General features: G+C 37.1%; 1 long non-coding RNA gene across 1 annotated transcript; it reads right to left on the reverse strand.

Annotated features, from left to right (window-relative positions):
* Positions 1 to 30,046: 30,046 nt before the first annotated feature.
* Positions 30,047 to 120,346, reverse strand: LOC142872872 (uncharacterized). The gene is made up of 4 exons (XR_012920965.1): positions 120,263 to 120,346; positions 69,057 to 69,201; positions 38,709 to 38,806; positions 30,047 to 30,185 (listed from the first exon to the last, which is right to left on the reverse strand). It is a non-coding gene; the product is annotated as an uncharacterized LOC142872872 (long non-coding RNA).
* Between the last annotated feature and the right edge of the window lie 23,833 nt (positions 120,347 to 144,179).

Below are 144,179 nucleotides of genomic sequence, written 5' to 3' on the forward strand. Positions count from 1 at the left end.
ACCAGGAAAATATAAGATGTGCTATATCACCATTGTTTCTTAGAGCTGAATAGTACTCCATGGTATACATATACCACATTTTATTAATCCATTCTTGAATTGATGGGCACTTGGGCTGTTTCCACAGCCTTGCAATTATGAATTGTGCTGCTATAAACATTCGAGTGCATTCTCAAATCAGAACCAATCTATTTCATGAGGAAATAAAAAACTCACATCTTTATTTTTTTCCCTCACAATGATGCTTTTAATTCACCTGACTACTTTTTATGGATACATCTGATTGAATCATCACATGCCTAAATTCTAGCTATAAAGGAGTCTGGGAAATAGAGTTATGGCTTCCCAAAGTGTAGAAAAGGTATTCAAAAAATATAGGTCAGCCACAAAAAATGGGGGGCTGGGGAGAAAGATTTAAAAAAAATAGGTCAGCCATTAACTATTATTTGCTGCCCAACATCAACACTTACCCTTTTTCATATTTGAGTCTCTAAACAATATTTTCTGATCCAACATCATGCAATCATTTATCATATGAATAAAACACATTCATGCTATGTTGAGTAAGACAATCCAAATCTCATTAACTACTATCTCTGATTCCAAATTAGGATCTTTCAATAGTATTCATTCTTTCTCTGGTTCTATCATGCTCCCATCTTGACAGTCTGAGGCCTATGGACTAAATACTAAGGTCACCACCACCAATCCTTCCCCGTATAAAATAGTAGGGAAATAGGAGTGTTGGAGGGGGAGAATTTATTAAAACATCTTAATAAATACATGACAATGAAGGGAGAAAATATGGGTATTACAGTCCTCTTTTCTACTTCTGGAAATAATACTATATTTGACATATATGATTCCTTTCATTGACATCATTAACAAGAAGTTCATTCATGATCTCTCCTTTTAATTCAGTATAGGACTTGGATAACTCCAAGTTGTAGCCAAAAAATTAACTAAAGAATTAATGCTGGCCGGGCGTGGTGGCTCACGCCTGTAATCCTACCACTCTGGGAGGTCGAGGAGGGCGGATTGCTCAAGGTCAGGAGTTCGAAACCAGCCTGAGCAAGATCCCGTCTCTACTATAAATAGAAAGAAATTAATTGGCCAACTAAAAATATATATACAAAAAATTAGCCGGGCATGGTGGCACATGCCTATAGTCCCAGCTACTTGGGAGGCTGAGGCAGGAGGATCGCTTGAGCCCAGGAGATTGAGGTTGCTGTGAGCTAGCCTGATGCCACGGCATTCACTCTAGCCTGGGCAACAAAGTGGGACTATGTATCAAAAAAAAAAAAAAAAAAAATGAATTAATGCCTCTTCTAGCTGCTTGAGTTAGTATATTGAATAAAGAAATTGTAATAAGTACTTTAAAACAGCAAACTCAGCCTAATCTATAATAATTTCTCCCCTTTTGGTCTAGTCCCTTTAGAATTCATTCCCATGTATAGTCCCTAGATTTTTGCCATCACGGATTAATAAAGTATTTTAAATACGCTGGTATATATCTCTCTGTTTTACTTGAAATTAGCCCTCTGGGACATGCTGATATCTGACACTGGTTATACTGACAGCAATGAGAGGTGGTACAGGCAGGCATGGGGAAAAAGTGGCTTTCCTTTACAAGGCTATTGTCTTAGGCAAGGTTGTTACAAGTCTTGAAAAAGCAATCCAGGGATAGGCTCATGACAAAAGAACCAAGGGGCTGCTGCTGCTTACAGAGGAAATTCTGTGGAATTTGAGATTTTATGTACTGTCATAATCTGATTCCTCCTATTCAGCTCTATTTTAATCCACAGGTTTCTCCTTTTTCCCAAGAAATGCTCTAAGGTGAGAGCAAGACTACAAGTTAAACTGATTTTGTAATTTGCTGACCCTCACGATAAAATTTTGAGTTGTATTTTCAGCTGTTCTATTACTGAAATTTGTAAAAGGTCATTTCATATGATTAAGGAGATTATCTGTACCTGTATGCATGGAGCCAAGAATTTTGAATGTTGAGAATATTATCTTTCTATAAGTTCTCCTGTGGAACTAGAATAAACCAGCCTATCTCACAATCCCTGCATTTTTTCATGCATATCCTACTATTCCAACTAAGTAAATTCTGGGCATTTACTTAGTTCCTCCAGCCTATTATTCCAAATAATACATTAAAATTTAATTAATTGCTTTGTCACTGCTTGCCATGGGCTGGCAGAGTCCCATCATTTGATAGCAATTTTATTCCCCAGGCCCTCAGACATAAGCAGGTCATGTAACTTCAGATTTCTATTTCCTTAAGGGTCTCGATGCCTGCAACTTCTGGTATCATTTATTATTTTAGTCAGGCTATTAAGTTGTAAATAGCAGAATCAGTTCACACTACTATAAATAGTAAAGGAATGTCTTAAAAGATATTAGGCCTGAGATCTGTGAGGGTCAGAGATTCAATATAAGAAGGCACTCAGCTTGGAACAATGCCAAGCCATGCTACTCTTGCCACATCTTGACTCCAGTATGAGAAACTTCACCAGTACGACAGCCTTCCATGATGATGTTTGCGACTGGATAATGACCCTCTATCACTGACGCACACACACTGCCAGATACCATCACTGCCATGCTCATCAAGAAACCAAAGCTTTTGGGTTGTCTTTTAAGCAGCAAATAAAAAATAAATAAATAAAAAGTAAGAGGTTAAAAAGAAAAAATTAAAAAAGTAAAGAAAAAAAAGAAAGAAACCAAAGCTTGAATGTTTAATCTCTCACATTCCAGGTCAAAGTTGCATGCAGCTGCACTGGATGGAAGTCTCATCACAGATGAACATCCTAGTTACAAGGAAAGCTAGGAAAATGGCTTCTGACTGTGACTCTTTATACCTTGGTGAGAATTTCACTAACTATAAAAAGGGGACTTAATAGTTTTGGGGCGGTGTTTGATTGCCTCCTATTCATCCCACTGGTGAGAGAGGGATTCCTGCCCTGTGGTGGGGGGGAAGGCTGAGCACATTACACTCCATGCTGGACAGATGAAATCAACAACAGTTTATTAATTACATGTACTCACAGCCTGGGGGAGTTGGGCACAGCACACCATCCAGGGCACACAAGGACTGCACTCAGGAACAGAGTGAACTGAGCAGGGGCTGGGGAGAGGCAGGCTTTGTAGTATCAAAAGGGTGGGGTGACCCCTGACTCTCACAGGAGGATGTGATCTGCTTATTCAAGCTGTGATCAGCTTGAATACTTCCATGGGCCAGCAGAGAACAGAAGCTCATTGCTCAGAGATAAGCAGGAACTGTGCCTGGTCCCTGTGATAAGGAGGATTGTTTAACTAGGGGACCTTATTTGTGGGAGCAGAGTGGGAAGGGGAACTTGCAGTTAGGCCATTCTAGACCCTTCCAATTTTACCAGATATCAAGACAGCACATACTATTGAACCTTACTTTTAAGTCTTACACCATAAGAAGCCAACATATATGACAAATGCCTCCCACAATATATTTATTTAAATATTACTTTTAAATGTTTTAAATAACATTTTATATTGAATTTACAATTTCATTAGTTGTTTTTTTATTGTATATTGTTTCATGAACATTTTCCAGTGTCAAAAAGAATCTTTAAAATAGTCTTAAATACCTACATGATAATTTATAAAGACATTGTGATTCTTTAGGAGAGACTGTGTTGTGCAATAATTTTTCTGAGGGAAATTATTTCTTATCTTATGTAACCTTTTCTCTAGTGTTAGAATTTTGGTTGTCTCTAATTTTTTACTGTTTTGAATCATGTTATGATGAACCTACTGTTAATTCTTCTCGGGTCAGATGTTTAGAAATGTAGTTAACATGTCAAAAGATAAGCCATTTTAAGGTTTTTAATATATTTACTTAATGTACCAATATTTAAATATGTTTTTATAAAAGAAAGGACTAACTAGTACAAGTGATTTAAAGTACTAATATGTTACTCCTAAATATAATACTATATAACAATATACACTATATATATTATTATAACATATATTATTATATTTATAACAATTTCTTGAAGACCCCTATAATAATGGTTAATGATATAATAATATATATTATAATAATGTACAATAATATATTATAATAATAATGAATAATAAGCATTCTAATAATGTTTTGAAAACCATTATATAAAATGTTTTAAAGACCACTATTCCTGAATAAATGTAGCTCTTCAAAAAATCAAGCTGTTTTTAAATGAGTTTCCTTTCTTCAGATATTAAATGAATCACTTCTGAGACTTCAAAAAATGTTTCACTGTTCGTATGCTTGTGACTCAATATTTTTCAGAACCACAATTATTAAAAGGCTTGAAGACAAAAGACTATTTTAAAAGGTTAAAGCAATAGGTTTATTTAACTAAGAGGAGAATGAGAAAGAGAGCCAGTGTGAATGTTTACATGTACAAGAGGACATTTTATAGGGAATGAAGGCAGCTGTTTTGCTTTTCTACTGATGTGAAAAATTAAGTGATAGACTTTCATTTTAAAGTGGAGATGTATGTTTGACTTAGAGAAAATGTTGGCTGGAGGATTTTATCAAAGGAGTTTGTAGAAACTTGTTTTTTAGATATATTTTTTTAAATAGGCCATGATATGGTTTACTTGGGCAGGTTTTTGCCTCACATATCATTTCTAAAATATAACCACAGACATCAGCACCATTTTTTTTTGTATAGGATGAGTTAAGCTTACTCTTTGAATGCATTCAACAAACATTTATGGTCTCATGTACCAGGCACTGGAGATTCAACTTTCAATTCATATCTGCAAGCAAATGGACACACCGATGGACAGGCAGACAGAAGTTGAAATGTAGTGTGGTAAGTGCCATGCTAAAGGACAAAGACTGACCCAGTAATCATAACCACCTTTTATTAAGATTTTTCAGCGTGCTAGGCACTGGGTCAAATGCTCTGTGTGCATTATTTAGGGCTCACAATACCCTATGGAATATGTACTATCATTTGTCAGATATTATCCATGAAGAAACTAAGGTTAGGAGAGATTAAATTTTACGCTATTAAGTACAAAATGTTTGATTCCTGTAAGTACTAAGTTTGACAGTTGATACCTCTGATACTTCATGTTGACACTTTTTGTTTTATTTTTATTGTGAAGGTACATCCTCATTCTTTCAAACTCACATTTTAGCTTGTGATTATCTTTCAATTTTTAAAGAGCAATTTTTGTGAAACCATGGATAAGTCAAAAATTTGTATTATTTTAGAATATGAGTTCTGTCGTGGAACCAATGTAGTACAGACAGCTCAAAATATCAACGAAGTGTTTGGGAAGGATGTGGCTAATGAACACACATATGTCAATGATTTAAGAAGCTCCGTTCTGGTTATTTTAATCTTGAAAATGAGCCACATGGGTGACCTGAGACCAAGGTGGATAATGATGAACTGAAAGCTGTACAGGAAGCAAATCCATCTCGACTTATGCGTGAATTAGCAGCAAGTTTTGACATTACTATTCCAATAATATTGGACCATTTGAAACAAATGGGCAAGGTAAAGAAGCTGGATAGATGGGCTTCACATGCATTAAATGAGCATCGGAAGGGAAATCACCTTGAAGCTTGCCTTTCTTTGCTGTCATGACATAAAGGCAAACCATTTCTACAATGTATTTTTACATGTGATGAAAAATGTATTCTTTTTGACAATCACAAGCATTTGGCACAAAGGTTGGATAAAGACGAAGTGCTGAAACACAGTCCAAAAGTGAGTATTCATCAAAAAAAAAAAAAAAAAAAAGCTAATGGTGTTTGATGGGTGGTCCTGTGCTGATATTCTCCACTACAGTTTCATGAAGTCTGGTCAATCCATTACAGCAGACATCTACTGTAACCAGTTGCATGACATGATGAGGATGCTTGGGATTAAGCAGCCGAGACTGGTCAACAGAGACAGGCCAATCCTCATGCAAGACAACACCCGACCACTTGTCACATAAACAACGCTGCTCAAACTACAGAGGCTGGACTTGGAAACTCTCTGTCATCCACTGTGCTCACCAGACCTTGTACCAACTGACTACCACTTCTTCCAGGCTTTGGACCACTTCTTGCAAGAAAAAATACTCAATTCTTAACAAGCTGTGGAAAATACCTTTCGGGACTTCATTGTCACTCACTCTCCAGGCTTCTTCGCTGCTGGCATAGACAAGCCACCGTTAAGATGGCAAAACTGTGTCGATAGCTTAGGCGCATACTTTGATTAATTGTGCTGCTTCTTGTTTGAAATATAATAAAGTACAGTTTTGATTTGGAATCAGACATTTCATATTTAATGACCTATAAGTTTCCCAAGATCGTGCAGACAGAAAATTGCAGAGACTGTTTTGACTGTGGAGCTCAAGTTCTTAAAGACTGGGTCAGCCTGTCGGAATCTGAGAGGAGGCAGTGTAAGGCTGCTGGGGGAGTGGCAGTGGAAGGGGTAGAGGAAAGCCTTCTGGAGGAGATGCCATTTAAACAGCATTTTGGATGAGTAGGAGTTGGCCAGTTCTCTTTTTCCATAGGGGTAGTGGTGGAGAAGGCATGCTTGTCAGAGAAAGCAGCTGTGGAAGGCTCTGAATCTCAGTCACTTGTTATTTAGGCAAAGATTTGGTCATTCTAAAGTCCTCGCTGAGCTGTTCTTCCACACTGAATGCAGGGTTTTCAATGAGGAGTGCTCGATTTATAATAAAGAATTAAGAAGTCATCACTTTCTTTCTTAGTCCAGATAAACATACTACTGCCAAATAAAAATAGTATCTGAGAAATGTATGCAGGCTGCTCTGCCTATCTTTGGTCAATCCTTTTTCCATGCCCATCGTTTGGCCCTTCTTTTCTCCAGCCTCTCTCTTGTAACTACTCTCTTAATTCTTCTCTTTTTTTTCTGAAGAGAAACTCTCTTCTGCCCACAGAGAACACTCCCTTCTCTGGCTCACTGGGAAGTTTTTCAAGCACAGCCTCATGATATCTCACGTGCCATGTAGTGATTGATCCTTATTTAAAGCCTAGAATCAATTTCCCTTAGTCTGGAATCAGGATTTGCTGCATGGTCTCATAATGTCTATTGCCATGCTTCTCACTGAAATAGTTGCATTACTTTTCTTCATAAGCAGAAGGGAGAAGCAAAATTCACAACTCTTTTCTTCATTTAGGATTTTTTGAAGTTACAGTTCTTCTCTGGTCACTTCTTTGGTCAGTGAAGTCTTATGCTGATTCTCTTTTATACAACTGCCTTTCTGATGTCACACATCAGTATAAACAAATGTGAAAGGATTTGGTTTATATTCTTTTTACGGTTTTATTTCTTTTTAGGGCCATACATTCTTTTTAATTTTTCTGATTGATACTTAGATATACCTCTTGTATCTCACATAATTTTCTTTCTTAATCAGCTATTGGAGCAGGTTTATGATGTTTATGATCCATAAACAATCATCCTGTTTCCTGCCTGAATTCAGAATCAATTGAAAGATAGAGGGGGAGTTAGACCAGTGGCCTCATAGAGGGTAGGTTTAAGAATATCACTTTAGATCTACAGCCATAACTGGCCCCAACTTTAACCCCGAAGGAGACAGTCAGAGCAGTAAGTCCAAGGCAGAACCAGAGAATGGCAAGGTTTCCCCAGACGGTCCCCACAGGGCAGAGTCTGCACTGGTTAGCTCATGCCTTATAGGGGGGAGTGACTCAGGACGGCTAGAGCTGGGACAGACATGTTTAAGCAGGTTTCTCCATATAGAAACAAGAAGCTAGGGGAAAAAAAATTCCTCCATGTTGAGATATGGATAGAAACTTGATTTTTTATTTGTCTCCTTTTATAACATTAACTCTTATTCCCGTTCATGTTTTGTTTTATATAAAAAATTGTCTTTTCAGTAATTATCTAGATAATTCTTTTGAATATAATTATGTAAAACTTTTTCTATCTTGCATTTCTCAAATAATGTATTCTTACTTTTCCTTTAAAATATGTCATTAGTATATCATAACTACTGTCAAAAAGCAAAATTTCAGCAAATTTAGTTTAATAATCTAATTGGCTTTTATTAGCAATTCATGAATCAGATAGCATCCCATCTGTGAAACAGAAAGGCACTCTGGTAAGCTGAGCAGAGGAAGTGAGTTTTACAGGCAGGGAAGAGTGAAGAAAGCTGAAACAAGAAACAAATAGCAGATTTGTTGTTTCAAAGTTACTTTCATTACAGGGTTAAAGCAGAGGGTGCATTCCTGTCATTCTGGCTCAGGTTAACCGGGCCCCTTGTGATTGGTTGCTGTGAATCTCTTGTTTTTTAGGAAAACCAGTCCATGTTAAAGTCCAGTTTCATTACGTGGCACCTAGAACTGGTGCCTCCATTCTGGTTTGGTCTGTTCTTTTGGGCCTAGTGTAAGAGCTTAGTCCAAAACAATGCCTCCATAAATTTTATTTAACATGACTATCAATAAAAATAAATCATTGCTATTTTAACAGGGAGGCCTTTAATGCCAACTTTTTCATATTGGCAAAGTGCATTTTCCTGAGTTGATTTTATCAGTGACTTTACTTCCAAAATAATTTCCTTTTAGGAAGATATCAGAACAGCGCACACAACTGTCCCCAAATCATATCTGGAATAAATTGGCTTGGGAACATGAGTCAAAGAAGGTTTGTAACCAGCTCAGTTCTGCTAACGGAATAGGTTTCCCCAGGCAAGCAGAAGATTGCTGTGGATTGTTTAAAGAGTTCAAGACAGAGGGCATGGATTTCAAGAATGTCAAACACAGGGCAGGGAGAGGTCCATTGGTATGTTTATCTGCATGGTGGTTTGTGCTTACGTCTGGCCTTCTAATGACCTCCTTATACCCCTAACAAGAAAAAAAGTGATAGAGGGATGGAGGGAAGGAGGTGGGGAGAGAAAGAGGGAGAAGAGAGAGAGAGAGGCTCTCTTGTAACTAATCTAATAGGCATCCTTAAAATTGGATATTTGGAGTGCCTTCAACTGGTATCTTTAAAACACTCATTGATTAACAGGCAAATAGGATGAGTGAATTCATTATAAGAAGTGAATTCTTTTCTTTTGCCAGATTCTTTTGGCTTCATTGTCATAAGGTCTGTCATTTCATTCAAAGTTCTTGGGATCACTGGCTATTACCCCCCTCACTCATCTTTGAAATGGTTTCAACATCCCTTCTGTGTGGTCCAATTGCCTCACCTAATTTGCATCAGGCTGAATCATTCACTCCCCAGCAGGGTTATCTGGTGTCCTTTCTTCCCAGTGGTGTCCATGTGTAAAGCTGTCTCTTACTGGCTCTTATCACAGTCGGATTCAAATGCTCATTTCAGAAAGACTGCAGGTCTTAATAGATGGTATAGAATTTAACAAAATGAACACAGAGTGTTTAAGAATGGTTTTTTATAAGACCCGAGATCTATTCTGCTTATATTAAAATGTTTTTTTGCAGAGGGTGAAAAATCCTGCAGGCAATCAGAGGATTCCGTGACATTCAAGTCTGCCCAGAGTGAGCAGCCAAGCAGGGTGCTCTCTGGTCTACAGGTTTGCATTGTTCTGCTAACTTTCCTTTGCCAAAAACACTCAGTTGCTCCCTTTCACCAGCCTCTAAGGTCACAAGACAGACAGTTCTTTCTTGATTACTCAAACAAATACACGTCTGATTCAGAGCAGGGAAGAGAGAGTTGCCAACAGTCAACGCTTAGGAAGGGCAAGGCTGCTTTCGCTTTTTAAGCCAACCCGATGAATCACCATATCCATGACTAATTGTGGCATTAAAATGTGCCCAGTTATATAGCCTGTTTTTTAGAAAGGAAAATGCTAAAGGGGACACAAAGAAATGTGGAAGAAAACTAGACACTTTTGTGTGAATATATAGATGACCCCATAGTCATAATAGGCTTGATAAATACATTGCTCTATATTCTTTCAATTAAGTCCAAGAAAAGATGGAAATGACATTGCTCTTAACCTGGCTTTCCTCACAAGAGGAAAACGGGCTCAAATAATTTTTCCAAATGTTTTCTAAATTTTACAAGGTCAAGCACAGGCAGTGACTTCAATAAATTATGATATAGATGAAATTTGTTTTAAGGAACTGACAAAATAGATTGACTTGTACATATATATGCATATATGTATATGTGCATATGTACAAATATATTTACACATATATTTACATGTATATAAATATGTATGCATTTATATTTTTATATATAGGTATATGCATATGTAATGTAAATATACATATATAAAAATATATCCATGCATATGTACCCATATGGGAATTACATATTTGTAAAATAGATGCACATATAAATGAAATCCATGCTTTTTTGTATAGGTACTAAGGATATGATAGTGAAAACAATACAGGTCTTGCCCTCAATTTTATAGTCTGTTGGAAAAAATTCATAAACAGAAAATTCTCATATAGTGTGATAAGATCAAAAGCAGTCATGAGCAGGGTATCATGGACATTAGGGAGGAAATCTTAGAGGAGGGGAGCATGTCAGGGAAAGCTTTGAGAAAGTGAGAAATGAGCTGATCTTAAAGGGCTTGCAGTAATTATCCTTGTGGAGGAGGTGGCTAGGGTGGGGCCATGAATGGAAGGAATCCCAGGTGGAGGAGAAACAGACAACTAGAACAATTCTACATCTACTAGATTAATTTAATTTATAGTTTATTTCCACACAGAAAACTCCAGGCACCAAAATTTTCACAGTTAAATCATACCAAACATTTAAGAAAGAAATAAAACAAATTCTGCACAAACTCTTTTAGAAAATTGAAGATAAATAAATACTTCCGAACTCATCTAAGAGGCCTGCATGACCCTAATCCAAAATCCAGATGTTACAAGAAAAGATAACCACACAGCATTAAATACCTGACATGAACATAGGTACAAAACCTTAAGAAAATTTTAGTGAATGAAATTCAACATATATAAAATGGATAATACACCATGAATAAATGGGGTTTATTATAGAAATGCAGAGCAGATTAAACATTTGAAAATCAATCATTGTAATTCATCATATTAGAAAAGAAGCCAGATGATAATCTCAATAGGTGTAGAGAAATATTTGACAAAATTTAATGTCTATTCATGGTAGGAACAACATCTCTCAGCAATCTAGCCATAGAAGAGAACTTCTTATACCTTATAAGGGCATCCATGTTTTTTAAAAAAGCCAAAAACTAGAGCTAGCATCACACTTAATGGTGAAAGACTAAACACTTTCACCTAAGATCAAATACAAAAGAAGCATATCTGCTCTCATCACTCCTACTCAACAATTTTCGTTTACACAGAAAATCTCAAAGGATCTTCAAAAATCTGCTAGAATAAGTGAGTTGAGCAAGGTGGCAGGATAAAGAATCCATGCACAAACTTCAATCACAGTTTTATACTCTAGTCGTGAACAATTAGAAGCTGAAATTTTAAAACTATACCATTTAGACTTAAAATGCCAAATAACATGAAATTGTTAGATATAAAACTAACAAAATATAAACAAGTTGTGTAAAATAAAAGCTACAAAATACTGATGAGAAAAATGAATGAAAAACTAAATAACAAGATATTTACTGTTTTCATGGATTAGAAGATGTCAGTTCTCCCTAAACTGACAGATTCAATATAAATTCAGTTAAAGATCCCAGCATCTTTTTTTTAGATTCTAAAATTATGTGGAAAGGTAAATAAACTAGAATAGGCAGACAAATGCAGAAAAGAACAAAGTTGGAGGACTTGTATTATCTGATTTCAAGACAAAGCTAGGCAATGTGGTGTTGATGAAAGAATAGACTTTCTTTCACCAATGGATCAGAATCAGAGCCCAGAATTAGACCCACAGATACACGTTCAATTAATTTTCAAAAAAGGTACAAGAGTAATTCAGTGGACAAACAATTGTTGCTTAAACAATTTGATATCTATATATGCTACAGTTTGAATATGTCCCCTCCAATATTTAGGTGTTAAAACTTAATGGCCAATGTGATAGTATTAAGTGAGGCCTTTAAGAGGTGATTAGGTCATGAGGGCTCTTTTTCTGGTGAATGGGATTCAGGCCCTTATAAAAGAGGCTTCACTCAGCAATTGGTTCTCTTGTCCTTCTACTTTCTGCCCTGTGAGTACACAGTGTTCTGCCCCTCCAGAGGAGGATGCATTAACAAGGCACCATCTTGGAAGTAGACAGCAGCCCTCCTCAGACAAGCAAATCTGACGCCACCTTGATCTTAGGCTTCCCAGCCTCTGTAACCGTGAGAAATGAATTTCTGTTCTTTATAAATTACCTGGTTGTTGTCTCCCAACCAGGTTCATTTGCCCACTGCCCAAGAGGAAGCCAATGCACTGAGACAGTAGGGTTTGCAGCAGAGAAAGAGTTTAATAATTCTGCATAGCGCTAAGCTGGGAGAAGGGAGGAATTTCTCTGATCTCCCCCCCCCCCCCCCCCCCGCTCTCCGCCCCCCCCCCCCCAGAATTTAGAAGACAGATTTGTAAGCATAGTTTGGTGGGGCAAAGGTCAAGTAGGGTTGCTAATTGGCTGAGTTCAGGGCGGAACCACCAGGGCTGTAGAAATTGTTTTCTTTGTTGACCAGGTTCTTGGGTAGGGGTCATAAGACCAGTTGGGTCAGTTCCTTGGTATGGACGGCTGCCTGGGTGGGTCAGCCAATCTGCTGGAATGTAGGACCTGGAAGATATCTCCAAGATATCTCTAGGTTTCAAAAAGGTGATGTTATCTATGGAGAAAGCTAAGAATCTTTATGGCCACCATCCATGTGGCTCCAGAGTGGCAATTATAGAGAAGTATACAGGGGGACAGCAGCTCATTATTATCATTATTTTAGCTGGGCCTATACCTTATTCTTAGCTAGGCCCTTCTCACCTTGCACATCTTTATTTGTAAAAGGTGGTTTCATAGTCTCAGGTATTTTATTATAGTGGCATTAATGAACTAAGACAATATAGACAATATGAGGAGAAAATAATAGATGACAGATAGGTAGGTAGATAGATAAGGGGAGAAAGGGAGAGAGAGAGAGAAGAGAGAAAGGAAGGAAGGAAAGGAGGAACAAAGGAAGGAAGGAGAGATCTTTAACCAACAACTCATATACAAATACTCAAAATAGATTGATAGATTAAATGTGAAATCTAAAATTATAGCACTTTTAGAAATAAGTAGTGCACAAAATCTATGTGAACTTAGTGGCAAAAATTTCTTAGCTATGACACCAAAACCATAACTTATAAATGAAAAATTGATAATTTGACTTCAACAAGATTAAATTATTTTACTATTTGAAAAGATAAGCCACAGAGTGGGAGAAAATATTTGCAAACTATTTATCTGGTAAAGGACTTATGCTAAAGATATATAAAAGACTCTCAAAACTCAATACTAAGAAAATAACATAATACAAAATGGATAAAATTTCTGAGTTGACATTTCACCAAAGAAGATATTCATATGACAAATAATTACATGAAAAGATGCTCAAGGTCATTAATTATGAAGTAAATGAAAAGCTCTAATGAGATACTACTACATGCCTATTACAATGGCTAAAATACAAAAGCACTAACAATACCAAATGCTGATGATGATGTAGACTCTATACAATCATACAACAGCAACTGAAACTCTTGTACATTGCTGGTAGGGATGCAAAACATTATGTCTACTTTGGAAAAACAGTTTGGCAGTTTCTTAGTAAGTTAAGTATTTACATACAATAAAATCTAACAATCTCACTTCAAGGATAAAAGTTTTATTTACATGAAAGCATGTATATAAAAGTTTATAACAGATTTATTTGTAATCTTCCAGAACTGGAACCATACAAATGTTCCTCACATGGTGGGTGGTACATCTATACCATGGGATACTATTCAGGAATAAAAAAGAATCAATTATTGATACACACAACATGCACAAGTCATAAATGCATTATTCTAAGTAAAAACAACAAAAAAGCCAGATTTAAACTATATACCAGATGACTCCATTTATGTGGCATTCCAAAGAAAAGTAAAACTCTATAGGGACACAGTGGTTGGAGGTGGTGAAAAGAGTTAGCTATAAAGGGACATGGGGGAATATTTTGGGGTGATGAAATTATTATATTTCTTTATTGTGATGGTGGTTACATACACACACGAAAAACCTACACCAGAATAAAAAACCCACAAAATTATGTCAAAACCTATAGAACTATACATTAAAACAGGTAAATTTTACTATATGTAAAATCTGTCTAATAAAACATCAAGAAAAATTTAAATGTCATCAATAAATACAATAATTATTTAGCACATATGAATTATCACATCTTATAACTAAATCATAAAGGTCATTCAATCAAAATTTTACTATTTTACATTTCAATTTATTGTAATATAGAAAACTATCTAGATCAGCCCTCCTGCTGAAACAAGGTAACAATCCTGAGTAAATACGTGTTCTTAAAAATAATTATTGAATTACAAGGTCATAAGGCATTTTCAGCAGCGAGGGAAAGCAGGGGTCCAGGAAGGTTAAGTGGAGTTCTGCAGCCAACTTTCACACTTAGAGCATTTGCAGATGAGGTTGCATTTGATCTACAATGTTTCAGCTTCATGAGGTGCAAGGAACAAAAGACAAAAAGCCCAGAGTTGTTTATAAGAGATAAATTTGAAACTTAAAGATTCAGAAAATTTGAAAGCAAAATGATTATTAAAATAACATATAAAATAAAAAATCTAAGCAATAGAAAGGTGATAAAGTACTAGCAAATTCTTAGGGTGACATATTTTAAAACTAACTGAATAAGAATAAGAAAATCTGAGTTTTTTTAGAAGAGTTAAAGAAATTGCATCATTTGGCAAAATTCTTCACAAAATAAGAACACCAGACAAAGATGCCTTCACCACTGAATCTAACCAAACTTTGTGGGAACAAATATTGCAATATTGCATAAATTCCTCCAAAGAATATAAAAATAAGAAATACTCTCTAACTCATTTTATGATGTCAGCATAACCTTGATGTTCAAATCTGAGGACAGCATGAGAAAGAAAATGGCAGGCCAACTCACTCAGGAACCTACATGCAAAAATCCTAAACCAAGTATTAGCCAAATGAATTCTGCAATATTTTAAGAGGAACATTACAGCATGACCAAGTTGGTTTATCCCAGCCTTGCAAAGTTGATTTACAATAGAAAAACAGTTCATGTCATTAATAGATGAATCATATAATTGTCTTAATAAATGTAGGAAAATCACTTGATAAAATGCATCATGAATTTATTACTTTAAAAATACAAAAAAAAAAAAAAACACAACACCTCACCTTACTAATCTTTTGGGATAGAAGAGAACGCCCTTATGCTGATAAAAATATTTATAAAACTTTCACTTAGAGACCAGGAACAAACACTATTATCACTTTTATTTTACATTGCACTAGAGGTCCTAGCCAAAGCTGTAAGATAATAGAAAGACAATAGAAAGACATAAAATATTTAAAAATGGGATAAGGAAATAAAATTCTCAATCTTTGTTGGTAAAATAATTATGTTCATATAAACTACAAAAGAACCTATAGACAAATTATTGGAATTAATAAGAGTATTAAAGGTTGCTGGATGCAAAATCAATATAAAAAATTAACTCCATTTTGTATACCAATAACAAAAAATTTAGAAATTAAATTTAAAAGCTATAACTGAGAATACAAAAAATTTAGAAATTAAATTTAAAAGCTATAAGTCCCAACAAAAGACATATACATATATAAATTTTCTGACAGAAATTGAAGAGGACATATACAATAAAACGATATGCCATATGCCAATCTGTTACCATACTAACAGATTGGAAGATATGCTCACACAGAGCCTGGAACAGTGCTTGTTCCTACCAGCCAGGCTAGAAAAACTCGTACTTCACAGGTCACTGAGCAGTGCTTCAGAGCCACCTAACCAATCACAAAAGCAAGACCCCAAACTGCCTTATAAGCTCATCTTTTATCTATGCATGAATCCCACATCTAACTCTCCTTTTATCCTTTTCCCAAGTACAATGATCTAGACTTCCTGTTATTCAGCTACTGATTAATTGCATGTGACCTTTCTGATTATTATGTAAGTATTACCAATATGGGGGCCCTATAACAAAGGTAATTAGGAATGGTAAGTACTTTAGTATCACTTAGTTCGATTTTAGTATTACTTAGTGTTACTTTATGCTTAATTAACAAATCAAATTCAGTAACTTATTGTTGCATCTCACTCCTGAGACTATAAGAATACACATTTTTTTGCAATTTCCTCTCCTTTATCTTATCTGTTGTTCCACAATGACTTGGTGACCCACACATGTCCTCCTAAAATCACTAGATTAGCACATTATGTTTCTACTAATTTAACTTGAAAAATTTGATTATCTGTCCTGTTCTCTGTAGGATTTCCCTCCATGTGGTGATGCTGTCAGACAGGACTGAAAACATCATAAGGGATTTGGCTTTTCAGAGTGAGATGAGAAGCCTTTGGGAAGTTTCAGCAGAGGGGTAATATAATCTGATTTTATATAGATCATTCTGGCAACTGTCTAAGCATAAAGCAGAGGAGGGCAAGGCAGACTCAGGAAGGATAACCAAGGGATGTTCCCATAATCCAAGTGAGAGATGAGGGTGCAATGGACTCAGGTGTTAGTGTAAAGGTAGTGAGAAGCAGTTAGTGCTAGAAGTTTTAGAAGATAGAACCGAAGGATTTATCGATGAACTGGATATGGAATATGAGAGAAAAGTGAAATGCAACAACTCCAAACTTGTTTGGTTTAGTTTGGTCAAAGAGATCAGAAAAATATATTCCATTGCCTGAGATGAAAAAAACTTTAGGAGGAGAAAGTTTGAAGGAAACCAAGGGTCCTATTATTGACAAAGTAAGTTTGAAGTTCCTATGCAGGCATACTTTGTCTTATTGTGCTTTGCTTTACTGTGCTTCATGGGTATTATGCTTTTTACAAATTGAGGATTTGTAGCAACCCTTCCTTGAGCAAGTCTATTGGCACCATTTTTACAAGTGTTCACTTCATGTTTCTGGGTCACATTTAGGTAATCATCTCAATATTTAAAACTTTTTCATTATTATATCTGTTATGGTCATCTATGATCAGTGATCTTTGATGTTACTATTGTAATTGTTTTGGGACATCACGAACCATGCCCATATAATACAGCAAACTTAATGATATAAATGTTGTGTTTTCTAACAGCTCCACCGACCAGCTGTTCCTGTCCCTCTCCCTCTCCTTGGGCCTCCCTGAGACACAACAGTATTGAAATTAGGACAATTAAAGAACTCTACCATGGTCTCTAAGTGTTCAAGTGAAAGGAAGAGTCATACATCTTTCACTTTAAATCAAAAGCTAAAAATGATTCAGCTTAATTAGGAAGGCATGTGGAAAGCTGATATGGACAGAAGGTTAGGCCTCTTGATCTTTTGCAAAGTTGTGAATACAAAGGAAGAGTTCTTGAAGGAAATTAAAAGTTCTACTTTAGTGAACACATAATGACAAAAAAAAAGTGAAACAGTCTTATTGCTGATATGAAGGAATTTTTAGTGGTCTGGATGGAAGATCAGATGACAACATTCCCTCAAGCCAAAGCATAATCCAGTGCAAGGCCCTAACTCTCTTCAACTCTATCAGGGGTTGAGAGAGGTGAGGACACTGCAGAAAACTTGGGACCTGGTAGAGATTGGTTTAAGGAAAGAAGTCATCTCCATAATATAAAAGTGCAAGGTGAAGCAGCAAGTGCTGATGTAGAAGATGTAGCAAATGATCCAGAAGATCTATCTAAGATCATTGATGAAGGTGGCTGCACTAAACAGATTTTTCAATGTAGGCAAAACAGCCTTCTATTGGAAGAATGCCATCTAGGGCTTCCATTGCTAGAGAGGCGAAGTCAACGCCTGGCTTCAAGGCTTCAAAGCTTCAAAGGACAGGCTGACTCTCTTGCTAGGGGCTAATGCAGCTGCTGACTTTAAGTTGAAGCCAATGCTCATTGAACATTATGAAAATCCTAGGGCCCTTCAGAATTATGCTAAGTCTATTCTGCCTATGCTCTATAAACTATTCAACAAAGCTTGAATAACAGTACATCTGTTTATGGCATGGTCTACTGAATATTTTAGGCTCATTATAGAGATGTACTGCTCAGAAAAAAAGATTCCTTTTGAAATATTAGTGCTCATTAACAATGCAGCTAGTCACCCAAGAGTTTTTCTGATGGAGATTAATGTTGTTTTCACTTCCGCTAACACAGCATCCATTCTGCAGCCTATGAGTCTGGGAGTAATTTTGGCTTTAAGTTGTCTTACTTAAGAAATACATTCTGTAAAACTATAACTTCCATAGAAAGTGATTCCTCTGATGCATCTGGGTAAAGTAAATTGAAAATCTTCTGGAAAGAATCCACCACACTAGAGGTCATTAAGAATATTCACAATTCATGGGAAGTCAAAATATCAACATGAAAAGGAGTTTGGAAGAAGTTGATTTTAATCCTCATGGATAGTTTTGATGAATTCAAGACTTCAGTGGAGGAAATTATTGCAGATGTGGTAGAAATAGCAAGAGAACTAGAATGAAAAGTGGAGCTTGAAGATGTGACTGAATTGCTGCACTAATGATAAAACTTGAATGCATGAGGAGCTGCTTCTTATGGATGAGTAAATAAAACAGTCTCTTGAGATGGAATCTACTCTTGGAGAAGATGCTGTGAACACTGTTGAAATGACACCAAAGGATTTTGCGTATTACATAAACTTAGTAGATAAAGTAGCAGGAGGACTTGAGAGAGGATTGATTCCAATTTTGAGAGAAAGACTACTGTAGACTCAATGCCATCAAACAGAATCACATGCTGCAGAGAAGTCCTTCATGAAAGGAAGAGTTAATCGATGTGACAAACTTCATTATTGTCTTATAAAGAAATTTGTCACAGCCACCCCAGCCTTCAGCAAGCACCACTGCGATCATCAACAGTAGTCATCAACATTGAGATAAGACCTTATACCAGCAAAAAGATTACAACTCACCGCAGGTTCAATGATTGTAAGTATTTTTTAGCAATAAAGTATTTTTTCATTATGGAATATACACTTTTTATTAGACATAATGCAATTATTGCACACTTAATAATCTATAGTATAGTGTAAACATAGCTTATAAATGCACTGGGAAGCCAAAAAATTTCTTTCCCTTGCTTTATTGAGATATTAGCTTTATTGCAGTGGTCTAGAACTGAAACCGCAATATCTCTGAGTTGCATCTGTATTTCATTTAGGTGAAAATATGAAGTCAACAGTTGAATATACAAATCTGTAACTTGTGGGACTGGTCAGTGTTGGAGACTTAATTTGTAGTCATCCGTATATGGAGATATTCAAAAGCAGGGCCCTGGATGAAGATGCACAGGGAGCAAGGGTAGAGAAGGAAGAGAGACTACATAAAGCCTGACCCTGCCGCTTTCCAGTGCTCAGAGATCAGAGGGAGAAGACAGAGTAGTGGGCTAGAGGCCAAGGAATAAACTGAGTCAAAGATGAAGAAATGAAGAATGGCATGAGGTTTGGCAATGTGAGAGTTATGAGTGGCCTTGATAAGAGAACGTTCAATGGAGTTGTCAAGACAAGACAGTCCTACAGAGTTTAGTCATAAAAGGGAACAGAGGATTAGGGTAGTTATTAGAGGAAAGCATAGAGTCAAAGAAGGTGTGTTTATATGTTTGTATGTTTAAGACAGGAGATAATACTCCTGCATTGTGTGATGATGGAAATAGTCTGGTAGAGATGGAAAAACTGATGATCTCAATTTCTTTCATCTTGTTTGGTTTGATCTTTCAGAACTTGATGCATAATGAATGACATATTTAAAATAGTTCAAGGAAGGTTTTAAACGCCAAATGCACTTTCCCACGTGTTTATTTTATTTATCTTAATACTTATCTTAATAAATTGTTAACATATCAAAATGAGAACTGAAGTACACAATGAGTCATAACTATGCCTTTATTTAGAGATTTCAGGGGTCAAATTTGCTATTATACTGTGTAACAACCAGTTCTATTTTTGGAATTATAAAAATTAATCTTAAGGTCCACTTTATATTATAAATTGTTTAGATTGGCTATCCATAAATCCTGCATTCACTAGATAATGGCCTCAGTATATCCTGCATTTAGTCACAAATTGATAGTCTCTAATTATTACTTACACAAGAGTTAAATTTTATTAAGTAAGAACAGAAAGTATCTCTTTTAGAAAAGTATGATGTGGTTAAAAAAATCCAGGAATAGTATTAATTAAGAAGAAGAAGAAGAAAATCACTCAGTTATTGAGAACATTCCACAGGCTGGGTGCTATGGTGCAAACTTTATGTTCACTCTTTCATTTAGCCCCGATAGCAATTCTCTCTTTGGGTTGCCACTCTGAGTCTATCTTACAGACCAAGAAACAAGTCATTACAAAGGGTAAGTGGCTTGCTACATAGCAGGGAATGGTATGGCTGTAATTTGTGGTCACCCTCTCAACAGTCATAGCACAGGACTTCTCAGGCTAGCATATGGAAGGGAGAGTGTGTACAAATGTCTTTATGTCTGAAAAGGAAACTTATGTTGAGTAATTTCTAGGAATCATAGAATGAGTTCTTAAATTATATTTCACCACTTAAAATTATGTCCCCTACTGAAAGATTTAGGCAAAAGTCTACTATTTAAGAGGAGAAATATTTCTCTAAAATTTGGATTTGGGGTTAGAATATATATTCACTGTGCATTTGGAAGGAGGAAGCCAGAAACTGAAAACTCTAAAAGCAATTTTATGAGGCAGACAGAATTCCTTTAGGACTTCATATTAAGCTATTTTCAGTAGGGAGTACAAATATTTTCTTCAAAATGCTAAGAAACGCCTTTAAAACATCTCCTAATAGGGTCATAAGTGGCCTGGTGTAAAGAACGGAAACCAATTTGCCCCTATGCCTGTGATATTGTTCAGTATTTACTACTGTTAATTCTGTTCTGATTAAACAGTAGCCTACCTTGGCTCAATAAATAGAAATGTTGTGAAAAACAAATATTAAAAAGGGTCACATTTTTTTAATTTGATGCAACAAAATACTTTTTTGGGTCTTAATGCATTAGGATGACAATGTCTATTTAAGATTAACTTTCTCTTTCTTTCTGCGTTACCTGTATTTTAACTGGCTGTTACCTTTCGTACTTCTTTTCATTTCCTGTAGCATATAATTAAGTGCAAAGCTTAAATATTTTTTGCCCTTTTTTACCTAATGAAAATAATCCCAAGGTTTGCAGAGAGAAATAGGTGGCATTCAAACCACTTATGGGGACTCTACTGCACTTTGGGATACTTAACTATCACATCTAAAAATATTGGGTGAATGCAATACCTTTCCACCTATAAAACAATACAGATCAACTCTAAAGCACACAGTATAGTTTCCCACCCTCTATTTTATGTGGGTGGGTGTCCTTCCCTTGTGAGTGTCCTCCTCACCTTCAGGGCTGTCTAGTGTCCGCTATCACAATTTGCTGACTGAGTAGACTCTACTATCAGTCATTTCCACCTTAGTGAAAATTAAAACTGCCCTATATTCTCTCCTTTAAGGATTTCTATTTTAGGACGTGTTTATAATGTGACATGGGAAGCATTTCCTCCCCATCCCCTGCTTCCTTTAAACACATTTTGAACATCAGGGATTAAGCAGAAAAGATATCAGTGAAGGCAGAGGAGTAGCCTTGAGAAGCTTAGTTATACATCTCAAATAACACAAATCTATGCATAGCTAGACCCCAAATAAAATACAGTAAGTTACATGAAATAATAAATGAATCTGAGGTGCTCGACTTGTAGAATCTTAGAAGTGCACGGTACCTAAGAATTTATTGTATTCTTCCCTCCCACCCATGGCAGTAATCTTCCCTGTAAGAGTAGTAACAGATGGTCAAGAACTTATACCACTATTTTGGTCTTATTAAAACGGCTAAATTTCAGAACTTCTTGGCAAGCTGCTACTCAACTGCAAAATGCATCTGCTCAGAAACTCAAAAATAAACATATTTCCCAAAGGAACCAAGTATGTTCTATAAAATCCTGGCCTGTTCATAGGCTGTGGTAGGCATGAATTTCATTACAAGTTAATTCTACTAGGATGAGAGTGAGGTCCTTTGTTCCAAATTAAGGACGGTGAATGCAGTTGGTGATGGCTCAAACTAAGAGTAGAGGGCTGTGAACCGAGAGAGGTGTGCTCAAATCCTGGATATATCCTGGTGTCAGACTTCAGAAAGTTAAGAAATCATGTTTCATAAGAAAGTTTCACTTCATAATTGTAAGTTACTGTGCTCTCTATCCTCTGATACAAATCCAATAGAGTAAGCCCGAACCAAATATAACCTGTAACATTCAGAGCCAGTGTGGTAAGCAGGCCTCTCCCTGAGTTCCACACACATTGGCTCACTCAGCTAGGGATCTGAGACACTGAAACTTAGCAAAAAAAAAAAAAGGACAAAAGGGAGTTTTTGAGCATGGCTTATCATTAGTTTATGAGCATTTCTACATGGGACAATACACTTGAATGCTTCTTAAAATGTAATGATGCTACAAACTTTTATCTTATTTTTATAAAAAGCCATTAACTTTCAGATTTGCTCAGCAGATGATATTACTGCACACATATTGGAATTCTAAATATAACCTTTCAGTCCTCTTGACAGAGACTAATAACATTGGTAATCTCTATATTGCTTAATGTTCCTTTGATGTCTCTCCTTTGGGAAGTTCTCTGTGATTCATTTAATAATGGACAAGATATTCCATTAATATTCAATAACATATGATCAAGCATTTAAAACAATTTCTACTCTAATCTGGAAATAAAACAGAAGGTATTTTAAAACCTAGTATTATAGAAATGCTGTATTTATGAAACATGTGGACATTTATTATAGGCAGAGATTAGGTTTAAAACTGAGGCAATGATTCTATACCATGCTGAAGATTGAACAACATATATTTCATGTTTTCAGAGTTGCTTTGATTATTTTGTGAATTTTACCATTTTAGAGAGGTTTCCTTGTGATTCTGATTCTAACTCAACATACCTTCTTCTCTTCTTTACCTTACCTTCCAACTTCCTCTTTTCATCACACTGCTACTAAAAAGAAAAAAAAGAAAAAGAAAAGAAAGAAAGAAAAGTTTCACAAAGGTTCTTGGACTTTATTTATTTTTTTTTTTAGCGTATTATGGGGGTACACGTGTTAAGGTTACATATATTGCCCATGCCCCTACTGCCCCCTTGAGTAAGAGCTTCAAGCATGTCCATCTCCCAAACATTGCACCTCTTACTCATCGTGGTTGTATATACCCATCCCCTCCTTGGTTCTTGGACTTTAAATGTTCTTACAAAACTTAATTCAAGTGCAAACTAACCAGAAACACATGGGATTGAATTCCCTTTGAGAATTACAATCAGGGTGAAAGGACTTGGCAAACTGCAAGAGTTTAACAACAACAGCAAAAGTCAAGAATATTCAGCCTCACAAGTCCCTCAATTTCCTCCCAATTCATTTGTGTTTAAAAAGGAAGCACATGCTTGAGGCTGAAGAAGTTGGGAAAACTGCCTGGTTATCTAATCTAGTGTTCTCCTGCACCACACCTCATCCACCCACCACCTTCAATTTATCTTCTCAGCCAGGACAATTTTCAGTTAAAAAGGGGAGCCAGAAGTGACACATATGCTTGTTCTACTTGTACTCCACATCTGTTCTGAGACTGTCATGAGCTCTGAAAACACTTGTAATAGAAAAATAATATATTATTCTCCCTTTTATAACCTGAAGCAAAAATTAGCCAGCTTCTATATACTTTTATGATACTCAATTTTCTGCCAGAAACATTCTGAACTGCGTGTTCATTATTTTCTAAAGTATTTATACATACTTATTTTACACCAGACACACAATGGTGGACAAAACGGCCACCTTTCTTCCCCTGATGGAGCTTACACTGTAGTGACTTCTCAAGAGGTTGGTATCAGTAGAAGGTGTTTTGGGGAGCACAGCTTTGGGTAGAGTCATGATGTGTCAGCATTGCACAGGATAAAGGTACAATGAGGGCCCAAGGAAGGAAGGACTTGCAGCAGTCTAGGTGAGAACTAATGATGGTATAAGCCAGAAAAATGGAAGAGGAAATGGAAAAGTGCAATCATATGAGAGATGGTTTAGATATAAAATCAGCAGAATTGGGTAGCTGCTTGACTTTGGGAATCAAAGATGAATTTCACTGGAAAAAATAGTTGTGCTAATAAAAAGAAAATACAAGAGGCTAGCACAATACATTAATGAATTTAGGTTTATGTATTATGTTGTGTGCTGTGTGATAAATTACTACAAACTTAGCAGTTTAAAACAATGCCTTTCCTTCTCTCCCGGTTTCTGTGGTTCAGCACTCTGTGTATGGGTTAGCTGGGTCCTCTGCTCAGGAGCTCACAGGGCTGCAGCCAAGGTGTTCATCAGGCTGCATCCTCATCTGGCAGCTTGACTGGGGAAGATCCACTTTGCAAAGCTTTTTCAGGCTTTTGGAGAATTCATTTCTTTATGGTTGTATGATTAAGGGTCTTAGCTTCTTATTTGTTGCTGGCTGGAGGCCACACTCAGATCTTAGAGGTAGTTCCTTGCCACCTGGCCCTCCCCATAGGCAGTTCCTAACATGGTGTTTGTTCCTTCAAGGCCAATAGGAGAATCTCTCGTTGCAGTGTGCTAAGACAGAGTCTTGTATACTTAATCAAGGTAGTAACTTTTCATCACCTTTGCCATACAATATAAACAAATCCAAAGAGTGAAATCTCAGCTTTGCATATTTTATTGTTTAGAATTTAGTCACAGGCTCCTCCCACATTAAAGAAGAGAGGACTAAACAAAAGCAAGGTCTCGCTAGGGGTCACCTTGGAGTGTGTCTGCCACAGTTTGGGTATGTTGTGTTTGAGGTTTTAGAAGAGCCTCTGGTGAACAAGTCATCTGTAGTTACACTGGACAATGCACATCTAGAATGTTTTCTCCTTTGCGAACTTTTGATAGCAACTGAGTTAAACTGCTACTTTCTTATAATATTTCTGTATCCAGTTTTTGGATAAGTCTATAAAATCAAGAGAAGTAAATCTTTACTATGATAACCAACAAAGAAATAATGTTTGTCAGACAGTGATGAAAATAAAGCTTAGAAAGATGTATACAATGGTGTCCCTCAGACACAACTAGAAGGCTTAGAGATGGATGTTTATTTCTAAAAGGCATAGATAAAATAATTTAATTTTCTTCTCTGAAAAACTTCATAGCACATAAATTGGCAGTCTCTCAACCAAATATCTCTGGGAAAAAGAAGAAATACGTCCTTCTGCACATTATTTCGTAAGCCAATTTTCATCTTATACACAGAAGTTCATTCTAACAGGCTCTCAAGAAAATCTTGACCTTTGAATATCAATTTGGAAAGTTGAAAGGGAGACTTAGAAGCAGAACCCCACAGACAATATGCTAACAATTGGTGTTGCATTGCTAGCCTTTGTTTTCTTCTTATTCTATCCCAAAGTGGCAAAATAAAATGAGCAGAGATCAACTCTATCTTGGGTCTATGTGACCAAATCTATCAACAAACCAATAACATGATTTGTGCATAAAAGTTACAATCTTGCTCTGCCTTTGTTTCACTTCTGGTGGATTTGGTCAACAGCACCTCCATTTCCTAAAGACAAGAAAGGGAATGAAGGATCACCATATTCCACACAGAACAAATAAATCCAATAACTCTGTAAAGAAGAATGGCCCTCTGACCAGATTTTGACTCAGTTACATTATATAAGCATTTGATTTCCATTAGATAAAGATGAACACAGTAACAGTACGAGAATATTTGAAAGACATGAAGAAACACAATGGCTAATATGTTTATGAAAAAAACTTATTTGGAATTAAAGATTTGTAAATTAAAACAATGAACTATTTTAATATATATAATAACAAATTAATATACCCAGGAAAGAGTGTAGAAAATTAATACTTTTAATTGAATATGGCATAAATTGTCACAAACTTTCCAAAAGATAATTTTGATATACACAAAACATTCTAAAATGTAATGATTCCTTCCACCAGCAATTCTACTTCTAGAAATTAATCTTAAGGGGGGAAAATGTAATTTAACACCAATGATTTTTTTAAATTACAATTTGCTTATAATAGGGGAAATGAGGATGAGAGAATATTCAATATCAGGGGGTTAGTAAAATATGTAATGGTATTGTCATAGCCTGCCATAGAGACTTTTAGCTCATTTTCCCTCTTTATGCCCCATTCTTTCCTCTTTGAGAGGCAAGCCAGCCTCATATCACCCACAGGAGTGTTGGTGCCACATGACCCTTGGCACCCACCCATTCTCCTTGCACCCATACTCATTTGGCATGGACACACCAAGCTGGCCCAATCAGGTTTATGTCTTGGAGGTTTAGAATTGGTATGAAGAGGCTCTGGTAAATCAGCACTTTAGTTGCAAGGCAGACCTGCAAACTCAGGTGCTGTGGAGAGGCCATTTACACAGAGAAGGAGAGAAAGCATCCTCCAGAGAAGAAGAATGAAGCAGAGGAGCCTAGAAAAGCAGGGAAAAGAAACACTATGGTGTGGGCACTAAGGCCAAGGTCATGCATCAAACCACAGAGTTGCATTCCTTGAGAAGAATGCAAAGAAGGAGCTCATTTTTGGAGATCCCACCTTCTATTTCTGAGCCTTTCCTGCTCACTTTTTCTTTGTGGTATATATTTGTCATTTAGTGCTTCCCAAAAATGATTTCCTAGTAGGACCCTAATTTTCTTTTTGGAGGTTGACTAGCCTCCAAATCCTGCCACCAACATTTGCTGTGTGAGTGATAGGATAATCCAGGTGTCTGCAACCCATTTGGAAGCTGAAGCTGACTGACGTCCTGATTCCCATCCCTGGTAAAGGCAGAGGATAGACTCACACCTTAGCTCAGCCACTGATGCTCTCTGCCTGGCCTTTGAATCTTAAATAATGGCATCCTGTCCACACTGCTGTGCTTTCCACATCTGGATACTGTTGATCACCCAGGCTCCTCTTGCCCATTCCCACACTTATCCCTTTGCCTCCTCTTGAGTTTCCAACCCTGATAACCTTTCAGCATATTTCCTTTGATTAACTGATCCAGAGCCAATTTTTGTCATGGGAATATTGTAAAATATAGTAATGTGTACTTTTCTTTCTCGTGTTTCCTTGTATATGATGTTCTCTCCACTTCAACTAATTATCTTACCGTGGCTAAGAATTAAAACAGGAATATAAGATAAAAAGGTGTCCATGTACAGCTTTTGATTTTCAAGATTAGATTCTTTTTGAATACTTAGTAAGATTCTTGAAACTGAGGCTTTGCTTAAAGAGATAAGATTTGCAAATAACCCCATTAAAAAGTGGGCAAAAGACTTGAACAGAAATTTTTCTAAAGAAGACAGAAGAATGGCCAACAAACATATGAAGAAATGCTCAACATCTCTAATCATCAGGGAAATGCAAATCAAAACCACAATGAGATATCACTTAACCCCAGTGAGAATGGCCTTTATCAAAAAATCTCCAAACAATAAATGCTGGCGTGGTTGCGGAAAGAGAGGAACACTCCTACACTGCTGGTGGGACTGCAAACTAGTTCAACCTCTGTGGAAAGCAATATGGAGATACCTTAAAGCGATACAAGTGAATCTACCATTTGATCCAGCAATCCCATTGCTGGGCATCTACCCAAATGATCCAGTGACACTCTACAAAAAAGACACCTGCACTCGAATGTTTATAGCAGCACAATTCATAATTGCAAGGCTGTGGAAACAGCCCAAGTGCCCATCAATCCAAGAATGGATTAATAAAATGTGGTATATGTATACCATGGAGTACTATTCAGCTCTAAGAAACAATGGTGATATAGCACATCTTATATTTTCCTGGTTAGAGCTGGAACCCATACTACTAAGTGAAGTATCCCAAGAATGGAAAAACAAGCACCAGATATATTCTCCAGAAAACTGGTATTAACTGAGTAGCACCTAAGTGGACACATAGGTACTACAGTAATAGGGTATTGGGCAGGTGGGAGGGGGGAGGGGGGAGGGGGGTGGGTATATACATACATAATGAGTGAGATGTGCACCATCTGGGGGATGGTCATGATGGAGACTCAGACTTTTGGGGGGAGGGGGAAAATGGGCATTTATTGAAACCTTAAAATCTGTACCCCCATAATATGCCAAAATAAAAAAAAAAGTGTGTAATCAAAAAAAAAATAAAAATAAAATGTAATACTGTACAAGCACATGTCTGTACACAGAATTAAAGAAAAAAAAGGATGCGTAATAGCATTTGTAAGTGAACAAAGCTGTCCACTCAAATCTCTGTATTTATGTATTTCTCTGTATTCAAGGTGTCACCCTTGAAATACTTAATAGGCAACTAGGAAAGTGTATATCAACTTCTTTCTCGCTATGTTATAGACTATAATATGAAAAGCATAGACTTTAGAACATTTCAAAGAAATTATTTGAGTTACTACTATCTTTATTGTCCATGAAAATATACTCAGAGGTTTGTTAACTCAAGAACAAGTTAGAAATAATTCATAATGTTAAATAAAATATAATTTAAATAGTTCATTAAATTTGTAAAATATTTTCCAAAGATTTTACCTTATCTGGCCCCAGCCAAAGCTCTGTTAGGTAAGCAGGAATTATTTAACACACACACACACTAAAAAAAAAAAAAAAAAAAAAGAGATAAGATTTGTCTAAGTCCCTTAAACTTCAGTTCCCGTATAAGGATCTAGGCCTGATGGACTTTTGTCCTAGAGTTTTACTAGAAACCACTGTGTAGAGGTGATAAGTGATATGATGCAAGGGATAGGCTTAGTAAAAAGAAGGAAAAAGAAGAAAGTCTTTTGCCATGAAAGGAAGGCACAAGTCTCAGAGAGGACACAGCTAAACTGATGAGATGCCTGGTTCCCTTCCCAGAACTAGAACATCCCTATGCCTTGGCCAAAGAGAAAGAACAAGATAATTAAAAATGTCTACAGAAAGCTGAAATAGGTTAAACAGGTTGGTGCTCTGCTTCTCTGTTAACAGGCCAAAGAGCTGTATGGCAGTTCTTATGAAGACAGGCATTTGATGCTGTACCCAAGAGGGTGCCCCAATCCTCCCACATATTATGCAAGTCATGACATAAACTCAGGAACTCCTGTGTGGCCCCAAGGGGAAATATAGAAATACCATAAGGACCTAAAAGGGACTCTGGATTGGGGAAAGGAAAACACACAGCATAGGAACCTCACAACATGGGGTAACTGGCAGGAACTAAGACAGAAGTTGGTGCCAGCAAAATAGTCAACAAGTTCAGGTATAACCAGCCACATCTCAGAGGACACTGGTACATGGTTTGGGGACCAAACCAACCCCTCTCTAGCAAAGAACTTCAAGAACTTGGAAGAGAGTGGCCCCAAACTCCTGATACATGAGGATGGAGGCAACTGCCCCCTGCACATTGGAAAGAAGGATCAGGAAGGGAAAGCCTTTGTTAGCAGGAGACACAGCCAAAACAGGGCTCTAAATTGTAGAATGTTGTTGAATGAGTATTTACTCACAAGAGACTGTTATCTTTCCTTTGAAAATTTGTTTACCTTGACTTTATCTGGAATTGAAATTCTGAGCAAGATGAAATCTGATAAATAAGTTATAAAATATTTTGCACATGCAGATTATTAAGAATACATTTAATTCCTTATATAAACATATCATGTATATATACATGATTATGTAAATATAATACTCAGTGAGACAATAGACAAAAAGGATGTGTGTGTTGTGTGTGTGTGTGTGTAGTTATAGGAAGAGCTTGAAAAGCCAATACCAAAAAACAGACTAAAGTGTATTTGAGTTCTTTTCTATTTCTAAGATTCCTACATCTGTACTTGTACCCTAAATTTTGTCTTCTTCATCTGCCTTTGGATCTTGTTTCCTCCATTACAATTTACTCAGATACAGAAGGAGAGGAAAATGAATGGACCTAGAAGAGAAAAAAGAAATACGGGTGTTAATATGCCTCATGTCCTTAACTATCTCAAGCCATATACCACTCAAATAAAAGAAAACCTTGAGAAAATTATCAAAATGTTTGTAAAGTTCATCATCTAGTGTATTCTGGAGAATGAAGACAATGGAAATAATGAGAGGGCAAGAATAAAAATTTGTAGTGAGCCAAGTCACCATGATTGCTAAGAAAAGTGACTTGGGGCATTGGTATTCAACTCCGGGTAATGTGTTAGAGGGAAAGTGCTGCCAGGAAAATGTGGGGTGCATATAAAAATTATCTGCTGAAGGGATAAAGCTAAGATGCATGCAAGTTCATGCATCAGTAAGTCTACTGAAATCATACCACATCGGTGGTTACCAGTTTGGGGAGATAATTCTCCATGGCTCTTTTGATTTTCTGCATGCATAGCTTTATCTTTTCAAGAAGGTCTGCATAGTGGAAAACATTGGAAGATAAAGATATAGATTACTCTCTGCATCAGAAGGCACGTTTGCTTATTTGCTTATAATTATCTATTATAATAAAAATAATGACTACACCCAGAGCAAACATCAGGCAGGTCTGCTTATTTCCCAGTAAAAGATTCAGATTTGCTAAACTCAGGGTTTCTTAGCTATGACAGAAAACCACCACATATGCACATCTCCCTATGCCTCCCCATATCAATCCTGTGTGAATTTCATGTAAACAAGAATCACAGTAAACCTGAAGCTCATGCTGCTTGCTGTGCCTTAGCACATTAACTGCCATGTGAGTTGTATTTAACTCACACTGGTTTTGAGCCCAGGGCCTTGTGAAGCATATGTAATTCACACGTCTCTTTGCCTTGGGAGCCTAGAGAATTATTTTTCAAGTTTCATGTAACTCACGCACAGAAAACAATAAAAAATAACACATTCTTCATTAAGTTAGAAACAATCGTTTTGTTTTTGAAGTTTTTATCCTATTTTCAGTAACAATTTGGCTAAGCACTCCACATCCATAGTAATTTAAAGTTTAAATGTCAGCACTCAAACCTGAAAGTATACCTTTAAAAGTTTTATAGATTGTTTGAGTTAGGGTTTTATGATTGGGGCGTAGATGGAGAGGGGAGGAAGGAGAGTGACTGCCTCACTACAAACTGATAAACAAGGTTGCTAAAATCTCTCTTATCAATGGTCTTTCACTTGTTTAAATAAAAGGGGGGAAAAAGTCTATGAGTCACCACATTTTGTCCATTCCAGCTTGGCAGGTCACCTTGTTCTAGCGGATAGAAACTGAATCACTGTGGGAAGAATTAGAATTTGAGCAAGTTTCATCAAACACTCACAGTGATGCCAGGTGAGCAAAAAAAAAAAAAAAAAAAAAGAAAGAAAGGAATGTCCTACAACTGAAGTCCCTAAAAAAAATGTATGTTCAATTTAAATCCAGGGTTCTGTGTTGTAAAGGCAGAATCTCTAATAGAAAAAGAAAACCGGAATATGCCCTGAAAATCCTGATTACATTTGTGGTCTTCTAATAAAATTTTAAATTTAAAGGAATCAGATAGCATTATAGAAAGGGATCCAAATGATCTGGGCTTTCCTACCTATAGTTTAATCAACCCCATCCATATATGCATATATTTTGAAAATATAAATCATACTAAAAGATAATTTACACTTCCTGTTCTACCCCCTCCCACTTATCTCACTTTCTCCACCTCCTCACAACCCCCACCACCAACAACTTTGCACGGATACTCAGGATAGGACAAAAGGGCGGGACAGGTGTCAGGATTAAGTAGAAATATTAATCATACACTGTTTTGAAAAATCTCTAAAAATAAAATTCTCTAGTATGACTCATTTTAAAATTTTAAATCAGAATGCACTTTATATGACATACACAAGCACTCTAAATATAGGACTCAGATTGTAAGATGCTTCATTGGATATAGGAAAGCACAGCAATTAAATGGAATTCTATATTTTTAAGAAATGCTTTTTGCTATTTTTTCCCCTCTAACTTGTTTCTCTTTACTTTTGCAGTGCCTTTCAATAGCTTTTTCTGTGAGACACACTTTTAACTACCATATTGTTCAATTTGAACAAGAGTTCAGGGTGAGGAAAGTTGTAGCTGAGGCATTCACAAGGATTTCCTGTTTGTGGTGGCTCCTTTTTTCTCCTTGGTAATGTGTTTTTCACATTTTTAAAAATTTGCCTGTGTGTTTTAATATTATTTAATCCCCCCATCAAGTTAATATCACTTAACTTTATCTGTAAAATGGAAATAGAAACACCTGCTCTAAATTGTCACAGAATTGTGAGAATCAAATAAAATGTTTGTGTTTTATATTCAAGGAATCAGTATATAATAAAGACCTTGAAATACTACTAGTCAGTTATATCTGAGATAGACAAACTCACCAATATTAGAGATTAGAATTACTTCTTCTTTATATACATGGTAGAATTTGCCTGTGAAGCCATCAGGTTCAGGGTTTTCTTTGTTGGGAGATTTTTGAATATTGATTCAATAGCCTTACTAGTTACAGGTCTATTTAGATTTTCTATTTCTTCATGAGGCTTTTCATCTCTAGGAAGTTGTCCATTTCATCTAGCTTATCCATTTTTTTTGTAGAACAATTATTCATAGTACTCTTATAATCCTTATTTCTGTAAAATCAGTAGTAATGTCTCCACTTTTATTTTTTTTTCAAAATATTAGGGGGGTACAAATGTTTTTGTTAGAAGGATACATTGTATAATGCTTAAGTTTAGACTTTTCATCTGCCCATCGCCAGAATAGTGTTGATTGTATTGGATAGGTAAGTTTTATCCCTTACCCCATTTCACTCTCCACCCTTATGGTTTCCAAAGTCCTTCACATCTCATTGTGCCTGCTTGTGCCCACTATTTAGCTTCCAATCATTAGAGAGTATATGTGGTGTTTGTTTTTCCATTTCTGAAATACTTCACTTAGGATAATGGTCTCCAGTCCCATCCAAGTTTCTGCAAAGGATATTATATCATTCCTTTTAATGGCTGAGTAGTACTCCGTGGTATATATATACCACATTTTCTTTATCCACTTATGAATCGATGAGTGCTTACGTTGATTACACATCTCTGTGATTGTGAATTGTGCTGCAATTAATATTTGAGCACAGTTGTCTAGTTAATGAAATGACATCTTTTCCTTGCCACAAAAGCTGGCAAGGTACCTATTTCAGCAGGGGCAAACTCCCAGCTTCTGGGCAAAGCCCTCAGGGAGGGATGGAGTGGCCCCATCCAACCAGAAAGTCTGCTTGTGGAGGTGGGCTATCTGTGATTCACAATCTGGCTGTCAGGAGCAGGTTTTGCTCTTCTCCCCACTTCCCTGCTCCGTGGTTTTGCTCCAGTGTCTGCCAGCAGGCAGGAGCTCACACTCGCTGAGCTCCCAAGTTATTGCGCTGCAGACTGGAAGCTTCCCTACCTGGGATCCTGGCCTAGGCTGAGAGCACGGCGTTCCTGTGGGGGAAAGGGTGCCCTGTGATGATGCTGCCGCTGGGACCCACACTGCACTCTCCTCTCAGTTCTGCCTGTGCTGGCTCACTTGCCTCCTGAGATTAGTTCTCAAATCTCCCCTCTGTGCCCCGAGCAACATGATCAACACCTGGGGGTATGGGATCTGGTGTGTGGAATCCTCGAAGATCAATCCCTACCATGCCTGAGAGAATTGTGCTGGTCTTAAGTTGCCTGCAGGATGATCAAGCAGGTTTGATGTTGCTATGCTTTGAGGTGTGCCCTGTCCTGATGGAGCCACCAGATAAGCAGCAACATGGGGGGCCAGTGAGCTCATAGTCTAAGCACCCGTCAGTCTACTGCAGGACCTCAAAAGGAAATATCTGAGCCCACTTTCTGAAGAAGCTTCAGTGTGACGGCTCAATTTTCTCTCTTGGCAGCCACACGTTGGGGAGAGGAAGGGGAGAAAAAGAGTCTGGTTGGAGGAAAGCTAGCACTCTGGTCTTCTCTATCCCTCTCTCTGGAAGGCAGCCCACTCAGAATGTCCAGGTTCTGGAGTCACCTAGATCCTCCAGGAGCCACTGGACCCCTGTGGCTCCTGCACACTGGGCTGGAGTTAGGAAATGTCTGTGTGGGAATGAGCAAGACAAAACCTGAGGAGTTGACCCCCCTGGGGAGGACAAAGGTGCACAGTGGGTAGAGAAGCAACATAGCGCCTGCTGTACCAGCTCACGTCTGTGTTGATAAGAAGTGCCAGGCTGGGCTGGAAACTTGGTGCTTTGTCCACAAGAAGCTCCCAGTTCTCTGACAGCAGCAGCTTTTTAGGATCATTTCACCAGCAGCTTGGGAATCAGCTGACTATCAAAGATGCGAGGGTGGGTGAAACAAACCACTCCAAAACTACCCTTTTCACTAGACTCCAAGCCTCTCAGGGGCTGATCTCTGCTGATATTTTGTTCCTTCTTATCCAGCTCTGCAACTTCTTCCCATGGAGTTTCTTGTAGGATCTGGCACCCTCCCCTCAGAATTACACCTGATCTATGTTTGTTTGTTTGTTCTCTTCCATCTAAAACTTTTGCTTCTGACTGAGATGCTCTGGCAGCTGGTGTCTCTGGTCAACCATCTTCTAGGGTTTCTCTCCTTTCACTTTTAATCTATTTGTGTCTTTGGGTCTAAAGTGAGTTTCTTTTAGAGAATATATATTTAGATAATGGCTTTTACTCATGCTGCCATTCTCTGTCTTTTGATTTGTGAGCTTAATCCACTTACAGTTAAAGTTATTACTGTTAAGTAAATAAGGACATACATCTGTCATTTTGCTACTTGTTTTCTATATGCTTTATAGCTTCTTTTGTCCCTCATGTCCTGCATTACTATCGCCCTTTGTGCTTAGTTGGTTTTATGCAGTGAAATATTTAAATTTCTTTCCCATTTCCTTCTTTATATATTCTATAGATACGTTTTTTGTGGTTACCATGGGGATTACATTTAACATCCCAAAGTTGTAACAATCTAATTTGAATTTATACCAGATTAACTTTAAAAACATACAAAGTCTCTGGCTCTTTAACAGTTTTGTCCTCATCCCTTTCTATTGTTGATTTTACTGAATTATATCTTTATACATTTTGTGTCTAGATACATAAATTAATAATTCTTTTAATTGTATTAGTTTCTTAAATTATGTCAAAACCAAAATGTGCTTTAAAAAATCAGAATTACAATAATACTAGCTTTTATACTAATAATTGTTTTTTAAAATGTATTCATCTCTTAAATCATGTTGAAAACAAAAAGTGGAGTTACAGACCATTGTGACAATCATGCTAGCTTTTATAATTTTCCTTGTATTTATCTATATGGAGATATTTGTTTCTTCATATGGCTTCAAGTTACTGTCTAGTGTCCTTTCATTTTACCCCAAAGTACGCCCTTGAGTGTTTCTTGTGGGGCAGGTCTAGTGGTAATGAACTCCATCAGCTTTTCTTTTTCTGGGAATATTTTACTTTCTCACATTTGAAGGACAGTTTTACCAGGTATAGAATTCTAGGTTGACCTCTTTTTTTTCTTTTAGCACTTTGTATATATTGGCCTGCTCCCTTCCGGCCTTCAAATTTTCTGATGAAAACTTTGCCAATAATCTTATTGAGTATTCTTTTTATGTAGCAAGCTGTATCTCTCTCATTGCTTTTAAGATTTTTCTTTGATTCTAGCTTTTGAAAGTTTAAATATAATGTATTTCCATGTGAATCTCTTTCGGTTCATTTTACTTGAAGTTAATTGAGCTTCCTACATGTTTATATTCATATCTTTCATCAATTTGGAAAGTTTCTTTTTATTCCTATTTATTTATTTGTTTTTAATTTCAGAATATTATGGGGCTGCACACATTTTGGTTACATATAATGCCCTTGTATTGGCCAAGCCAGAGCTACAAGCACACCCATTCCCCATACAGTGTGCTCTGCACCCACTAGTTGTGAGTTTCCAGTCATTCTTTTTTCAAGTATTCTTTCTCTCACTCTCTCTCATCCTTCTGGGACTACCACAATGCATATGTTGGCCGGCTTAATGGTGTCCCACAGGTCCCTTAGTTTCTGCTCACTTTCCTTTGACCTTTTTCTTTCTTTTCTTGAGACCCAATAATTTCCATTGTGCTATCTTCAAGTTCACTGTTTCTTTCTTCTCCTCAAATATACCTTTGAGTTACTCTAGTAAATTTTTCATTTCAGTTATTGTACTTTTCAGCTCTAGAATTTTTTTTGTGTATGTCTTTTTAGGCTCTTCATTTATATAACCATTTTATTCATATATCATTTTCTTGGCTTTCTGTATATCTTCCTTTAGTTCTTTGAGCATTTTTAAGACAGTTGCTTTAATGTCTTTGTCTAGTAGTTCTGACATCAGGTCTTTTTCAGGGACAGCTTCTCTTGATTTATTTCTTTCCATTGAGTGGGACATACTTTCCTATTTGTTTGTATGTATTGTGAAATTTTGTTGTTGTTGAAAACTGAACATTTGAATTTTCAAATTTAACAATGTGGTAACTCTGTTACTCAGATTCTCCTTTTTCTCCAGGGTCTTCTGTTTTGCATTATTGCTTTTGTTTGTTGATTATATTTTTTGCTGTTATAGGCTGTCTCTGTGCCAACAATCTGCCTGAGGTATAAACTTAAAGTAGTAAAGTAGTAAAGACTTAAAGTCTTTTCTGAGCCTGAGCATGCACAGTCACTTTCTAATTTTTCCTATACATACAGTTGTTTTTGAATGTCCTAATCTTTAATGTCTGGATCCCAAAAGGAGAAAAAGAGAAAAATGAATGGAGGAGGGGGAGAAAAAAAAGAGCTCTAATCTATGAAATTCCCTGGAGTCTCTTCAGACTGACAGGCTTGCAATGATGTGAGGATGTGCAATGATGTGAGGATGTGCAATGACAATGGCTGTCTTCCTCTTTGTACCTCTGCAATCAGAAGCAGCAATTAGATTACGGATCCCCGGATCCCCAATATTTGGAGGGCAGAGTCCTTTTGCCAAACTTGGCTCCTTCACACTATTTGCAGGTTGCTTTAGGAACACATACACAGCTGCTTGTCATGGGTTTGGGGTGTGGAACATAGTTTGCTGCTACTATGCTAAGAGCTGAAAATGACTGAAATTAATCAGTTTACTGCCCAGGCTTTCTCCTGAAAATTGAAAGCCTTCAGTAGACTCCAGAATTCCAAAATAGTTCCATCAGACAGAATCTGCCAATGCAATTATTGCCTAGGTGAAGAGACAGATTCCTGGTCCTGCCTACTCTGCCATCTTCCCAGAATCCTCTTGCTTTAGAACTTCTAATGGAAAGATGCTCACTGTCCTGAATTGATTCACCATATTTAACTTTTATATCTTTTTTGTTCTATATTCTGAGATATTTTATTGACTTTATTTCAGTATCTATTATTTCTTTCACTTTTTAAATTTGGGTAACTATTTTTTAATATCCAAGAACTCTTGCTTGTTCTCTAAGTGCTCATTTTCTACAGGAGTCTAGGCTTATGTATCTTGTGGATGCAACATCGAGTCAGAATTTTTTTTTTTGAGACAGAGTCTCATTTTGTTGCCCAGGCTAGAGTGAGTGCCATGGCATCAGCCTAGCTCACAGCAACCTCAAACTCCTGGCCTCAAGCAATCCTGCTGCCTCAGCCTCCCAAGTAGCTGGGACTACAGGCATGCACCACCATGCCCAGCTAATTTTTTCTATATATATTAGTTGGCCAATTAATTTCTTTCTATTTATAGTAGAGACAGGGTCTCTGTCTTGTTCAGGCTGGTTTTGAACTCCTGACCTCAAGCAATCCGCCCACCTCGGCCTCCCAGAGCGCTAGGATTACAGGCATGAGCCACCGCGCCCAGCCTTAGTCAGAATTCTTTGAAGATACTAATAACTTTTTTAAAAGATTCCCCTTATGTTTCCTATTTTCTTTTAAGCCATTTATTCTGCTTGTTCACTTTTACCATCCTTTTTGCATTATTTGTTTTTCTTAATGTGTGGTAGTCCTTGGCTGGCCATTCATATGGGTTGATACATAATACTTGATTAGTATCTGTAGCTGGAATGGGTTTCTTCTGAAGTTTTGCTTCTCCATGGTGTGTGGCAGTCTTCACTTTAGAAAGGAAATGATGAAAATTGGGTTCCCTACCATCTCTTATTTTTGTTTTGGAGTGTGAAAACCTATATTGTAAGTTACAGTACTCCTTGAGAAGACTGTTCAATTTCTTTAGAGATCAGTCCTCTAATTTAGATAGGGACTGGAAGAAGCGAGTTAACAGCTACCATTAATTCTACTTTTGGCAAGACTTGTGATTCAATTCGCTGTTACATAGATAGCCCTTCAATTAATTACTCTCTTCCCCATTCTGCTGACAGACCTGCAGCCAAAAGGATATAGAAATTCCACAGAGATCTGTCGGAAAGAAGCACAACAGTCCTGAGGCAGCCTTCTCTACTGTAAGCTGTGGGCTGCTGCCAGCTTCATTCTGGCTCATCTACCAAAGAGTATTCATCTGCTCTGCCTTCTGGGAGCATGTTCAAACTTCTGGTCTATTCTTGAGCATCCTTCCATCCTGTGAGATTTTCTCTTTGGGTTACTGGAATGGGGAAATGCAGAAGGGGAGAGGTAAATGTACATTCTTACATATTCCATTCTCAACATAATTTTATCCCACTTTCTTTTTTTGTCAAAGTCAAAAGGAGTATCTTTTTTTTTCCAGAGTGAAAAGGAATGACCATGATTTCTTATCCAAACCAGGACACTTTCAAGACTGATAATGGGTACTATTAATAATTATTAGCGTGGCTTACAGGCAGGTATACTTCAGGATTGATATGAACAAAGCAGGCTGCATGGTCACATGATGATATACATAAGTACACGCTAACTAGGTGCAGATTCATGACCAAAAGGCTTAAGTCCAGTGAAAATGACATAAGAGAGGTAAACATTCTGTGAGGAGATGTAAAATGCCTAATAAGTACCTTGGGCCCAAGGCAACCAGTGTAACTTATAGGTAATGGAGTTACAGTCAAGTAGAATGACTTGGAGAACAGGTTAAAGAACAATGTCCTTTTTTGTTACCTCGGTGGAAAGCAGAAACTTCTCTGGGATATTATATCTCAAGAAAAATAATAGCATGTTAATTCAATGGATTGGTGTTATGATTAGGGCAGTCATTCTCAGCTGGCATTAATTTTCTCCCTCCCCTGCCATCTCTCCACTTCCCATTTCCCCCAACACATTTTGCAATGTCTAGAAACATTTCTGGTTGTAAACACTAAGAATTATGCTGGCATCTGTGGGTAGAGGCCAAGTATGCTGCTTAATGCACAAGATACCCCCCCCATAATGAAAAGAGGTTTCCAGCCCAACATATAAATAGTACTGAGGTTGAGAAACCTGGATTAGGGTTAGGAAACCACCTGGATAAAGTTGTCAGTGGGCAATAAGTGTGTCACCTGGGAATAACCAGTAACAAACTATAGTTTTCTTTTACATGGCCTTTTTTGATATTTTGATGCATTACATAAAACCTCCAAATATAAAAGCTGATGGCAGCTTCCTGGACTGACTAGCAAAGAGATTTTTCCCAGACTTTTCAGTGGAAACCCAACCCAATACAAGTGTGATTCCTATGTAAATTCATCATGATTCCTTCTGCTCCAGCCATCGTCAACATAAGAATTACACAAATATTCCTTGCACAACAATGAAGCAATTTTTAAGAGTATATTTGAAACTTTGAGTCCTTTTCTTCTATAGAATTATACTTCTAAGTAAATTGGTATATTAATTTTAACTTAAAATTCAACCACAATATTTGTAGTAGAAGTTTCTACTATAAAAGTAGAATGATAAGATTTATAAGAATTTGGGGGTTTGCTTTTGAATATAGCTCAATATTAGAATGAAGCTTTATCTGTTATGGCAGAGTTGGTTTAAGAAATTATTATTAATTATTGTAACATTTTAAATTCGGGTCTCTTGGCTTCCTCTCAGTATTTGATCTTCTATGCAAATGTTGTAAATGTTTGGGGATTTTCGTTTGTTTTTTCATTCTTTGGCCTTTGTGGCAAGTACAGTTGTTTCTAGATATCCATGAGGGATTGTTCCCAGGACTCCCTACAAATAACAAAACCTGAGGATGCTCAAGTCTCTTATTTAAAATAGCTTAGTATATGCATATAGCCTATGCACATCCTTCAAATATTTTAAATAATCTCTAGATTACTTATAATACCAAATACAATGCCTACACATCATTTCATTCATTCAGATTTAGCATAAGACTCAGCATACAACAAATACAAATTTTGCTTTTAGGAAATTTCTGGAAATTTTTTTCCCAAACTTTTTTTTTTATTTTTGGGAGGAGGGGAGACAGAGCATTGCTCTGTTGCCCTGGCAAGAATGCTATGGTATCATCCTAGCTCATTTCAACCTCAAACTCCTAGGCTCAAGTAATCCTCCTGTTCAGACTCCCAAGTACCTGGGACTACAGGTGCGTGTCACCATGCCTGGTTAATTTTTTCTATTTTTAGTAAAGATAGGGTCTCACTCTTGCTCAGGCTGGTATGGAACTCCTAAGATCCAGTGATCCTCTCACCTTGGCTTCCCAGAGTACTAGGATTACAGGTACGAGTCACCATGCCTGGCCTCCCAAATGTTTTTAATCAAAAGTTAGATGAATCCATGGATAAGAAACCTATAGATATGGAGGGCTGAATGTCTTCATCACATACCAATTAAATATTAAAAAGTGTTGAAAATTAATTACGAAGGGAAGAACAATATGATTTCCTTTACCATTGGAGCATTTGGAAAATGATTAGGTTCTCAACTACAAATAAATTGTTAAGGAAAGGCAAAGAGTATTGATATATACAGAATGGTGGTGGGTGGGTGGGGACAAGGATGAGGATAGCAAATGAAAGAGGAAGGAAGGTGGTAACAAAAGAGTGGGATTGGCAGCTCTGAGATTGCTGGTAAAAGTGCAATGCTTGTGCCAGGCACAGTGGCTCACACCTGTAATCCTCATACTTTGGGAGGCTAAGGCAGGAGGATCACTTGAGGCCAGGAGTTTGAGATCACCAGCCTGAGCAACATAGCGAGACCCCATCTCTACAAAAAAATAAAAAAATCAGCCAGGTGTGCTGAGGTGTGCCTGTAGTCCCGGCTACTTGGGAGGCTAAAGCAAGAGAATCACTTGAGCTCAGGAGTTTGAGGTTGCAGTGAGCTATGACAATGCCACTGCACTGCAGCAACAGAGCAAGACTCTGTCCCAGGAAAAGAGAGAGAGAAAGACACTTGCTTCCATGTTTTCTTGTGTGTCTAGGTATGTGACTTCTCTGCAAGGTTTAGTGACAGAAACTATAAGAGGAGAAAACATTTCTTATGTTACTGATTTTCCAAGCAATGAAAACCTTTAAATGCCTTAGCTCTATTTATTTTAACAAATTTTGATGGCAATCTTCCTGGGGGAAAAAAAACCACAGATAACTGTTTTAAGTAAGAACACAAGCCATAATTTAATCTTCCTTGATAACAGTGGCCCATAACTTTACCTATCTTTCCTTCCACTCTGCTATAATGCGGAGCACAATTCCATGCCTTCTTTCCATTTTTATGCTTTTTCCTTGCTGCCAACTTGTCAGTTCTCAAATCTGCTGCTGTCAGAATGTCTGGCTCTAATTCACTTCTAATCTTTTCTGGGCTTGGAAAACAGATAACCCAGTAGGCTAAGAGTTATGTGTAAGATATATTAGATTGAAGGCAGCGAAATTTAGAATAAGAGCCTAGCAAGCCTCTGAGCTTTCTGGCAGCGATTCTGGTGCAGTGCCATTTTCTGTAATATCTTATACCCATGTGCAGAGCTATATTGAGGTACACAAAATCTGACTCCTCAATAAATGAGCAAGATGCCATATCATCCTCAGACTGATTATTCTGTTTCATTAGACATCTACAACTTAGGATTTAGAGTGGGGGTAAAAAGTCACCATCATCATTTAATCTATGAAAGATAACACTTGCAATTGACTTAACCATGCCATAGGTGGTCCTTTGCCCAATCACCATGCTTCCTGCCTATCTTTCCCTCTGGCTGCCCTTAGCTGCACCCTGTGAGCAAGGAAACCCTCCAGGGCTCAATAAAAGAAGAGCTAACAGCTCAGTTGCAGCCTTCTCTACCACAAGTAGACATCTATCTTTGCAGAATGCAAAGAAAATCACTAATGGTAACATGACAATTTAGAAGCTAAAATCATATTTTAATATTAATTTTAATTTATTGAAGAGCAATAAAGCTAAAAGTGAATGTTTTTTGAGTATTTCAAATTATGCTAGCTGCCATGACTTATTTGATAAGAGTTTTTGAAGAAAAATAGTATTTGCTATGCAAATGATTGTTTAAAAGGCATGATTTATAAGGTTTATGATAGAGTTGGAAAAGAAAAATTACCTATAGAAGTAAAAGGAAAGGTAATCTTGGGCCTCTGTGTTAGAAAAATAGCTTTTGGTGCCTCCAATAGTTGTTTAGAGAAGATTTCTCGTGAGAAAAATTAAAAATTGACTTGGGGGAATCTCAAACATGGACCTCAGCAAGCGTGTGACTTGGCAGAGTATGTGTGATATGTGTAATGTGAGGTTATGAGTTCAGTGGTCACACTGGTTGTAGTTGTTGTTTAGTCTGAGCTCCTCTGATTGGATGCCCAGTGACTTTAACCATAGTTGGAATAGATGGTCTGCACAGCAATGAGGACCTCACTGACAAAGGAAGGCCTCTTTGTGCTTTCTTCTTCACCAAATCTGTTTAAGCTCAGTCCCATTGGTTGTACTGTCTCAAATTCTCTCCAGCTTCTCCTCTCTTTTCCATCTTCACACTGTCATTGCCTTAGTCAGGCCCTCATCAATTCTCTCTCATGCTATCACAATAGCCTTCTGATAGGTCTTCTCCCCTTTGGACTTGCCATCCCATCTACATTGTGCACACAACTAGAATGGTCTGGATAACAGGACAATCTGATCATTAAAATTCTTTAATGTCTCCATACTGCTTCAGGAAAATCCCAAAGTCTTTAACATAAAGATAACATTATTCCTGACCTACTCTGCCTGCCTCACTAGAGTCACTTTTTGTCCTCCACCTGCCTCCACTCCATGTCCCTTACATTCCAGTAACACAGAACTATTTTCCACTTCCTCAAGGCTGCATGCTTTCTTGACTTTATGTCTGTTGTTTGCTTACCTCTTTTCTCTACTCCCACACCTTGAAACAGGCTCTTTTCCACTTGCCCAGTAAGGCTTAGGGTCATCACCTCCAGATGCCTGTTCTAGCACTGCACCTCCCCACCCCAGACTGTCCCACTCCACCCAGGATCAGTTAGGTGTCCAGTTACATTTTCCCACAACATTCACGGTTGTGATATGTTTCCTTCTCTACTTTCTCCCCACAAGAAGAAAATTTTCTAAGGATGGGGATCATATTTAATAATTGAATCTTCAGCAGAAGCTCATCATAAAGTAGGTGACTCAAAAATGTTTGTTGAAAGAAAGAAAGAAGAATAGGGAAGACGGAGTTGGAGGAAGAAAGGAAGGAAGGAAAGAAGGAAGGAAGAAAGGAAGGAAGGAAGGAAGGAAGGAAGGAAGGAAGGAAGGAAGGAAGGAAGGAAGGAAGGAAGGAAGGAAGGAAGGAAGGAAGGAAGGAAAAAAAACGATGAGACATTCTTCTTTAAAACTAAGCTGGATAACAACAAGAAATTCTCATCAATGATGGTCAAATTTTTCAGATTTAGGCTTTCAACACAGACCTAGCAAAGTTTATATGTGCTTTGTCATGCATCTCTGTACTTTATAACTCAAGGGAGATCCTTCTCTGTAGACTCCAGTCTCCTCGGGCACATTCCTGACTCTGTGTTGCACTTGCTCTTTCTCTCACCTGGAGTGAGCTCCCTTCTCCCCATCTTCTGCGCCCCACTTCAATCCCCAATTGATTCATGGGGCCTCCTCAAACCACTCCAGGCCCCAGAGGGGACTTTTTTTTTGTAAGTGGCCCCATCTCCTGAGTCCCAGTTCAATTTCCACCTGATCTGTGACCCCTCCATATGATCCCCTTGTGTTTGAAAATGGTAAGAGCAATGAGAGCTCAGAGAAGTGGGAAACCAGAGGGCGCTGGAAGGACAGAGTACACTGGAGAATTAATTTAACTCAGTGGCGTGAACCCAATGAAAGGTCAGCAGCCTAAACTCAATGGTTCTTCTACTCCTTGGTTTCTCCTGCAGGTAAAAAGCCCTGATACCCAGCACTTTTAAAGAAATGCTTCCTAAACTCTTAAACACACCTCATGTTGCCTCACTACTCTAGGGGAAAATGCACTAATAATAGCACACAAACAAAAGGTAGTGCACAAAAGAAAAGCATTGATACCACAGACACAATTGCTTACCTCTTTCTGTCAAAAAAATATTTTGTATACATCAAAAAAAGCTTATGGCCTGCTTTATTCTCTGTATATTTTAGCAGGAGTTGATTGTTTTGAGAATGCATTTCACTTCTTTTATCAAAGTAATTCTTTTTTTAAAAAAAATCTTTTTAACTTAATTGCATCTTTACATACATGACGAGGATAATGGTGATGGTCTATGACCATTATTGATGAGAGTTTAATTAGTGCATTTAAGTATTAACCACAATTTAAAAACATTATGGGTCAGATGAACTAAATACTGTGACTTCTGCAGTGGCATTTACCATCAACTATAAATGATGAGAACAGGTTTCTAAGTGTCACAAAATGCTTTCAATTCAAGCTCATTCCCATCAGGTGACTTCAAGTGACATAGACCTGGAGTCATGGTGTGAAGTCACAGGCAAGGCTGGCCACCGGCCAGTACACATCAAAGCACCCAGCCAGCCCTGGGCCTGTACCGTGCCAACGGCCCCAGAGCCTGACTCTCACCCCACCTCACTTCCAGGATGCTTTTAATGATGTTCAGTAGCTATCCAGTATTTTCTATACACTAAACCCTGTCCTTAAGTTACAGATGGCCCAAGCTGGGCCAGATCTTGTATATTAGCCAACATTTTACTAATGAGGAAACTAAGGTGGATAATTGTTCATATTAAGAGGAATACCGAATTTGCTCTTTAAAAAAAACAAAACAGTTTTTTCTTCCAGCTAATACCTTAGCCCCTTAACCAAAATGACGTTTTAAAAGTCTCACATTCTTTTTCCTTCGGATGCCGGCAGCAGCAGCCCGCTCCATACGTCAAGCAGTGTTTGTATATACTTCAGCGTATCCAAGCAAGGCCTTTTTAACTTTCCATCCTACGGACGAATCTGTACTTTCCTGAATGGCAGCCAGGAAAAAACTTGGAGATTTGGCAGGAAGACTGTGGGAAGCCTGGTGCAACACCAGGCTGCGATCCGGAGCGGGGCTTTCTACAAAGGCAGAGGAGCGAAACACCTCCCTTTGTTTAGCTCTTCATACGAGTACAAATGGAGCCCCCAGATTGCAATCAGGCCTATTGTATAAACTTGGGGTTTCCATCCCATACAGCATTTTCTGGCACCAAGTACCTTATTATTTTTCAGCTGGAAAACCAATTAACATTCTTTTTATATCTGGGTGTTAATACTTGGGCCTTAGAGCAATTTTCTGGCCACCAGCCCACATGGCTGTAGTCTCTTGGGCAATGCCTGACAAATTGAGATAAAACCGTTACTTCATGTTTTCCTACAAAGAGAAAACAAAAACTGTTTCCTGTTCTTATTAATTGGATGAAGTCAATTTCCACATTTAACAAATAAAAAGGTAAGCATAATCAGGGTGTCGACCCACAGCTCTTATCTCTCCAGAGCTGGTTCCTCTGCAGGAATGTGAGGGAGAAAGACTCCTCAGGTTCTGACTAAGCTTTCCTTTTCTTAGAAAAAAATCCTCACGGTCAACAGAGACCTCTGTCAAATGAAAAGGCTTCGATCACCACAAGGTCACCCTTGGCCTCGGTGGCGTTTTTGCTTCACAAGTTTGGGCAATCCGATGTACCTGAGGGAGAGAACTGCGAGGAGATTCCAGTCCTGACAAGTGGATTAGTCAGAACAGTTAAGAGGGCACTGCCCAGTTTGAAAGACATAAACAGAGCCAAACATTCCCCTATCTTGAAAGCAGAGCAAAGTAAAGTTCACACTCCAGGAATGTAGTTTATGATTAGAGAAAGCCATATCTGGGCTGCTGTCTCAGAATATCTGAGCATGTGGAGAAGAGGAGGAAAGGAGGCTGGAGTTGCTGTGGGAGGTGCCCATCCTGTGAAGTATTCCCCTGTGGTAAACAACCCCTGCCATGGCAACACAACTTAATGCCACAACTCAGAGGAATGTGGCCCTCCAGCGAGCAGACCACAACTTGGGAAAATCCCCAGCATGACGCAAAATATTTACAAGGGAAGTGGTAAAACAAACAGAAAGGAAACACAGCAATACCACTGCAGTTTGGAGACAGAAATATGTGAAGACACAAAAAATAGTTTGGGTGTAGTCACAGCAGCGTTTTTGTGTCGTTGGTACTAATTGTACATCTCTTTGCTAGAAATGGCCTGAGGGGTTGCTGCTCCACTTCAAGACTTTCTTTGTAAGGAGTGGGTGGTGGCATCCTAAAAAAAAATCTGTTTGAAAGACTTCTTTAAAGAATTTGTACAGAACATTTTCTTTGCAACAAAATCTATTCTGGAGCTATATTATTTAACAAGGGGGCTGTGTTCAGAGTCATACAGATATTTATTATCTAATTTTTTTCTAATTGTTACGTTTGCTGTCAAGAGCAGAAAATGATCATCTGTCATTATCTAAGGGAGTGACTAGAAAGTGCCCAGATATGCACAGGAAAAGAAGCATTTGACTTGAGTCTCTAGGTGACAGAAATCACCCTCTATGCATAGGGTGACACTATACACCCCAATCTGTTGGAAGAGTCTCAGTTACTGTCGTTGTCCAGATTTAATTACTAAGAGTGCCCCTTTCCCTGACAAAAGTGTTCTGATTTGGACAGTAGATAATTTGGTGACCCTATTCATGCACAGAGCCCAAGCCTCTTCTGTCTACTCCCATGTCTCCCAAGGACACCAGTGTGGGGCTCTGTGAAACTCAGAACCTGAAAGCAAAATAAAAAAGGGAAGGGGATGGGGAGATGTTGCCACCTTGCAAAGAAGAATCCTCAACAGTTTGGCTTCCCCTAAAGGAAGCATGAAAGGATCATGAACAAAATCAACTTTGCATGTATCAGGGAGAGGAGAGAAACTGTCTATCCATAGAGAATCCCGAGACAGCCTTTAGGAATCCCTGGGAGTTTCCCACTAGATTATATACCAAAGCCTAAACAGGTGTTTCTCTGTCAAATCCTGGAAGGCAGGCAGTCATTTCAACAGCAGACATGCATGCTGCCTCTTTTTGTGCCTTGCAGCCTAGAAAGTATTGTTCAGATGTTCCAAATCAGAAGGTGTTCAGCCATTTCATACTGCCACCAGCTACACTGCTGGGCTACAGATATTTGAATCAGAATGGAAACTCTTTGATCTCTTTTACATCTAAGTTTAACTGTGGCCTGGGCCCAAAAGGTGGACTAATTTTGGCAACTTCCCCTGTACACTTTTATCTAGAGATAAAAGAAACACTTGGAAGCATAAACAGAAGGTGTATTTCTGTAGGACCAACAGCCACCACATCAAAACACAAGACAAGACCATAGAAGCTGGTGCTAAATATCAGCTCTGATTTTAGAATTCAGCTCTACTCTGCTCCCCCATTCATCACTGGCATTCACTGGCAGCCAATAGGACCATTTCCTTCTATTACAAACATATAAAGATATTATAACATTACAGAACTTAGAAAGGAAAGACCCATTTCCAGCACAGTGACTCCATTTTCACATGAAATTTTAAAAATTGAAAGCCATGCTTTTTTTCTTTTTCTTTTAGACAGAGTCTCACTCTGTTATTCATGCTAGAGTGCAGTGGCATCATCATAGCTCAGTGCAACCTCAAACTCCTGGCTTCAAGCGACCCTCTTACCTCAGCCTCCCAAGTAGCTGGGACTATAGGCATGTGCCACTGTGCCTGGCTCATCTTTCTATTTTTAGTAAAGAGGGGTCTCACTCTTGCTCAGGCTGTTCTCAAACTCCTGACCTCAAGTGATTCTCCCTCCTGGGTCTTCCAGAATGCTAAGATTACAGGCATGAGCCACCATGCCCGGTGGAAAGCTGTACTTTGTAAGTTACGAAGTCATCACACTGGCCTTGAGTCCAGGAGTCCAAGTTCTCATGCAGGCTCTGCAAATACCCGGATGACTGGAGACCTTGGAGCAGTCATTATCATATTTATGGCCACAGCAGTGCATTCTATAAGAACTAAAATCAACCAAATTGGAAGGAGAGATTTCTGGTCTTTCCTTGCCATTATCTAGGGAGACTAGTAAGTTTCGTGAAAGGCTCTTGTGATGCACAGGACCTGGCTAATAGAATAACACACATATCAATATGGCCCCAGATAGTTATTTGACAAATAGAGATAAACTAAGCAGTCCGGTGCTTGGCAGAGTTGATGGGAAGAAATACTGTTGAATTTGTGGAATAAAGGTCCTAATATAGAGCACTGAAGTAACGCTAGGAAACATTTTTTGTGGGTCATCAAATGGCATCATGGAATTAATTTGTCTGCTGTGAAATGTAAAATATTTATTAATTTTCACTCTTTTTTGTTTTATAGTTGGCTTAACAATTGGGAAAGTAGTACCACACTATTTGGGTTTTCAGTGGTAAACTTTTCCCAGGTTTCTGGGGAAGGGGATATGACTCAGGCATGAGAAATGAAATTCTCATTAAAGTTTCCTGGCCATCTCAGAAATCAGGACTCCACATATGGTTTGGGAATTGCATTTTAGGACTTATCTAAGACCCCTTTCAACAATGCAACTTTCGCATAACAAGAAGCTAAACAGTCTTAAAGAACTGCCTTTTGTGTCCACTTCAACACCCCCCAGAGAAGAAAATTGGCAGCAAAGCACAAGGTCAAGAGAAAATTTAAGTACAGAGAGGTCTGAACCACTTTAGTAACAGACATGAGACTCTCACACCCTCCTTGAAGCAGTTCTGTATCATGTGAAGAATGCTCACATGCCTGACCTTTCCTGAGTATTCCTCTCTTTGATTAAAAAAAAATTTTAGTTAAACAAGAAACACACAAATATGCTCTCACAGTAAAAGAGTCAATCCATTAGACTTCCAGACTTATCCTACATGACCAAAGAGAATAGATTTTAGCTATTTTTGCTATATACACTCAAAAAAATTGTGACTATGTGAGGAGGTGGATATGGTAATTTGCTTGACTATGGTAGTCATTTTCCTATGTACATGTATACCAAAACATCATATTATACACACTAAATATATGTAATTTTTATTAAAAAGAATATATCCATGCGAAAGCAATAGAGTGAAAAATAAATGGATACATATTTATACATATATGGCTCATATACATCTACATATGATTCTCTTATGCTGTGGCAACTTCTTTTTATTTGAGTCTTAAAGAACTTTCTAATTTAATATGTAGAGAGCTAGTTCTTTATAAGGGAATGCTCTGTATTTTATTTATGCTTTCCTTTGTTAAGGATATACAGTTTTTTTCCTACTTATTAACTATTATAAATAGAGAGTATACTTGTAAATATGTCTTCGTGCCTATGAGTGAGTATTTCTGTAGAACAGATTCATACAAGGAGATTGCAAGGTCAAAGATTAGGCTTACTTTACATGTTGGTAAATATTGTCTGTTTTATATATGCTTTGGTCATATGTATTTTCTCTGTAAATGATCCTGTGTATCCGTTTTCTACCTTTTACTCCGTTCTTTGTGTTTTTCTTATTCATATGTAGACACTCTTTATATCTTAAGACTTTTCTATTTATGTTGTAATTATTAATATTTCTCTTAGTATATAGCTTATCATTTAACTTCATTACTATGGTTGTCACACAGAAGGTTTTTTGTTTGTTTACTTTTATGTGGTCAAAGTTATAAATGCTTTCTTATATGATTTCTGAGTTTTGTGTATGCTTAGGAAAGTTTTCCCAACCCCCCAGAATTATAAAATTGTTTTTTTCTACATTTTCTTCAAGTACCTTTATAATTTGTTTTTAATAGTTATTCTCTTTAATCTCTCTGAATGTATTTTTGCTTATGGTGTGAGTATATTTTCTCCCCTGAAAGGTTAGCCAGTTTTCATAATGCAATTTATTGAGAAGTTTTAGATAATTTTATGGATTTGGGATGTCACTTTTATTATCAACAATATTCCTGTATATTTCTGGGCTTCTGTTCTATTTTTTTTTCTGTTAATGTGTTGTTCTATTTGCCAAAATATACTGTTTTATTAATAATTGCTTTATATTATGTTCTATTTATTAGCAGGTCAAATCTCACCATTATTCTCTTTACTAAAAAGTTAACTTGCTAATCATTATGAGTTTTTTCCTCCATATGTATTTGGGAATCAGCTTGTCAACATCTTTACAATGTTGAATCTTCCCATTGAAAAGTATAGAACAGAACTTCATTCATGTACGTATGTTTTTAAATATGCCTTTATAAAAAGTCATGTACATTTTTTATTTCCAAGTGTAAAATGTGTTTTGTTGCTATTATCACTGAGATTCCTTTTATCATTAGTTTTCTAATTGATTATTACTAATGTTAAGAAAGCTATTGATCTTTGTATACTGACCACCTTACTATACTCTTAAAGTGCCCACTTAAATTCTAATAGTTTTTCTTATCTTCTGATTTCTATGATAGAAAATATTATATATTCTCCCAGTTAGTTGTAAAGATTTTAGTAAAACTTCAGTTCTAAAGTTTTTTAAAGACCAACAGCCATCCTTTGAGAGCTTACATTATACTAAGTACCTTGGGGCTATTCCTGAGCCCTAGTGGAAAACATGTGACTCTTGTTTGTGAAACTTACAGACTCAATACTTTGGCATATGGTTTGCTTGTTTGGTTTGGAATTTTGAGCATATGTCAAGTAGTATATTCTCATTCTAGTAGGTGTTCCTACTCCTCACACATATAGATGTAAAAAAGAATTTTCAATTTTAGTAATGCTTTTCAATTTCTATTGCTTGTCATAAGACCACCAATGAAACTTACAATTGGGAATATATACATTACAAAGAGAAAGCATCCCTAAAACTGAATAAATAAGGACAAGAGGAAATCATTTTCAGCTTCACTGTCACATAGCCCATTTCTATTTTTAGCTAGCTGTGCCTCACACAGAAGAGCACCCTGTAGGTCAGGGCTTGCTTCCCTGACATATGGAAACATTGCCCAGACTTCCTCTGAGTAGTCTGCCCTCCAGGTTGCAAGGCCACGCTTCCTGTGGGAGGGACTTCCTGAGTCTGGAATCCTTGCGAACTTCCCTTTCCAAAACTGATTGTCTCATATAGGGACATGCTTTCTCTGGTTCTATGGGTCCAAAAGGATATAGAAAAAGTAAGATAAACACCTTTGGGTGAACTTGTTCTTCCATTTTCTTTCTTAAGAGCTAAAGGCTCATTTCCTTCAACTCAAGTCTGCATGCAGAGTGGATACAATGAAAGACTTTAGATGATAAGATGTCATGTTCTGTCCATATCTCTCTATTCATGATAAATTTCTTCACTCCCTTTGCTATCCTTGACTAATTGTAGCTTCCAAGAGCACTACTTGGAGGAGATGTCTGAGGCTGCCTTTGGCAATGATCAATGAGTAATGTCTGCCGTGAGCATGGAAGGGATGTGGTAGGATGCCCCACAAGCATTTGCCCTCTTTGAATATAATTGGCTTTTTGCTTCTGAGCTGGGTTATATAACCCTGGAAGTTTTATTTATTTGTAGATATCATATATATATATATATATATACATATATATATATATATATATGAAAGAATATTTTGTTTCTTTTTTACTTGGATCAACAAAGAGACTTAAACAGTTACCTGCTCTTAAATCCAGGAAGCCTTAATGCTATGGCCAAATCTTATTGTAGTTCTCACCTTTTAGGACCTGATATATTGACTCTAAAGAGAGCTTTTCTGGTCAGATTAACAAATGGATTCAAAAAATTCTGAGAAGTAATTTTTCCACAATATTGTCAAATAATATTTATGAAAGGTTAACAGTCTTGCCATATTTCATTAGTATACTTATATGCTTGGTCATACCATTTATTTTACTATGGTCCTAAGGTATACTAACACTGAAAAATATTTAAAAATGTGTCGAAGTTCATATAGTGAAACAATAGCATGAATGTACAATTTTACTATTTATTCATTGGAGATGTTGTCTTTGAGGTGACTAGAAAACAAATGTTTCTTTTAACTTATGTTGTATTTGCTCATTAACACATTTAATAAAACCATATTGTAGTACTTAAAGACTTTAAGCTTAAAGAAATTTCTTGATTTCATTTTGCTATAGTTTTTTTTTTTTTTTTTTTTTAGGCAGAGTGAAATCATGGGTATTTGCTATAGTTTTTATTTTTAAAATTACCAAAACACTAACATAATCTCCAGCAGAGGGTATGGTATATGTAAAAAACCTAGGGCAGTTCTACATTTATACAAGAAACCCTGCATCCCAGACAGAACTATATCTGAGCAGCTCTTCTTCATCACAGCAGAGCAGCATGCAGGTTGAGTTTATGTTTTCCTCTTGGCTCTCAAGCTTGGAATCCCAACTAGACAACTTTCTAGCTGTGTTTCCTAGTACCAGCTACTCTAAACATCTTTGTTTTGAGTTTTCTCCTATACAAAATGAGAGTATCACAGTCCTACCTCAAAAGGATGATGTGAGAATTAAATGAATAAGTACACATGAAACAGCACTTAAGATAGCTTCAAGCACACAATGAGTGTCATTTAAGAATTGGGAAGATGAATGATCCAATGACACTCTACAAAAAAGACACCTGCACTTGAATGTTTATAGCAGCACAATTCATAATTGCAAGGCTGTGGAAACAGCCCAAGTGCCCATCAATCCAAGAATGGATTAATAAAATGTGGTATATGTATACCATGGAGTACTATTCAGCTCTAAGAAACAATGGTGATACAGCACATCTTATATTTTCCTGGTTAGAGCTGGAACCCATACTACTAAGTGAAGTATCCCAAGAATGGAAAAACAAGCACCAGATATGTTCTCCAGCAAACTGGTATTAACTGAGTAGCACCTAAGTGGACACATAGGTACTACAGTAATAGGGTATTGGGCAGGTGGGAGGGGGGAGGGGGGCAGGTATATACATGCATAATGAGTGAGATGTGCACCATCTGGGGGATGGTCATGATGGAGACTCAGACTTGTGGGGGGAGGGGGGGAAATGGGCATTTATTAAAACCTTAAAATCTGTACCCCCATAATATGCTGAAATAAAAAAAATTAAAAAAAAAAAAGAATTGGGAAGATGGAATATGATGCCAGAGGGTTGGTGAATCAGTGGTTGTATTTAGCAGCATGAATTAACAATAAAGCAGTGGAATCATCTAGAACTGGAAAAATATGTATAACCAGAGATGTAGTGTTGACAGCTATCAGTCTTTGATTCAGCTGATCTTTATGGGAGTATGTCTTCAAAATTCATCAGATTCTGACACAGATTACAATGCCCATTCATTTTCTTTACAGGATTGATCTTATAGAGTTTGCTGAGGGACATAGGCTAGATGACAAACGGACTGCTACCAAAGACTTTCTTACCACTGTAATAGTTTCTCAAATAAGGTAAAAAAATATGTGGGCTTTAAATTTTTCTATCATATATAACGGTTTCTCTTTATATACAATACATTGTCTGGTTGTCTTTAGGTAATTAGTTTAATTTGGCAGAAAGGCACTCATTCTGCAGAAATTATAAAGAATTGGGATGATCATGTATTTTATCCATATTAAAGGGCATTATATATGAAACAGTTATTATTACTTGGTTAACTATTGCATAAAGAATGAAGCTATAAGACAATATATGCTATCTTAAAGGCCAAGTGTCAACACTATTAGATTCAAAAGTGGCCATAGTGTACAGTACAAAATCATATCGCAGAATTTTTAAATGAAAGAGATCTCAGAATCAAAATAGTCTAACCTCCTAGGTTTTACGCACTTTAGTAATCTGACATTTCTAGTAGTTAACAAAAATTAACTGTGGGTATCATCTATGAAGTTACAGAATCCTAAGGAAAAAACCAAGCTCTTAAACTCTCTGCCAAGTAGTTTTTCTTTTACAGTGTTCCAAACTACCTCTTGATTGCAAGGTTCAACGTTTTCTGCTCTGAATTAACATTGCTTGGTGATTAAATTGAATGATATGTTTCGTTTTATAGATAGTAGGTGAAAAACATTAGATCATCTTTGATTAACTGCTAAATATCTTTCTTGGCTTGTTGCCTCTATATATTGATCAAATGCCATATTGTACAGAGACATTTGATGATTCGTGTCAGCCAGGATGCAAAATGAAAAGGGGATCAGCTGCAAAATTAAGGAAGCCATTAAGACCAATGTTAAAGCTTTCCTTACAATAGCTTAACAGAATAAAAATGGGAGTGGATTTTTTTTTTTTGCCTGTAACCTTTTCCTCTTGCTTCATTGCTTAACACCACATTGTCATCTTCTTTCCTTGAATGAGACCCAACAGATCATATCTTTGCTGTTGGCACTTCTTGGAGATGAGCATTTGAAAATACCAGCTTGAACTTCAACACTGTCAATTCTAACCTAAGCTTTAAATACCACATCACTGCAGGCAAATGGCATACATTTATGAGAAAGAAAGTGGTTTCTATATTTATCTTACTAATGTGATTTTATGGATGAATAGAAAGCATTCACCGCTTCATAGTCATTCTGTCCAAGGATCTGCCTTGTGGGACAGGGATATCTGGTGCTTGGTAGAGGATGGCTTCTTAAAGACAATCCCAACTACACTAGCATTTTATTAAATCCTGTAAATAGCATTATACTCCTCTTCAATGCCACGACATATCAAAAGCCAGGCTGCTTTTCTCTAGGAACTCCTATTGGTGCTAAAAAGCTAAAAAGATCTCTAACCACTGACAGAGTGATACTAATGAGAAGTGCTTAAGCATTGGCAAGAGTCACAGTATGTCAAGTTATTTAACTAATCGCATGAACATTTCCCTGTTTTGAGGTTAGTACTGGAATAATACTGGAATTGAATGGTCTTTCCCCATTTCATTACCTGGTAAAATTCCTTTGCTTCTCAAAAAATCTCTTTTCTGCAGCCTTCCCTAATTTCCCCAGGCAATTAGTTCCCTTACCTATGACCCAGAAGCATATTGAATACCACTTCAGCAGCATTTGTCTCATTGTATCATTGTATCACTGCATCATTACTATTTATTGTATCGTTGTATCACCGTATCATTACTATTTATTGTATCACTGTATCACTACTATCATTGTATCACTTACTATTTATTGTATCACTGTATCATTACTATCATTGTATCACTGTATCATTACTATCATTGTATCACTGTATTACTATTTATTATATCACTGTATCATTACTATCATTTATCACTGTATCATTGCTATCATTGTATCACTATGTCGTTACTATCGTTGTATCACTGTATTGTTACTACCATTGTATCACTGTAGCATTACTATCATTGTATCACTGTAGCATTACTATCATTGTATTACTGTATCATTACTATTTATTTCACACCTGTCCTCACTGGAGTTCAGTAAGTGGGTCTTACTCATCTGGGTATCTGCCTCCATAATGAATCATCACAAATCATCCAAAATTGTCCTGAACTGTTGGCCCAAAAGCTTTATTGTGTTCCTTCAAATTGATTAAAGAAAAATTAAATAAGGCATCACAATAGTAACTAAAATTAAATATTACACAAAGAGAGAATAACATTCTGTGTCCCTGAAACCAAAACATAAAGCAACACACACACACACACACACTGAATTTGGTTCATATTTCCTCATCTGAAACTCTTGGGAATAGCTATATTCCAAAATTCAGAATTTTAAATGAATTTTAAAATGTAACAGCCTATAAACTGTCTATTATTTAATATTTTCACTAATATCTAAGTCAGTCTCTCAAAATAAAACACATTAATAGTTTTGCAGCATAAGTATGAATATTCACCCTCAGGAAGAATAAATAAAAGCATAAATGACCTCATCAATTCAGAGTAGGTTTTACCAACAAATGAGTATGCCATAAACTTATGAAAATTGTTTGGTTTTCAGAGATTTTGAATACTGGAGTTATAAATAAGGGATTGTGGGCCTGTATAACTGTCAGATACTTTGTTGGTCCTGCATCTTTAAATGTAATCCAAACAGGATTTGGAATAAGATACTATTCTATCTTGCTTATAAAAATGCAGTAACAGAATAAAATAGTTGTTGTGCCTGTCATTTGAATTTTAGTCTATTTCTAAAAATCTCTTTTCCTATAAAAATGTAAATTTATCTGCTTTTTTATCTTATCAGTAAACTATATTAGTTGAAATGATAAATATTGGTGAAAAAATCAAATTATTGAAAATAATTGTGTATAATATTTTATTAAGTGAAAAAGAATAATCAGAGAGCCTTTTCATGACAATTATTTAGAAAACTTTAATTCAATAGACAAACATATCAATTAACAGAGATTATATTATAACCTGCTTATTGTTTCTGTTTTTAATACTTATACCTAAGAGAATTTTTATAGTGGATCTGTATTTCCAGTGGTAGGTTACCATAATTCAGGTATGTGAGAACAACAGATCAGGAAACAATTGCCATTAAAAAGATAGTATGTTACTCACAAATGAAGGTGATACGCCAAGCCACAGGAAGGCACACAGGGAAGTATCAGGGTCCATCAGGAGGCAGATGAAGTGAGGAGAAAAGTGAGGTCAAGAGCCTTTATGGGGTTTCTGTGGGAAGGACAGGAAAGGCAGGATAAACAGGCTTAGTATTCGTTAGTTTGAATAATTTCATTGGGCTCTGAGGTGACATTTGTCTGGTACCCAGCTTTAGACGATTAGGGTGGGTAGATAGTAGCCAGAGTGAGAGAGCACCGCAAGAGCCTCATAAAGGAGGTGGTCAGGATGGGCTCTGGATTAGTTGGTTTGCATGGGAAAGGCTCTCTGACTCCAAGGCCAGTCATTTTCTGCCTCTAGGAATTACCTAGCCCTGGGAGGAGCAGTCCCTCCAGTGTCAGCAAATACAGGAACTAGAAAATGGGGTGATCACTACTTACAAATGCATAAAGTTGTACAAATTTAAACCAATCATGTATGAAATTATTTCTTTATTTTTTTCATTAGCATTGTTTTACTATAGTCTTTTCTTATTTTATTCCAAGAACAAATATATTCAGTTTTTACTTTTTAACCCTCTTTTTTTATTTTTTGTTTAAAAGCTGAATTATTATACTTGTACTTCTTAGTCCTGGATTTGACATTTCTCATTCTCCATTCTCCATACCTATTTGAGATGTCAGAACAAGGCATTGATATCCAGGGAATTGATATTATGGGGCACACTGGGAATGACTGAATTTAGAATGAATGTATCCATTGTGGGAGGGAAAATGCTATAAATGCTGAGCTGCAGGAAGTCCAATATCACAGATAACACACATACAAAGTTTGTTTCCATTCAAATGTATTGCAAATGCTTTGCCAAATCAGTTGTATAAATTCACACTGTCTTCAATGACGTATAGTATACCATTTGACCACACACACAAAAAAGCTGAATTATGTTCAGGGTGTGATGATGTTTAACATATAATACATCCTCAAGGAATGTTAATCTTCTACCCTCACCACACTTCCTCTCTTCCTCTCCATTTTCTTTTTCTATTCTTTTTTTTTTTTTTTTTTTTTTGAGACAGAGTCTCACTTGTTGACCAGGCTAGAGTGAGTGCCGTGGTGTCAGCCTAGCTCACAGCAACCTCAAACTCCTGGGCTCAAGCAATCCTTCTGCCTCAGCCTCCCAAGTAGCTGGGACTACAGGCATGCGCCACCATTTCCGGCTAATTTTCTATATATATTAGTTGGCCAATTAATTTCTTTCTATTTATAGTAGAGATGGGGTCTTGCTCTTGCTCAGGCTGGTTTCGAACTCCCGACCTCGAGCAATCCGCCTGCCTCAGCCTCCCAGAGTGCTAGGATTACAGGCGTGAGCCACCGCGCCTGGCTTCTTTTTTTTATTCTTCTGTTAAATTTTTATTGAGACCCCACCATGTATTGAGAATGCTAGACACCAGGGATGTACCTCTGAGTTTTCATGGAGACATCATGGACTATCTAACAGGAGATATTCAATGAACAACCACACAGAATTAACTGTTAACTATTTGGCACCCTGAGATGTCAGGTGAAGGTACTATATAAGGAGGCATTATGCCCTCATTAGTTTAAATTCAAGGGCACATGATATAAATAATTTTAATATCATTTAAGGCAGTTGAATTATTTATTTTTATGCATTTTGCAAAGTTTGAACTTGAAATCTTCTGAAGTCAGCAAGCAATAGAAAATTTCTTTTGAAAGTTTTATGTGACATATTAAAAATATATCATATAAAGAAATTTATGAACAAGATATAAAGTGGATATCTGAATTATGAGTTTTTATTATGCCCTTAAGACTGTTCCATTCTCTTATATTTATTAGGTACAAAGATGCCAGGAAACTCAAGGTAATATAAAACCATAAAGTATGAGAGTAGTTCGATGATTTTGCATTTTCCTGCATATTTTGTTCTTTTTTAAGTTTTCATTCAATAAAACATTAATTAGCACTTCTGAACAGATTTAAATATTTGTGGATGCAAATCATTTCAAAACCTAATACTGAGTGAGATATTATAAAACTATGAACAAAACAATGTCAATGTTGGCTATTGTGAATGCAAGGATAACAATTAACAGCCACTCTTTAGGAACAAAACAGAAGAAGCAGGGATATATTTTTGATTCTGCCCTTAGAAAGATTACAGCTATCTTCAGCCTGTGCCTGCTGGCAAAGGAAGGCTTCCTTCATCCTCGACTTCAGCCTTGGCATCCTAGCTAGTGTAACAGCATATGACCAAGGATAGAATGCAAACAACATCACCTCTAGCGCCTCTCCCTCCATCCTACTCCCTCTGCTTTGCCTTCCTTTCTTCTTTAGTATAATGTGTGAGTATCATGTTATATCTGTTCTAGAGTAAAAAATAATTATTTTTGTAAATATCATAACATCATACATCTAGAAGAGAGCTTAAAAGGGTATCCAACCTATCATTTTATTTATGTACATGATTAATAAAAATTTATATACAGATGTATGTGATTCATAAAAGCAACATATGTGGTAATGTTTTTGCAACAATAACCATGTTAGTTCTCTATAAATTATCAATTTTATCATGAGCATCTCCATAAATTTGTCATAAATGCTTTCCACATAAAAGCATTCTATGAAACATTATCTCAGCTATATGAGGGACTATTTCTTAACTAATATATTTTCATGCATCTTTTGAAGATAATCTTTCTGTTTTCTTTTTTAATAATTCAGTTTCTGAATAGATAACCCATGGCACTTTACTCTTTGATGTCATATTTACTATTAAATAACTTGCGGCACATTATTGCAGCAGTAAAATTTAACAAAAATAGGGCTTTCTTTTCTTTTTCTGGAATATTAGTGCTTTCTCTGAGATTTTTGGCATAACTTACAAATATGACAAAAATTTCCAATAAAGATGTATCTCCCTGATTATCAGGGATGTCCTGACAATCTAAGATGGGAGAAGCAACCTCAATGTTTTTAGTTTCATTTTCTAATAACATTTTCTTTCAGTTTCTTACTAAAGGAGTTGTATGTGTATGTTCCTTTGCAGTATAGCCTAGACGCCTTCTCAGGGATCAGGATAACGAAGGTCTGTTTTGTTGCTATCAGTTTTCAATTCTGGCAACAGCATTGAGCTCTAAATCCAGTTGAAATCGTTCTTTGTTTAAGATTCCTTGAGATTAAAGAGCTAATGCTGCATAAAATCCAATTAAATTCTGCCTTTACCAGAGCCTGGCCCTTAAAATCAGTAATGGTGGGGTTGAAGCTTCCAGGAAATCCCTCTGCCCACCTAGCTGAACCCCACTCCCATCTTTACATTAAAAGCCATCTGTGTAGCCTCAGTGTTTCTTAAAGTGTGATCTGTGAACCACTTGCCTCAGAACCCACTGCAATATTTATGAGAGATGCTATTTGGTGGCTCTGTTGTGTCGAATAGTGCCCCCCCCAAATTTAGGTCCACCCAGAGCCTCGGAATATGCCTTATTTGGGAATAGGGTCTTTGCAGATATAATTAGTCAAGGTGCAGTCATACTGAAGTAGCATGCGCTCTAAATTCAATGACTGATGTCCTTCTAAGAAGAGGAGAGGACACACACACAGACACACAGGGAAGAAGGCCACATAACGACAGAGGCAGAGATTGGAGTGATGCAGCTACACGCCAAGGAACACCAAGGATTGCCGGCAACCAACAGAAGCTAGGAAGTTTTCCCCAGAGCATTAAGAGAGCATGGCACTGCCAACACCTGGGTTTCAGACGCCTGGCCTCCAGAAGTGTGAGAGAATAAACGTGTGTTGTTTTAAGCCACTGTATTTGTGGTAGTTTGTTATGGCAGTCCTAGGAAACTAATGCAGTGGACTTAAGTTCTTTCTGATGCTCACTAGCGTGAGGTCATCATAAAAGAGAGGAAGATATCCTAACATTATGTTATCCTGGTGCAGACTCCTTCTCCGTGCCAAGGGCCTGACTCCCACAGAAGCTGTTCTTGCCAAAGTGACGAACAGCAGGAATGTGGCCTAGCCCAGTGGTCTCTTCTGAGTCCCTTTCTCACTTGACCTCCTGCTGTACTTGTCATTGTCAGTGATGCCCTCCTGGAAGCGAGCCCCTTGGTTCTGACTCTACACTCCCCATACTCCCCTGATACCTGTGGCTTTTGTGCTCCAACTTATTTGCATCCTCCACTCCTTTGCCCATCCCTCAATGTGGTGTCCCTTGGTGTCCAGCAGAGGCCCTCTCCACATGTGTCTTGCTAACTCTCCCTAGGAAATGGATTCCTGAACTTTTTCTTTGACAATAGCTTCAAATACCTCTGTATACTGACACTTTCTGAATCTTTTTCTCAATCCCAGATCTCTCTTCCAGCCTGCAGACTCACAGATCAAAGTGCCTCTTGGATAACCCTCTCTGTATGCAGCAGTGGCAAATCAACCTTGACATATGCAATATTGAACTCATTACTTCCCTCCTCAAGTTTGCAGTTCTTCCTGTGTTCCCTGCTCTATGAATGGTGCCACAATCTACCCATTGCCAAAGTCAGAAATCCGGTGGTTTCCTTAGACTGCTCATATTTCACATCTAACTAATTTCTAAGTCTTTTGATTCTACCCCCTAAATTGTTCTCAAACTCTGTCCTCATCATTGGCCCTCCAGAGACATTTCCCTAACTCAGGTCAGCAGTCTCTCTTGCTTAGATTGTTGTAGAGGCTCATAATTGGGTGTTTGTTCTCTGTCTTCTATATGGCCACCTTCCATCCACCCCTTATAGAACATTTGAAATTATCTTTCTAAAGTAAAAACTTGACCATATCGCCCTCAGTTGCTCACCACTAACTCTTAGGATCAAATTCAGACTCTAGCACTGCTTCTGAGGTCCTATCTGATCTGGTCCCTGCTGACCTCCCCAATGACATCTTTCCCCATTTCCCTCTCACATTTGTGCTGCATATACTCTGAGCGTCTTTCAGTTTCCCTAATACTCCATGTTTTCCTTACTTTTAGGGATTTACATGTTTCCTTACCCTGGCCCCCAAAATTAGGTGGTCCTAATTTGCTTGCCATAGAAATGAGTCTATTTCCCCAACTAAAGCTATAAAAACACAAAGATAGACTATCATGGCTTTGTCCACCAACCATTGTACATATATTAGCCTATCAGCATTATAGAAAGTCCATGGGGCATAGATCCTTGTATTACACAGGGAGAGGTATTGTAGGACTACAGGATACTGCCTCTGTCCTCAGCCAGCTCATCCATTTGAGAAAGAATATAATACACTTGTAGGAGAGTGAGAAAAATCTGTGAATACATTTATACCTGCTTAAAAATGTAGACAAGTACAATTCAGAATATTATTGTATACAAGTATGAATTGCAAAAGGACAAAGACTATAAGAGTCAACAGAGTAGGATCAGAGGAGATGACTTAAGCCAGATCACGAAGGCACAATGGGACATGAATGAGCACCTGTGATGGGGAAATGGGAAGGAAAACTTCTAATAAAGGAAATAAAACACCAGGAGACCAAAAATTGGAAATGAGTCATTTACATGTAAGGTTAAATAAGCTCCAGTGTGATCCCATCTGTCTATGTAAGATGGTTTTATGTTTCAAATGCTATCCAATACAATGTTATGAAAAAATATAACTAGGACATAAACTTCATAATTCTTATTCATAATACCAATATTATTAGACACAAGCTATAAGAGGTAGTGAGCTTATTTAAATTAGAAAGCAGACACACCAGCCAATGAGTTGATTTAAATGAAATCATTAAGTAAATAATAGTAAAGGAGGAAGACAGAGAAAGCAACAATCATAAAGCTCATACTTAAATGACTGAAGACTGGATTTGGCTTCACTGGATGGGACCATTAGGCCTTGTTTTAGACAATTAATTGTTTTAGTACAATGAATAATAAAATGAGAAAGAAGGAAGCTGATCGGTAGAGAACATATACATGTATGCTATTTGGTTTTGGTTTTATTAGATTCTGAGCAGGAAAAATGGAATGCATTTTTGTGTGAAATAATTCTTGCAGCAAGGTATATGTAATCAGTTGCTGAGAAAGAAGCTGAGTGCAGAAGAGCCCCATGAAGTCACTGGAAGCATAAAGAACATCCTCCTACAAATGAACAGCAAGGAGGGAATTGGAAATGGTGTGTGAATTACTAAATCTCACAAATCAAAGTAGTGGCTAAGGGTCCAATATTATGGTGCTTTTACTGAGGGAAGACAGGAAATTAAGGAGGTGGAGACATTCAAGAGAAAGCTATTGTTTCAATAAAATACATATTATTGAATAAGTGTATTCATACAACTTCTCTGGAGAAAAGCAGAAGATCAGACTGTTAGATAGATAGTGAGGGCTTTAGGGTCTCTAAGGGACAAAAGTGGATGCCTTGCGTTGGTGTAACTGGCCCACACTAATACTCTCCATACCTAGGGGAGGAGGGAATACCCTATGAATCTGCCAATCAGTACTTGGCGCACCAACTGCAAAAGAATGCAGAGGACCCTTTAGCCCACAGGCCAAGCAGCGTAGGAAATTGATCTAGAACAATCTGCACACATAGTTAAGACTCAGGTCACATGACTCCCAAATCTCCATTCAAAGTGGTTCCATAGTGACCTCTGAACTATGAGGTAGGTCCCAATCCAGGCACTATAAAACAAGATGCAGACCATAACCAGTCCCTTTTGCGCCCTTCCTTTTGCTCTCTTTTTCTGCCACTACAGGGGTCCGGCTATCCTCTGTGCGGTATATATTATGCTTTGTAAACCTATGTCTTGCTCTTGCTCTTGCTCTATAATCCTATCTTGCTCCCCCTCAATAAACTTCACCTCATGCTTGCCTTACTTTGGTGCATCTGGTCATTGTTCAGCCATGAGCATACTAAGAACTGACATTCCAGACTAAAACCTGACAACACCTAGGTAGAGATGAGAGAGACAAAATTTTAAAGGGGAAGGATTCAGGGAAGAAGGAAAGAAGTTTAATGAACAAAGGCATGTATATTAGTGAGGGTTCTCCAGAGAAACAGAACAAGAGAGAGAGAGGGAGCGAAAGAGAGAGACAGAGATTGAGATTTATTTTACTCTCAGACAATTGTGGAGGCTGAGAACTTCATGATCGGCTGTCCATAAGCTGGAGACGTAGGAAAGCCAGTGTTATGATTCAGTTCAAGTACAAAGGAATGAGAACCAGAGAAACTAGTGGTACAAATCTCAATCTAAGAACAGGCAAAAACGAGATGGAATGTTCTATCTCAAGCAGTGAGGCAAAGGAAAAAAGGGCTAATACCTCCTTCCTCTGCCTTTAAATCAGTCACTCAAAGGATTGAATGCTGCACAACCACACTGAAGAGGGCAATCTTCCTTACTCAGTCTACCAATTCAAGTGCTAACCTTATCCAGAAACATCCTCATAGTCATATTCAGCAATGTTTTACTAGCTACCTGGGCATCTGTTAGCCTAGTCAAGTTGACACATAAAATTTAACCATCACAACATGAAATACAAGTAAGATTTCTCATTGGTTAAGGAAAAATGAAATATGGAATACCCTGCATTGGTGGGGAAGCTATTGATCATAAATTATTAGGGCAACTTCCTCTTCTAAGGTTTCTGAAAAGGATGAATGAATAGAAGAAAGTAGAGGAGTGATTACACCTGCTGCTCTGTATCTTCTGAGTGGTCTGTGCAAACTATATATATGAACACTAATTTTCTCATCAGTGTGTGGAACCAATCGTGTGATTAAAGCTTAAATTACATAAACACTTAAATTGAAAGATGAGGGAAGAAAAAATAGGAGAAAAATAGAAGTTTCAACTTATGAGAAGTCTTAATTAGCTGCATGAGCTAAACAATCTATAGGAAAAAACAGATGAGTAAAATGGAACACACAGAAATTAAATTGTATGACTTTTTTCCATCAAGTAAAAAGTTCTATGGCTGTATTCCTTGAACACGAAAAGTTAAAGTCTCTAAACAGGAGAAGTAAATGTCCTTCTCTGGTATAATGTGAAAAAGCTGTGATGTTTCCCACCCCAGAATAATCAGTGGGCACATTTTGATTGATTCAATTAATTATGCAACAAGTGTGATAAAGTAGGTTCTTAGGATTGTACATAACACTTCAAAGTACTTTTAAAAAATGTGTAAGTGCTTTATAATAAACATGACGATAGCTTTCTCATTCACGCTCAATCCCATTACATTAGTTGAGCACTGTCATTCTAGCCCTTTGATACTGTAATAATTAATATCAACATAGGGTGGAATAGAGATAGCAGGCATGAGGCCTGGGAGAGCAAACAGTCTGTGACAACCCCTTGTGTTACACAAAAATGAGTTTTTATCTTTCATTTCTATTTTACATTATAGTAAGACCTATAATGCATTTTATTCCCTTCAATGAAATAATAATAAAACCCATTGGATTTTGAAATCTGTTACTAGCATTTTAAAAATGTATCCCGAGCCCCAACATACTTATAAATAGTTACTCTGAGACAGTTTGGGGACTATAACTATTTTGGATTTATTTAATTGGCTTTAAGCCTTTCCTTCTAAATAAGCCAGCATTCAATTAGTCAATGGCAAGTTTTCACAATAGCTTAACTGGCAACACGAAGGCATCAGCTTAAAACTCATTACACCAGGAGTTACAGCTGTCTGCTCTTCCGACTTGTTATTCATCATCATACCTCCCATAGGTTCTTTTCCTTCACACTTCCTTTCACATTTACTAACTTAATGAGCCCAAGAAAATGAAAAAGAAATGAAGTTTCAAAAATACTCTCTGAAGTTTCTTTAAGATTCTGAGCTCTATTTCATAGAGCCAGGACTGAGTAATCTAAAATAAGAGCTGGCAACAGAAGCTTGCCAGCTGTTACACATTTACCAGCCCAGCTACATTTTTCCTCCCTCTGGGCTGAATAGTTATAAAAGGCCAATCTTAACCTTATTTGGGTTAAAATTTATACCATTCATGCAACAGAATTTCTTTTAAATTTTTGCATGTTCACTTTTTTAATTCAGTATTTATATGGAAACTAGGTATCTAGGATGTCCTGTCATAATTTTATGACTATAAAATGCTACTCTTGTAACCCTGGAGAAAAAAAGAAAGTTTGACCTATTTGCTTATCAGAATGATGAGATAAAATTTCGATCTTTGTGATAAAGATCCTATGAGTCAGCAGTGAATGGCATATTTGTACTTTTCTATTTTTATGTCGAGCTTGTTTCTTTAAAAAAATGTAAAATATTCCAAAGGTGGATTGGGGGCCCTAAGAGCACCCCATGTGTGCAGATTCACAAAAAGGGCTCATGGGATTCAGTACGTAGCAGTGCTCACAGCTAAGGGTTTTAACAGTGACGCAGGAAGGGTATACAGCTGGTTATAGGAGGAAACAGCACAGGCATAGTCCAGGGGAGCCCACAGCAGGCTTCCTTAGGCTTGTCCCCTCCCATCCGAGGTCCCATCAAGAGCATGCTCTTCCCCAGCAATCAAAACGAGGCACCATGTGCATGATGTTTCTGTCCAGGGAAGCCCAGTAGGGACTCAGTACCCAGGGTTTGTTTTTACGTGGAGTTTGTCATGTCCGCATCCCCTTCTTAGCATGTGCCAAAATTCCAGACCCCCAGAAAGAAAGCAAGTATTCAGTGTAAACCACACTATGTTTCAGTCTGGGCACAGCAAACCAGTTAGGGAATGGTGGAACACTCCAGAAATTCAAATTCTCAGACATCACCCATTGGCCAACTTTGCAAGCAGGCCTTTTGAAGGACAGAGGTCTCAGACATGCTAAGTTAATCCTTTTCTTTGCAAAAGGACATGAGCAGTTTTTCTAATTTACAAGGGCATCATTTAAATTCAGAGAGTAAGGAAAATATGTATAAATAGATATTTTTCCTAAATATATTTTAAAACTATTAAAGAATTTGATGATGATCTAGATGACATGCATTTCACCTTCAAATATAAAGTTAAAGAGAAAATTCTACCACAGAGGAACATTTTTTTCTCATTGAAAAAGACACTTTAAGAAAATTATTAGCTCTTGCAGATAACTAAGGAAATTAGGCAGCATTTTCTGAATTTTCTTCTAGAACGCTTCTCCCACTGCTCATGTAAGATTAGGCAATTTATAAATGCAATGTCTTATTTTGGGAGGGCATATATAAACTCAAATTTAAAAACAGAGACTGAAAAATTCTACTTATTCTACTGTGTTTCACACTGAATTGTCCTAAGCAATGCCAAAAATCAGCAAAATGCCACTGCGAGCACTGGCTTGACATTTTCTTATAGGTCACAAAATACTTAAACATTTTTTTTTTTTTTGCTATTCCAAAGACAATTAGGATATCAAGATTTATTTTGGTTTAATAATATGTTTAAAATAATGAGCCTGAATATATAAAAGTAGTCTTAATGCCACTGCTAGTGTTATTAAAATAAACCAGGGGATTTTGTTGTCATTTTTAAGGCCTCATAAATGAAGAAGCAATCATAATCTGGAATCTCAAGAGTGTCAGAACAACATACTAATACTTTTCAAAGCTCCTGCGAACATGTGAATTTAGATATTAGCTTAATTGTAGCCAGCATTATCCTCCCTATTTTGATAACTTGGAAACTAATTTGTTATCCCAGGGGACAGCACGTGGACCAGAGGCCCCTTCCTTCATGGCATAAAGACATGTAGGCTCCCCTTGAAATAAAATGCCACTGTCTCAAAGAGAAATAGATAAACTATGAAAGATGAAGCATTTATCAAAGAGCTTGTGTTAACCCCTAATAAGATTATTTTAAACTGGAAGAGACTCAGATAACACAGATTGGCAAATTTTAATCTCCTGTCCCACTTCTTCCCCTCCCAACCCCACTCACCACTAGCCAAACTGACAGGGCTGGAGGGCAACGTTACCTCAGTTACAGAAGATTGGAAAGTACAATTCTTTTTGTCGCTCTGACTTTTATTGCACATGTATTTGACCTTATAGCATCTTCATTAAATAAATCAATCCATACTATTATAGGGCATTGCCCACGTAAGAGGAAAATTGCTTATAAATTAACCTTTGTACCATGGAGGCTGTAGTCATGTGACTTTTGATTTAGGGTCATTCTTCAAGTTTCTAAATATGTTTGGTGTATTTCTCTCAGTTGCTGGTTGCAGCTTCTTGGGAGGAGAACTGAACAACTTGGAGCCATTCTCTCCCAAGACCTCTGATGGAGCCCAGGTATTAAGTCCGACCATTTAAAACATAACCTCCACATTTGAGACAATCTGTCTAGGCAATTTCCTTGATGTGGTGGCAGTCAGCATGTAATTTTATGTATACAGCTCATTTCCTCAATGCTGTGCAGCATAGTTCCTAGCATAAGAAAAGCTTAATAAATATTTAGGGAAGGAAAGAAGGAAGGGAGAAAGACAGAGAGAGAAGACCAGGAGCAGGAGGAGGCTGGGTGAGGGGAAGGAACAAAAAACAAAACAGAAGAGAAAGTCACCCAAAATACAAACTTTTAGAAATCCATCCTGGCCTTCAACTTCATGCCCCCACCAGGGCCACCATCATGATCTTCACCTTACCCTTTTTATCCAACATACACTCACCAATTTGAATGCTTTGCAGTATTTAGGTTGTATCACCCTGAGTGCCATCAGGAGAAATAAATCACATAGTAATTTGAGCAGGTAATGTTTATTAACTATTAATATAACAGGGCATTAGGGTATTGAGAGATTGGTAAGAAGTAACGGAAGCTCTGAAGAATATAGGAATAGTAGATAAAGGAGCTGCCTGTATTAGCTAGAATGTGTTAGCTACACGAACCAGAAAACCCTTCCAACCTAAGTGAAGCAGAGAGGGAGTTCTTTTCCTTACCTAACATGAGGGTGTGAGGTAAAAAGCTGGCGGGGATTCAGCAGCTGGATGATGCTCTCGAGAACTCAGACTCTTTCTATCTTTCTGCTTTGAGCTCTTTAGATTTTTGTCATTTTTGTCTTCAATAAGGCTGCCACACACAGTTCTAGGACACAAGTGAATAGAGGGAAGTAAAAGTCATTGGAAATCAAGCAGGGGGGTGGAGAGGAGGGGAGGGGCAAAAACCCACCTAACTGGTACAATGAACACTATTTGGGTGATGTGTACATTTATCGTCCTGACTCAAGCCATGTATCGAAAACATCTCTAGCCATTTAATATTTTCAAATTAAAAAAAAAAAAAGTTCTAGGCATTTTTGTGTTCAAACAAGGTAGAAAGGGGGAAAGGTGACTCCAGCTGTGTCTTTCTTTTAATCCGAAACACAAAAGTTCCTTAGAGGATTTTTAGACTTCCTTCTATCTCAGTGGTTAGAATTAGGCAAAGTGACCGCTCTATGTGCAAGAGAGGCCATGGATGTGAGCATCTAACCATCTAACCTGCCAACCTCCGTAGTGAAAAGAGCAAAGGTTGAAGGGGTAGGAATGGGTGCTGGCTTAGCCAACCAGTGTTTGTCACTTTATCTCCTAGATATATCACATTTCAGTGTCTTTGCTTAGACTTCTCCTTCTACATGGAAAGTCAATTCTGAATCTTCTCACTTACCTTGTTTTTAAATTTTTCTATTTTTAAAAATATAGCCTTATTTCATAAAAATCCTACCCATCTTCTAGTCCTATCTCATGTCCCATTAAACCCATAAAAAATTATAGGCAATTCCATTGCTTCTGATTTTCTTTTCTCTAAATTCTTGAGGAAATTATAAAATTTAATACATATGTAGTGTTGTATTAAATATGCAATATTATAATACATATGCAATGCCATATTATACCATATACCATATGCATATACAATATTGTAATATATAAGTGCCAGGCACTCTTCTAATTACTTTAAATATTTTAGCATATCAATTCTCAGAGTCTGTGCTGTCATTTCTCCATTTTACAGTTAAGAAAAGAGAGGCACAGGGAGGTTAAGTAGATTGTCTGAAGTTACACAGCTAAGCAGCAGAGCTAGGGTTTAGCACCAGACAGTCTGGCTCCAGAGTCTGTGTTTGTGACCACTTTGTTTTACTGTTTCTTTAAGGATATGCTGCTTAGCCTTTCTGAGCTTCAATTTCTTTATTATAGAAATAGGGTAATATTATTTACCTTCACATGATTGTTTAAAGAATAAATTTAATAACGGAAGTAAAATACCTGAAACTATTGGCACAAAATAAGACTCAATACATAATACTTCCCTGCCTCCTTTTTTCTGGTAGTTCTCCTGCTCAACAACAGGTCAGTAGACATTTAGAAACACTAATCAACATCTCTCAGAGACTGACATTCTCTAGGCTAAAAGGCCCCAGATCCTTTAACAATTCCTCATAAGAAGAGTCAAAGGAAAGCTTTCTTAAAGATTAAGAGACATTTCTGTTTCATGTATTTCATAAATGTGTTCAAGGGTAAAAATTTGAGATATTAACACCAAGGTTCTCCACTCCTTGGCACCACTACCCTGTTTCACCAACAGCAATGCCTGACCCTCCCTGCGGCCCTACCGTCAACACACACTATTCCTGTGACAATCACCCTATTGTCACCCTATGGGTTACGCAGGTTACCTTGAAGCATGGCTAACACAACTGGATTCAGAATCAGAGACAAGTTCTTGGCTTTAGCTCCAAACAAGCTCTTGAAACTCATAGCAGAGGTCACAGTGGTGAAAGTCAAGGATTCTAATTCACAAGATCTGTCAAACTGTCTTCTTTAAAATTTGAATGTTAATGCTAGTATTTTGCCAAATGTCAAAAGGGAGACACTCCAAAAGCCTTACTTTGAAAAAAAAATTCTCTTCCCTAGCCACAATGAATTAAAATTACACCTGAGAATTAGCACAACCCATTTCACCAATAAGAAAAACCTTCTATGGATTAGCACAAATTGCAGATGCTCATTCTTCAGCAGTTTGATCTCGACAAAGCTTTTCAAAAATGTGAATAGCAGTGCTCTAATTCTCATGAGAATTTCCCTTGGGGTCAATTTCCCATAACATCCTAAATAAAGATTTTAGGTCAATTCTATCATAGAAACATAAAGTAAAAGACCATACTTAGACCCATGGGGACAGAATCATAGATGCTTGACTCTAGAAATAGACCTTGTCTCATTTATGGATTCCATCTCTGTAGTATCTGTTTGAATGTTTCTGTTGATGAGAGACTCACTGCTTCCATATCAGTCAATCTCTTTCAGTTTTAGACAGCAGTGAATAAGTGACTCAAATTATTTTTTTAAAAGGTCATAGTCTTTAGAAGGACTAACAATTTTTTAATTAGACTAATTTTTAAGTTAACTAATGTTCAGTGATTAATCATAATGAAGGCAAAAAATAGACCACAAAAACTCATTTCCTTATCTATTTCTACAGAAAAAAATAGAGTGAACTATCCAGCCCTTTGGACCACTCTTCCCATCTCCATTTTTCCATGTGGCATCATCATCAGACCTCGTGTTCTATGCCCACAGCAGAGCAGATCTAGTAATAAGATGAACATGGAGTAAAATAGCACGCTAATTAAGTACTGTCCCAAGTATCAGGCCAATGGTAGGTGTGTCTGTCTAATACAAGTGTTAACTAACCTTTCCAAATTCTGTGATGAAAACACCTACACTGAATGAAAGTATGGGCCACTTAAGACTACTTCCACACACCAGGCAACCTAACTTGTTAAAGAATGGTCTGAAGTGACAGAGGCAAAGACACAACTGCTATATTCTCTTAATGATCTGTCAAGATAGTTAGAGATAATATTTATTGAGCATCTATTATGTTCAATCAAATGTGCTTTGCATCTTATGATGCAAAGTATGTGGGGAGACAAAGCATAAATATAGAAAAATGTTTATGAAGACAAAACTGATTCATCAATCCAATACAAGGCAGCATTATCAAAGAGCCCACAGTGCAGTTCATCATTATTTCTTTCGTTCCATGGCTGTTTATCAGGTGCTCACTGTGGCATGCTGTCTCCTTCTCTTAGGGGCTTTAAAGACACCCAAGGCAGTCCCAGTCCTGTAACTCTTCGGGTGATAGTGGTGTGGTTCCTACCATTAGCATTCAGTGCTGTATCTTCCTTCTAGATAACATATTAACGATGACCTAATATTATTTTGTATGACATTTATTTAAGTATGTATCACCTCTTATCTCTCACTATAATAAGGCTATTCCTATTTTCCTTATTGGCAGTTTCATTTCCACTATTTGTGAGAATGAAGATATCACTGATTGGCTGGCTTCATAATATCAAGTGAACTAGATATGACCTTTATGGTCAAATTAAGAGCATAATCATTATAATTGTGTACCAGGCATTTAACATACATTATATTTATTTCTGATAATAATTCTGGAATGTTATTATTTCTATTTTTATAGATGCAGAAACAGAGGTTCAGAAAGATAAATGGCTAACCCAAGGCTAGGAAGGAGAACTGACTTTGGAAGCAGACCATCTGTGTTATAATCCTGTCAGCAAATGGCTAACTTTCTCTGGATCTCAATTTTTTCTTATGTAAAAAAGAGATAAAAGATCATGACCCACTGGGTTGCTGTTTGGATAAAATGAAGTACTAGACATGAAACTGTCTAGTACCATCCAAATGTGAGCATGACTGTTGTAACTTCTATATAGATTTTTAAGCCTATACAATGTTTACCATCTTGAATAACAAGATTAAAAATATCTCAGTAGCCATACATTATCCTATTGAAATTTTAATATATCTTTTAACTAATTTTTTAGACAAATTTACTTCTATAACTCAAAAATGCTGCCCTAGTTTACCATAATATCCAGTCTACAAAATAAAAAGAATTGACATGCCTTTGGAAACAAACAAAAACAATTGACATCTAAACTCAGAAAACCTTTTTTTTATGCTTCTCTTTGATCCACCTCAAAGATACAACAGAGCAAGGATAGATCCAAAAAAGGATATTAAACTCCAACAGACATGTATTGAGTGCTTACTACATGCCAATCACGGTTCTAGGCATTAAGGAAACTGAGATAAATAAGGCAAAGTCCCTGACCTCAAGTAGCTAAAAATAGGTTGCTTCCACTGGAAGAGTAAATGCTCTGCTCATAAGTGTCACTATACAGCAAGAATAAGAAAAGTCAGAAAATTGGCCTTATGGTTTCTATACCGCAAGATGATAATATTATCAGTCTGTTTTATGTAATGAATCCAAAGTTATAGAAGTTTCTTTGTTGGTTGTAAATTTTGAAAAACAAACACTAGAATATGAAGATTTTAGGCAACTTGTGAATAATAAATGAGAATTGGGCTATAACAGAAACTACAATATGTTAGTATATATCATTTAGCTTTTGAGATCAATGTCATGAAGTCTATTCAAGTCTTTCTACTAGCTCCAGTGCTTTTGCCAATGACAGAATACAGTCTTGGCTGAGCCAAAAAGAGAATGGTGATTCTTTTGAGGTTATACCAAGTAAATGCTCGATCATGAGAGATATTTAGAGATTTAGGTAGAATATTCCTGACCATCCCAAAATAATAGAGAAGTAGAAAAAATCCAAAAACCTGTCTATATTGTTAATAAATAGGCTTCCAAAACGATGTCACAAAATAATATGGCAGTGGTTTAAGACATTAAGTGCTCAGTAGTGTCACTGCTTAGACTTACAACTGGAGGTGCAGGTAGATTGAGCAAGCTGGGACTAGAGGATAAAGGTTAATAATGGTACACACCCTGTCAAGCAAACATATATTTGTTAGAGTATTTGCATCACCAGTTTGTATTTCTTAGCAAGCTACTATTTTTCCAGATGTGTATTTTGGGGATTTTTGAACAGGATCATTGCTTTTGTCCGACAGGCTAAGTGCTATGTGGCTCCATGGGGTCACCATTTACATACATAGGCTGTAATGTAACTGTCACCATCTGGAGTTGCATTACATAGTAGCCCTAGGCTATGTGAAGAAAGTTAGGAAGAGATGAGATGGGGAGAGATTATTAGGAAAACCAGAATGGTTTATGAAGGGAGCAAGGCAAATTGACACACAAAGTCCAGCACCCCTGAACTGAGCACATAATCTGGAACTACAGCAGGTGTCTATATCACCAATTGGGATTTGGGGATATGTATAAGCACCTGGTATAGCTTTTAAACATACACTCCCAGATGCCATACTTACCATTTTGTGTCACTTTGCCTAGCGTTGTGTTAGCATTCCTATAAAACCATTTATAACTAATGGGTTTGATCCTAACATTTGAATTTCTTAGGTTCAAATGAATTTGAAAGTATATGCAGAGCATCTATAGAACACATTCAATGTTCTCCAGAGACAGATTGCAAATTCTACTTTACACATTATTCTATTTATAATTTGTAACTAATTTTAAGAAAGTTTTTGGCTTTAAAGAAATCTATCATGCTGGTATCACACCACATTTATTATATTAGATTATATAGGTGTGTTTCTGGACATTCCAAGAGTTAAATCACACACATCTTACTTAAACAAGTCAAACACTGTCATTTCCATCACTGTCCAAGACACATATCTCTTTAGTGTACCTGTAACAACACACACACAGACACACACACACACACACACACACACACACACACACACACAGAGTCTTGAATTCTATAAAGTAATATGCTATTTTATGGTGTAAATTCAAGTGAAGGGAAGGGGATGGGTGTATATATACATATATATATATATATATACACATAATGAGTGCAATGCTCACCAACTGGGGGATGGACACACTTGAAGCTCTGACTTGAGGGGGGGCAAGGAAAATGTATGTAACCTTAACATTTGTACCCCCATAATATGCCAGGAAAAATAAATTTAAAAAACACAAATAGATGCCCAGGTCAAAACACATTTCAATTAAATGAAAATCTCTATTAAAAACAATTGCATCTATTCAATACTTTTTTTTGTAATTGATGGCATGATGTAATTTTATATTCACCTTGCAAAGTAACAAGATCTAAAGCCTTGGCAAGATAAATACTCTATTTAAAAAAATCATCTTAGTGTGTTTTAGATTCTTTTGGTTGCTGGGATATGAAAGGCTGAGGAAAAGAAACAGTGTTCCCAACCCTATTTGTGACCGCCCATTCTTTCCTCTTCTCCCTAACAAGGTTAGTCAGATTCGTGCAGAACCCATAGGTTGAAAGGGCCCTTATCACTGCCTGGTGATCACTGTTCCAGCCCTGGACAATGAGGGTTCATCCAAAAGCACTGCTTCCTCTCTGCTATTGACAGGAAACCCTGCCTGTGACGAACTGCACAAGCCTCACTCAATGCCTGGCAGGCCGGCAGCTGGGGACCTGGGAGGAAAAACAATTTCTAAACCTAGTATTTGTGCAACAAAGTAGCAGGTGGTGGTGAGATGGGAAAGCTAATGGGGAGATTTTTTTTTTTTTGAGGGACAGGGTCTGAGTCTGTCGCCCAGGCTGGAGTGCAATGACACGATCATAGCTCACTGTAGCCTCTAACTTCTGGGCTCAAGCCATCCTTCCCCCCTCACTCTCCCTCCAGTAGGACTACAGGTGGAAACCACCATGCCTAGCTAATTTTTTTTTTTTTTAGAGATGGGGTCTTGCTATGTTGCCCCGGCTGGTCTCAAACTCTTGGTGGCAAATGATCTTCCTGCCTTAGACTCCCAAAATGCAGGGATTACAGGTGTGAGCCACCACACCCAGCCAGGAATTTTTCCAAATACTCATCATCATAATAGTTTCCCTAGGCCACATAGAGAATTGTGATATTCACAAAAGGACTTAGATACACGAAAAAATAAATACTTTTCAAGTTTAGACAACTTGGAAATTAGAAACTTGGATGTGAAGAAGTGGGGTAAAGCTCCATAATACAATGATAAATATACTAAAATGGAGTAGCTCTTCTAAAGGATCTGTTAGAGGCGGGTTGCAAACTCTCTTAAATTATTACATGTATTTAAAAAAGAATTTTGAGTTTTGAGTTTTTGAGTTTTGTCTAAATTCATTCTGTAAAAATGTGTACCAAACTGTCTTTAAAACAGTACCAGGGGAACAGTTAAAATGAAAAGCGCCAGCAATTAAAATGCCCTGAATATCTGGTTTTCGTGTGTCATTTTTCATCTATATTGCTTGAAAGAAACGCATGACTTATGGGGCTTTCATTTAGATACCTGATTGGAGGCATCAGAAGAAGACGCTGAGCCACATCTCTGATGTGATAACATTGAGGAGCTTATGAGAGAACACAGATGGAAATGTCTATTAGGCAGTTAAGAATTTGAACCTAGAATTCCAGAGAAAGTTCCGAGCTACTAAGACAGGAAAAAATGCCAAAGAAGAGAGAAAAGATAAGAAGGTCAAAAATGAAGTCTCAAAAAAATTTTCTATATTTAGAGGAAGAAAAGAGAAAAAATAAATAATATTACTGAGTGCAAACCTAGATTTAAAAAAAAAAATCAAACGAATGTAATAAACCTAGAGGTAGAGAGATGAACACAGACTGAAATGATGCAGGGGGCTCAAAAGGGAAACGAACTCTGAGTAGGCAATCAAAATTGACACATTGGCAAAGTTTTGACATTTGAGAAAACAATTTCAGTATACTAACGAAAGCAGACACCAGATTGCTAGAAAAACTGGATTGCAAATGAGTAAGTGGTAAGGCAATGGGGAAAATATGAGCAGATAATCCTTTTAGAAAATTCATAGAGCAGGAAGAGATAGAAGTTTCAGAGGGGAGGGAACTGGAGGACAGCTTTTTGTTCCTAAAAAGGGAAAGCTCATATGGTGGGAATTTGATGTTTGCACAGAGATGAGGAAGGACAGGGACAAGACGGTAAATCTGCCCTCTGTTCTCAAGGAAACAAACAAACAAATCAGTAAGAAAAATTAAAGTTCCAAAGAACTGAGAATTAAGGTTTGGGCCGTTATTTAGCACGCTCACGTAGGTTAGCCACACCAGTCAACATTTAGGAATTCCCTGCTGTCTGAAACAGCCATGGGCTTAAGCCCATGATTCAGGCAGAGGGCCTGTTTGTTTGCTTTTCCTTTGGTGAGTGAGTCTGTACATCCTGTGGCCGGCCAGAGGCATCCCTGGCCTCTCCTGCCCTCCATCCCTCCTCACCCCGCTGCTCACCCCACCCCTCCACACTCCCCTCTTGTTTTCAAACTGAGTTTGTCTTGGAAATTCTAACCTAGCAAATTAAGATTATTAAAACAAGCTAGGAAAATATCTCTGGCAATCAAAGAGGGCTTCATTCTACTAGAACAGCAACCAAATTTTTAAAAAGATAGAGAGAAAAGGAAAGTTACAGAGGAAATAGTGATAAAACTTGATTACTGAGAGCCTGCCTGGTGGTCTGGTTTCCTGGGTCAACACATTGGCCCAAACTTTCAGAGCTGGATGAAGCAGAAAAAGCTGCAGAGGCAATGGGCTGAGTCACTGGAGGAGAGAAGGCTTCCCAGCTTTAAACCAAAGCACCCAGGGACATTCACAAGCCTTGGACTCAAAAATGGACCCCAAACACGGTGTGAGGTGGGGTCTGATAAAAGACAGAAATAAGGCACCTTCTAAGAAATAGCACACACTTTGGGATCTTTATGCTACGCACCTTCTCTTCTCTCAGCTTCAAGACCTTTCCCTGCTGTCCCTTCCTGTGGAACTCTTCCTCGACCTAAAAATCCAACTGCTACTCTTCCATTCAGTTTCGCAAAATCCACAGACTGGAATCCTTTCCTCAAACAATAGGAACTTACACCTTCATGGTAAGCCCTCGATGTCAAGAATTGTGTGCGGTGTTGGGGCTACTCCTTCTCTGCCTTTCCTCAGTCATTTTGTGATTCTTTACCTTGCTTTCTTTTATGAACTTTATAACATTTTTTTTAATTTACTGATGTTACACTTATTCATTTATTTGTATATTGTATGTCTCTTCCTGCTATAAGATGCAGAAACACTGGAATTTTGTTTCATTCATGAAACATTCCCAGAACTTTGAATACTGCCCCACACATAGTAGGCACTGAACATATATTTGCTGAATTAATTAGCAAATCTATCAATCTTTTCTTTTAATCCTCACAGCAATTTGTAGGCATTAATTTGCACAATTTTTCAGATAAAAATTAGTTTTTCATTAATATGAGAACATACAGAATAACATAAAACTAATGCATATATTAGTATATTAAATAATATATGTGATATAATCAGGTCCCTCTGATGCCAAAGCCCTATTCTTTTCCTTTCTTATCTCTTATAGCCTCTATAACACACTGCCTCTAGTTCTTATTCCCTCACGTATCACACCCATAGAGTAGTGAGCTCTGTGGGAGAGGACATTCTTCTTTAATTTACCCACATGCAATCCCCACGCCTTGAAGACAGCAGCTATTCACCAAATGCTTATGGAGTTGAAATTGAACTTTCACATCTCAGCTCCAGGCAATAGCTAGATTTGGGACTCATTTATACTTCAGATCTTTGCTCACAGTAGGAGTATGGAGTTTTCCACAGCTAAACCAAGATAGATGAATTTTCTCTCAGCTAAATATAATACAGGACTAAGAGACAATCATATACTTATAAAAACAAGTGAATCTGCTGGTTGAAAAGGAATTTGACCAGAGTAACAAGAGGACATTTCAGAAGGAAGGAGCAGCAAGAGCATTCACGTAGAGGCAGGAAGGCTTGGAGAATGCACTTGGAGATCAGGGAATAGACCCATTTGTCTCAGAACATCGATGGCCCATGGAGTGGCAATGGATACTTCTATATTCACTACAGTAAGTGAGTTCTAAAATACTGGGTTCTCAATAGTAGTTCATGAACTGGCTTCTACATGTATTACATTCCTATTGCTGTTATAACAAATTACCCCAAATTTAGTGGCATAAAACAGTGCAAATTTATTATCTTACGGTTCTAGAGGTCAAAAGTCCAAAATAGATCTTATAGGTTTAAAACTAAAGTGCTAGTAAAATGTGTTCCTTCTGGAGGTTCTAGGGGATAATCCTTTTCTTGCCTTGTGCAGTCACTGGAGGCTGCCTACACTCCTTGGCTAGTAGCCCCGTTCTACCTTCAAGCAGAAATCACATCACTATGACCTTTGCTTCCATATGTCACCACATCTCCTTCTCTGACTCTGACCCTCTTACCCCCACCTCCCTCTTTTATTTATAAGGACCCTTGTGATGACATTGGATTCACCCAGGTGATCCAGGATGTGATAGTTATTTTTAGCTGTCAACTCAGTGGGGCCACAGTGCCTGATATTAGGTCAAATATTATTCTGGATGTTTCTGTGCAGTTGTGTTTTGAATGAGATTAACATTTAAATTGGTGGACATTGAACAAGACAGATTGCCCTCCATAATATAGGTGAGCCCAGTCTAATTAATTGAAGGTCTTAATGGGACAATGTCTGACCTCTCCTTGATGCGGAAAATGTCGGGCGTCGGGACGTGGCCGATTGCCGCCTCCCCGTAGTTCCGCATCTCGGAGGGGCCAGTGCTGCAAGTGGCATGCTGCTGGGGCTGGGCCCGTGGCACACAGCCGCCCTGGACACCCCGCGTGCTGCCAGGACCCAGCGTGCTGGAATGCCCCAGGCCCACAGTGCCACTGCCTATTTCCCACGCTGCTTGCGTGATCCCGATTGGGTAATTTTTGAATCCCACTGTTTTGATTGGATGTTAAGGCTTGTTGATTGGATGTTAAAGTCTGTTGTTGATTGGATATTAAAGCCTATTGCTGATTGGATGTTAAAGCTTGTAGTTGATTGGACGCTTCTTGCCCTACCAAGGGTATAAAAGCAGGGGCAGAAGGGCAGGAAAGGGAGGAACATTGGAAGACACAAAGAAAGCTGTAATGCTAGGTGTGCTGAGTCTGCTGTAGAAGACTAAAAGCTGTTCCCTGATTCTTCATGTGCCGCTAGGTTCTTTCCCTGGTCAAATGGATAAGAGCTGTATCACTAGCTATACGCACTGCTGCAACCTCCTAAGCAAGAAGGAATTCTGCCAGGACAATGTTTTTGGACTTGAACTGCAACTCTTCCCTGAGTCTTCGGTCTACTGGTCTATCCCGTCAGATTTTTTTTTGAACTTGTCAAGCCTCCACATCACCTGAGCAAATTTTTAAAAATAAATATCTCTCTCTCTCTCTCTCTCTCTCTCTCTCTGCACACACACACACACATACACAGCCAGTTGATTCTGTTTCTCTGGAAACTGACTAATTTACAGGAGAATCACTTTATCTCAAAATATTTACCTTAATCAGATCTTTACTGTCCCTTTTGCTGTGAAGGTAACATAATCACAGATTCCAGGAATTAGGAATGGGCACTTTTGAAGGGTTATTATTCTGCCTACCACATCATACAACACTTGCCATTTAACCAATTATTCTTCTTGAAATATACTGCACCTAGCCCAGTGCACTAGCCAACCAAAAAAGAAAGACCCCAATAGATACTATTCTGAAGAATAGTGACACAACTTTTAGCATGTACACTTTAAATAAAATAAAAAGAATATTGTTATAATTTCATTTTCCCCTAAAAGCACTATTATTAAGATACAGAATAAAAAAGAAAAGGTCCTAGAATTAGTGGAACTCAAGCAGTTTGACAAAAGCTATATTCTGGCTTCAAGTTTTACTTTAATTTTACTGTTTAGAGAGATTTGTAAATATAACTGAATACACCACATTTCAGTTCTATAGTTTTCACACATAGTAATGTCTCAGAGACAAACTAATTAGAAATAGATATATTGATGAAAAATGAGTATTCTAAGGAGGATGCTATAGTCTATGTCATAACATTGCAGCTGTTCCATATACCATATAATTTGCCACTTTTATCATTAGCAGAACTATTTGAAAACAAATAAAATGCAACTGTGCTTTTGGATAGCAACTTTTGCTTCAGGTAATGGTTTTAACTGATAAGGAATCTGGAAGTTTACCATCCTTTGACAATAACTCTGATTTCCCCCCATCTTTTCAAATTTCTCAGTGGAAAGTGGAAAATCTCTGATCCGCACCATCTGTTTGCCTCATCCAGTAGCACATTCCAATCCTGGCAACAGAAGGCTCATGACAACCCGCCAATAAAATTCCTGAGATTGTCAAGACACAGGATACTTGTGAAAAAGATTAAGATAAGATTTTTTTTTTTCACGGTTAAATTCCTCACATACACACCCTTTCTCTCAGAGCACCACTGGCTTCAGTAACAGATTTCAGGTAAAACTGGAAAATGCCACACAGAGAGAGCTTTCAATGATTTATTCCATAAACAGGCAGTTTGCTGTGTTGGAAACCCTGGCTCACTCAGCGGTCTGGAGTTCCATTTGCAGTCATTTAAATCGCAATTAGCTGGTGGCAGGTTATATCCAACTTAGTACATTCCATACAGAATGGATTTCCAGGACTGCCAGACAACACTGTCCATGTTGAATCCATAGTGATCACCCTTTGTGTTGAACCCAAACAAACAGGGTCGCAAGAAAAATGTGTGTGATTGTTTGAGCCCCACAACCTTCATGATGGTTGGGAGGCTGCTTTCTGAAAAAATAGACCTTATGTAGTAACACTGAGTAGTTACTAAGGCACCGGAGACGACACTAAGGACTTTAAATGCATCACTTTAGTCAATCCTTATAACTACTCCATGAATTACATCCTATTATCCGACCTACTTTTCAGATGGAGAAATTGAGGCAGAAAGGTTAAGTGACTGGCCCAGAGTCACATGCCTATGAGCCTGGAGCCAGGACATAAACTCATATAGCTTGTGGAAAGGGTCCATGTGCTCAGCCATTCAGCTATGCAACATTTATATCAAGAAGCCATCCTTCCTTTATGAAGGAACCACTCTTGACACATCACTGGGTATGAAGCGATTTTCCAGAGAGTGGTGAGAATGGATTTGTGCTGATCTGTCCATCCCTACGCAACGAGTCTCAAGGAAGAGTTTTGCAAGATGGCTGGCTGAATCTGGGCAGAGTGTTGGTTCCAAGCCAGAGTCACTTTATCGACTCACTTGAAGATGAATCTGAAACTTGGACTCATTAACAGGATGATTTAATGAAATAAACTAGTAAGCCATAGACATTGTTACAAATAATCTCTTTGATTGCCTCAAGCCACATGCTGCAAAGGAAATGAATAGTTAATTACAAACAGAAAAGTTCTCTTCTTTATGGTATATAAAATGAAACCCTCTATTTTCCTATTTTTTTCCTGGAGCTATACAATTTCCAATGTTGATAAATATACTGAGTTCCAAAAATTTACATTATCTTGCCTCCACATGGGTCTAATTCCTTTGAAATGACTGACAGATAGGTCTGAGAGACCTGTTGTGAGATCACCCCTAAACAATAAGAGGAAATTCTCCAAGTTGCCGCAAATGTTCAACTCTCCTTAGTAATACAATTTCCCATGAAAACCTCATTGACAGTCCTCTCAATGGCAGATCAAAGCACTTGATTAAAGATTATAATACTGTACAATGCTTCTTTTAAAAGTGTTGATACCTTTGAATGGATAAGGAAAGAAAAAAAAAAACCCAAAAGGACCACTGGATTAGTGCATGTCACTTAACCAGCTGTTCTTTTTTCTTATCAAATATCGGAGCAGTGACTTCCCAATCTAACTATTCTTTCATACACTTTTGCCAGTCATTTTCAAGATTTACTTCACATTTGGGAAGATGAGAGCAAAGGTGTTTACACTAAAGAGCACAGAACTCTTCCCACGACACAAGCCTGTATCATTTTGTTACTCAATAAAGTATCAGAGGAGACATTATAAAATCCTGTGTGCCCTTTGCTCAAATAAAAGTTGTAAACAAACTCCTATTTCTCTATTCCTTGTTATTTTCTTTGCTCTTCTAGATATCTGGCCATCTAGCACCCACTGGCAACCTCATTTTTGCTATTGTTGGCCCCAAACCCTTCACTTTATTAATCACCCAAGGTTTATTAGCTCATATTTGTCTCTTCTGTTTAGTCTAACAAATGTCTTTAGTTTAGCAGTGTTATATAATTCTCTTACAATTAATAAGGTCATAATTGTAAATCTTTATAAAGGTAGATGGAATAGGTTTATAGATGAAATTATTCAAAGCAAGACTGTTTATGCTTTGGCTATAATGAAGCCTGTTCCTGCCCATGCCAAGAATGGCCAGGAATTTGCTCTTTTCTTCCAACTTGTTCCTATGTTCCCATGGCAAGACCAGGTACTTGGAAATTAAATCCTTTCTTAGCCATAGATGGGAACTGACCCTCTTACAGTAAGGCTGAATTCGAAACAACAGTGGCTTGTTCAGTCCAGGCAATGCCTCTGTGTGTGTGCCACACATATGCAGTTTAGTTAAGTGAGAGGATAACTGCAGATTTTTTTTCATTGTTATGAAAAACTACAAATGTACTATTCACTTAGAAGCCTAATCATCCAAAAAGTATATTTAGTAATATAAAGCAACTTTTATGCATCAGTTTGCCAGTTCCCCTTGACATTAGTAGCATCTCACTAAATAAGGGTTATTTCTCCAGAGCCATAGAGAAAAATGATGAAAAAAATTCTTCATTGAATAAAACCCTCCCACTGACTTCTAAATGGGTTTCTCAATCACTTAGCCTGCCTTTTCTAATCAGTCCTTACATCACACAAAATGCAGAAAAGACTTAAATCTAAGTTTTTTGGACCCAAGTTTACTGTTGATTTTTAGGATATTTTATAGATTGTGTGCCAGCCATCTAGACATGGCTAGAAGAAAAATAGTGCATAGACAAACACCAGGCATTTGCAATCTACAATGATCTCTTTTCCTATAAATAGATGCATGTGAAGTGTCATAACCTTAACCCCATTTCATGAATTGCTTGTGAAATTGCTGACTCCTAGTTTTCTCCTACCCTGCAAAACCTTTGCTGTCGGCATACTTGCATTAGTGAAATACAACCCATGAAGAATTCCCCCAGGAAACAATAGCAGATAAGATTTAAGATTGACTGAATTTGAGGCCAGCCACAAAGAGCTACTGCACTGCTATATAATGAAAGGCCAAGAGCCAAGTATAAGGCCTTCAAAAGGCAGATTTGAAATTAGATATTGCAAAGGACTCAACACAGGAGAAGTGACCAACTCACAAAAGAAATACAAATTAAAATGGATTTTTAAATTTACTTGACTGCATTAGTAGGAGGTTCTATTTTCTTCCAAATCCCTGGCTTGGTACTACATATAATCATGAGATTTATTTGTTATTTTTTGTTATTAATTTAGGATTGAACTAAAAAAAGCACCTTGGAAAAGAAAAGCTGGTATGTCATTATTTCTTTTTCAAGGAAGGAACTGCTTTATTTTGTGTATATAGTTTCATCTATATTTCAAATACCAAAAATAGAATGATGAATTTTCTCATACTAAAGATAAAAATGTGATTACTAAATATGAATTCACCCATTGAAATGAATACTCTTTGGATGGTGATTGCTCCTACAAAAAAAGAGAGCACAGCAAAACATAATAATGAATTTTGAAATAATACATATTGAAGAAAAAGTTTTAAAATGCTTCCTAGATATGGTTTCTTTTCTAGGATAGTGTCTAAGTGGGCTCCAGGTGGCTGACATACAAGCTATCTCTGCACCCAAATAAGACAGTACTGATTTTGGAGTCAGACAATTGGATGCTTAGATTAGATTGTCCCCTTTTGTATACACTTAGTCATGTCTTTAAGACTCTTCTGCAGAGACATCTCTGGTGTACACACCTTAGGTCAATAAAAACAATCTCTGAAAACAATCCAGCATTCAGTGTTTATCTAAGGGCTCTAATGTCCTTAGGACCTATCCAATGACTCTAATGAACCTGCTTATGATATCTGACTACACATTTTGGTAGAGCCCAGGAGGCAAGAGGTAAAATGAATATGTTAAGTACAAGTAATCCCATCCGAATTAGCAAAGACTAATCATTCAACACCTTGAATCTGAATGCATCATAAATATTAATGCTGGGAGCATGCAGACAGGAGACTACTTGGGCCAGAAAGCAGCCTTTGTGGGATGCAGCACTCTGTAGGCAAGTGGAGGTGAGTTGATGAGGAGAGGAGATACTTTAGAAAGAACACACCCAAGTGCAAACTCCACACTCTACATAATTTTGCCATGGGCAGGTTCTATTCAGAGAATCATGTGAGTGTCAGTTTGCAAAATTAAAATATCCAGACTAAAATTACTTAAACAATAGAAAATCTATTTTCTTACATAACAATAAATCAGTAAGTAGTCAGTTGAAAAGTTATTATAGCAAATTCAGTGATTCAGTGATATTATCGGGGATCTTTTCTCTATATTTCCATTCTTCCCCCTTCAAGGTGTTGCCAATGTTTCCCATCATAGTTCAAAAGTGTCTGCAGCAATTCCAAACTCATACTGGTTTTTATCAATTTAGTAGATATTTTTGAATGCATGCTTTCTCTGTTTGCCATATGCTCTTAGGACAATTTCAAGAGACTTTAGATAAGTGTTTGTTTGGGTTTTAATTTTCCCCAGTTAAATTGTTGTTTTGTTGTGATAAGAGTCTATCAAGCTTCTTACTCTGTCATGCTGGAAGTTCTACTTTTCAAGGTTTCTTGGGCTTAGGCTTCAAAATGGTGCAATATTATCTCTGCTATATTTTTACAAGATTGGCCCAAATTCAAGAAGTAGAAATACAGACTCCACCTCCAGACAGGAGGAATCACAAAGTCACACCACAAAGGGTTGGAGACAAGGAAGTTTAGATAACTGAGACTGCAATCAATTCATTGTCAGAGGAATACCTTCCTGAGGATCCTTTGGGAGACTTCTCCTCTGGTCCACTGGACAGGACTGAAATACATGACTGTGGTCTAGCTACAAGAAAGACTGGGACAGCCAGACTTTGATATTTTTGAGTTTCATAATGAGAAACAGATTTTGCCAGTTTTGAGGGGTGGCAAGAAAATGGCTGTGTGGTAGGCAACTCATAGTGTCAGCCAAAATGGACACTCTCTCACCTCAATTTGAGAAGGCAGTTCACAGTATTTAGTGAAGAACAGAAATGCTGCCCAGTGTCAAATATAATTAAAATTAAAATTAAATATTTATTCAGAAGCAGGATTAAATATTGCTAGCGTGTGATATATACTTTGGAAGGTTTGTGAGAAGATGTTGGATTGTAAGAAAAACTTTCAGAAGAAATATATTTAACTATTAGATGTTAAGGAAAAAGAACTCTGAAAATTATACTCGAATATGTTTTCCACAAATTACTATCTACATACTTAGAATAACCTGACTTGCTACATAGTACCTTAAAAATAACAATTGCTACTGTATGTTATTTATAGGATTTTTAAAACATATTCTATAGGCCACTTTGCTAAGAGTATTACATAGGTAATTTCATTTGATCTTCATAATGACCTTATGAAGCAGATTATTATTTTTCCTTTTTTTTACAAAATAAAAAGAAATGAAATCTCATATAAATTGATTAATTGGGCTTAGTTAACCCAGGTCATACATGACAAAGTCCATATTCAAATCTACATTTATCTGATTCCATAGTGTGAAACATTTATACATGTATGTCATGCTCTCTTTATGAAGCATAGAACACAGAAAAAGAAGAAAAGTTTGGGAAAGCAGTAAGTATGACATCACTTAGATGATAGCATTTCATAACTTTGTCTCTGTCAGCAATCAATAACTAGAGGGTCTTCCTAAGTCATGGCCATGTGGAGAACTATAAAACTTGTGACAAAACCATTGTTTATAGTAAATACTTTTCACTCAATAGAACAAGAACATCTTTCCATTGTGTTAAGTAGTAAAAAAAAAAATTTGATAACTCCTCAGTATTCTACTATATGGATATGTGATAATTTATTTTTAAATTTATTTAAATTTAAATTATAAGTTGTAGAGAGCCTATTACATGTTCACCAAAATCTATCTCCCCCGTTGCTTAAGCCCCTACTGGAGGACATGTCCCAGCATCCCAAACTGCTGGGTGGCTATGGACTATGTCTGGCCAAGGAAACGTGAGCAGAGGTTTTTTAAATTGCCTTCCAGAAAGCTTGTATACCATTTAAAACTCCTACCAGCAAGCCAATGAGAATTTCCTAAATAACACACTTGATCACAATTTAACAATATTTTCTCATACAGGGAGATAAGTTTTGTAAGGAATTTGCCAGAATCTTGTATCAGCTCTTCCACTGAGTATTTATATGTCTTAAATTAAATCTACGTAACATACCTATCTTTTAATTTGTTTCAAGGATCTAATGTCATGGAATATTACATACTTGAAATGCTATAAAATATAAAGCAACACAAAAACAAATTAGAGACAAATGTAATTTTGTATGTGTGAAATTGACAGTTGGACATAATAACACATTTTATTCTACCTTGAAAATATTGTCTGCTAAAACCTTGCCCATATGATCTTTAATTGGATGGTCACTTGGCTGGACTATCATAGTAGCATTACTAACTCAACACTACAGATGTTTCCTTCTTGTAGTTTTTATTGGCTCGAAATGAACACAAGCTTTAGTTCAAACAAAAGTGAGAGAGTGAAATTTAAATGAGGAAGTGATAGAATATGCACTGAAGGAGATAGATGTTTCGGCTGTTTGTTTTGTTTTCCTTTGAACACTGCTGAGTCTCTGCTCCTGCTTTGACACTTGGGGCCGAGAAACTTTCCAACTGTGTTGAACAGAACTTCTGTCTCCCCTTGGGAGCAGCCGCAAGCCATGGTAGACCACAGGAACCAACGAAAATACCTCATCCTATTTATATGAGGTCACATTTCACCATTTCTGACAGATGGAATCTTTGGAGAAGAATATTAATGACCATTGGGAGATGACACTGGTCATTTAGGGAAACACTCAATAAATAAGCAAGTGATACTTTACACAGAGAGTCTCTAGATTTGTAAAATGCTTAAAAGCCAAAGGAAGCTTTCCCTGGAGCTGTGATTTTTTTTTTTTTTAGGATAATAAAGCTTAATTCTTTAGAACTCCCAGATGCAGTAAAATACTCCACTAATACCATGCTATAGTCTTTTAAAAAAGCTCTGCTACTTTAGTTTTTTCTATGAATCCCAGAGTTACGTAACTGAAGTGATACCTGGTTTAAAAATATGTACTTTGTTTTCACCAATCATAAGCCAAATGAAATAATATCTTGCAAGGAATCTAGAAAGATGCGTAGGGTCCAGAGGCCATCAGTGACATTTTCAAGGAAGCCTCCAAAGCCCTTCACAGTGGGTAGCAGCTCATAAAGGCCTGGAAGGCACCTCTTGGGCAGGGGCACAGTTGGCCCCATGGCTGAGAGGCTCATTCACCACACCAGTGGGCAAAGGAGAAGAGGGAGAGAAAATACTTACAAAGAAAACTAACTCTTCATTTCTTGAAATATATAAGTCTTGTTTTATCCTGACTTTTTTTCCCTCCCTAAATCTTATGGCTATCAATCTAAAATGCTTAAGTACAAGACTAAGACTATTTTGCCTAGAATAAGAAGATAAGAGACCATGTATAGTTGTATATTTCATTCAAACCTGTTGTACGTGTTGCTATTATTGCCAAACTCCTTTTAAGATGAGTCACGATTTTGCTCAACACAACTGATGACCTAAGGGATTCCCTTCTGGATACTTCAGAAGCCCTATATTTTCTCAGATAAATTACCATTAGAGTTAATGGTCCAAATCTTCCTCCAAAGGAAGTTTTTCTGGTATATGAGATTCTTGAAGTCATCTATAAAGAAGAATAAGAAGTACTCCCCAAAGAAATGCCTCAGGATTATCTCTGCATACGTCAGAAATAAATCACAGAAACAATATGCTTGCAGCAATAAAAAATATGTCAAAAATGTGAAGGGTGCAGGGTGTGTTCACTCTGCTGTTTTGAGTATAGACAACACACATCACACAAGGTTAAATGGACAATGCAGAAAATTTTCCAAGGCAAATCAGTTATTTTAAAGAAAGTAAAGACCAAGTACTTGGTTCGAGGGAATTCCATTGAAGCAAAAATGTAAGAACAATGTTAATGAGCTTACAAACAAACTCATGGTTAAATACAAAGGTGATAAATCATATGGAATTATAGATTTTATTACTGTAGCACAATTTCTATAGAATTAGAATTGTAGATAATTCTAGTGACACTAGTACATTCGGATCTGGTATTTTAAAGACAGGCAGATTTAAAGAAATGTTCGATGAACATTAAAATGTTGGAGGAATTAAGTTATGAGTGGAGATTAAGAAAATGTATAATTTGGCAGGGTAGTAACTAACAGGAAAATATAAAAAGAGTATAAATGCCATTAAAATGAGGAATCGCTAAGGTGGCCCATAGAGGGATGTTAATAAGGAATGATGATTCAAAAGTATGAAAAGGAAAATTGAAGAATAAACACACGAAAAGTTTCCTGAAGGCCAAACCTTTTTCCGTCCCAAGGGAGTTAATGGAAAATTCATCAATTAGATCATATTGCACAGTACTGGTCAGAATATTAACCCAGCTTTGATTTTCCCTTCTCAACTTTGCAGTCTTGGAAAATGTGTGTGCTGCCCTCAACAGAGAGTTCTTCAGGTTTTGGTTCATTATCTTTATAAATTTGTCCATCATCAGTTAATGATATTCAAGAAAAACTAGTAAAGATGACAGATTGGTTATCTCTAACCCTCACTATAAGTGGATATATTAATCCATTCATTTTTCTCAGAAAAGGATATTGATGGTCAATAAATGATTTGTAAATAATTCTCAAAATACCATTGAGGCTATAATTTCTATGAAAGAAAGTCAAAATTCATGTAAGGAATTGTTTCAATTCTATAAAATGTATGGGTTAGTTTGAAATTTTCATAATTAATAGAAGAATTCTGATCTCCAACTCAGATCTAAGGGACTCTTAGATCTTTGCAAGTGAAGTGATATTTCCTTCATGATTAAGAAAGTTTACCTTAAGTGTTTGGGAGTTAAATGAAGTAAACCAATTATTTTCTATTAATATTATTTGACATCATCTTGTTTCAGCACAAATAAAATGTAAAGTCATAGCATAATGAATAACAATATTAATATTATTAATTATTAATTGCTTGATACCTAAATATATCTGCTTGTTCTAGGATGACAGTGGTCTCTGTCATAGATCTTATAATTTTTATTGACTACCTCAGAGGCTGTAGCAAAGGTTTTCTTAACCCTTCTGAGACTTCGTGTAGACCTTATAGAAGATATATCAATGAGTGTCATTTTCATTCAAATTTATTCTCCCTTTTGTGGACTGGACTAATAAGTCTGGCTATTCTCCATTAATATTTTTCCATGCCTTTTGTATATTTGGGGTTCTACTCATTAGGCCTTGCATGAAACATCTCCATGAATAGCCATATACATATCCAATGTAGTTCAGCTTTCAAATAATTGTTTTTGTTTGTAATTGCAGGTTTTGTATGTTGTACTTTATTTTTCTAAAAAAACTTATGTACATTTAAGGTATACAACATGATGCTATGAGTTCCATACAGATAACAAAAAAGTTATGATAGTGAAACAAATTAGCATATCCATCACATACACGTTTCATTTACATGACAAGTTACCTTAGTGCCTGACATTAATCTGAGTGACTAGAAAAGTAAAGGAACCCATCAGAACAACCTTTCCACACTTTCTTCTCTCTTTTTTGTGAACATTCCCTATTTCCCACCCAAAGTAATTATTCTGTATAAATTTTCTCAACATTTTTCATGGGTCCCCCATGACGTTTAAGCCACTCTGTATTTATTTCTACACCAAGCCTTTCCTTCACTACTGCTTGCAGCAAGCTTGGAGTCCCCTTTCCACTGCTAACCTCAAGGTTCCTTCTGCTTATGGTGCTGGACTCTATTTCTACCTTCCCTGCCTTTCTATCTCTACTGGGAATGGGAAAAGTACCTTCTCTACCTTTGTAGCTCTACTGGGAATGGAGAAAGTGTAGAGATGAAGATAGATACACACACACACACACACACACACACACACACAGAGCATGATTCCGTAGGCAAAGAGAAACACCGAGCTATTTGTCTTACTGCTTGTCCTGCAGATGAGGGAGGGAAAGAAGGGAGATGCAGAGGAACATGCCAAGTTCTGACCTTAGTCTGCTGCTGCTTAGGGCAAAGGGCTTGCATTTTAGAGACCAGCCTTTCCCTTCCTCCTTCCATCACACAGGATGGCAGAGTGACCTTAGCAAGCACATGTGTCCATCTGCCAAGATGCCCTGGGAAGGGCCTGTGTTTGTTCACAGGAAGCAGGACAAGAGGTCTGAAGCAAAATAAGGCTCATCTCACTGTGGAATCAGAATGCTACTAGGCATGATGTGGAAGCATAGAATAGAATTTGCTTCTCTGGAAGGCGTATTAGGATGTATTAGGAGGCATTAATCTACAAGAAAGAGTAACACTGGTGAACAAGGGTTTAAGCAAATGGTGCAAAAATACAGTTAGGCAGAAGGAGGAAGTTTGAGTGTTCAATAATTCAAATGATAGTTAACAGTAATATATTGTATATTTCAAAATAGAAGAGACTTGAAATGTTCCCAACACAAAGAAATGATACATGTTCAAGATGATAGATAACCCAATTACCCTGATTTGATCATTACATATCATATGCATGTATCAAAAGATCATATGTGTAACTATTATATATCAATAAGAATAATAAAAAGTGGGAAATTCTTTTTATTATACAGTAAAAGTTTGAAGGTAAGCAGCTGGTAGCATTGGTTCAGTAAAGTGATGACTATTGCCTAATTCATTTCATCCTTTCTCTCATGGTCATGAGGTAGCTGTCACAGCTATAGAGCACATGTCCTCTTTAGAGCAGAAAGAACAGGGGGATGAGGGCAATCTCAGCCGACATCTGCTTACTTCTCATCAGCCACGTGACCTTCCTCCGTTGTAAAGGAGGAAGGGAATACAAGTATTTCACATTTTCAGTCTCTGTAACTGAGGTTGGAGAGGAAGAAAAGATTGAGATTAAGTGCTGAGCAAGCCACCCAACACTGTCTGCCCAAAATGGACCCCATACTTAAATTTATCAATACCCAGGAAGAACATCACACCTGTTGAATAACACACATTTGATTAGCCTTCCAAATCCTATCACTGTCCACTTAGAAGGTAGTGAGTTCTTCCCTGCTTTACTGACTTTGAGCATAGTGTGTGTCTTGGGGCCTGCAGTTTGTCTTTAGGTGATGGCTCAGCCACTCCACTTGCCATAGTCCAGCTACTATAGAGGCTATATACATGTATTCAGAATTCAAACGCTAAATTGTAAATAAGAAAACTGAATGAAAAAACAAAATGTTCCCTCTTAAATCATCATGTTCATTATTCCATTATAGTTTGGTCAAGATACACAACAGGACTGTCCTAATCACATCCCAGGCTCATTTTTTTTTTCCTACTGCAATTTCAGATGGCGCCTGCAAGCCTGAGTATCCAGTTAAAAACTCTGTTTGTCCTCGGTTTTTCCTCTTGCCTAAATTCTTCCTCTAGTTCCAGCTCTACCCACCCAGTCTTTGATTTTTCTCACAGAACTCTTTGCTTTCCTAGTTATTCATGTCTCTCTCTCACTCAAAGAAAGTGCTTCCTCCCTTGGATACTGTGTAATCTTTCTCAAGACCACACAATGTGCCTTTATGCGTGATGATGGTGGACAGATGTGATTTTTCCAATGGATTCTATTTTGCTTGCTTGTTTATGTATTCCTCAAACTTCAGTCTTTGGTCTGGAAAAAAATAAATTAGGATATTCATTTCTTCTCATTTGTATTGCGGTGGATTTTCATTGATTTGAAATGATTTGTCAATTATACAAAGTTCTTAAAGCCCTTTATTGAAAACCATCAAATATATACTGGAGAAGGTTAAAAAGCACAAATCTGTCTTTTAAAAAGATTTTTAAAGGCCAAGATGCAGTACTATTTAACCATAGCTTATTTTGTCACAGAACAGTTTTCATAATATTCATGCAAAATGAACACACATAAATGTTCCACAACTCATGCATCAAAAATTTCCAATTATATTAATATAACACTTTCTTGAAATGGCTATTTTATGTAATAGATCCAGAAGAGAGTTTAAGATTCCTGATTTCCAATTCAGAGCTGTTTTCACAATCACCTATGTATATGTCAAGGGCTCAACCCTATGACAAGGAACTACAAATACCATACCTAGGTCTGGTGGTTCCTGGAGTAAGAGGCCCAAACAGCAGAAGTGGGTGTGTTGCAGGCCCCTCTCAGGAACTAAGGATTGGGTGGTGAGCAAGGAATGAAAAGAGAAAGTGGAGGTGACATCAGAGTGGACCTACTCAACTTGGGACAGTGGGACACTAGCACATATGTTCTCCTCATTCACTGGACCAGATTGGGGCAAGGGTGGCAGGGCAAGAGTTGTGAGTTCAAAAGAAAGAAGTGACCACTTCTATAGATAGATTCCACCACGGTATCAAGAAACTAAACAAGTATTACCTAGGAGAGGTTGGTTGTAGCTACCACATTGTTTCACTTATTAGTTGGTTAAAAACCTGTTGATCAATTCAGGTCATTTTAATTAAAATGTGCAGTGGGGTGGAGTGGTGGAAAGAACAACCACTGTTATTTCTGCAGTAACTTGAGCTGAAAAACATTTCTAGAGGATTTGTACCAGCAACATAGCCAATGCTTTTAGAAGCATGCTTTCTCTGAAAGAAAATCCTTTTTTAACTTCATTTACTCCTTAGATCATCTACTTTCTTATTCATTCATCCTCATGGTCATCCTATTTAGGCCAAACAACTTTATTATTGTCAATATTTACGATAATGTGATGGCTTTTCTTTCATGTGACAGAGTCTTGGAAAATAAGAAATTCTTCTTTTAAAATGTTTGTAAATGTTTGTTCTGCCAATTTTAAATACATTACTATGTTTATGTTCAGAGAAAACAATTCCAGTGTCTCATATTAGGAAAGAAATTAATTTTATCTTCTTGAATTTTAAATCAACAAACAAAACACTCCTAAAGAGAGCTGACCAAGAAAGAATGAGATGTATGCAGGGTATAGCAGCTCAGAGAGTCCACACTTGCTTGAACCATGTATCATTTTATGTAAAATCTATTCACAAACAAGTAGAGTACTTAAATAAATTGCAGAGTTAAAATGGCGACATTTACTAATATATTTTTAAAACTTCACAGTAATTTCCATCTTAGATAAAGATATTTTACATACATTAGTTATGTGGCAGGACTTGATTTTCTCTTCCATTTGCCCAAACTGAACCCCACTCCTGGTTGTCAGTAAAATAAAGGAAAAAGAAAGAGACTTTGTTAGAATAAATAGATACAAATGAAGATATGAATTGTATTAAATATGTATCTATTTATGTAATAGTCATCCTCTGAGTAGCACCAATGTCTGAGTTACCCCCTCTTCCCTCTTGGGTTTTTGGGTCTCTCATAGAGAAGTAGAATCACATTCTACAGGTCCTATATAGCCCAGCAGGGGACTTTAGGACCATGTGACCTTCAGGGTAGCATGTACAAGAGATAGATCTTTCTCTTGTAAACAATGCTGTCTTGTAGCATAAGTTAGAATTGTTTTTCTATTTTGCTACTAAGTTTATATTCCATCCTACCAAGTGATGGAGAGTGAGGGTAAAGAAAACTATCTCTTACTTATAAAGTCTATAATTAGTTTACATAAAATTAACTAAACAAATTAAATAACACACACAATTACAAATACATATTACAAATTTTGGTTATTGTTTTGTCTTCCAATGTGCCCTCAGTAAAAACTGTCAAAATGTTTCAAGCCACAAGCCATGTGAAGCCAAAGAAAACTATTTTTTACACACTCCCCAGCTAATTCTCTTGCCTAATCCCTTTCTGTTTCTTTCCCCAAACCATTTGTACAGCCCAGCACAATAGGATTGCCTGATTTATCATTCCCAGGGATTTGGGCAGAGAGCCACTAGGATGACTGCCATCCCTGGCAGCAAATACCCATGTTAAAATTGTTCTCCAAAGCAAATGTAACTGACAAGCTCATAGAAAAGACATTGGTGAAGAACAAATAATTTGAAAGATAACATAACTTACCCAGTGCCTGGCACATTATAGGTACTCAAGAAAAGGCAACCATTCCTACGTTCAAACAAGAGAGCTAATCTGAACTGTTCACATTTAACTATGACATAGGCAGCTGAGAAAATTATCATCAGCAGGGAACAAATAATGTTACAGAAAAAGGGAAGAATCTAGAGAGGTATCATGAAATTTTCCAGACTAAAATCTTAAACTAAATCAATTTAATCACTAAAAAATGTAAATTTGAAATGGGGGCAAGGTAGAGGAGAAGAATTAAAAACTAGTGTCCTATCACTGGGCTTACCCAGTGATGGCTAGGATAAGTTAGAATAACTGTCAAACAACGACAATGACCAAGTAACTCTCAAAACAGATTTCATTTTCTAATAGAATTAAAGGTGATAGACATTTCCCATGTTTGTTCGTTAGCATCCCATTGTCAAGAAGAACTTAGCCAGTTTGTGGTGTAGGTGCCAGATTAGTCTAATCAATGATTATTAGCACTTGTTTTAATGTCCAAAACCTCAGAACTGGTGCTGGGCCAAAGAAATCAGGGTGGAGACAAAAGAAATGCAAGGAATTCCGCCACACCTTGAAAGTTTTCAGGAGAAACAGCTTCACGAAGAAAACACTTGTTGTATTAATACAAGAAGTTTGTTTTAACGCAAGAATGTGTGGGAAGCAGAGCAAGCAATCAAAGGTAGCTGAGCACAGGGTATGTTTAATAGAAAGACAAGGTAAAGGCAAAGGAGTACCCGCACTGGCTACGCACTGGCCTGTGAAACTGGCCACCCCATATTCTAGAAGATTCTATTAATACTTGGGCTCGCATTGAGTGAGCAGTTGAGAGCAGAGCCAGGGACTATATAAGAGTTAACCCCCTTCTTTCTCCACCTATCATATCTATTCTCAAAATAAAAAAACCACATCCCTCTTCCCCTCCAAAAAAACTTCACTTTAGTTTTAAAGTAGTACTTTGGTGGCACAGATAATAGTGTTTCCAGTGTCTTTTTCTAAGATTGCTTATTTATTTGTACAGAGTGTTAGCTATTCCCTTTATGATTTCTCACATTGTGACTTCCCTCCCTGTTTATTTCTCTGGTTTGACACCAGCAGTGTGGTATTATTTCTCCAAACAAAGGAAATGTGCCAAAGTATAATTTTACAGCGGTTTCCGCTAACCTCCTTCTGTGCTCCCGACCATCTCAAACTGCTCAGTTCTAGGTTTCCCCACCGTCAGTGGGAACTTGTCAAGGATTTTGGAGAATAGCTGACATTATATATGTTATACCTGGCACTGTAATAAGTGTTTTTTAGCTTATTTGGTTCATAAAACAACTCTGTGAGATATACACTACTATTATCCCCATTTTTAAGACAAGGAAACTAAAGCTTGGAGAGATAAATTCACTTGCCAGTGGTGAACAGAGCTGGGATCTGAGGTCAAAGATGCTAATTCTAAACCCACATCTTAACCACTTCAATGGAACTGTGGTCTTTTAAGAAGATATCAAATCTGTCCCAATTACCTTTTGAAAAATGAGAAGAAAGAGAAAATAAGACCAAAGGACACATTCTCATATCTAGTCACTTTCCCTCAACAACCCATGTGGAAAAGATCCTTACTTATAATTTTATTAAAAGGAAACTAATGTACCAATATCAATGTACTTTCCTTAAAAAGGAAATTACGACACCTGAGAGAATTTTTTACTTTTTAAAAAAGTAAAAAAGAATTGTGAGCAAAAACTATGATCTTCTCAAAAGTAATGTCTTTGTACTTTGATCAAGGGACTGCAAGTTATCTTACTGGGAATATAACTCATGTCCTCTCATTTAAGGAATTTAATATGGCATTTTTATGGTAGCCATTGACTGGGAATCAGGTAAGTCTTTTTTCTTTTCTTTTTTTTTTTTTTACCATTTTATTGAAGTATAATTGATATACAATAAAGTGCATATACTTAAGTGTAAAGTTTGGAAACTTTTGGCATACGTTTAACTCTGTGAAACCATCACCTAACCAAAATAATAAGCGTTTTTATACTTCTAAAAGTTTCCTGGTGTCTTGGTTACCTCTCTGTCCCACTCCCCACCCACTCCCAGACAACTACTGATCTACTTTTTGAGACTGTACATTAGTTTTAATTTCATGGTCATTTATATGAATTAAATCATGTAGTAAGAACTCTTTTCTATCTGGCTTCTGTCATTCGGCATAATTATTTAAGATTGATCCATGTAATAGTATGTAGCAATAGTTCATTTTTATTATTGTGTAATATTTCATTGTCTGAATACATCGTAGTTTTTTTATCCACCCACCTGTCTATGAGCATTTAGGTCATTTCCAGTTTTTGACTTTTACAAGTAAAGCTGCTATGAATGTAAGTGTACAAATTTTTTCCTGGATATGTGTTTTCATTCACTTTGGTATATCTGGGAGTAAAATAACCATATCACAAGGTAAATCTATGTTTAACTATTTAAAAACTGTCAAATTGTTTTACAAAGTGGTTGTATCATTGTACATTTTCCACCAACAATGTATGAGAGTCAGGTAGAAGAATAACCTTGCTTTTTGTAAATCTTGATCATAAAGGACCAGTGGATCCTAGTCTAGAAAATACATTAGAACACAAGATGTAGGTTTCCAATTTATTTCTACAAAAACTTACATCTTTATGAAATTTATTAAAATATCCCATTTCAGACTTCTCTTCAGAGCTCCATATTCAAATATCTAATTTACAATCCATCCAGTCACCCACACTAAAAATCTCAGAATCATTCTTGACTCCACATTCTGCATTATACCCCGCACATAAATGCCATAGCTTGCTGAGATAACATTTTAAAGGATATTACCAATCTACTTTACGTTTCTATCCTCAGTTTAGCCTTTCATCTTCCTTTGGGAGAGCCTTTGAAATGGTTTTCCTGGCTCCAAAATTGGACTTCAAATTTACCCTTTACATCCATACAAATGGGGAAAGATTTAAAATAAAATATGACCAAGTTAGCCCCCTAACTCACAGGATAAGGGTAAAGCTAACGTTGCACACATGACCCGCCACCCTTCTAAGTTCATTGCTTATTGCTCCGTGCCTTCCCTTATTCCATTGACTGGCTTGTAAATCCCTCACACATCATGCTTTCTTGCCTCCATGAATTAGCACACACAGCCTACTCTCTCCAGGATGGCCTCCCTTCCACACTTCGCCTAATTAATTCACTTATATTATCATGGCCAACAAGAAGTCTTCCTTAAATCCCAAGTCATGTAAAGTTCTTTTCCATGGCACAACCATATTTCCATGGGCATATTTCCATCAGTGCGTTACACCAGCAGATTGTTTTCTAATTATTTATAAATTTTTCTCCTCCTCCAGAATCTGAGCTCTTAGGCACAGGGGTGTTTCTAACTCACCGTTGTATCCCCAGTGCTTAGCACTATGCTTGACACATAGCAGGCATCAATGAATCTAAACTGAATGAACAGAAATGTCAGGATCTGAGGAATTTGAGAAAAGAGGATCTACCATAAAGTTCTGGGACACTGGAATATATTGGATCATAAAACATAAAACCAGTAGAATCTCTTATTGGCTTTTTGGCTAAGATCAAGTGTAGAAAAAATAATACCAGTAGAACAGGGACTTGCAAACCTGCTATTAGATGCGTTTGTTGTAGTAGGTGAGTGTCAAAATTCAAAGTTTGCCTAGATTACAAAAGATTGCCTGCACCCACGGGACAGATGTGTATTTTAGTCATTACTTCTTTGTGTATAGGTTATAATTTCACTGAATAGATCTGGCTTTCAGGATAAGTCAGCACATTGTCACCATAAAGTCATTATGTAGCAAGCTTTTATAGGATTCTCCCATAATCTTATTGGTATTACCTGGCTCCTTAGGGAATAAAAAGTTGAAGCCTGGATAATATTAATAGTTCCTTAAGGATCTTTGATCTTCATTAGAAAATTATGTGATAAACCTAGCAAGATATTCTGGAAACTGGCCGGGCGCGGTGGCTCACGCCTGTAATCCTAGCACTCTGGGAGGCCGAGGCGGGCGGATTGCTCGAGGTCGGGAGTTCGAAACCAGCCTGAGCGAGACCCCGTCTCTACTAAAAAAAAAAAAATAGAAAGAAATTAATTGACCAACTAAAAGTATATATACAAAAAATTAGCCGGGCATGGTGGTACATGCCTGTAGTCCCAGCTACTCGGGAGGCTGAGGCAGGAGGATTGCTTGAGCCCAGGAGTTTGAGGTTGCTGTGAGCTAGGCTGACGCCACGGCACTCACTCTAGCCTGGGCAACAAAAGTGAGACTCTGTCTCAAAAAAAAAAAAAATTAAAAAAAAAAAAAAAAGATATTCTGGAATGAAAATCTTATAACCCACATGAAGACAAAAAATACCTTTTGAATAAATTAAATAATTAGTTAATTGTTTTGGAGATCCTTGACCAAAAGAGGGAAATGCCTCTTCAGAGTGGCTCTCATTTTCTGAGGATGCATCTGCATATGAAGCAGGGCAAGGATGTGTGACTCAGAGATTCCACTCACTGCCAGCCAACACATTTTTTCTAGCTGGGCTTAAAGCCAATGTCACCATAATCTTAGTGGACTCAGTGTAGAGCTGTGAATTCTATGACCTCAGGAGTATAATCATAAAGATAAATTTAAAATAGCATTCCAGGATACTCTATTATAAAGCAAATAAATATGGATGCAGCATTGCACCGGAAAAGTGGCATGAAGCTGCCATACATGGCAAGTATCTACATTTGCCCTATTAATTAAAACCAAGGCATAGAGAAAAAGGCAAGAGAAAAAGACCTAGGACTCAAAGAACAAACATTTAAGAGTAGAGTCCTCAGGGGTAAAAAAAAAAAAAAAAAAAAAAAAGCCTAAAAAGACATAAATAAATACATGTAGGGAGTCTCCTGGCATAGAAGCAGCAGCATTTAGGAAAGGTTACCCTCATGACTACCTCCAGTGCTGTTCCCTATTTATGGTTGAGCTCCTGATAACTTGCTGCCCCATCTCCTTAAAGCCAATTGGACATCCTGAACTTGACTTGCCACTTTTGCTCTTGAATGTTTGATTGAAACTCAGTTTTAGATACTTTTTCCCTGATAAAATATTCATATTTACTCCATTGTCCAAACTCACATCTCTAATGATGGGGAGAATAGAAGCCTTAGCTTAAATTAAAACATCAGTTTGGTTTGATGGTGATTTTTTTTTCCTGTGTAAATTCTGTGTAGAAGAAGCCTGGTTTGAAACCCCCCAAACTTATAGTTATTTCCTAATAATTTTTAATGTAAGCTGATTTTTTAGATCTTGTTCCTTGTGCTTGTTTTTTAGAAATATGAAGGAGCGGCTTTTCATAATAAATTGTTTTCCTGGCAGCGCCTTACCCAAAGGATCAGACTTCAAATAAGACTTTTTTCCAATGTTATGTTGAAACTGGATACATTTCTCATAAAATTTGTAAGTCAAACAATGATGAGAAACTACTGGCTAAAAGAAGTAGACTATAGATGGGCTTCTTTATAAATTCTGTTCTCCCTACACAAAGCTCCAAACATATTCATTTTTATTTACAAAAAAGTTTTAAAATCGCTATCAGCCCTTAGAATTAACCATTTTCTGGGCTGTGTGATGAACTATATAATCCTATGGAACATTTTTTCTGGGTCCTTGTTTATAAAAAGAGAATACTTAAGAGTATGTCTAAAATTCCTTTGTTAAAGCCCCAAACCAATTAAATCTACTTACATCATTAGCACATGTGGTTCCATTAAAGTTAATCACTTTTCTTTTTCCATATATGGTCATTAATTCCCTACTTTAAAGAGTTTAATAGTTGAAGAAAAGGAGCACAATTCCAGATAAATTAGTACTCTCAGAAAAATTTGCAGAGTACTCATCTCTTCCAAGATGTTTCAGGATTAAATAAATTAATAATAGTCAACAGGACATGGACTTAATTAACTTATTTCCTTGAAAGAATGTATCAGCTATTTGTCATTTGGAGACTTAATGCCTTTTGTTGTATTATATTATTCTATAAAGGTACTCTTTTAGTCATTAATCATGATAAAATTGCCCACAGTCATTTCTTGCTATGTTCTAATTAATTTAGTTTTGTGTTCTCTAATATATCTCCAAGCCATACTAGAGTACCAGACAGAGTGCTTTTGGCCAGAGCTCATTCTCCCTCTATTTCTCTTTCTCCCATCTCTAACTCTGTCTCCGTCTCCACCAATGTCTCTTAACTTTGCTTTTCTCTGTGTGTTGAATTATTCTCTTCTACTGTGAATAAGTATCCTCCAAGTGGCCAGGATGATGGTCACCATAGCCCTAGGCAAACATTATTCTAACAACACAATCTCAAGATACACTCAATTTAATTATTTAATTTTGCCTACAAAATTCATGTAGGTTACAAATAAAATAGTATAAAGTTGTATTTGCTATTAGTTTTTGTTTTGAAAACTGTCCTTCTTTGTGCTTGTTTGATTTCTAACATTATTTATTTGGGCTTTTTTATCTTGACCAATTTATAAAATTTTTTATAAGAAAAAATTTATACATTTACTAATTATCCACTTTCCTCTGTTTTTATTCTTAATAATTCTATTTTTCTTTTTTCTTTTTATACATTTGGTATGAATGCTTAGTTCTCATTTCCCCCCACAATATATCATCTTTTCTAACAAACGCACTTGAGACTAAAATTTTCCTTCTGTCTACAGCTTTGGCCATATTTCACATTTCAAACATTGTGATACATTGTTTTCTCACTGTACATTTATAATATTTCCATTTTTATTTCCTCTTTAAGCATTTTCTAAATAAGCGCTTTTAAGTTTCAAAGAAAGATATTTTATTTTTATTGTTATTGTTATCTTTTAAATTTATTAAGTTAAAAATATGGCATATATAACTCATATTCTTTCAAATTTGCTACAAATTCAAATTTACTACCTGGTTAATTTACTTTGAAAAGCTTGGAAAAATATATATTCTCATTTCTTAGAGCTATAAAATCAAACTTGTTCATTTTAAACTTCTGTTATAGCAATTCTTATTTTTGTTTACTCAAACTATTGAACTTTGGAAAGCATATTAATACTTCACATTTGATTATAGTTTTCATTTGTTTCATCAATTGCTATTAATATTTGCATTACATGTTTAAAATCTGTGTTTAATGACCATTATTATTTTGGTGGATTATGCTTATCAATAAATGGTTATCCTAGGTTAATATAGTCCTTAGATTACATTGTAATTGATATTAATACTGCTACATTTTATTGTGTTAGCTCTTGACTGATATATATTTTGACTCTCATATTTTCTTTTTTGCTTGGAATCTTCTGGTCTTGTTTTATTGATATGCTATCTCCTGAATGTTTTCAGGGATATTAAAGATACATATATTTTTAAGCTTTCTGTTTTCTCTATCAGTTCCATTTCCTTCATTTGGTTTTTCTCAGTTATTTGGCCTATGTTATCAGACAAAATGCAGAGTACAGAGTACTCTTGGCTCATCTTCTGGGTTTAAGGGCTTCTGCTGCTCCCAGACCTCTCTGTCTCTTTCTGTCTCTGTCTCTATGCCTCTCTGGCTTTCTGTTTCTCTCTTTCTGTTTCTGTCTTTCTCTCTCACTCTCTCTTGTCTCACCAGGCCCAACGCATATGCCTACTACCCTGTATCATGGGGAAAAAACACTGCTAAAAAAAAGTCCTCATATTTCAACAGAAGCATGAGAAACGAAAGGGGATAACAAATACAGTTTTACAAATATGCACTCTAAAATGTGTCCTAGATTTAATTGGATCCTGACAACATTTCTGACATGAATTCATGAATTTCACAAAACCCTTGCATTCCAGAACTAATTATTCTAGATACATATATATATATACACACACATATATATGTGTGTGTGTGTATATACATAAATATGTATACATGTACATATATATACATACACAGTCATGTGGCACATAATAACTTCAGTCAATCATGTACTGTAAATACGATGGTGGTCTCATAAGATTATAATGGAGCTGAAAAAGTCCTATCACCTGGGACATCATAGTCATAGTAATGTCGCAGTGCAGCACATTACTCACACATGTGTGGTGATGCTGGTGTAAACAAAGCTACTGTGTTGCCAGTAGTATAAAAGTCTAGCACATACAAGCGGTGCATAATACTTGACAATGATAATAAAGGACTATGTTACTTGCTTATTTACTATATTATACTTTTATCATTATTTTAAAGTATACTCCTACTTATTAAAAAAGTGTACTGTGAAACAGTATCAGACAGATCCTTCAGGAGATATTCCTGAAGAAGGCATTGTTATCATGGGAGATGAGAACTCCATGCATGTCATTGTCCCTGAGGATCTTTCAGTGGAACAACATAAGGAAGTGGAAGACAGTGATATCGATGATCCTGACCCCATGTAGGCCTAGGCTAATGTGTGTGTTTGTGTCTTCATTTTTAACAAAAAAGTTTAAAAAGTAAAAATAAAATAAAAAAATTTTAAAATAATAGCAAGGTCGGCCGGGCATGGTGGCTCATGCCTGTAATCCTAGCACTCTGGGAGGCCGAGTCAGGAGGATTACTTGAGGTCAGGAGTTCGAAACTAGCCTGAGCAAGAGTGAGACCCCGTCTCTACTATAAATATAAAAGAAATTAATTGGCCAACTAATATATATAGAAAAAAATGAGCCAGGCATGGTGGCGCATGCCTGTAGTCCCAGCTACTCGGGAGGCTGAGGCAGGAGGATTGCTTGAGCCCAGGAGTTTGCGGTTGCTGTGAGCTAGGCTGACGCCACGGCACTCACTCTAGCCTGGACAACAAAGCGAGGCTCTGTCTCAAAAAAATAAATAAATAAATAAAATAAAATAAAATAATAAAAAGCTTATAAAATAAAGACATACATAAAGAAAAAAATATTTTTTGTACAGCTGTACAATGTGTTTGTGTTTTAAGCTTAGTATTATTACAAAAAAGTCAAAAAGTTAAAAAAATGTAAGTTTATAAAGTAAAAACTGTAAAGTAAGCTAAAGTTAATTTATTGTTAAAGATAGAAAATATTTTTCATAAATTGAGTGTAACCTAAGAGTACAGTCTTTATAAAGTCTACAGTAGTGTACAGTAATGTTCTAGGCCTTTGCATTCATTCACCACTCACTCACTAACTCGCCCAGAGCGACTTCCAGTCCTGCAAACTCCATTCATGGTAAGTGCCCCCTACAGACATACCCGTTTTTATCTTTTATGCCATGCTTTTTACTGTACCTTTTCTATGTTTAGTCATGTTTAGGCACAAAAATACTTACCACTGTGTTATACTGCCTACAGTACTCAGTACAGCAACATGCTGTAGTCAGGAGCAATAGGCTTTACCATATATCCTAGATGAATAGTAGACCGTAGCTTCTAGGTTCGTACAAGTACACTCTATCATGTTTGCAGGATTTAATCGCCTACTGACACATTTCTCAGAATGTCTCCCCGTCATTAAGAGATGCATGAGTGTGTGCACACTCATCATTTGCCATCTTGCTCTCTGCTGGTTACCATTGTACATGTGCATTTGCATTTTTCAGTCACAATGGTCCACAAAATTCTCAGAGATGCATAAATATAACTATTTCTTACAACAAATGGATTATCTATCATAAGCTCCCATTTCTTCATACTAAAAAAACCTAAATTTATTCCCTTTCCATTCTTCTCAGTCCAATCTAATGATTGCCTTTAGTCAATTCCAATTTTTCATTTATTCACATTAAAGGTACATGCACTCCTGTTTTATCCCTAACCCACATTCTCAGGGGCCACAGGGTGGGTGGTAGTAAAGAACTGTTGCCCTGCAGTGGTGGTAGAGCAGGAGTCTTTCTCTTGGTCTCTCCTTCTCTCTCCATCCCATACTGACATCTTTTGTAATGATGCGGCTTGACGCGTGTGCAACCAGACAGCACGTGTGAAACATATTTTACCCGCACAGGGTAATTGCCAGTGCATGGGTCCTCGTTTGACACCTTCTTGGATTACAGCACTGCTAATCCTACTAATCCATTGTCAACACAGTCCACTCACTTCTCTGATTACTGCTTTCCCAGTCCCAAGACTTCTTGTCCAAACTGCCACTTCTCTCAAACATGGATACCCCAATCCACTGTCCTTACATCATAGGAGGCTGGTGCCTTGCACGAGTCCAGCTGAGTAGTGGGGCATAAATCACTGATTCTCATATTCCTACTTAGAGTTAGTTGTATCATGTCCTCCCCAACACACACACACACACACACACACACACACGCACGCACACACACACACACACACTCCAGACTCCTAATGTGAAAAAAGGGCAGAACACTTTGTCCCTAAAATGATTCTAGCTTACTTACTTTCTGAATTCTCCACTTCCCGTGAAATTCTTTTATCTTGTACAAAGGTTGGAAAGACACACCCATTCTCCCTGGTAGTGGACCCACTTTGGCCTTATACCAAGACGTCTTTTGACTGTAAAAGCTAAGAATTTAGTTCTTTGTTCCCACCTGAGGACTCTTCCTCAGCAGTGGTTGCACCCTTCCCTAATTGCCCACGAGGGAGTTGGTGGCAGTTCAACAAAGAAAACAAGAAAGTTAACATCGGTTAGTGTTTTGAACTATTACTCCCCTATGAATTAATCCTTCATATGCTATCTTGCCATTCATTTCTTGTCTCTGCAATGATCGCTGAGTGTCTTTATCCTGAGTCTGAAGCAGGTTGGAATCATAAATTTCGATCTGTGTGATGTGCTGCAGTTTGCCATCACATCAGAACAGCAGAGCTGGTCTTCTGGTTAAGCCAACTGGTCAGTTTGGAGGGGCTGAGTTGGTCTGTGATGAATGATGAAATGTTAAGATCCTCAGTCCAATTCTAGGAGACACAGATGTCTTCTGAGGCCTGTTACTAAGGCCAGTGACAATATTAAAACAAGCACCATATTTAAAAAAGCACATCTGTCACACTCTGTTTTCGTTGCCCAATTCTCCACTTTGTACTGCAAGGCTACATTACTCAGGGATTGGCAGAGAGAGACCTCAAGATGGTTCTCTAACTTCAGGACTAAGAAACACAAAACTCAACCGGCACAGTATTTGTCCAAATCTGTCTGTTGAGGAAATGGAAGATAAATTCTCTCTCTTTAATATCAAAATTCAGACCTCCTTGCTTAACTTTCTGCTGATGATCAGAGTATTACTGCATTATATGTGAAATGACTATTCGGCATTAACCTAGCTTTGAGTTGTTTTAAAACCTCAATTTCTCCAAAGGCCTGGTATGTGTTGTCCTATTATAATTTTATTTGATACAAAATCATTTGATAGGGATAGCACTTCCTATGCTTTGATGAAATATATTCATCCTAAAGGCAAAGAACCTGTAACTATAAAAAAGAAAAAATCAAAACTGTCTTTGTAGGAATATGACTTGCAACAAAGTACTGCTTGGAAATTTGAAAAGAATGTCCGATTCTGTTTCTAAAATTATTAATTAGAAGGAATATGAATATACTTCACAGTAACTGGAAAAATGATTGAATCAATTCTGAAATATCACCTAACAATTTTTCACTATGATGATGATAATGTATCCTTTTTATGATGGGGAAATGACATATGCCTTTTATGTTTTGTGCATATTTAAAATAAGAATATTCATGAACAAAGGTAGCATGCTTTGATGGATTCAGAATTAGAAGTCATGATCCCAAGGCTTGTACTTCAATGAACTTTTTAAAAATCACTTAAGTGTACCACAAATTTTCTTTTATGAAATGCATCTTTCAGGTTTACATGTCAATCAGAGAACTTTGGAGTAATTCACTGGGATTTCTAATAAAAAGTTATAATATTAAGGCCAAGTAATAGCCTTAATTCAAACCAAAGATACTTTCACTCTTTTTAACTGAAGTTTTGCAGTCAATAATTTGCAGAGAGAAATGTGATAAATTAAATCTGTTATATTCAATTACATGAGAGACATAAAATTATTTGGGAGGAAAAAAGGAAAATGTCAAATATTTTAGTATGGAACTGCCATCGTCTTAATAGTGATGTCTGAAGGATATTGAATCACATTTGCCCTACCAAGAAATTTCTATGTACAGGGAAAAAATAAAAACATCCAATCAAATTCTGTCAATGACAATTCTCAGTTTGAAATGCTATAGAAAGTCACCAAAGCCAAAGTAAATATCAAACTGTCCAAAAAGATCCTGCATTATTACTAATAAAGTGAAGTCTCTATGCTACATTTTAGAACTAAATACTAACTCAGTGCTTGGCCCAGAGACAGCACTTGGCAATTTTTTTTAAAGCAATAAAATAAATTTCTCAGTGGTCAATGAATTGTTTAGATTGGTGCATTGACACATGATAATGCAGAAAATGTCTATTGGGTACCATGTGCCTCGGTCTAGGGGTTACAGAAATAAACAATATCTCTTTTTTCATGAGAGATGCATGTAAAAAATTACAATGTGATGTATCAAATAGAGTAATAGAGTCACATCAAGTTTTATGGGAATATAATAAAGGATAAGTAACTCTGCCTAGAGGGTTTGCAGAAGTAACCACAGAATGAGCAATGTGTGAGCTGGTTCTTAAAGCAGGAATAGGATTTGGGTAGATGGAGAAGAGTAGGAAAGAATATCTCAGAAATAAGGGCCAGTATGTACAAAGGTATGGCATTTCTTTAAAATTCCCCATTTAACACACAGGGAGAAGTGAGGAAGGGCAGGTTTAGGAGTGTATGCATGAGAAAGCTGCCTGAGATGTGGCTGGGAAGTCAAGTACAGGCCACCTTGTGAAAGCATTTTTAAGACATTCTAAGGATTTTGAATATTTCCCTATAGGTACCAGGAAGTTATTAAAGTTCTGTTAGTAGGAATAAGGTATAATTGAATTTGAGTTTTATAAAATTTGTTCTGCTGGCAAGGAGTAAGAGGGCTCAGTCAGGCAGGCAGGATCAGAATTAAGAGAAAAACTCTCAGGAAAGAAATCTTCAGAATCCATAGGGAATTCAAATCAACAAAGACTGATGAATACCCACCACTCTATCCCCAGGTGCTTGGCTCTCAATAACTCAAAACTTATTAAATGAATGAACAAATGAATGAATGTCTGTTGGAGTTAGATCCGAGGTCAGCTTTCAACATGGCACACGCAATTTTAGTGAAACAGAAGAACAGAGATTGTAAAGGGATAATTACTCAATATTCTGCAGTACATCCTAACCTCTGACTTTTCCGTGAAATTTTCAAGCCCATTTAGTTGAATATGAGCTCACAGTAAAATTAAAAATGAAATCTAAAGTAGTAAGCCATGCTACAGATCATATAACATAGTAGTTTATTATTACTGTTTTTATAATTACATAAAGTATTACTAACATACAAAGAGAATTAATGAATTATCAGGTCTATTTTCAAACCATTTTCTCTTTCACAATTAACTACAATGGTCCAAATTTTTAGTATTCTTATTCTGTATTTTATTTTTAAAAAATTCTTTAGAAATAAATGGTATTTTCTCTGAAAGTTCCAATAAGACATGGTTTAAAAAAGTTCCTTGGCCGGGCGCGGTGGCTCACGCCTGTAATCCTAGCTCTCTGGGAGGCCGAGGTGGGTGGATTGCTCAAGGTCAGGAGTTCAAAACCAGCCTGAGCAAGAGCGAGACCCCGTCTCTACTATAAATAGAAAGAAATTAATTGGCCAACTGATATGTATATAAAAAATTAGCCGGGCATGGTGGCGCATGCCTGTAGTCCCAGCTACTCGGGAGGCTGAGGCAGGAGGATTGCTGGAGCCCAGGAGTGTGAGGTTGCTGTGAGCTAGGCTGACGCCACGGCACTCACTCTAGCTTGGACAACAAAGCGAGACTCTGTCTCAAAAAAAAAAAAAAAAAGTTCCTTGATGACGTTGTTAAGTATATTCCTAGGTGTTTTATTATTTTTGTAGCTATTGTGAATGGTATTGAGTCTTTGATTTGACTCTCAGCGTCACTGTTATTGGTGTATAGAAATGCTACTTATTTGTGTACATTGATTTCATAACCTGAGACTTTTCTGAATTCATTTATCAATTCAAGGAGTCTCTTGGTGGAATCTTTGGGGTTTTCTAGATATAAGATCACATCATCTGTGATAGTGATAGTTTGACCTCCTCTTTCCCTACTTGAATACCCTTATTTTCTTTCTCTTGCCTGAGTGCTCCAGCTAGGACTTCCAGCACTATGGTGAATAGAAGTGATGACAATGGGCATGCCTGTCTCGTTCTGGTTCTTAGTAGGAATGCTGTCAACTTTTCCCCATTCAGTATGATGCTGGCTGTGGGTTTGTCATGTACAGCTTGAGGTATGTTTGTTGAGGGTTTTTATCATGAAACTGTGCTGAATTTTGTTGAATGCTTTTTCTGCATCTATTGTGATGATCATATGATCTTTCTTTTTGCTTCTCTTATGTGGTGAATCACATTTATTTATTTACATATGTTGAACCTCCTTGTATCTCTGAGATGAAGCCTACATGGTCATGGTATATCTATATATATATATTTTTTTCTTATGTGCTGTTGAGTTCTGTTTGCTGGTATTTTATTGAAGATTTTTGCATCTACATTCATAAGGGATATTAGTCTGTAGTTTTCTTTTTTGTTGTGTCCTTTCCTGGCTTTGGTGTCGAGGTGATACTGGCTTCATAGAATGAGTGTGGGAAGATCCCCTCCTTCTCGATGTTATGGAATAATTTCTGCAGAATGGGTACCAATTCTTCTTTGTAAGTCTGGTAAAATTCAGCTGTGAATCCATCTGGTCCAGGGCTTTTTTTTTGTTGGAAGATTTTTTTTATTGCTGCTTTAATCTCATTGCTCATTACTGGTCTGTTCAGGAACTCTTTTCTTCCTGATTGAGTTTTGGGAGGTTTTGTGTTTCTAGAAATTTGTCCATTTCCTCTACGTGTTCAAGTTTATGTGCATAGAGATTTTCATAGTATTCACAGATGATATTTGTATTTCTATGGTAGCAGTTATAATATCTCCTTACCCCAGTCAGAATGGCTTTTATTAAAACGTCCAAAAACAATAGATGCTGGCATTGATGCTGAGAGAAAGCAATGCTTATACACTGTTGGTGGGACAGCAAATTAGTATAATACAACCTCTGTGGAAAATATCATGGAGATTCCTCAAAGAACTAAAAGTTGACCCACCATTTGATCCAGCAATCCCACCACTGGGTATTTACTCAAAGGAAAAGAAATCATTTTATCAAAAAGACACCTGCACTTAAATGCTTACTGCAGCACAATTCACAATGACAAAGATGTGGAATCAACCCAAATGCCCACAACTTCGGAGAGGATTAACAAAATGTGGTTTATGGATGCTGTGGAATACTGCCCAGTCATGAATAAGGATGGTTTAATGCCTTTGCAACAATTTGAATGGAACTGGAGACCATTATCCTAACTGAAGTATCTAAAGAATGGGAAACAAACACCACATGTACTTACCATTAAATTGGAACTAACTGATGAGCACACATGTGCATAGAGGGAAGTAAAACTCAATGGAAATCAAGCAGGGGTGAGGGAGGATGAGGGGAGGGGCAAAAACCTACCTAACAGGCATAGTGAACACTATCTGGGTGATGGGCACACTTATAACCCTGACTCAAGCATTACAAAAGCTGTCCATGCAGCCAAAAACATTTGTACCTCTGTAATACTTTGAAATAATAATTTAAAAAAATGAACTGACATTAGATTCGTGACTGAGCCTAGAATATCTGAGCCACTTGGTCAATTCAGGAAATATTAAGTCCCTCTTATATGAAAGATATTGGATGTAGAGATACACTCATTTAATAACAACTGCAGTAAGCCAGATTTTATTCTAAAGCTCTTGGGTTACAGAGTAAACAGAAGAGACCCAGTCTCTACCCTCATGGCATCCCCATTGAAGTGGCTGTGTGAGCTCCGTAACTAAAGTCATGTCCTTTGCCCTTAAGTTATTCACAGCCTGGCAGGACAGTTGAAGTCCCATACAGGAAAAATGTACAACCCAGGACACTGTGATAAGTACCATCACATCATGAAACACCTGGTAGCTGGAGGCAAGAAAACAAGGGTAGATTAGAGAGAAAGGTGTGTTCCAGGATGAGGGGAATTTTTCAGGCATGTTGGTATTGGGCAGAAGGGTATTAGACTCTCAATGAAGAGAAAAGGGACTGTGACGCAGGCAGCAGAGGTGTGACACAGAATGGGCACATTGATTCAGAAGACATAAGGTGCTTCGGAACAGCCCTGCCTGCGGGCAAAGTCGGAGGGACTGGCAGATCTCAGAGCCTGGAGGGTTCAGACCTGCTATGAAAGGCACTATGGCAGAGATTTTGTCAAATACGTGTTGGTCCTGCCGGGCAGGTGAGGAAACACGAGAGCCCTGTGTGCATACCAACAGGGAGCAATGGACACATGAAGCACATGTCAAAGAGGATGAAATGTATCCCCAAGCAGCTTTCCATTACTAATTTTCTTTTAGCTGATTCAGACCGCTAGAAATCTCTAATTCACTTCTCAGAGAGTCCCGAGAGATAAGAAAGAGCAAAACACTGAACTGCATAACACCAGATTCACTTTGATCCTGCGAACGATGCCATATTAAAGTCAGCTGGCATGTTTATGTTAATTTTTTTAAAATCGAACAATACTTCTTATGTGGCTATAGTAAATAATTCTTAGAGATGCAGGAAATTACGTTAGCTTCATATCTAGACATTTTGGCTTGAACTAAAATATCAAGTGCTGTTTATACATGAAATCATGTAATCTCAGAGTTGGAAAACCTTAAAGGTCATCTAGTACAACATTCAGACCAGTGCATGAGGCCACCCTCTCCACAACATCCTGCTTCCTTTAAAAAGCCTTTTTATTTATTCATCCCACGAACATTTGTAGAGTGCCAACAATGTGCAAGGTGCTATACTGGGTGCAAGAAATATAGGAGTTAACCAATACATAATCTTTTTCTTCAGGAAAGTTACATTTTTTAAAAAGTGACTGGTAATTAGCGATTTAAACTGCTGTTTTTCTCCCATCATCACCAACCCCTCCCCTCAACACCAAAAAATGCAAACCATCCTACTAGCCAAATATATCAAAATATGTCCTGGAACCGTCCACTGGCCCTCTGGGAGCATCATGAATTCTATTCATAGCCTAGTCTACTCCCCATGCCTTCAGCCACTCCTCAATGTTCAGCCCTCATCTTTCTCTAACTCTCTGCCTTAATATTTATTTTTTTTAATAAAAACAACAAACCCCTTTGCACCTACCAGAAACAATAATAATGATTAAAGTCCCCCTATTCGTTCAAATGCCTAGTTGTTTTAATAATACTAGCTTACACTTGCATAGTACTTACCATGAACCAGGCACTTTTTTTTAAGTGTTTAATATGTGTTAACTCATTTAACCCTCATAAGAACACAATGAAGTATGTACTCATTTTGGTCTCCATTGTTCAAATGAATGAACTGAGGCATGTAAAATGAAAGCCCATACTTATCAAAAGTAAGCTAAAATTTTGCTACAACACTATTAGGTACAGGAAAAATTAAGAATCATACTGCAAAATACTATAAGAATCTTAATAATCTATATGTTATGGATATAGTGAGTAAATAACAAATGCAGTTTTGTAGTCACAAATAGTATTACAATACTTTTTAGATGTTTGTTACTGATTTTTATTTTGGATGTGTCCAAGTCTACATTGTCCAATATGGAAGCCATTAGCCAGGTATGGCTTTACAAGTCTTAACTAATTAAAAATAAATAAATTAAAACTTCAGTTCCTCAGTCCCACTAGCTACATTGTAGATGCTCAATAGCCAATAGTTACATGTGGCTTACAGTATTGGGTAGCACAAATACAGAATGTCTCCATCATCACAGAAAGAACAACACTGACCTAAATGGTGCTAATAATGGTGAAAATATAGCTATGAGAAAAAAGGATGTGCTGAAGACCAGACTGAAGTTCGCTAGGTGAACCCCTGACTTCCTTGCCCTATGAGTAAAATGGAATAGGTAAATTCTTTATTTTCTTGTTCTTCTGTCTTCTTTATCATGCAAATAACAAAAATTCATTATTGACAAAGTTGAACATGCAAGGAAGTAAAATCTAAAAATAAGTAAATCATAAGTTACTCTAAATTAGGTGATTCTATTTTGACATAGAGCATAATGATTCATATTAACTATCCTAATTTTTCTGTTTCAGGTCTCTTTTTCCTCTGACTCTTTCAATAGCTAATAAATGGATCTACTATGAAAATCTGTCACATTTTACATATTGATGTGCTCATTCAATAATAATTATTAACTTTTTTAATTTAAAAAATTGAGTTATCAGAAACACCAGTGCTCCACCCATGCGGAAAAAATGTAACACTTTAATGCAGAGAAACTAATTTCAACTATTAGGAAACCCAGGGAATCCCATCCTTTTACAAAAATATTTTCACACTCCCTTTAAAGAGCAGAGTGGGAAACTGTTGAGGAAACGAGGCCTTCCTGTTGCTGCCACATGTGAATAATTATCCAGCTGCATCTCCAAAATAAGTAAGGCTGGAAAATTCTTTCAAAGAGTTCCTTGCAGCTTTATATCAAAGGAAACTTGAATGTTTGTAAAACCATTGTGCTTCTGATTCATGATGGAATTATGAGGGTTCGTCTGCTTTTGTCTTTAAATACAAATAGAGTTCAGGGATCTGAACCCACAGGATCTCCCTGCAGACTTCTCTTCTTTTACGTCATAACTGTATCATAAGCAAAAAACATTGTGACAAGGATGGGTCCCCTTCATTTACTTGAGACCAAAGACCACAGAAAAATCTTTGTTCTATTTGTACTTCTAACTATACCCAGATTTCTTTTAATACTTCAGGAAATTTTATTAAATTCTCTTTATTAATATTTTTCTGGATCTTTTAGAACTTTCTTCTCCTATTCAAGAGAAAAAGAAAAAGCCTGTCACAAGAAGATTGTCAGGCTTGCCTTTGCTGGGCAAAATATGTTTTGCAGATGTTATTCTTTTATTACAAATATAGATGCGAAGGAAATTTAGGCTGTCACTTCAGTCTAATCTGTTTTCCTAAAGGGCTGAGGGAGCCTGAGCTGGTGACACCACAAAGACACATTTTATGGTGGCAAGAGAGGGCACAGTACTTGAAAGGTCAAAGGCAGGCAAGAACGGGGTTCTGTGCCCCGTGCTGCAGGGCTGTGACCACCATGCTTCCTCACCCACTGATGAGTCACTTCCTTAGAAAAGAAAACATCTACCCGGATGTTCACTTTAAGAGCTCACAAGCCACTGAAACACTTTTCCTATAATGTTAAGGAGAACAAGAAAGTGTGATGGTGGAGAAGCAATCAGTGAAAAAAGTAAAATCAGTACCTGCTCCTCTAAAATCTGAGACCCTCTCAATGAAAGAAATTTAAACCATGGATATGTGTGGTTAGTGGGAGATATTAAAAAGCAAATCATCTTTAAATAGAAAATTAAAAAACAAAAAATTATACTGTTAAATCAGTATAAAATAAATGGGGGGTGGGGAGCTTCTAGGCCTGGAAAATGATTCTCAGCCAGAAATCGGACGATGTTCCGTGATTGAGAAGCTGGGAATCTGAAAGGAAGTTTGGCATCTGAGAGAGGTGAAAGAGGGAGGGGAGTATAAATATTTTTCCACAAACACTCCTAAATGAGGAATTTATGTGACTAAGGCATGATACATAACTGAAGGTTTTGATATGAGTGTAAAAAGATGTGACTAATTTCTGTGTGCTGCATTTCTGTTCATGGAAAAACAATGCCTTTTCCAAGTTTTAGTATTTGGAAAGCTTCCCACAGGGAATATCAAAAATATATATTCTTCCTCTACCCTTACTCTTGCACAGTTAAATCCTGGCTTTACTCCTCACCTATTGTGAGACTGTGAACAAGTGACTTCAGCTCTGTCGTGGTTTTCTCACCTGTAAAGTAGAGATACCGGTCCAGTTTGGCTTGGTTCTGGGTGTCTAGAACTCTGATAGAATCCCACAGTCTAGTGTAAAGAACCAAAAGACAGAGTTCAGGTGATCATAGTAACTGAAAAGTCAGTGGTAAATTCTGGAAAGGAGAGAGCAAGTGAAGGGGAGCTCCGAATCTTGTTCATAAATTCTACCCAAATCTCTGGCTAAACCTTGCACTGTGTATGCATAGGACAGACTCCAACCAGCCCAGTTAAGACTAAAATAACTAAATAGATACTTCAACTGTTACTCATTACAGGGGAAACAGACTTTGTAAAATAAGTCTAGCCAAGTTTACTGCCCACTAAAGCTACAAAATTAATACTCTTCTAAGGAATATAAAAGAATCCTAGAGTTTCTACAAAATATCATTCATAAAGTCTGGAATGCAATCCAACACAAAGAAACAGAAAAACATGATCCATGCATAAGAAAAAAGGCAATCAATGGCAATCAATGGATCCTGAGATGACCTTGATGACAGAGTTAGCAAACGAGTACTTTAAAAATGGGTATTATAATTATGCTCAATAAAGGAAAATATGCACATAATGAATGAACAAATGTAAGAAATCTCAGCAGGGAAACAGAAACTACAAAAAAGTACTAAATGAAAATTTTAGAACTGAAAACTATATGTCTAAAATAAAACTTCATTGGATCAGTTTATGAGCAGATGACAGATGGAAGAAGGAGTTAGTGAAGTTTTATATAAAATAATAGAAATTATCTAATCAGAAGAAAAAGAAAAAATATTTTATAAACTTAAAAGAGCCTCGGGCATCTATGGGAGAAGAGCAAAAAGAGACAGATGATTGTAAGATCAATAGATAGATAAATAGATTAACAGAGCAATAAATAGATAATTGGAATCCCAGGAGGGAATGATAATTTTCTAAGTTATGTCAAAAATGTAAACTAAAAGGTTTTTGTTTTTTTTTGAGACAGAGTCTCACTTTGTTGTCCAGGCTAGAGTGAGTGCCGTGGCGTCAGCCTAGCTCACAGCAACCTCAAACTCCTGGGCTCGAGTGATCCTTCTGCCTCAGCCTCCCGAGTAGCTGGGACTACAGGCATGCGCCACTATGCCCGGCTAATTTTTTTATATATATATATATCAGTTGGCCAATTAATTTCTTTCTGTTTATAGTAGAGACGGGGTCTCGCTCTTGCTCAGGCTGGTTTTGAACTCCTGACCTTGAGCAATCCGCCCGCCTCGGCCTCCCAAGAGCTAGGATTACAGGCGTGAGCCACAGCGCCCGGCCAACTAAAAGGTTTTATAAGCTCAAAATATCAAGTAGGATATGCATTAAAAACTAATAAATGAAAAAATTACTATAATATACTAAGATTTCATAGTACACACACACATATTATATCACACACATCAAATATACATACATTCATCTCTCAGCCACACCTACACATATACCACACACTTACACACATACACACACATGTTTACATTATTTTTTAATCATCCTCTGAATATTGGGTTGATTGATTTTATTTATTTTTCTCCTACATCTCAGGTGTGTTATAAAGTCAGTCAATTTCTAGACACTTTTGAGAACAAATTCCCTGGATCAGCGTTGTATATATTCTTTTGGTACTCTGTTAAATAGATTCTAAGAATCTGTGCTCCTTTAACTAGTGCAGCAAATCTAGATATACGGTAAGGATATTTTTACTTGGAGAAACACACAGGGCTTTTAAATTATCTCACATTCAGGTGATTATAACACAGCACTGGCAACCTCCAGCAGCAGTCCTGACTCGAAGGCCATGACTCTAAAATGGCATTTGTACTGCAGAAAGAACACGTAGCCACACACACACACAGGTCATGTTCCAAAAGTTAAATTTCAAATTATTTCATGAAACTTTGAAAACATTTTTTCATGTAACAGTGCTATATGAATAGTTAATTTATTTCCTATAATGCTCAAAGGTCTATATTATTATCAGAATTGCATATATTTGCAATGAAAGTAACAGAAAACTATACATTACTGGATTTTCAACCAAACAGGAAAATTGGGCAATAAACAATTTTTCTTTTGGAATGTTGACACTGGAGCAAATGCATTTTTAAGAGGCTCGGGAAACTTTGGTTTCATTACAGCTTTCTGTTCCAGAGCAAAGGGCCATCGAAGCCACAATGTGAAGCAGGCTCCAAACCAGCAAGTTGGCCCACACAGCCAGGAGATGAGTTACATATAAGGAGATTGAACAAATAAATAAAAACAGGGAGCATAATGAGAGCCATGTTTTTCACTGTTGAAAAGGGAATTCAAATATAGCAAGTAAGAGTGTTAGAACAAACCCTGTGGCATTGGACTGAAATTGGAAGTATAGGTTGAATTTATAACTTTTTAATATATAAATAGATAAATAAAAATAGAATTAGATATCCGGTATATGTGCACATGTAAATATAAGTGGGGGAGGGGCAGTGTGGATGTGCATTTCTTTCCTAACTCTGCAGAAGGGGCCAAGAAGCAAGGAACCTCCAGTAGTATAAGCCCATCTAGAACCCAGGTCTCAGTTTCAAAATACTATTCTCCACTAAGAATAAATGTGAATTTGTGGAGAAGCAGCTGATTCCAGGTACAAACAGGAAGAACACAAGATTAAAAAAAAATTATCGTGTATTTAGACAAAGTAATTTTAATATTTGCTTGCATTTTTCAAAGATAATAAAAGTTATCTAATCATTACCTATGACAACACATCTTAATATTCCATTTGCCCCATTTCCTTTCCATATCTCCCATACCCCACTCTATCTTAAATCTCTCCATTTCTCCTCCTTTTTCTCTCAACTCCCACTAAAATCCAGCCTCCCAACAAAACCTAAATGGCTCTTCACCTATCTCTTCATTCTTTTGCTTGCCCCTCAATTCTTTGTTCACTTCCCTCTTGAATAAATCTTTCCAGTGAAAATTTCGCTTCCTTCCTTCTCCTCTCCTCATTCTCCAATTCTGCAGCTCAAAAGGCTGGGAACAAAGAGGGCAGATTCAACAAGTCTCATAGAAATTAAAAAGAACAACCTATCAAATACAGAATTCTTTTATAGGTGTAGCCAAAGGGAGAAAACATGGAAGCATTTATAACTTAATTTTTTCTTTCTTTTTTTTTTAAACCCCAGGCACGTGTATTATTAGCAGTAGTAGCACTAATCACTGTGCCCCTTTTCTAACATCATCTAACCAAGTTTCTTAAAACTCCACACACAGTCCTACACATACAATTATTTGTTGACTATACAATATTATAAGTAGAAGTGCTTTCTGCCAAAAATAGATCCTCATTTCGGATGGCAAGTTCCCAACTAGAATGGGCTAAGAATTTCCTTTCCAGGCATTATTATATAAAATATAAATACACCTGGAGGGATGACACATTACACAGCTATCAGTCTTCTACATCCAGCATATCTGTTTCCTTCTTGTCAGGTAGCTGGCATCAGAAAATATCCAAAATGAAAGGATTCCTAAAAGAGGAAGGGCTGCTGGCATTGTACCACAATGGGTACAATGTACACAATGGGGTATAGCTGGGAAAAGTTTACTTGGGGAAGGCCACAAGAATGCTAGAGTTGGGGCTGAGACACACAAAGAGTAAGCAAGTTGCCCCAAAATTCCATTTCACAATTTTGCCTTTAGTCAGACCTATCTGTATGCTAAATAATTTAGGCATGAACAATATACAATTAAATAATTTTGCCAACAAGTGAAATTCATGTTATTATAAAAAGGTTTAGTATATGATGTGAGTCTTAAGATTTCATACTATGAAACAAGAGAAAACAAACAACAGAAAGACATTCTCACACTTAACTCAGTTTCTATCTCAGTGCCAGTATTGACACATGAAAATAATGTGCTCCCCTTTATAACACTGAAAATCATATTTTTAAGATGAAGCATACTAAATTAAAAGATACTGTGTCTTTGAAGAATCAGGCTAAAAACAAGATTTCCTTTGGCACTGTGCTAGAAAATCTTGTATAAACCAAGAGGACTGCTTTCCAAGGCCATTGTTTAAGTAATCCAAAATTTGGAAATACATTAGAGGAAATGATTTGTTAACCAGCTGCTTTTCTTATACATGCCATTAACAAATTAATCTGTACCAAAGGGGCTACCATACAAGGTCAAAAATGAAGCAAGTCCTTGCATGTTTGTCACTGGGGCAAAAGACACACAAAAAAGATAAAATTCTGGGAATGAACTAATCCTGTTTAAACACTCATGAACATTTTCATTTGGAATAGAATGAATATCAATGGTATTTAGTCATTTTTTATATAAATTATGTTTAGAATAGAGCAAAGCAGGAAATATATCATAGTGTCCATATAGAGCACATTGAGATCAGTCAGCTTGGAAAGGGTGGCTTTATTGGCAAGTACTATATGATTCCACTTATACCTCTACCAGGTACCAAGAGGAGTGAAATTCATACAGACAAAGTAGAATGGAGGTTTGCAGAAGCTGGAAGGAAGTGGGAATGGGGACTTATTTAATAGATATAGAGTTTCAGTTTTGCAAGATGAAAAGAATTCTGAAGATTTATTGTGCAACAATGTGAATATACTTAACACTACTGAACCGTACACTTAAAAATGGCTAAGATGGCAAGTTTTTTATTATGTCTATTTTAACACAATTTAAAAAAAAAAAAAAAGGAAAAAAATACCTCAATTATTTCCCATAATATCCGGATAGAATGCTGGAGAAAGGAGTGTGCAGGTCCTAGACTTACCAGGCCCTTCATGATCCTGTCTCTGCCTACCTCCACCCCTGGTGACACCTCCCTCCAGCACTCACACTCTCTACCCCCAGCTGTGCCAGAAAGTCCCCACATGGCAACCGCTTTGTTGAACTCTGACTCCCAGCTCAAATTTCCTACTTTTTTTCCCTCTGGATATGGTGGTGGATTTACCCTGAAGCCAAGAAAGCTGAAACAGCAGGGTCCTTCACAGTTTCCTTCCAAAGCCACACACTTAATTTTTAATGCTTTTCTTTTTCCTTAAAGAGCTCCCTCCTTCCCAAAAGAATTTTATGTAAGCTTTACACTCGCTCCACTAAACTCGGACCCACCCCTGCTATGACATCCCATGTACAGGTAGGATGTCCCTTCCTCCAGGAAACCAACGGTGAGCATACTGTCCCCAACTCCCTCTTCGGTGATGTGTGTATTGTCACATTGTGTTCCTATTGTCACAGACATATTGTACTTGGCTAGCCTTCCCAACCAAGCTGTGTGTTTCCTAAGGAAAGGGATTCTATTTGTCTCTCTACTCCAGTTCCTGAAACATAGTACAGGACAAATGTGTCCGGACTTAAGTCATTAAGAAAGTTAGTGGTAGAGCCAGGACTGAAATTGAGTCTTTAGTATTCCTCCCTACCACTAACTCATCTTCTCTTGTTTACCTAGTTAGGGGCACACAAACTTCCTTCTTAGATATTTAGGGATTTGTTTGCTATGTGAAGTAAGAGTTAAACAGGTTTAACTTGATAGCTCATGCTTTATGAAACTAATCTTTCTGTTAAGCCACCGAAGATACCTTAATAAAAACAGAGATTTGGATATAAATAAACTGCATACAAACTTGACATCCTCCTTGAGGAAGAGTAAAAGTTGGGCTTAATATTTCTGTCTGCACACCGAACAAACAATTCCTAAAATACATGTCTGTAAAGTGAATCAAGGAAAAGTTCCTCATACTGAAAAGCTATCCTCAGAATGAATTGTAGATTCTCAAAAACTTACAGAGAAATTCATGTGTAAGTATTTCTGTGTACTCAGACAGCATTAATACTTTTAAATCATGAACAAGTTAGTAAGAATACAAATAAAGAATATTTAAGATGTACTTAGTAAGCGTGGGTATTTTGCTGTTTTCCATGCATTATTTTATTCTAGCCTCTTGGAAGCTCTATGAGGTAGGTACTATTATTATTCCCATTTCATGGGCTTTGAGAGAGTAAGACAAGAGTCCAGAGTCACCCAGCCAGAAAGTGACTGAGCCAGAACTGGCACTCACTGCCCGGCCTCCAAACCAGACCCCTTCACCACTGAGTTACACTATTTCTCTTTTTGTGAAGTCAGCTTTTCAAAAGGCTACCTTCAGTCCAAGACAAAGCAGGCTGACCTGCCAATGCATCAAGGCATGCCCTGAGCTCACAAAGTGGTAATGGTAATAATGCTCACAAAGACTGTACTATTAGGGATGAGTAAGAAAACAGGGAGACATAAATTTTGCATACTTAAAAAAATGAATCATGCAGACGTTGTCTGAAACAGGCAACTGTTTCAGGCTAGATGAATTGTGTGACACAAAATTCTTGGGACCTTAAATTGTGTATATATTATAGTTAAGTTGATCTCTGAGTTTTAATTTATGGGTATATTTTATTTAGAATCACAATTGTTTTTATAATACAGCAATAACAAAACTGTCACTCTGAATAAACAGGAATATATGTTTATGTTGTATAGTAACTTGTTCCAAAGAGTTATTAAAACTGTAAACCAGGCTTTACAGGAGGCTAGGGAAGAGGAAAGCATGTTACTATCTTATCCTGAAGTGCAGATGAAGATATCAAAACACACAATTGCCTGCCAGGTATACTATAAACTGTAAAGGGAAAAGGAAAGTAAATACGGAATCAAGATATCATGTCAATACTTTAAGAGAAAATGTTTTTCATTTCAATAATTTTTAAGAATGTCAGGGTAAAAAAACTGAATTAAATCAGTGGTCAGTTTTTGTGTTCTTCTTTAAATTTCCAAACTGTGTTTGCCCTCCAAATTGCTGTCTCAGAGAGTTTTGGATTAGAGCATTTTCTTTCCTAAATTTAAAGCAGTGATTTAAAAAAAGCAGTTTTTGCAGAAACAAAAAGAAAAAATACATATAATGTAATTCCAACAGTGAATTATCGTAAACATGAAAGCCTAGCTACATAATTGTTAGTACAACACATTTCTTTTGTTGTATATATATCAGAAAAAAAATTTCAAGTTTAAAAGGAGTTTCTGGAGCAACTGAAGCAAATATGACTGAGCATATTTGTTCACCCTCTTTCCTTCTCTAGATCTTATTAAAAGTAAAGAAATGAAGATGTTTGGCCAGGTAGCACTTTAAGAGCTCAAGGCAGGAGGATCACTTGAGGCCAGGAGTTCAAAGCCAGCCAGAGCAACATAGCAAGACCCTGCCCCTACAAACAAAAAGAAAAAAAGAAAAGGAAGGAAGGAAGGAGAAGGAGAAGGAGAAGGAGAAGGAGAAGGAGAAGGAGAAGGAGAAGGAGAAAGAGAAGGGGATGGGGAAGGGGAAGGGGAAGGGGAAGGGGAAGGGGAAGGAAGGGGAAGAATTTATACATAATATGACAAAAACACAAAAACAAAAGGAACTGGAGATGGGCTATCAGCAAATAAGAGTTTTCAATGAATTTTCAGGAGGCAAAATGTGGAATGAGGTGGAATAACTAGTGAAGTTGTCAAGAAAAAAGTCACAGCCCAGAATGTGTTCATTTTCAACTCCTTAAAATCAACCTATATATACATCAGGAAGGTGTTAATTATGGGTGCAGAACAGAATGCAAATGCTTTGAAGTTAAAGTATAAATGATGTAATTTTGGAAATAGAAACAAGGAAGAGAGTTTAAAGCCAGAGTTTTAATTAAAGTATTAATGTCCTTTTATGAACTGATGAGTATAGAGATACTGCCTATAATCGGTAGATAACACAAATAACCAATGAAATAATAAAATAGTGCAGTAGCACTGCTGTAACAAAACTGGAAGTTGGGGTGGGCGTGGCAAAGGTATGGAGAGGATAACCCAGCTGAGTCTTCATCTATCACATCAGAAAGTCAAAAAATAACATCTAAGTGGAAAATTAAGAAATAGTAGCATAGTATGTAGATTTATGAAGTTAAGTAGTAATGAAGTTTAAGATGGAAGCACTTAAAAAAGAAAAAAAAAAGCCTGTTGTCTCTGGGGAACAGAGTTACATGTAGGAGAAGATAGGGCAAAGGGCTGATACTTTCCATTATAAACTCTTCTATGTTTTATTTGTTAAAAACATGAGCATGTATTATGTTTATAAAACTTTTTAGTGTACTAAGAAAAAATAAAAGCCTTAAAATATCTCTATATGTTCAGTGCATCGATTTAAGCTTATATGCCAGGTGGGACAATAATCAATTGCATCAAAAATTCAGAACCTTCAATACTGTGTGGGAAGAATGTAGAAGCAGCTCCTGTTTAGGACTGTTATAACATAGTGATGTCTATTTCTATTCTAACCAATAAAGCCTGGCAGTTGGTCAACCGTTTTCCTGTTAAAAGGTCTGGAGTAGAAGGATGGCTTGTGTTTCTCATAAAAAATTAAAATTAAAAAACAAAAACAAAACCTTGCTGACAAGACCAGAGAGAGTTTCCACTGGCAATTCTATTTCATATCCTTTCTACTCTTTGAGTCTTTGGGCAGTGCTGACGCCAGTGATTGGCTACCACCTGGCTTCTAAAATCCTTTTCTTCACTCCTCTGGGTACAAAGCTCTACAGTACAGGAATGCTCTGGATGATTTTGTGCTTCTACGATTGGTAGTATTCCTTGGACATATTTAGGGACTGCAGCAGCATGAATAGGTTGATTTTCCAGAACACAGCAGCTTCATGATACAGCATCTAGCAATTTGAGATAAAATTGTTTTCATATATCCAAAAAGGTAGAAAAGTTCCAATGATTCATGGAGTTCATTGGTCAATTATTGCCAATTGGAATTAACCAGGAAAATACACACAGAGACACCCTAAATCTCTGCATATTTCAGCTTTATCCCAAAAGAAAACGATAAGCCCTAAAGCAACAGAAATGTCAATAATAACCTCTCAAGATCCTGGGTAGCACCCTGGGCCTGGGAGAGTTAGTTTTACCCCATCATAGGAAGATATTAATTATTATTACAGAACAGAATGTAATTGTCATCTGATAAAAACGTAAATGATGTAATTTGGAAGATTCTGTTCTCCTGAATGCAGCCATCAGATTGCCAAAGCACTGGCCAATGAGAATGGCTGCTGCTTGCCTATGAGTGACACATTGAAATGAGACCCAAGTAACTGAGTTAACAAACTACTGTAACTGTTGGCTCTAGGTTAATTTATGGGCAAACAGCTACGTGAAGGCAGTTCAGTGCTAGAGCTTAGGACTATTCCATTGCAATTCCAAATTCATCTTTCCACAGGAATAATTTAGGATAACCCTCGCTCTTCTCATGTTCCTCTGGTGAATAGCATCTCTGCAGCTGCCATTAGTCTGAAAGCCTGCATACTTTTCTGCAGTTGAAGCTTATAGGTAAGGTGTAACTTCTTCCAGATAAGCTTGGCCTGTCAGCTTCCTGTGGACTTTTCCCTGGAAGCCTCAGTTTTTGCTAATGCTAAGCTATTAAAAGCTAATAGCAAATTAATAATAATGTATACCTGTCTATTAATTTAGAATTCATTTCATTTGCTGCTCATGTCAAATCTGAGTCACAATTTCCATAGACACCTGCACACATGCCTCACGAAATTTACAGACTTCCATCCCCACACCTCACTCTTTAATTCTGCCTTCCTGCTTGTCTCTAGAGATGAGCTTCCCATGCTCCTAGCTAAAGCCAGTCAATTCTTCCACTGTGCAGTAGACATATCTACTCCCTCTTGCTCAAGAACATCCTTTCAACAAGGTTTGCCTCTCTCTCCTGCATTATCCGTTTTTCCCGTCTGTCCATTCAAATACACATGTGCTACTATTTTTTCTATTTTTTAAAAAAGTTGGTTCTTTAAATAAAAATTTGTCCTCTTCCTCTTTTTCTCAGCCACTCCATTTCTCTCATCCTTTATAGTAAATTTTCTCAAAAGAGTTGCCTAAACCTGTCCCAACTGTTTCCAATTCCTCTCCCCTCATCCTCTCTTAAATCCACTCCAATCAGGTTATCACTCCATCACCCCTCCAAAAACCTGCAGAACACAAATGAGCTCCCCCTGGCCAATGCAATGGTCAATTCTCAATTCTCATCTTATTGGAAATAACAGCAGCATTTGCCATAGTCCTTCGTTTTCTCCTCCTTAATGCCCTTTTTCCGCTTGAATTCCAGGACACCCAAGTCTCCTGACTTTCCTCCTACCTCCTAACTCACCAGATAGCCCTTGCCAGTCTCCTCTGATGTTCTTTCTTCTTCTCCCAAACCTTTCACATTGCAGTACCCTACAGCTTAATTGTTCTTCTATTCTCTAAGTCTGTTCAATTTCTGGTAATCTCACAATCTCTCGGATTTAAATACTATCCACATAGACACCCACTCTCACATTCCCATCATGAGGACAGACCTCTCACCTGAGTGACTGCTTCTCTATCAGAGTCCCTGTTTCCTGCCCCCTTGCAGTTAGGTGGTGTCATGTGACCAGCTTTGTCAATGTTCTATGAGAGGAAGTGATTGGTGTCACTTCTGGGCTGATGTTTTCTGAGCCAATGCAAGACTCCAGTTCTCCTCTTCCTCTGCTGTACGCCATATATCTCAGATCAAGTTACAACCTGGCAATTCTTCCATCAGCTCTGGTCGTTGAGTATGTGTATGGAGCAGAGCTTCCAACATCATGTTTGATATGTATGCTCAGTGAGAAGTAAACCTTTCCTATGTTAAGCCACTGACATTTTGAGACTTCATTTTAACTATAATTTAGATTATCTTAAGTTATATGAGAAACAGACATTTCAATCTTAACATGACCAAAACTGAGTTTCTGATGTTCCTCCTCAAATGTTCTGATGTTCCTACAGGTTCCCTGCATGAGTTGACAGGTTCCCTGTCAGCTCCATCCTTCTAGTTGCTCAGGTCAAAATATTGGCCAGGTGTGTTGGCTCATGCCTGTAATCCCAGCACTTTGGGACGATCACTTGAGGCCAGGTGTTTGCTTGAGATCAGCCTGGGAAACATAGCAAGACCCCATCTCTAAAAAAAATTTAAAAATTAGCTGGGCATGGTGGCATGTGCCTGTAGTACCAGCTACTTGGGAGACTAAGGCAGGAGGATCACTTGAACCCAGAAATTCGAGATTACAATAACCTATGATCACACCATTGCACTCCAGCTTGAACAACAAAGTAAGACTATGTCTCAAAAAAAAATTGAGGCACTCTGACTCTTTACTTACTCTCACATCCCTCATCCAATCTATCAAGAGACACTGTTGGCTCTGGCTTCCAAATATATCACAATTCGAGCACTTCACCCTGCCCCCAATCCTACCACCCTAATCTGTTAGCCAACCTCATCTCTCTCAGACCACTGCAATAGCTTCCTCACTGGTCTCCTTTCTTCCACTTTTGCCCTCTTTAATATACTCTCAAGACAGTAGCCAGTGTGATCCTTTTAAAACCCCATTCAAATTATATCACTTCTCCTCAAACCCTTCCAAGTCTTTCCATCTCCCCCTAAAATAAAAACAACATTCTTATTATCATGGCTTTCCAGACTTTACATGATCAATCTGTACCTGAGTCCTCTTTATGTCTATAATTTCTGCCTCTTTCCCCTCACTCCATTCTGGCCACACTGGTCTGCTCACTATTCTGCTGACTTGACTCACCGAACACGCCCTAGGGTCTTTGCCCTGGTAAGTCCTTCAGCCTGGAAGGCTCTTCCTCAGTGGCTGACTCCTCACATCTCTTGAGTTTTTCCTCAGATGCCCCCTACTCAATGGAACCTACCCTGCCAACTCTATTTTAAACTGCAATGAGCCCACTCCTCCTACCAGGAATTTTCTGCCTTTACCCTGCTGGTTTTCCCCCATCACTTCTCATTATCTAACTTGCTACATGGTTAATCCATTTATTGTGTTTATTGGTTTCTCCTTACACACTGGTATCTCTTCTGTAAGCAATTTATGTAACATAAATGCCTAAAACAGTGTATGTCCATAAAAGAGCTAAATAAATACTTATTGGATTGATCGAGGTGGGTGAGGCAGACAGGATTTTATATTTCACAGGTAAAAATACTGACTCAGAGACATTGTGGAGAGTTGCCCAAGACTGTTCAGTTAATAAGTGTATTCCAAAAGTATATAAAATCAAAATTTCCCAATTGTTATAGTTTTGTAAATTTACTAGATAGCTTAAATTTTGTAGTTTCACCCTGCTACTAGGTAAGAGCCTACCTTATTGGTGTGTTTTTACTCTAAATTAATATGACTGAACAACATGTTCTAGACATTTCATTTCACTGGCTTTAACAACTGAATTTGTCAAAGAGGATTTTAATGTAGGTAGAAAATGAATGACAAATCCAGTATAGTGATATGCCTCAATACATTTGCATATGTATTTTTTGCCCATAATTTAAATTGTTTGTTTTTGAGAAAGCTACAGTTGTCTCATGATCTAACTTTCTATTCATCAGAATTTCCACAAGGGATGGAAATAATAAACAACTTGGTATTAGTCATTTGTGATCTGTGCTCATAAACCATATGTGAAGATCATGCATCTGCTAGAATTCTGCTTTTAAGATGCCTGTTTTATATCCAAGATTAAAGTAAAAAGCAAAGGAAGATTTTGTAATAAATATGTTAGCCACATGCAAAATGTATTTCAAATTGTTCATTAAAATTTTTCTCCACCCATATGAAAAAAATTTAATTCACACAATTATTGTTGGAAAAAATGAAAAATAAGGAAAAAAATATTTTCTATTTTCAAAATTACTTCAATGATAGCAAACAATGAAAAATAATAACATACCAAAATCAAATACCTGAGGTCTAAGATGATAGAAAAACCAGGAGTATTGGCTTTGTTGGTTGGATCTTACTCTTGCTCAGGCTGGTCTCGAACTTCTGACCTCAAGCAATCCTCCTGCCTTGGCCTCCCAGAGTGCTAGGTTTACAGGTATGAGCCATCGCACCTAGCCAATCATTGGCATTTCATCAAATGCATCCTAATTTTCTATGTGAACACCATTAAAACAAATTTTTCCTTAGGGTCATGAGACTTTTTGCCTCACATAAGCTAAGCAGATTTAGAGACAGAGAAATATGAATATCTTGACAAAGTATTTCTTTTTTAATTGGATATGTAATTAGTGACCCTCACAATAGTGGGAATAGAATGGTTGCCACCATCTTAGCTATGCCTAAGTGTAAAAATCTTAGTTGTGCTGCAGTTGAGGAAATGTTGATTAGGGAGGGTTATTGCACAGAAGCTGTTAGAGCTTTTCATTTTGCTAAGTTATATGGAACTTGTTTTCAGCTCAAATCCATTTTGGACATTTCTTTAATATGGAACAGATCTTGAAGAATTTGGGAATTATACTAAAGAGTTCATGTTTTATTCTAAGGCAAAAATGGAACATTAAATAATTTTAAGCAGAGAAGCAAATTTGCTTTCCAGAAAGTTCAATCAAATGGTAATATGAATGGCCACTTGGAAAGTGGCACATGAAACCAGTGAGAAGATGATTTTAGTGATCCAGGGTAGAAAGGGTGAGCATCTGAAGGCAATGATGGAGAGGATGCAGAAGAGGAGATGGGTTTGAGAGATTTTTAAGATATAGAATCAGTAATGTTTGGTTATGAATCCAAAATAGAGAATGACAGAGAGGTAGAACCACATTTTTCTGATTTGGACAATAAAATGTGGAGTTCCCAATAACAGAAAATACTAGAATAGAAGTTTATCAGCTCTGAGGAAATGAAGGGAAACATGTAAATTAGGGTATTGTGTAACAAACCAAGTAAAAATATATTTTATCAGTTATGAAAGTAATTATGTATAAACATCTAAATAAATCCTAGATCAAGAGTATAGGAAACAGATTGAGGTTCTTAGAGTGAAGATCTTAGTCCTTAATGTAAACTTTGAGCAAATACGTTCATAGAGATTGTGGATTTTCTGTAGCTGGCAATAGGGAAAGATAAAATCAATAAGAAAGCAACAGCCAGCATTAAACACTAGAGGGAGGAAGAATAGAATTCACAGAAGCTATAAATTGAAACAGAAAGTCAAAACCCTGGTACAGATCAGCATATAGATGAGGTAGAATTAGACAGAGGATACTGTAGGAAATAAACTGAAATTTCAGTCTCAAAATGAACAGAATAGCATCTCTCATGAATAGAGAAGAGAATTTTCAACAAATATTAGCTAATCAAATCCAGCAAATTCTAATAAAAATATCGCACTATTTCTAAGGGGACTTTAACCCAGGGATGCAAAATTGACTCAAAATTCAAAATTCATCAATGTAATTGCATAAACAGAATAAAGAAAAAAATCATATGATTATTTCAATAGATAAAGAAAAAACATTTGACAAAAATTAAACAGTAGTCATGATTAAAAAAAAAACTCTCAGCAAATTAGGAATAGAAGGGAACTTCCTCAATTTAATAAGAGAAATCCACAGCTGACATTATATTTAATAGTGACATATGTTTTTACTTCTGATTTTAATTTGTTTATTTAGTTTTTTTAAATTTCAGAATATTACGGGGGTACAAACGTTTTGATTATGTGAATTGCTTTTGTTTGAGTCAAAGTTATAAGTGTGTCCATCACCCATATAGTGTGAATTCACACCTGTTAGGTGTGAATTTACCTATCACTTCCTCCTCACGTGCTTGATTTCCATTGAATTTTACTACCATATGTGCACCTGAGTGTTGATCTATAAGCGTCAATTTAGTAGTGAGTACATATGGGTTTTGTTCTTCTATTCTTGTGGTATTTCACTTAAAGTATGCTCTCTAGTTCTATCCAGGTTGTTACTAAAGGTATTAATTAGTTCACTATTTTTTATGGCTGAGTAGCCCTCATTTGATCGATCCACTCATGTATTGATGGGCACTTGGGTTGTTTCCACATCTTTGTGATTGTGAATTGTGCTGCCATAAACATTTGAATGCAAGTGTCTTTTTTATAAATTGTCTTTTTATCCTTTAGGTAAATACCCAGTAGTGAGATTGCTGGATCAAATAGTAGTTCTACTTTTAGTTCTTTGAGTTATCTCCATATTATCTTCCATAGAGGTTGTACTAATTTGCAGTCCCACCAGCAGTGTATGAGCATTCCTATCTCTCTACATCCATGGGACTTTTTGATAAAAGCCATTCCCCTCTTAATCTCTTTGATGCCCTCTAGATTCTCCAGATTCTGGCACAAGACATTGCACTAAGCATTTTTAAGTGCACAATTATTTTGCCACACTGAAAAAAACCTGAAGCTTCAAATTCTACATAATTTGATATATTCCTCAACTCATTGTTCAATTAATTTCACTCAGGATATATGGGTCTCTTCCAGCCATTCCCTATTTCACTAATTTTAACTTCCAAAAGTCTGGCTCCTCCTTGGTCCACACTTCCAGGTTATGATTCCTCACCTATCATTCACTGTGTCTCTATCACACTTCTCAGGATTAGTTGGCTCCCTAGCATTGCAAATTGGAATACTGCTTCTAATCCCATGGGCACCAAAAGCCATTGTGGCAGCAATAAAACTGCACCATTCACATCTCCTACTTCTTTGACAGATGGCCCTGGCTGCTGCTCCCTGAAGCCACCACCCCATTCTTGCTGAGGCCACTCTTCCCATGGGCTATGCCAGCCAACAACTGAGCATGGCAGGGATGCTGAGGCCAGCAAACTCTCCTACAACTCTGCAGCAGTCTGAGACTCTTCCAACTCAATTCTCCTTCCTTCCCTTCTTCCTTCCATTGCACTATGGTCTGATTATTCTCCTACCGTCTCTAGCCCTCCTTGCCTTTTTCCCGCACAGGTGTTCCCCCAACAAATTTCTTGCACATCTAGTGTCTAATCCCATCTTGGTGCCTGTTTCTTGGAGGACTCAATCTGGTACACCTCCAGCTCCATTTCAAGCACCTCTCTCTCAGCTCAACCCAGTCCAGTGGACCCACCATTAGCCTAGTACGAACTCTCACAATTACTTATTGCCAAATAGTTATGATATAAGCAGTTTTCCCACATGAGGCACCTTAACATTAAAAAAGTACCTAGTAGACACTCAATGAACACTCATTCTATTTGTTTGCTGTCAAAGCTACACAGAGTAACTTGAGATTCTCACAACACACTGAAGTTTGTTCAAGAAACATTTATTGCCTTCCCACTGTATATCTATTGCTGTGGTTGCTGGATATGAAGGCATCAGAGATCAACAAGGCATGGTTGATATCCTCAAAGACTTCATGGTGTGTTTGTAATAAAAGGTTGCCTAGAGAAGGTACCCTAGAGTTTGCAAAACAATTTAAGATGCTTTCCCTCATTCATGTCTCACAAATCCGTTTGAACATGTGTATAGATTATTATTTTTATTTTCATTGTATAGTTAAGAAGTTGAGCATGTGTCAGATTCTACATGCTGTGTCAGATTCTACTCTAGGCACTAAGAATAAGGCATCAAACAAAATAGATAAAAATCTCTGCCCTCATGGAACTTGAAACCTGTGTGGAAGTCACATAGCCAAAGTATTTGAGCTGAGACTCAAACACAGCTCTTCTCATAACAAAATGGGTGACTCTCCAAAACATTGTGTTAAGCAAAAGAAACCAGACAAAAAGAGTATATGCTATCGGATTCCATTTATATGAGGTTCAAGGATCAGCCAAACTAATTGATGGTGATAGAAATTAGAATTATCGTTACATCAGCAGTGGACAGAGGATGGAGATGAACTAGAAAGGAGTGTAGGGAACATTCTAGAATGATAGCAGTATTCTGTATTTTGATTAAAAGGATAATCACCTAGCTGTAAACATTTGTCGGGATCCTACAAGCTTTCAACTTGAGATCTGTGCATTTTAACACATGTAATTATAGCCCAAGAAAAGAGTAAAAATCTTTTCAAACTCCTGCTCTCACCGCCATACTTTCCCTTCATTTATCAAGGGTGTCAACAGTCTCTTAACTATTTTTTTTTGTACTTCTCATTAACAGATAAGAACAGAAGTAAAACAGAATCTTCGCTGTACAGCCTGCTCTCTACCATTGGTTAACATACCACTATCTAGTAAGTAGATGATTTCTCTTTTGTTGATCACCTTTTACCAAATTCAGCTTTAAACCACCCTCGCCCTTTGCTACTTTTTACATTTTTTGTTGGCAACCTTTTCTCAAGCTTCATTTTGTGTTAGTCTCTAGTCTTTTTAACTCTTGTTTCAGTTGTCTTTGGTTATATTCTTCTTTTCTTCCGTTGTTTTTTTAAATTTCAGCATATTATGGGGGTAGAAATGTTAAAGTTATGTATATTGCCCATGCCCCCCTCTCCCCTTGAGTCAGAGCTTCAAGCGTGACCATCCCCCAGACATTGTATATCTCACTCATTATGTTTCTATATACACATCCCCTCCTCTGTCCTCCCACCCGTCCAACACCCGATAAATGTTATTCCTATATGTCCACTTAGGTGTTGATCCGTTAATACCAATTTGCTGGTGAGTACATGTGGTGCTTATTTTTCCATTCTTGAGATACTTCACTTAGTAGAATGGGTTAAAGCTCTATCCAGGAAAATACAAGAGGTGCTATATCACCATTGTTTCTTAAAGCTAAATAGTACTCCATGGTATACATATACCACATTTTATTAATCCACTCATGAATTGATGGGCACTTGGGTTGTTTCCACACCTTTGCGATTGTGAACTGTGCTGCTATAAACATTTGAGTGCAGGTATCCCATTTGTAGAATGTCATTTGATCGTTTGAGTAGATGCCCAGTAGTGAAATTGCTGGATCAAATGGTAGATCTACTTGTATTGCTTTAAGGTATCTCCATATTGCTTTCCACAGAGGTTGCACTAGTTTGCAGTCCCACCAGCAGTGTAGGAGTGCTCCTATCTCTCCACATCCACTCCAACATTTATTGTTTGGGGACTTTTTTATAAAGGCCATTCCTATTGGAGATAAGTGATATCTCATTGAAGTTTTGATTTGCATTTCCCTGATGATTAGAGATGTTGAGCATTTTTTCATATGTTTGTTGGCCTTTATTCTGTCTTCTTTTGAAAATTTTCTGTTCATGTCCTTTGCCCACTTTTTGATAGGGTTGTTTGATTTTTCCTTGCTGATTTTCCTGAGTTCTAAATAAATTCTAGTTATCAGCCCTTTATTGGATGTGTACCTTGGGAAAACTTTCTCCCATTCTGTGGGTTGTCTGTTTGCTGTCTTGACAGTTTCTTTGGCTGTGCAGAAGCTTTTTAATTTGATCAGGTCCCATTTATTTACTTTTGTTGCTGCTGTGATTGCCTTTGGGGTCTTCTTCATAAATTCTCTGCCTAGGCCAATGTCTAGAAGAGTATTTCCAATGTTTTCCTCTAGAATTCTAATAGTTTCACACCTAATGTTCAAGTCTGTTACCCAGCGTGAGTTGATTTTTGTGAGAGGTGAAAGGCGTGAGTCTTGTTTCAGTCTTCTGCATGTGGCTGTCCAGTTTTCCAGCACCATTTATTGAATAAGGATTCTTTTCTCCAGTGTAGGTTTTTGTCTGCTTTGTCAAAGATTAGTTGGCTAAATGGGGATGGTTTTATATCTGGGTTCTCTGTTCTGTTCCACTGGTCAATGTCCCTGTTCTTGTGCAAGCTGTTTTAATTACTATAGCCTTGTAGTATAGTTTGAAATCTGATAAATTGATACTTCCTATTTTGTTTTTATTGCCTAGGATTGATTTTTCTATACGGGGTCTTCTCTGGTTCCATACAAAGTGTAAAACTATTTTTTCTATATCTGTGAAAAATGCTGATGGTATTTTAATAGGGATTGCATTGACTCTGTAGGTCACTTTGAGTGGTATAAACACTTTAACAATGTTAATTCTGCCGGCCCATGAGCATGGTATATTCTTCCACCTGTTTACATCCTCTGCTATTTCTTTCTTCAGTGTTTCATAGTTCTCCCTATAGAGGTCTTTTACCTCCTTAGTTAAATATATTCCTAGGTACTTTATTTTCTTTGTTGCTATTTTGAAGGGGACTGAGTCTTTGATTTGGTTCTCACTTGTACTGTTGTTAGCATATATGAATGCCTCTGATTTCTGTGTGTTGATTTTGTATCCTGAGACTTTACCAAATTCATTTATCAGTTCAAGGAGTCTCTTGGTTGAATCCTTGGGGTTTTCTAGGTATAATATCATGTCATCAGCAAAGAGTGAGAGTTTTATCTCTTCTGCTCCCATTTGGACACCCTTAATTCCACTCTCTTGTCTGATTGCTGTAGCAAGGACTTCCAGCACTATGTGAATAGAAGTGGAGATAGTGGGCAACCTTGTCTTGTTCCAGTTCTAAATGGGATTGCTTTCAATTTTTCCCCATTCAGTATGATATTGGCTGTGGGTTTGTCATATATGGCGTGTATCATTTTTAGGTAAGCCCGTCTATGCCTATTTTGTTGAGCATTATTATCATAAAAGGGTGTCGAATTTTGTCAAATGCTTTTTCTGCGTCCATTGAGAGGATCATATGGTCTTTATTTTTGCTTCTGTTTATATGGTGAATTACATTTATAGATTTGTGTATGTTGAACCATCCCTACATCCCTGGGATGGTTATATTCTTTTTGTCCCATTTAACAAAAACATGTGTGCTTAGTGTCATATTGCAACATGCAATAAACATTGGTTTATTTAGGTTTCTTCTCTTTTCTACTTCCATTGTGATATTTTATTACATTTAGCTGCTTCTAGTCAGTTGGCTAGTTAGCTTATCCTTCCTGTAATCTGATTTCCAAATAAATAACTGCTTTGCTTTTATGATTCTGAGATGTGCAGTTAAGGTTGCCACTTAACTTCCAAGTTTTGAACATGTTCTTTCTTATTAGTTTGAAATAAGACCAGAACAGTGCTTCCCTCAATAGGTACACTTTCTTCTCATAAATGAAAGTTTCATCAGATACTCTGCTTTCAACAGAATTGCTCTTCCACCAACTGTTCAAACAGCTGAAGCTCCTGCTTCTCAACTATATCATGCCTCAGTGCCACCATTATACACATCTTCCCACTGGAGAAGAGATCTATAGTGTATGTCCTCACAAATATACCTTTTGTTTTACTCTCCTTCTATGGATATTCAAATATTCATAACTTTAAAGTCTTCTTAGCACTTTCTCTTCCATTAAATCTATTTTTCTAAATAAAAAAATAAGAAAGGCAACATATATTTATTCAATAATAAACAAATTCATAACAAGCAAGAAAATATGATTTCCATAGATCTCAATGATAATTTCATGGATTTATTTTTGCTTGCTTATTAATTCTTTTAAAATTGTCTATTTGTAAATGTACATATGCTATAAGAAACAGTGTTACAGTTTAATCAGGCAGAATTACATGAGTAGAATCAAACAAGTTAAACATAGTTTTGAATTACAGAGTTTTGACACTATGGGCTAACACTTCAAAGTAATACAGATACAGGAACTTTTCTGAAAGTTTTTAAAAAAACTATCTTTTTAAGTAAAAACTCAACTACATTAACAATCAATATTCAGAAATGCCTTCATACACACACACACATATATAATTTCTTAAATATACCTCTAATTTTGGAAAGACAGGGAGGAAGAAGTCATTATGAGAAAGGAAATGTTACTATTGGGTGATGAAGCAGAGTCTCTTGAGAGTGAAACAAAACTGCACATTTCCTTTTTTATTAATTCCCTTATCCATTCATACTATATCTGTCTTAAAGGTTCATTTTGCCTATGTAATTTCCCCTGGGGGACTGGCTCTTAAGATGAAGAATGTGTGTATGTTGTGCAGAGAAGATAGTTTTAGGATCTCTAGACTTGTTGTCTTAGCTTAGGGTGTGGATATAGTTTGGATGCTTGTATCCTCTAAATCTCACATTAAAATTTGATCCCCAGTGTTGGAGGAAGGGCGTAGTGGGAGGTGTTTGGGTCATGGAAGCAAATTCCTCATGAATGGCTTTGTGCCATCCCATAGTAATGAGTGAGTTCTGACTCCATTAGCTCACCAGAGACTTGGTTGTTTAAAAGAGCCTGGCACCATGCTTCTTTTACAACCTGCAGTACCATGGGCCAAATAAACTTCTATTCTTTGTAAATTACCCAGACTCAGATATTTCCTTTATAACAATGCAAAATAGACTAAGACAGGTGCCATAACAAAATATGATAGGCTGGGTGGTTTAAGCAACTGATGTTTTCCTCCCAGTTCTAGAGGCTGAGAAGTCCAAGATCCTCAGAGTGCCATCATGGTTGGGTTCTTGGTGGAGGCCCTCTACATGGCCGCCTTCTCATTGTGTCATCCCATAGCAGAGAGAAAGTGTGGTATCTCTTTCTCTTCTTATAATGGCACTAATCCCATTATGGGGGCTCCACACTCATAACCTCATCTAAACCTAATTACCTCCCAACAGCTCTACCTCCTAGTACCATTACATTGAGGGTTGGGGCATAAGAACCTATGAATTTGAGGGAGACATGAACATTCCTTTTATAATGTGCTTCTATTCCTCCAGAAACCTAGGAACAATTCAGCTACAAGACACAACTTTCTCTCACATTGACCTCTTAAAGCTCTAATGTATTGTTATTCTTACCATGCTGGACATTCTCCAGCTGCTCTGAAAATATACTCTCCATCCTTCTCTACCTTGCTCTGCACCTTATGGACTACATCAAGAGTGCCTCCACCCTTTGTCCTCTAGCTGGGTTTGGCCAATTGCAAAAGATCAGAGAATGGATGGAGAATATATCTTTGTTTTATTCTCTCAGGGCCCCCTGAGAGCTGTATTCCTCTTACAAAGGCCACAGTGCCAGGTGGCTTCTGGGTTCTGGTCACCAGCCCTTCCCTCACCCTTCAGGCCTATGGCTGGTAATAGCTTCATTGTTATTGACGCTTCCCTTGACCCATCTCACAACCTTGAATACAGTATTTCATTACACTGCCCTCCATGACATCACTCCTTTCCTTCCAGGACCTTGACTGCACACAGATTTCCTGTCTCCTTTCTCCATCTTACCCCAAATCCCCTTCTATTTGCCTAATTTCTTCTGAACCAGGGCCCCAGACGGGGAAGCGCAGATGCCAAGCCACAAGCAAGGGTCAAGGGCAGGAATACCACACACTGCCTCATAGAGGAGTGACAAATTCAAGTCAAACGATAAACACAGACTTATATATGGATGGACATTCAGACTTGAAAACTGACCATATTTGGCTTGAAAAGCTGCAAATCCTACCCACAGTTAAAGCTTTACTTCCCAGCTGCCAAAACAAACATTTCAGTATACTTATCAACTTGCAACTCTCTCATAATGTTTAAATGTTAACTACTTTTCTGAAATTTTTGATATAACTAGCTTCTTCTTTTAACTTGAAAAATATGTTTTAAAAATGCTTTTAATATATTGACCAAAAAAAATTAAGAAATGATGAAAATCACTGTGATGGGGACATCAAGGGCTCTGGAAGAAAGTCTTGAAAAGCAAGTATGGTTCACATCTTGCTGGAATCACTAGAAGCATCTCCCGGGATAAATTCCAGAAGCAGAATGTGGTCAGAGTTTGAACAGCTGCAGGTTCTATTTGCTCCTGCATTCTCTCCCAACTCCAAGATTTTTTAGATAAAATCAGATGCAAAATTAATACAACGAAGAGCATAAAAGGGCAAAGTAAGTTACAAAAATGAAGCCTAAAGGGTTGGAAATTACCATACCTTGGTCCTCAATAGTGTTCTTTCTTTTGTTGTTTTCTCAATACCCACTGAGGAAAAAAGTACGCACTCCTTTGTAAATTTCTAGGTTGACATATAAAATGTCTTGTTCACCACAGTTTAAATAACAGAATGTAATTTCCAGCATATTATAAATACTAACATTGTCCTTTAAAATGTAGCCAATGGAATATAAATGTCACATAAATTTGATGTCACTATCATCTATTTTATAAATATAATATATGAGTAAATACATGGCAACCTTTTATTTAATTGCCAAAAATTTGGCTTGGTCCTTCCTTTCCTTGAAATGACTATTCCATGTGACTTCTCCTACAGAATCTACAGTAAATGATATTCAAGAATATATTTTTTATGCTGAAAGTATTTTTGATCATCTTCGCATACTTTTTTGCTATAAAAATATGTCTATAGGCCAGGCGCAATGACTCAAGCCTACAATCTTAGCACCCTGGGAGGCCAAGGCAGGAGGATCACTTGAAGTCAGGATTTTGAGATCAGCCTAAGTAAGAGCAAATCCCATCTCTACAAAAATAGAAAAATTAGCCAAGTCTGGTGGCGCATACCTGTAGTCCCAGTTAACCAGAATTGCTTAAGCCCAGGAGTTTGAGGTTACGATGAGCTATGATGATGTCACTGCACTCTGGGGGCTGGAAGGAGAATGACAGGATAGGAAGAAAATATTCACAAAGTATTTATCCAATAAAGGGCTAATATCCAGAATCTACAAATAACTCAAAAAAATCAGAAAGAAAAAAAAAACCCACTAAAAAGTATGCAAAAGACATGAACAGAAGTTTTTTAAAAGAAGATAGACAAATGGCCAACAAACATGAAAAAATGCTCAACATCACTAATCATCAGAGAAATACAAATTAAAATCACAATGAAATATCACCTTATATATCAGAATAGCTAATATTAAAAAGCCAAAAAACAACAAATGCTGGCATGGATGCAGAGAGAAAGGAAAACTTATACATTGTTGGTGGGACTGCAAACTAGTACAACCTCTATGGAAAACAGTATGGAAATTTTGCAAATTAATAAATATGGACTTACCATTTGACCCAGCAATCCCAATACTGTGTATCTATCCAAAGGAAAAGGAAAATAAGTCATTTTATCAAAAATGCACCTGAACTTGAATGTTTATAGCAGCACAACTCATAATCACAAAGATGTAGAATCAACCTAAGCGCCCACAAAATGTGGTGTATATATTGATATATACCATGGAATACTACTCAGCAATAAAAAGGAATGAATTAATGTCTTTTGCAACAAATGAAGTATCTCAGGAATGGAAAAAACAAACACCACATATAGTCTCTAATAAGTTGGTAATAATAGATGGGCACAGATGGGCACAGAAAGAAGTAAAAACCATTGGAAATGAAGAAGGGTAGGGTGGAGGAGGGGAGAGATAAAAACCTACCTAATACGTGTAATATACACTATTTGGGTGATAGGCACAGTAATAGCCCTGATTTATGCATTATGAAAAAGCTAACCAAGTAACAAAAACATGTGTACCCCATTACTATTTTGAAATTTAAGAATGAAATCACCATCAGGAAAATATAAATCAATGAAATACCATTTCACATCCATTAGGGTAGCTATAATCAAAAAACAGATAATAACAAGAGTTGATGAGGGTTTGGAGAAACTTGAACTTCCTATACTGTTAGTGGGGATGTAAAATCATGTAGCCACTTTGGAAAACAGTTTGACAGTTTCTCAAAAGATGAAACATAAGAGTTAACATATGATCCAACAATTTGACTCCTAGATATATACCCAAGAAAAATTAAAACATATGTCTAAACAAAAACTTGTATACAAATGTGCATAGCAGCATTATTTATTATAACCAAAAAGTGGAAACAACCCAAATGTCCATTTAACTGATGAATAGGTAACATTGCTAAAACGGACTATCATTCAGCAATAAAAAGGAATGGAGTATTGATGTATAATGCAACATGGATAAACCTTGTAAACAAGTGAAAGATGCTAAGTGAAAGACGCCAGTCACGAGGGACAACATGTTGAATGAATTCATTTATATAAAATGCCAAGAATAGGAAAATCTATAGAGACAGAAAGTGGCTCAATGGTTGCCTAGGACTAAAGAAGATGGAGAGATTAAAGGATGATAGCTAGTGGGTACAGGGTTTCCTTTGGGGGTAATGAAAATGTCCTAAAGTTTATTGTGGTTATTGATGGCTGTACAACTATGTGAATACACTAAGACTATTGAATTGCACACTTTAAATTTGTCAATTGTATGACATGTCAACTATAGCTCAATAAAAATATTATTAAAAAATAATCGTGATTATGTCTAAATGTTTTCCACTTGGATTCCAACTTTCATTTAGCCCATTTTCCCAAATCAAAGTACGTATGCTTCTTTCTATTATTTTAGTCTGGTGTTTTCTGAGGCATTTCAGAGCTATTTGGGTAGAACCTGCAGCAGCCATGTGGGTGGCTGTTCCCTGGCCAGTACTCCAGGTCAGCCCACTCCCCCAGAGAGCATGTGCCAGTCCCATTCACTTGGAGCACTATCCACCTGTTTGCCCCAACCCCCACTTGCCTTTGTTGTTGAAGATCTAGCAAAGTCCTGACTATCCCAGGTTTTAACTTTCTGGTGCAATCAACTGGAGAAGTCAGTAGAGGAAAATCCTAAACAACAATTAGCCACAATTTCACTTTTTATTTGACTTTGAAATAATTTATGTACCTTTAATCACAGATTAAAATAATTAATTCCATTTTGGATGAAATATCAGCACTCACATAGTATAATGCTCTCATTAAAGACAGTTGAAAGAAAACTATCTGAGGCATTTATAGTATTCAGGGAAAGCAACTACAGAACTGAACATTTGTTTGAGAATAACCACAAAATGAGTAATTCATATGCAGATAATGAAAGATTCCAGAACTGTAATCAACAACTCACTTGTGTCAAAGAATAAAGCCAACTATATCATACAAACACACACCTGAAATATTTCATTATTGATTCCTTTCAAATCCGTGTGATATCTCACCAGTTGGGGTCTGGACCAAGACATCTCAAGAAACTTGGGTGTATATCCAGACCTAGCACTTAATAACTATGGAGACCTTCAAATTCGTGAACTTCTCTGAGCCTCAGCTTCTTTGTCTCTACTATGAGTTAATAGCAATTGCTCTGTCTTACAGGAGAGTTCTTAGGAGCAAATGTAAAAGTATTTGGAGAAAATATGAAAAGTGTATATAATATTAAGGATTCTGAGTTATATGAGAGAATATCTTATTCAGTATGAGGCCACCTCCCCCACCCTTTGGTTGCCTTTTTACCTATAAACATTGACCCTCTGAGGAGACTAAAATTTACTGAGTGTCTTTTCTGGGAATCATAGAGCTAAGCATTTCTTAGGCATTTTGTTTCATTCTTATTACCATTTGACAATGAAAAACTCAAGGATAAGAGAGCTTGACTAACAACCAAAGTTACACAGCTAATGAGTTTTGGAATAGGAATTAAAACCTAACTCTAAACTCACGCTTTTTTCTACTACACCATACTTTTGAGGGAGATTCTCCTTTCCTTGCTCTCCTTAATAACCCCTGTCCCTGTAAGACATCCAAGTTAGAGAGGCCACCATCCATAATCCCTGGAAAAGGAGGAAGATGATCCGAAGACCATTATCAAGCTAAGATGGCAATAGGTCCCAATTTGCCCAGGACAGTCCCTGTGTAGGCTGGTTGTCCTCATGTAATTATCAGCCATGCCTCCCACTTTTACTTTCAGAATGTTTTGATTTGGACCTGAGACACTGACACTGGCTCAACCATCATGATGGCTAACCAGAATCATCAAGGAATTAGATATGTATTTCTCAACCATCGTCACTACACATCAAAATCGTAGATTTATAAATGTGCTACAGATATTTTTTTTAAAAGAAGTTTGTGTAGTAAAGTTAAAAGCGTATATGTAGATACATGTGTAGAGAAGATAAAGGCCAGGTGAGTAACTTAGACTGAAGAAATAAGAAAGACAAGAGAAATAGAGAAGTTATGACATGTAAATGAAGAATTGTGAGACAACATGTATCAGTATACTCAGAGAAAAATAATCTACTGGATCTTAATAAGATATGTTAAAAGACAGTTTGTAAAAGCAAAATGTCTTCTCTAGCATTTGATATTGCCTCTTCCAAGGAGGCAAGTAGAGTGAATATGAATGCATTTTTCATTCGCCAAAGAGACATTGTATCCAGGTTGATTATTTTGGGCTTTGTGTTTTCCTATGAGCTATGTTCTCCAGTGATCCACCCCTTGGAAAGAACATCAGTCTCAACCCAGTACCCTATTCTCCTTTTTCTCTACCTCATGACTTTAAAATGACAGCAGAGATCTGTTACCTTTTAGTCTAGACATTGCCAACCTTGATATTTTCTATTCTTGTTGAATTTTGGATTATCTAATTTTTCTTATTGTTTTGCTATTTAAAATCAGTTATATGTACACATGCTGAGGATGTGGAGCAACTGTAACTCTCATTCACTGCTGGTGGAAGTGTAAACTGGTATAATCACTTTATATAATTGAAAGTGCCTACTATAATTGAATACATATTTATCCTTTACCTCAGCGAATCTTCTCTTAGATATAAATCCAACAGAAATGTGTATGTATCTGCACCAAGAGACATATTCAGAAATTTTAATAGTAGTATTATTCATAGCAGCCCCAAATAGTAAACAACCCACATTCCTTCAACATTAGAATTAATAAATAAATCATGGTTTGTTCATACAATGAGACACCATTCAACAAAGAGATGGGCTGAAGTGAAGATGAAAGAACTACTCCCATACACAACATGGATGAATCTCACAATCGTGCTTACTGAAATGAACAAGACACAATAGAGAGTAGTAGGCATGATTCCCTTCATGTAAAATTTAAGACAGGCAAATTTAACGCATCACATTGAAGGCTAGTATCATAGTTTCTTTGGTGGGGGAGGATGTGGTGGTGGATAACAGAGACTGCCTGGTTCTGAGGTCTGGTAGTGTTCTATTTCTTGACCTGAGTGGAGGACACAGGTTGTGTTTTCCTTGTGTTAACTCATTGGGCTGTATAATAATACTTAGGATTTCATCACTTTTCTCTGTGTATGTGTGTGTGTGTATGTGTATCCCCTTAGCAAGAATATTCATTAAATTGTCCACCCTTAAAAGATCTTTTGGCTGTTGTGTGGAGAAAGCAATTTATGAGAAAGAAGTGGAAATATAGTCAAACACGGACGGAGGCTACTGAGTGGGGTTCAAGTGAGATCTGAACTTAGATCAGGGAAGGGAAGTGAAAATGGGAAAAGGTGAAAGCGCTGATTTCAGAGATAGAGCTAACAGGGCTGATGGGCAAGGAGGCAACCAGGGATATGGAGGAATTAAAGCTGCTTCCTCCGTTTTGAGTTTGACCAACTGGGTGACCAGAGAATAATCAAATTTGGAGATGAAAATCAAGAGCTAGGTTTTTGGGCACAGGAAAATTTGTATGTCCAAGTTGTCAGCAGGATATGTTAATTGGAAGCTTAGAAACAGGCACAGCGAAAAGAAAAACAAACAGGCACAGCTAGAACTATAAATTTAGAACTCATCAGCAGATAGATGATATTCACAGTCACTAAACTGGAATGCTTCCTAACTCTATTCTCAACCCTGCCTTATTCAACATTGATCAGTGACTATAAAGGCGTAAACAAACCACAGATTAACAGTAAAGTCATACCATAAAAACAGTGTCAAAAATAAGAAAACAACTCAAAGCATGATAAAAAAA

The sequence above is a fragment of the Microcebus murinus genome, chromosome 9, assembly GCF_040939455.1.
Source record: "Microcebus murinus isolate Inina chromosome 9, M.murinus_Inina_mat1.0, whole genome shotgun sequence".
NCBI lineage: Eukaryota > Metazoa > Chordata > Mammalia > Primates > Cheirogaleidae > Microcebus > Microcebus murinus.